Raw genomic sequence first — 101,168 nt, 5'->3', positions numbered from 1 at the left:
AGAGAGAGGTTGTTGTGCGGCCCGCAGGCCAATTTTCAAAACCCAGTGTGGCCCTTGAGCCAAAAAGTTTGCCCACCTCTGTCCTAGGTCCTACAGTTCTCAAGATATTCACAGAGAACTGTGTCTGCCCTACCCTCCTTTCGGGGGGTCCAGTCCAGCGGGGGGGCTACAGATCAAAACGAAAAATGACGGTTCCATGCTATCCATGTGGGGGTACATGCCCACCAAGTTTTGTGTACCCCGGTCTTTCAGTGTCCCGGGAATCCTTGTTGGTGTACGTCACTAAATGTAAACATAAATTATTTTATTGTAAGGCCAACCATGAACGAAAGTACACAAAACTTGGCCTGCATTCGGAGGGTGTCATAATGATCCTACACTTTTAATTTCATGCAGTTTTGACCTTGTCAGCCAGAGATAATGTGATTAAAACACCTAATTTTTTGCTTTTTAATTTTTAACTAGGTGTTGGTGTACGTCACTAAATGTAAACATAAATTATTTTATTGTAAGGCCCCCCATGAACGAAAGTACACAAAACTTGGCATGCATTCGGAGGGTGTCATAATGATCCTACACTTTTAATTTCATGCAGTTTTGACCTTGTCAGCCAGAGATAATGTGATTAAAACACCTCATTTTTTGCTTTTTAATTTTTAACTAGGTGGCGCTATACATGAAATAAGTGGTAATGGGATGGGTTGACATGCCCCCTTAAGACCAACATACATAAAAAAGTTGGACCTCCTAGGCCAGGGGTGGGCAAACTTTTTGGCTCAAGGGCCACACTGGGTTTTGAAAATTGGCCTGCGGGCCGCACAACAACCCCCCCCCCCCCCCCCCCCCACGACACACACATAAAAAAATACATTTTTATAGCCTATAATTTAGTATGAAAAGTATTTCTTTGGAAATATTAATGGCTTAAAAATACTGCTAATTTTATGCTGTTTAACAAATGTATCAATTGTGCACTGTCGCTTTAAGACAGTCACTTTAATTCACGTTTATTTCTCAATGATCTTCTGCCTGCTACGGTATGGCCCTCTCACACTTTTTAAATGGTCAATAGTGGGAACTACTGGTGCCTTCATGATTTCCTTTTAAAAGTTTCTTATAAGAAGGAGATATCAATTATCAACAATGACAAGCCAGCTGGAACCTGCGGCTCTGATCTGATCTCGAGTGCAGACGCGTTCCCAATTAAATGGATCGCATGTTCACGTTAGATCTGCTGCAAAGGAGATACCTAAGAGTTAACTTAGTTTAACATGAAGTTATCTCTATTTAACATGATGTTTTGACATTGACATTGTAAACGTTCTCTAAGGAGAGTGAAAAGCAGTTTGCAGTAAAGCTAACCAATGTCGTCTCTATCGCAGGAAAAAAAAATAGCGAGCAGCCTGATAACCAAATGAAATGCTCAGCAGGCCGGATGAAAGTGCGTGGCGGGCCGGATCCGGCCCGCGGGCCGCAGTTTGCCCACCCCTGTCCAATTTCGTGCAGTTTTGACTATGTTAGGTCACAGATACCTTCAATTACAACACCTCATTTTTACTTTTTTGTGTTTAACTAGGTGGCGCTATACATGAAATGAGTGGTTATGGAATGGGTTGACATGGCCCCTTGAGATCAACATACAAAAAAAAAGGTCCTCCTAAACCCTACGGTTTTCGAGATATTCACAGAAAACTGTGTCTGCCCTACCCTCCTTTCGGGGGTCCAGTCCAGCGGGGGGGCTACAGATCAAAACGAAAAACGATGGTTCCATGCTATCCATGTGGGGTTACATGCCCACCAAGTTTCGTGTACCCCGGTCTTTCAGTGTCCCGGGACTCATTGACTGAAATTTGGGCATGCGAAAAAGAAAAAAAAAAAAAAAAAAAAAAATTCTGACTAAACCTATATGACCGCCGCGCAGCGAAGCGGCGGTCATAATAAATGCTTATAACTAAAGAAAAAGCCCTTAAAACAGTCTAGGGTTCTAAGGGGTTCTTAATTCAGAGCCATGTTACTTACAGTACAGCCAAGTACTTGGAGTGGATATCAGAAAGAAATATCTGCATACAATATTTGTAGTATTTATAATTGTTCTTTAATTTGAATAAGACTGATTAAGGTGCATTATCATAATGTACTTTTTTATAGCATTGGCCTATTTATGGAAAATGTGTTGGAGTGGACAACAAACTGACCTGTGTATCAGTATTGGCTTTACACAATTTATTGCCATTATTAAAATAGGCTATCCTAATCTTTAACATAATAATCAGAATGCTATAATTATACGTTCTCTGGTGGGAATGAAATTAGTTTGGATTTGGGATATATTTTGTGGGTGTGTAAATCCCATTCTCAATTGGCTATAATTAAACACCACGTTATAGACTGGGGATGTACTATCTTGTGTTATTGCAAATACTATGTTGTAATATCAGTATGTATGTATTACATGACTTTGTGTGGCCGTATATGATTACTGGCTGGCTCTGTGTTTGTGATATTGAGACAATAATTTTAATAGCAAACACTGAAGCTGTCGGTGGTGCTAACTGTCAAACTCTTTATCTCACCCACACTCTAACTGTGGACAAGCTTCTATGATTAGGTTATCGTTCCAATTTGCATCATACCCCAAATGCATGTGTTCCACAGCATGCTGTAGGCTACCAAAGTTCATTTAATTATTATAGTGGGGAAGCAGGTGTGAGCATATTCATTCATTCATTCATTCATTCAGTCCTCTTTTCTTTTGCCCTTGTTGAAGACCATTTACTGTAGGTGAGTTTTAGGAGAAGACCATTTAGGTGAGGTTTAGGTGAGTTATATCAGCCAGCCTGCTTCTTCTGTTGCATTGCTTCTGTTTTCACTCTCATGAATGTTTAATTGTTTCCAAAGCAGCAACGCATCATAGTGTATTTGGGCCATCTTTGTCTCTAGTACTTTGCCTGAAAGACAGAGAAACAAAATAGTATCCACCTTAGTGGATTTTTTCCCCACAAATCAAATATCTGTGTTCTTCTGCCTGTCATCACTGTTTATTTGTTTCAGTTCCACTGGGCGCATTATCCCTGGAAACCGGTGGGAGGGATAAATCACACCAATATGAGACATACAGTACTGTAGCTCGCTTTCTCGAGGCGAATGGGAGACAGGCAGCCAGCATAAGCGTCTGTGTTTGCGTGTCTTAGAGGCAGGGACCATGGAGAGCCAAGAGTGCTCGCAAAGCATGTGTGCATTTACATCTCTTCTATTCGCTATACGCCACTGGACGCATTTCCAAGGCCTCCGGGTCAGGTGTGCAAGGGTGTACACACAAACATATGGTGCAGGCTGACGAAACACTGAATAACTATTCAGGTCGCGGTATAAAAAGTGCTGGGTAAACTCAGCCATGTCGACAAGACTGTGTGCAATTCAGGAATGTTCCATCAGAGGGGAGACTAACTGAATCCTGCTTATTGATTAGCACTCCAGGTTGTCATCTTGATTCATGTACAGCTTCCTCTCGCTTTGACTCCATGGGAGTGGCTTCCTTTTGTTTCCACCAGGAATAGCTGGTGTCTGTCTCACTGGTGTGTTATATATCTGCATATAGCACAAATCATACACATCTGCTCATTTATGGGTGTAGCCTGCTGTTGCTATGCTTTAGCTGTATCAGACCAACAGTCAGGACCTTCCCTTGTATGCTCCATCTGCAATAGACTTTTTTACTGCTGTTCTTTGCATAGTTAATACTGTAGGTCATCATCTATCTTTAGATGTCAAATAAAACAAAAGACTCATTTTGAATCTCAAAATGTTTGGGCCATTGATTTACATGGATATCTATATAAATACAGAATATCTGGTGCCTTAATGTGTGGCTCCTGTTAATTTCAAGTTCATTTACTTAGTATGCCTACAGTAGTTGAAATGGAGATAAAAAAATGTGTTATGTTGAAATGATGTCATTGAGAAATTTGATTAGCTCTCATAAGCACTTTGCTGAGCATGATATAATTATCTTGTCATAATGATTGTAAATGAATATTGATAATCATGACTAGTTTGCAATGACAAATCTCCCACAAAACATAATTTATCTTAACACAGGGATATGCTAATGGCTGCACACCTAAAGTACAGAAGTCTGCATGCTGTCTCAGGTTGCTACTCTTCATAGTAGAAAATGGCATTGCACACTGTACAGTGTTCCCTTCTCCTAAGATTATAAGGCACAGTCCCAAGATATATGACAACACTCTCCTGATGGTTCCTTCAGTCTGTGACCTGATATGATTTATGAATAAGTACATTTAATCGTATAACAGTACAGAGAGCAAAATGTCTGCTTTGAGAATTGTGCTGGTTTCTGGATGCCTTCCTCTGAGTTGCTGACATTAAAAGGCTCAGGCTTTGAAGAGGGGTGATGAAGAGTTAATGATACAGTCTCAGGTCACAGGGTTTTTCACTGACATTCATAGACCTTCAGCAATTGAACAATTTTTCAACACATTTCTGCCACTGACCCCCCCACCCCACAACCTACCCCTGTTCACCACATCTCTCCCTCTCCCCGCTGAAATTTAACAATTTGCTAGTGCTCCTCTACCATGGACCACCCTCTCACTCACCAGAAAGAAAAAGACAGAATATCACAAATTCTCAACACTTTCCTGCTATTTGGGTCCTGGCTTTTCTCACAGACTATCATGATTTTACCGGCCTGCTCTCGAGCTCTTCGGTAATGCTTGGAGCCATGCCGATTGCAGTGTGGGAGATGGAGATGACGGAGGGTTTGTGCAGAAAGCTTGACATGCAGACTGCCTAATGCTGTTTCAACAGAGCACTTTGGAAATGCACTGGTTCACAGGGACAGCAAGGTTACATGCCAAGAGAGAAACCCTTGCATAATCTTGCAGCTCAAAGCAACTGTAATTTCCCCAAGGAGAAGTACACTTTGTTTCTCTATCTTTCATCTAGCCCAAGGACTCTTAGACACCTTGGTTAGATTGGTGATTTCCATGGCTACAGTTCAAACGAAGGAAGGAAATTTGTCCTGGCTTTAGATGATATAACATTTCTGTGTTATTCATTCTCTCGGTTTCATTCTCTCACCTGCTGTATGAGTGTGTGTGTGTGTGTATGTATTGTGTGTGCGTGTATGTGTATGTGTGTGTGGTTCTTCAGTGCGCAAACAATTAATGATGACAATTTGCATTTCGATACGCATCTCTTCCCAGAGCAAGCCAAGCCAGACGTTTAGGAAGTCGTATCTTTAATAGATGTCACCCGATATTAATGTGCAGACACCGATTCTAACCTGGCAGCCAGAGGGGAATCAATCACCCCCCCTGAATGTTACTCTCCTCTGACAAATATGCTGGTGCCTGCCAGATAGCCGAGCTAATGGCCTCCAAAGTATTTCTGTCAACGGGAGACCCGCCATTAATTATTCAATCTCCTGAGCTTCCGAACTGCTGTGATATCTTACAATATTTACAATGTGCCTACGCCTTGGAGACGCGGCTAGTCGCGCAACGTGCAACCGAACCCCCACAACTGGAACTGGCTGGGGCTTTTTCACAGGGGAGTCCATTTTCATACACTGACCTTGCATGTCACACATGTTTGGAATCTTGAGAGCGGTGTATTGGGGTTAGCCCACAGAGATATCCAGAACACCTACAAGTGACTCTTGGCTTGTTCTCCTTGTTTATTATTAGTCCAAACTGATTTGGCTTTACAGTGAGCAAGGTGTATGTCAGTAATATGGGTCATTATTTATTTATTTTATTTTTTTCGATTTTCGTCGTGACAAGGTGAAATACTCTATCTCTAATTACAAGAGACTTAACACCACTGATACTCCAGCACCCTCTCTATATTTTATAACAGACAAAAGCATCAGCATTAGAAGCCTATAAAACCCCTATATTTAGTTCTGCAAGTCTTTCATTTTTTGACAGCAATTCTTTGTCACAATAAAATAAACATGTTTTTATTTTATGTTATTTTCCACAAATACTTGAGACAATATGCTCAATAGATGATCAGGGCAGACTTCCTTCATCTGACCACATGTGCTACCTCTCTCTCTCTCTCTCTCCTTCTTCTTCTTCTTCTTCTTCTTCTTCTTCTTCTCTCTGTCTCTCCCTCTCTCTTTTTTTCCTAATCTCTCCCACACTTCTGTCCCTGCCTCTCTTCCCCCGCTTGCATTATGCGACCATCGAGTTAAATTCCTTTTCTCTTTTTTCCCTCTTTCCTTCACAGAGAGGGGTTGGGGGTGGGAGTGAATCTAAATGGGTCACGTGGGATCCCCTGCTAAGTAGGCTGTGACGTCGGCTCCCCCAGTCACTAGAGCCGGAGTCTGTCAGCAGCTGGTTTTTTCCCAGCCCCTCTCCCACCAGAGGAGGAGAGAGAAGAGGAGGGAGAAGGAAGCCCTTCCCTTTGGCCAGCCCCGAACCAAAACAGAGGAGCCGTTTTTCTTTTGTGCCACAGTCAAGCTGTTTTGTTTTTATTCTGTTTCCTTTTTTGTTTCTTCCTTTTAGCTGGGAGGAAAAAAGGGACTAGGCAATACAACCATCTTTAACATCAGTGCTGAGGCTGCTTTTGCCTGCTGCTAGTTCTGCTGACTGCCTTGCTTGTCTGTCTGGAGAGAGATTAATATCAGATGCGCACTGCACACAAACTGGGGAGAGGGGCAGAGAGAGAAAGGAAGGATGCTGAAGTTTTTTCCCCCTCATTTTCTGCACTTATTTTTACCCTTATCGTTTTCCTTCTGGGAAAGACGGAGCGAGATAGGGAGGGATTGACCATGCTGGCCGAGACGGAGTAGAAGTAGAAGAAGTGCGAGCTCATAGGCAACCAGGAGGCAATCAAAGCAAGCGAGTGCACAGGAAATGATCGCCCCGGATAGAGTGTAGCAGATGGACGAGCTTGTACGCCAAGACTGATGCATGCAGGATCAAGCCGCTGCTGATGTGTGCTGATGATTAGGGGAAAGGGGAAAGGAGCACATTATCCCAGATTAATCTTTTTTCATTTCCAGCGGTAGTGGAAGAGAAGAGGGAGGGGGGGGTTGGGGAGATGGCGTGCGGACTGTGTCGACAGACGGCTCCAACATCAGATCACTTTGACTGCTTGCCACGAATGGAGGTAGGTTTCTTCTTAGCTCTCTTTCCTTCATTTGTTCCTTGCCTTCATGCTTTTCAGTTTCTACTGTGTGTTTTGGAGATTCCCCTGTATCCTCCCACCCCCCTCCCAAAAAGAAAGGGGGGGGGAAAGAACACCAAGTACTGCAAATTGTACCAGCATGGCAAGGAAGACCAGATCAATCCACTTCAATTAGCGTTGTCACCCATCATGTCCGTCTCTTGGCTTATTCACTCCTCCGCTTCTGCTGTTGTAGATCAGTTGTTTTTGTCAGCTGCTTAGAGTTCACCCTCCAAAGCACACACAGGAAGTGACAGGGGGAAGGGAGTCTTATTAAAAGAGAAGTTAGTTTGAAGAGTGTTGGCCACTGGAAAGTAACATGGGAGCAGCGCTGTCCAAAACCAGGGAAAAATATCAATCAAGCCCCAAATCCACTGTACCTAATCTGGAGCTCTTATCTCAAACCCTTATGCAACGTGATGAGGGCATGTATTAGTGAGGCTGTGTGGCGTGTGAATGTTCCAGGCATACAGTAAATAAAACAAATCCCATCCCTGGCTGAAAAGCTCATGTCAGAGGCTCTGATGACTTGCCCTACTTCTGCCTGGCCCTCGGGCAATGAAAAATGGAGACACCTCGGCCAGCCTTGTGACATTAGTCGACTGCGAGTCTCAGCACGGCTCCCCGAGAGATCATGCGGTTCGTGGCAAAGGGGGGAGATGGATGAGTGTGTAGTTTGTGAGTGCGTCACATTCTACTTTCATTTCCTCAAATCTTCCATGAAAGCTGACCAAATAAGTTAAACAAAACCTGGCAAAATAAGTTAATACATTACCAAGACAGTTTTAGCACGTCTCTACCGCATATCCCTGTGTGTACAAAGAAATAATCCTGTTAGAAACTAAAATTCCTATTTTAATATAATGCACCATGCTATATGTGACCGTAGACTCAACAGGCTATACATCTATATAGGTTCACACCCTCAAACACATGGAGAACTTCACCGTTCATCACCCAATGTTCTGAGTCCAGAATAAACAGGGTGGTCAGTGAAGCTCTCTCTGTGTAGTGAAGCTAGTGAAGCTCCTGTCTGCACTATACTCCCCTGACCAGCTTGACATCTGAAAGTGCTGATGAAATATGTACATAATGTCCCTCCTCTAAGAACAGCTGAAGTAAAGTAATCAGTTAGCAACAGCGGTTTCAAAATAGAATTTCCTAGTTTTGATCTCTCAGTCACATCTTAGAGGCAGTGGCACTGCCACTGTGTAATGGAATATTCAGCTCCTCGGGCACACATTGAAGAATGGGGTCTGTAGTAAGGCCATGTCGGTGTGCTCTCACTCATTGGCGCTGAGAGAGCAGGGGAGCTTGGTAGCTGTGCTCGAAACCGGCAGCTTGTTTGGGGGGAAGAGTGAGTCCTCGCGAAAGGTTGAGCTACAAAAACCCTGTGCCTGCTACAGATGAGTACATTAGTTGTCGGTAAACCATTCTAATCCTATTTACATCTCATCCTGTCTGTCTAAGATGTCAACATTGTGAATTTCTTAGTTAGTCTTCTAGTCAGGACCCAAAAGACCCAGGCTAATTTGGTATTTCTCATGGGTTTCATTTTTAAATACAAGCTATATAAGCATACAGGGTTATACCACTTGCATAGATGATAAATGTTGTAGTAATGATACAAATGAAACAGTAGCTAAATAATGTGGATCAAAGACATTACATTAATGGGAATAAGTCTATGACTCCTGAGTGCACAAATTCACTCTACATGTCAATTACAAAGTAGTCCTCAGGATGAGTTTAACTGCATGACAACAAGGAAGTATCGAGGAAAAATCACTTCTATTTTCATATTTTCTATTTATTTTTTTCTGAATAGATATTGTTTTATTTATTTTTTTCAAAATTAATGTCAGTAGCATAGTCCCACACCAAAAGGCCTGGTTTTCTGCATTGTGCATCCGTGTCACATTTATTGTGACTCCAGGTGTTTCGCTTGCATATGTCTAATGATATCATGTAGCTTCTCTAATTATTGACCGCTGTGGCATCTCCCTGTCTCTTAATTAGACTAACTATTAAATTAATCCTGGAGGAACAGACACTGATGCGTGTAGCAGGAGATGGCTAAATGGAGGGGAAACGCATTTGATTGAGAAATATAATCAGATTTTCATGCATGCCACAACGGATGTATGTGACCATTTGCAGATATTTTAGACAATAGTAAATTGAAGCACAGGGAAGGAGGGAGAGGGTTGGAGAGAGGTGTGGGGGTGGGATGGTTTGTCACATATCTGTATACATTCTCCGGGATGTCTGATAATTGGATCTTATGCCGCAGACAACAGAAATCTTTCCGGCTCAGTTCTGAAGAGTATTAACCTTTAAAGCAGAGCCAGCCACTGCTCTTTCCATTTCCCTGTAATTGCTCGTGCTGAAGAAGCACGTTCTGCTGAAAAGGTTATCACACTCTGGTCCAGTCGTCGTCATTTACTTATGAAATGAGCATTTCAGATACATTTGGATGGGAGGGGGGCAAATAGAATTGCCAGTCGCTCCAATATCCAATACTCTGTTTCCAACATTTTATATGCTGTGGAGAGAATAAAACAACAAGTAAACAAAATCTCACAGTATTTGACTAGAAGGCCAAAAAGAAAGCTACAAATCCAGATAATTGCCACAATGATTGAGGAAACAACCACAAATCTAAATTGTTAATTATGTGGCTACGCTAAAAATATGTCAGAGAAAAATGAAAAGGTAATTTCAGCAACAAAGAAGCACAGTGAAACAAATAAGGGTGTGGAGTGTGTGAAAAAGAGGCACACAAGCGAGCAGTCACGGAAGGCAGGCAGGAAGTGTCTGGCTGGCTCCAAGCCTGGCCTCCTCTGTGGTTCTGTGGCGATAAGTTAAAGGTGGTAGGTGAGTGCTGGGTGAGAGCCGTTATCTCCGGATGCTGGAAGTGGATCCTGCAATGCTGCTTGCTGGACCCTGAAAATTCATTTTGATGGCTGGCGTCTCCTTGTCGGTAGCCCCGAGGTTCAGGGGGGGGGCTGGAGGGGGTGTAGCGAGGCAGGAGGGAGGGGAACGAATGTGTGGGTGGAAGGTAGAAACGGTTGGGGAACCATGTGGGGTGGGGCGGGGGAGGGTGGAGGGTGTTGATGGCCTCCGCATCAACACTGAACGACCAGAACATCGTGTTGTGCAAACCTGCAATTTAGATTTCCGCCCAGAGCAGCCGTTGCTCACACAAGCGCTCTCTGTGTGTTCCCTTTTTTCCTCTGCACAACTCCGGCACAGCTGTAACATTTCACACTCATTTCCTTTTAAAGATCCACACTGAAGGGTCTGTGAAAGATGATAAGCAGCGCGTGTGTATGTGTGTGTGTGTGTGTGTGTGTGTGTGCACATCCAAGCACACTAATTACAAAATGCCACAAGAAAGGATGCAGGAGGGAAATTATGTACTTTCCATCAACGTGACAGAATATAGTTTCTTAAGTCGAGGCAACCGCATCCATGACATCAGTGTTAACTAGCACCTTGCTGTACATGCTGAGTGATGGGAACATCTTTAATTAGACCACTTCTTTCTTTTTTTTGTGGATTTAATTAAACCCTTGCTGATATAGTTTTATAGTAACGAAATAGCCACATATCACACTTTGTGAGTCATCTTGTGAATACGGATGACAGTTCTGTGCCGACAGTCACTGCAAATGTTTCCTTCTTCTCCTCCCCAGATAACGAAGACACTCGTCTGACGGTGGAGCGCGCGCGAGAGAGAGCGAACAAGCGAGCAAGCAAGAGAGAGAGAGAGAGAGAGAGAGGCAGTAAGGCGGAGGGAGCCAAGGAGACAACTGTCCCTCAGAGGAAGACGCTGTTGCGTGTCCCCCCTGCAGCATGTATGCCTGCCACTCTCCACAGCATCAGCCACAGCGGCACTTCCTGGCAGTTCTCATGACCAGCGTGTCACTTCCCTCCTAGCTCCACCAGTGGCGGGGCGGGGTGGAGTGGAGCAGGGCGGCGAAAGCGCGGGGGCTGAGGGAGCCCTGAGACCGACTCATCTGCCAGCAGAGATAACCCTCGGGCTGTTTTTCGCGATCGCGCATGTTTGACGCGATTAGATGTGACCGCCACGTTTTGCCACAGCGGTCCCTTAGTGCACCATGCAGTGGCGACGGCGGCAGCACTGCTGCCTGGCCAAGATGACCTGGAGCTGCAAGCGCTCGCTCTTCCGCACCCACGTAGTGGGGCTGCTGTCGCTGGCCTCGCTCTCGGCCACCGTGCTCTTCCTCAGCCAACAGGACTGGCTGCCGGGCCACGCGGGCCTCCGGGAGAACCCTGTGGCCTACACGGTGCAGCAGCAGCATGCCAGCGGCTTCACGCGCCCACGCAGTGACGCCAACCAGAGCGCGCTGCGCAGCGTCTGGAGGTGGGAGACGGGCTACGCCGCGCCGCCCAAGCCCCCGGCCAACCTGAGCAGCCACCCGGCCGCAGAGCCCCTGCCCTTGGCCGCCGAGCTGAGCCTAGAGGACTCGCTGAGCACCAACAGCAGCCTGCAGGGAGAGATGGGCGTGGGCGGGAGGCTGGCGGCGCAGCCGTACCGCTACATCCTCAACGAGCCGCACAAGTGCCGCGACGGCGCCGCGCCCTTCCTGGTGCTGCTGATCGCCGCAGAGCCGGGCCAGGCAGATGCCCGCAACGCCATCCGGCAGACATGGGGGAATGAGAGTGTGACGGCGGCAGCCGGCCTGGGCTTCGTGCGGCTCTTCCTGCTGGGCGTAATGGGCTCCAGTCAGTCCGAGGCACACATCCAGCGCGCCATTGAGGACGAGAGCCGGCAGTTCCACGACATTATCCAGCAGGAGTACCTGGACACTTACTATAACCTGACCATCAAGACACTAATGGGCATGAACTGGGTGGCCACGCACTGCCCACACGCCAGCTACGTGATGAAGACGGACAGTGACATGTTTGTCAACACCGAGTATCTCATCCAGAAGCTCCTCAAGCCCGACCTGCCGCCCAGGAGGATCTATTTCACCGGCTACCTGATGCGGGGCTACGCACCCAACCGCAACAAGGACAGCAAGTGGTACATGCCCTCCGAACTGTACTCCAGCGAGAGGTACCCCATCTTCTGCTCGGGAACGGGCTATGTGTTCTCGGGGGACCTGGCGGAGAAGATCTACCAGGCCTCCCTGAGCATCCGCCGGCTGCACCTGGAGGATGTGTACGTAGGGATCTGCCTGGCCAAGCTGCGTATCGACCCCACGCCACCGCCCAACGAGTTCCTCTTCAACCACTGGCGCGTGTCGTACTCCAGCTGCAAGTACAGCCATCTCATCACCTCTCACCAGTTTCAGCCCAATGAACTTATCAAGTACTGGAACCACCTGCAAAGCAACAAGCACAACGCATGCGTCAACATGGCCAAGGAAAAGAATGCACGCTATCGCCACCGGAGGCTGCATTCAGATAGGTTCTTATGATAACTGGCGGCAGGGTCAGAATTGGCAGAGTTCACAAAGGTCAGAGGTCAAATACAGAATAGAAAAAAGGTGACATGTTTTTCTTCAAGCTCAGCACCCCACTGAATAGGCAACAGCACAGTGTTTTTGGTATTGTGTACAGTCGACTAAAACTATTTTTTTAATTTGAGACAGATGTTATGTATTGTGAATCTGTAACTCTTTTTAAAAGGGCAGTGTAATACATGTGCAATATTGAGCATGCACAAAAACAAAAGGAAAGAAATGTATATAACTATATAAATATATCTAAATATATCTACAATGGTGGTTTTAATCATATCAGGTGCCAACAAGGATATTTGTGGTGAGGTTGTCAATATTTTCCTGGAAATTTTAATTTGGTCTGTGCACAGTTATACCACACTGGGTCCAATTTGATTGAGTTTACTTGTTTTGGCTTACTAAAAAAGCGAAAAAGATAATTGCATGAAAAGGGGATATACCCTTCTGCAACCACTTCTCGTGTGTGACATTCCAAAAGCAGGACCCAAGGTTGTTTCCTAAACTGCCCAGAACACACCAAATGATCGTTTACCTGAAAAACTACATGGTCAAATCGTTATTATACACAGTATTTAAACACAGAGTGTATTGTTCTATACCAATGCTGTCAGATATATTATATTGAGATTGTATTTTTCAGAGCTTTACATTTGCACTCGGGGTAGTGTGAAGTGAGAAATATTGATTAAATGTATTTCCTCCACTGTTGTTTCTGTGGTTTGCACTCATTTGAAACGGACAGGGTTTTACTGCAATGGCACAACGCAGTGTTTCAGGCGTAACAAAATGTGATGCAACACATTATCAGAGGGAGGCACACACACCATGAACACGCAGAGAAAATGAGCCGACCATGGAACAGCTCCAGTCATGGTCATCTGCAGATCTGGAGTAGTCCTTAGCTGTGTGTTTGTTCTTCCTCATGAGAGCCTAATCAAATAACTGAAAAACTCCTAAACACTATATATCGGCGTGTGCACAAACGGACACAGTCTGGTGCGGAAATCTCACATTTGTGTCTTTGTTCTCCAGAGCACATGATGCAAGAGTATGCAGTGTTTTCGTTTCTGTTTGAGTTTGTGTTTTATGCTGAGACAGAGAAGTTCATATGGCCTTGACTTCCTGGTCGTAAAGAAAATACTGAAAATGCTTCAGGAACCGGAAAGATTCATATGACACAACAAAATTCTTCAAGTTCCATAAGCAACAGTTTATTAGTAGGCTGACAGATGTCCACACTGGTGAGAGAAAGTCATCTGTGCTTCTGTGTCAGTTCACATCGTCAATATAAGAAACAGTCAAAGCAGGCAGAAGAGTTTCCTTCTCAAACTTTTCACCAAAAGAGGGAGGTCTTTATTCAAATTCAAATTTAAAAAAAAATGTCATGGGCCTGATATTTCCAATCGTAGTTTGATCCTATTTGTGAAGACTCCCTGACTGAATACAAAGAGCAAATTAATAATAATAAAAAAACTGACAGTGTATTAGGGGAGTTTATTCACTGGAAGTTAAACACCCAGAAAAAGTGTTTAATAGACTTCTTGTGATGCCTACATGAATTCCCAATTCACTCACAAATAAATAACAGACTGTGTTGAACAGGGTCAAAGCTTACAATTACATGGCGACTCAGTACATTTGAACAAGGTAATCTAATTAACATGATGGGGCTCAGATCTGAATGGTTTATCTTTTGCTCTCATTATGAGGCTGTCAGTCACGCCTTTTAATTAGCCATATATTTGAGCTGGTGAAGTTGTAGCGATTCATGTGCTTCAACGTTTATTGAACTCATAAATTATAGGCTGCTTTGAAGAGATCCTCACACACTATCACACCCCCACGTTTGCCCTGTTTGATCTAAATGGTAAACATCAGGCAGAAGGGTTTAGTAAACATGTCGAGTACATGACAAAAGTAAAAACTTTCATGCAAGTCGTGTCTGGGTAATTCCACAATCTTTATTCAATTGAATGTCTGTACATGTGTGGGAGAGTGTGTGGACTTTCCCTGTACAAGATGTGTGGACTTTGCCAGGACAAGATGTGTGGACTTTGCCAGGACAAGATGTGTGGACTTTGCCTGGACAAGCTGATACGCAAATTCCCTTGTACATTATAAAACAACATACTTCAGAAACACTTTAAAAAAAGAGAAATGAATAGAAACGAAGAATTGTATGAAAAGCATTCAGCAGAGGGCCCACACAAAAGGTATAAGAAAGTCAATTCACTGTGTGGATTGACAGAGTAATTCATTAATTCTTGCCGTAAGTATTCAGGCCCACTAAATTAACAAGAGTGCGCATGGTGACGCTGGGCAACGGGAATATTGGACACAAGGTCTACTCCCATTCATCCCTGCCCTACGCAATCACTGAGAAAGATTAGGGGAGGAGGGGGCGACAGTAGCAATTCCTCCTCCATCTGAACCAGCAGTCTGGGAAGAATTTTTCCATGAAAAAAAGAAAGACAAGTGAAGTACAAGACCAAGAAGGAAAGAGGCAAGGAGGTGTGTGTGTGTGTGTGTGTGTGTGTGTGTGTGTGTGTGTGTGTGTGTAGGGGGCAGGGGGGTGGGAAAAAGTGGTGGCGGAAATAAGCCCCACGTCGGAGCGAGTGATAAATGAGAAGGAAAGGAGCACTGACTGATCAGTATTGAAAACCTGTGCAGTCATAAACGTGCAAAAAGTGAGCCCCCCGGAAAAAAAAGTGATGAGAAGAAGAAAGAAAAAAAAAGAAACAAATTGAGATGTCCGCAGTGATGAAGTGTCCACTCCCAGCACTGGCTCAAGCCCTACAGTTCACACCTAGATGAGACCCGGAGATGAAACAGGGAACACTCAGGGGAGCCAGATAAATATCTTGACCTCAGTAAGACCTCCCAGGGACTGTGGAGTGGGCTTAAGTGTTTTTGGGATCATGTTCCTCATTGTCCTGCAGGATCAATTTGAAGTCACAGGTTTTACTTTTGGACAGACCTGCTGTAATAATGCCGTCTGGACACCTAAACAAGCTTAATAAATTGGTGCTATTTAATTTAACATAATGAAACCTACTGACTGTGTTTTATGAATCAAAGATGTATTCACAGCACATACAGAGCAGAGTATATACAGCAGACGTGGATACTGGCTCTCCTAGCAGTGGACCAGTGTGTATGCACGCGTTCAGCTGCTAGAATGTCCACTCCCTTTAGGCATGAAGGAAAGGGAGGATATGCACATACCAAACCTACTGACACAGTAAGAACAACAGAGGAGCGTTGATAAAATAATACATCCCAATGGGAACACATAACACAATAATTAGCTTGTTGGAAAGTGTTATAGATGTATTTACCATTTTAAATGAATATGTGGAAGTTAAATTAACACCATAAAGCAAACAGAGTTAAACAACACCCTCTTAACAATGAGCATTGATTTTTTTATATATATATCCAGACTGCTGTCGGAATAGTAAGGTAAATCGTTATTCAAACAACCTAGGAAACTAGATGTACCGCAGAGCGGTACAAAATATGACCGCCGCCCAGTCCAGCACATTTTTTTCCACAAAAAGAAATCACGCTGAAAGGCCTATATGATTCTAACTGTCTCACTAAATTGCATTATCCACACTCAATTCTCACTGGTATCTGCTAGACAACAAGTACCAAAACATGATTAGTTCATAGATTTCATTTTATACAACCCCACCTCCATCTTGCCTGTTCATAATTATGAGAAATTCTTGATTGTTTGTGTTATGTTTATGTTATGTGTGTGGGTGTGTGTGTGTGTGTGAGTGTGTGTGTGTGTGTGTGTGTGTGTGTGTGTGTGTGTGTGCGTGCCTGCGTATGTGCCTGTGCATGGAAGCGTACATATGTCTACTGTGTGAGTATTTGTCATGATTACTGTGAATGTGTGTGTGTGTGTGTATCTGTTTGTGCACATGTGTGCACATGAACTGGGCTAACATGACCCCTGGAGGCAAATATACGGAAAAAATGGTCATCCTAGGCCCTACAGTTCTCAAGATATTCACAGAGAACTGTCTGGCCTACCCTCCTTTCGGGGGGTCCAGTCCAGCGGGGGGGCTACAGATCAAAACGAAAAATGACAGTTCCATGCTATCCATGTGGGGGTACATGCCCACCAAGTTTTGTGTACCCCGGTCTTTCAGTGTCCCGGGAATCCTTGTTGGTGTACGTCACTAAATGTACACATAAATTGTTTTATTGTAAGGCCCCCCATGAACGAAAGTACACAAAACTTTGCATGCATTCGGAGGGTGTCATAATGATCCTACACTTTCAATTTCGTGCAGTTTTGACCATGTCAGCCAGAGATATTGTGATGAAAACACCTAATTTTTTGCTTTTTAATTTTTAACTAGGTGGCGCTATACATGAAATAAGTGGTAATGGGATGGGTTGACATGGCCCCTTGAGATCAACATACAAAAAAAAGGTGGACCTCCTAGGCCCTACGGTTCTCGAGATATTCACAGAAAACTGTCTCCGGCCACCTACAGGCCAGTTGGTGTATAGTAACATAAATGAATTTATTGTGTGGCCCCCCATGAACGGAATTCCACGAAACTTTGCGTGCATTCAGAGGGTGTCATAATGATCCTACACTTCCAATTTCGTGCAGTTTTGACTATGTTAGGTCACAGATACCTGCGATTACAACACCTCATTTTTACTTTTTTGTGTTTAACTAGGTGGCGCTATACATGAAATGAGTGGTTATGGAATGGGTTGACATGGCCCCTTGAGATCAACATACAAAAAAAAAATGGTCCTCCTAAACCTTACGGTTCTCGAGATATTCACAGAAAACTGTGTCTGCCCTACCCTCCTTTCGGGGGGTGCAGTCCAGCGGGGGGGCTACAGATCAAAACGAAAAACGATGGTTCCATGCTATCCATATGGGGTTACATGCCCACCAAGTTTCGTCTACCCCGGTCTTTCAGTGTCCCGGGAATCATTGACAGAAATTTGGACATGCGAAAAAGAAAAAAAAAAAAAAAAAAAAAATCTGACTAAACCTATATGACCGCCGCTTCGCTGCGCGGCGGTCATAATTACCAAGAGCAAGAAACCACAGTGCATACATTCCCATTCTCTAAAGTATCATACCATTGCCAAGTGTGATCCTATCCATGGCTACTGGTCCACCCATTTAGGGTGCCATTATCAGACTGCACACTAGCAGTTGGTGCATTACCACCAATTCTCTGGGGCACAAAGATAGAGCACTTTTTTCCTGTTTGAAGCCAGCAGCTATTTTTATAGTGTGATCTGATAGTGATACTGTTGATTTCATTGTTGGATTCACAAGCACACAAATACACACATACACTCACATACACCCACGCACACAAACACCCACACCAATACACAGCGACCCACCAACACACACATACACCCAATACACAGCGACCCACCCCCACACACACACACACACATACACCAATACACACTGATCCACACACACACACACACACACACACACACACACACACACACACACACACACACACACACAGGTGGCAGCTCTTCTGAAGGAAATACTCGGAGGAGTCTCCCATTTACTTTCCATTTATGATTATGATAATAAAAACTAATAGGCTGTGACAGGCTCTCATTGGCGGCTGACATGGTGCACACACCCCTGATTTCTGTTTGCTTCCCTGGGACACGTTCCCCGCGAAACCTCTTAGTGTGTGGAAATAATTTGATTTGCGTCTCATCCTGCTCCTCTGCTTTCGGAGCCATTTAGGGCCCTCACTCCCTAATTAGAGGCAAGCTATTTTGTGAAGGCATTCTATTTCTCTTCGGGGGTTCATTTTGTTTTAAGTGAAAGAGGGCACACCGTGATGAACTGAGCGGGCAGATGCCACTTCTCTGTGATTTCCCCCAACCTCATTCTCCTTTTTGTGTTTTTCGTCAAGTCAGTGGTCTTTTTCTAGAAAACACTTGTGGTATTTGTCTGAGGCTGTGCTTTGCTGGAGACCATGCTAATACATTGTACTGTGGATATGGTTCAGAGCACGAGGCAGTGTGGCTGACCTTTTGTCACCCATGGGAATTAAGACACATGACGAAGTCCAGGGGAGAGATATGAAATGCCACATGACAAGAGGTTAATCTTTATGGGGGGATTGACCTTCAACTCGCTGTGCATCTCTAGGTGTGTATCTGTTCGATTTTCAATGCACTTCATGTGTGTCGTGTGTGTGTCTGTGTGCATGTACAAGTGAGATATGTGTGTGTCTCATTACAAAAATACATGAATTAATGAAGATATATGAGCAGCTCATGAAATATTTATGAGAGTTGTTTAAATAGGTCACAGTATACTGCAGCATTAATAACAGCACACAGAAGTGATGATCAATAAGATACATGCAATAGCGCGAGTGATAGATGAGCACAATATCACTTAGCAAATTAGCAGGCTTGAAATGGAGCATCAGTTCAGATGAAAGTGTTTCTGTGCTGTTTGCACCTCTTCCCACTGATGGCAATTTAATAAGAGAATGTCATGAATTCATTTGTGCTTGCCGAAAGTGTGTTGTCTTTTGGAGACCCTGTTACAGTTAAACTGTTCAAAAACAAAATACAGGATGTGAAACATTGAGAATGAAATCCTAACACGAAGCGACACTACAATTAGAAACTGGAAGAAACAACTGCCATCGCCACCGAACCTCACCCATTTAGGTTGCCTGCTAGGGCACTTAACATGTCTCCTGTCATTGTCTCACTACTGTTCATTTCCCTGAAGGACGAGTAAAACTGAAACGTGTGTTAAATATAACAGCAGAGGAAACAGCACAAACAAAACTAAGAACATGCTATTTTGGCAAACACAGACAAACCCTTGATTCCAAACAACAGACATAATTACAGGCTAATTATGCAGTAATTAATCACATTACTAATTATAGCAACACTGCAAACACCAGTACACTGATTAAATTCACACATCTATTTCCTAAATAGGACATTTTCTATTCAAGTGTCGATGGAAAAGACCTAAGAAATGCATTATAGACTTATTGTAGGTCTATAACTTCACCTCGTTATGCATTTACTCCAACAAGAATACCAACTTTTAAAAAAACACATGGCAATGTGACGGTACAGCTCAGTCAGGGCTTTCATGGTAAATGCTTATATACCCCCACAGCACATATGAGCTTTCCACTGGTGACAGCCATGACAGTTTAAAATTCAACAATAACTGGATTGACTGTCTAATCACCTGGATTAAAATAGCTTGATGAAATGCTAATGGACAATTTGTGTAAACATGAGCACAGACACGTACACACTTAAAGGTCTGATGACCATGTTAACCCCTGTCATGTGACATACCACATGTGTCCTGTGGACATCCCCTTGTCTTCAGCAGAAAGTCACCATCTCCATGACACACATTGGACCATAACCAGAATGCATTCGTATGGTCACAAAAGGGCACACACACAGACACTCACACACACACACCAGCCTTCCATTACAAATATCGTCAATCTAATATTAACACAATGCAGAGATAAAATTGTCTCACTGTAATAAAGCTGTATGCATTTGAGCAAGCTGAAGCACCATTACGCTAATGCATGGCTAATACAACTCACATTCCACTCTATTTCTGTCTAGGTTGGAGCTGTCGAGGACAGCCCGGTTCACATTTAAATTTCTCTCATCAGAATCACATTTTAAAATTCTAATCATGGTCTTAACCCCAACTAAGTATGCCTAACCCTAATAAATATTCCTCTTAAGTCTCCAGCCTTATTAAGCAAGGGTGCATGTGTTTGGTGATAATGAGCCATCCAGTGATTGACAATACAGCTGGATGAAAAAGGGTAGAAAAATAGGGAGAATGTTACAGTGCCATTGGGGATTTGAAAGTGTAAATAAAGTGAAAAGCCTATGTAAGCTTAAGCAAGCGGACCTGAGTTTCTAAGAGTGTTTAAACTGCAAACAAGCCGTAAGATGAGGCTACCCTTGGGAGTAAGGCCGGGTGCATTCACCGACCCAAATACGCTAACAGGAAGAGAGAGGGGATTTGAGTAGCACGGTGTCCCTCAAGAAGAGCAGCGTTCTGCAGAAACCTGCACTCAGTGGGGGGGGGGGGGGGGGGGGCATTGATATACTGTATGCAAGCAAAGCAGATGATGATAGCAAGGGAGCAGGCAAGAATAAAGGGTGCAAGCTTAACAAACAGCCTGCCTTAAACTAACATATCTTACCCTATGGCAATGTTGTCTTTGCATGTAAAATATATGTGGCACTCATATAATGGGCATGGGGCCTGTTCAGCATTGTTTATCTGAGACGCTAGCAGCAATGGCAGCCGAAGACATGCATGAGAAATGTGACTGATCATCAGCATGAAGGCAACGCAGGCGTTGTTATCGCGCTCTCACACAGCAGAGATTGTCATCAACAGCAGATTATGCGCAATTAGCGCAGTGCCATTATTGGACTAGCGAATGGTGTGAAATATCAACAAACTCCAGATAGATCCATCAGATGTAAGAGATACCAGCCACACTGTACGCAGGGATAGAAGGGGGCAGAGGCAGGAGACAGAGGGATGGAGAGCGAGAGTCTACTGTAGTTTCAGGCAATTAAATAATGGGTGTGAAAAGCACAGGGTGTGGAGGCAGGGGGTGGTAGCATGGGGAGGGTCTTGAAGGAGCAGCAGCCGCTGTACTGCAGATATCAGCACATTTGCTATGCTCAAAGCCAAACGGCTCATCTACTCCAGTCGCCACAGTGTCAAATTTCTGCATCTGTGCGATAGACGGCACAACAATGCATGTCGGTGTCATGGCTTATAATAGTAGGCTACAGTTTCCCCCTTCTCTCTCCCTCTCGAACTGCCCAAGTTATGAGTCAGAGAACTGGAGCGTGCCTTGGAATCCTCACAAGGGTCCATTTCACCAAAAAAAAAAAGCGTTGAGGGAAAAGTGCTCACCCTGCTGTTACCTCAAAAAGAGGTTAATCATTCCATTTCAACAAAGCAGCTTGAAGCTACTTTGTTTCAATGTAAAATTTAAAATTCTGATTTGTTTCCTCCACAGCCTCAAGGTCACGATTGTGCTGCAAGACTGCCACTCTACTGTCATATTTTGAATAGAGCTAAATGTAATACAGATCACAATCTTATCATGTTAAAGCCTTGAAATGCACTACTGCATAGCACCACAGAGAGCTTTTCATTCCCTAACGCTAACATCGCCGTGGCAGCAAGAGGGGAAGAGCTGGCGTGAGTCAACATTGACATTATTAGCTGTCAAGGGCTTTTTAAAATAATCAGTCCATTTACTCACTCATCCCTCTCTCTCTCTGGAAACTCTGGAAGTGTCACATGGGGCATGCTGTCCTGCCAACCCACTTGTTAAATATCACAGATGTGCCGTTTTATAAGATATGGTGGTGAAAACATTTTTTTTTTGTCATGGAGCCATGGGAGTGTTTGTGTCTATAGAAATAACTGTTTGAAAGCCAGAATGAAAGAAATGTGAAAAAGCAGCTGATGTTTATTTATCATTGTGGTGCAGCTTTTGTTGTTGCCATTGTGCCGAGCCAGTAAGCGCCACAGAAATTAAATCAGTGGCAATTACCAAAAGGCAACACAACTGTGCACTTCCTGCTATGTTAGCATAAATAATACTGTTACCCATGCAGGCAAAATGCAGCAGCAACTTGAGAATGCCCCAGCGACTCAAGAGTTTTTGAGACAAAGCAAATATTTTACCCCATAGACTCACTGATGCAATCAACTCTGCACTGTATGGATTTTTTTTATTACATTTTGCACACAGGCTGAAATGGCTTTTGTGTCATACAATGTGATCTCTATGCAGTGCCTTCTCTCATATAGAGATTAAAATTTGATTGTTTGATTTTGACACATATTGTCAGGCAAGATACTCAATGAATCTTAACAAAAGGCATAGCTTTCTGATTTTTTTGGTTATTCTCATAACGGGGATGATGCATTGTATACTGTGACAACTTCCACAATGCACCTCATACATATAGAGTTACAGGCCACACCACCCATGAGGGAGAGGCAGTATCCCATATAAGTATGTGTGTGCATCCCAAGCTATCTAGACACAGTGAACCTTATTCTTTATTATTATGTCATGTCATATGCATATTGTGGCTGCAGGTTCAGTGGTTTTAACATTACACAAAAATCTTCTTTATTAGAGCCTGTGTCCATATAGTGTTTTCTTTCTGAGCACCAGTTTTTTTTTTTTTTTTGCAGCCTCTTTTCGGAGCGCTTTGCTTTGAAAATATCTCAACTTTTAGAACATTTCAGAAAGGTGCTGGAGTCATCATAACTAGAAAAAAATAAAGTTAATGGTGGTCATTCTGTGAAAGCATACCAAGTTTCGTGAAATTCTGTGCTTAGCAAGCACAACTGCCAGACAATAGCTCATGAACTGCTCAACGTATGAATACATTCATACCTGCCACATTTGAAAACAATTCCTAGTGACACTAGGCTGACTCTTCAACAATCAATCGAATTGCTACACTCAATATATGCCAGTGTAAATGGCCGATCTTAATGAAAGTTCACAGGCCCATTCATTATTGCATATAGACTCTATACCAAATATGACGCAAATCAGCCCAAAGGTGGCGCTACAAATGGAACAACCAAAGAAATGTGAAATTTGGTGTGTTTATTCTTGTTCCCATTTACTCACATTTCTTAAACTGCAGGCACCTTTCTTCAACAGTTGAACCTGTCAAGTAGTTCAACTATCTCTCATCCAACCGATTGGAGCCCGTTAATCACTGCTTGTGGCTATATTTTGTTTGTCTTGTTTTCTCCATAATGCTTTTTAAAAGTTACCAAGAAACCGACACTGTACAATCCATGTTATTGTGACCAAAACGTATCTCTGGAGTACCTGTGATGATGTGGGAGGTGTTGTCCAGCACACTACCTACACTCAAAAGGTTAGCAAGCTAACTACCCTGGAGATGCTGTCAGGATACTATTATTTAAGAAAGCAATGTTTTTATCAAAATAAACTACAAAATACAGTAGCCATGGCATGTATAAAAATAAAATACTGTATTTTTGTATTTTCAGAATACAAAAAATACACTTTAAAGGGAGCATAAAATCACTTTGCAAACCTTCCATATCTGTCTATTTAATCTCTTATATCATACACTGAGACAGTGTTTGAAAGCAACAGCTTTTCTTTGCCTATGAGACATGCCATATATCTGCAAACAGTCAACAGATCAGCTATGCTGACCTGCCTGTTAACATCTCATAGCCTAAATACTGTATCAGAGATGTACTCAAAAAGTCACAACTGAACTTGTCAACAAACTAACCACTGAACCTATTGAGAGCCACATTATGTGGGCTTAAAGCAACCAAATACAGTTCTATTACCTTGAAATGATGACTTCAAACTCATGGTACACTGACATATACGAAGAATGAAGTCTCTGACAAGGGGCAGTCGTGGCCTACTGGTTAGGGCTCCACGACCATTTTTAATCCAAGACACTTTGCGCGTTTTACCATGTAGCTTATCATATCCGTTGGCTTGAGCGCTAAACAAATATATGGGTCGCGACCAGGCTTGGAATTTCACCATTCTGGGGGCAAGGCCACTTGGCCTTTAGTTGGGCATATTTGGTGGGGGGCATAAAGGCCACATGTCAGGGCACCAAGGCCAAAGTTAACTATACAGTAGTAGTCTATAAAAATGATCAAAGTTGTATTTAGCCTATTCACTACAGTAGACCTGCATCACTGTATGAAATATTACAAACATGAAACATGACATATTACATAGAATTGTAAATCATCTGATCATCTAATATGTACAGATATCTAGGCTATATTTAATATTTATTTTATATTTGGCCTGTTATGAAATCATGTATAGAACAATTTAAGTACAGCTCAGCTTTAAGAAACTCAAATAGCCTAGATGCATGCTTAGCATTTTGTGATCATTCAGGCTACTTTCACAAACTCTTAGTCAGCCATCCTCTGATTTACCAATAGCTAGGCAATATTTGTAACATTTATTTTGTATTTGCCCCGTTATGAAATCATGTGGAACAATTTAAACACATTGTAAAACGTAAAGCCCAAATTTGGAGACATCCATGCATGTCGAAATTTACTGCAAATTCAAAACTGGATTACTCAGGAATGGCTAACTGTACAGGGGACTGATTTACACCTTTGTGTTCGGTAAGGTCTGCTGTTTATTCTGATATATGGTTTGTCATGTATTAAAAGAAGGGTTCGTGAAGTATTCCACCGAGATGAATGGGTAGGGAGATCATGGACGCAAAACCAGAATGTATGATTAAATTGAATTATATTATTTACTTTTCTTGCGAACCGTTCAACACAGCAATTATCGGCTAACCTCGTTTAAAAGCTGAGAAAAAGCTCTTTCATGTGATACTTGTGATGTCTGTGTGATGAGTAGGCTACTTCGCCAGTAGTTCAACTGAGAAGAATGGGTGAATTTGCTCCACTGCGTAAAATACTAAATTAATTAGTGCTGTGAATGCTAAGATTATTTTGACATGTCACAGGCTAAATAAAAATCGCTATTAGTAGGACGCAAAGCAGAATATTGAAAGAAGGGGGCACCAAGGCCACCGTGGCCTGTAAACCTCTGATTTTCAAAGGGGCATCACGGACAACGTCGTGGCCGCTGTGAAATTCCTACCCTGGTCGCGACTTTATGAAATTGGAAATTGAGGGTCCCAAAGCCAGATCAGTTAAGAACCACTGGACTACATAACTGTGTGTGTGTGAGAATCTTGCACTGGATCCTGAATCTCAAAATTCTAGTCACAACAAGCTTGGGCAAATCAGCACCAGTCAGAGACTACATTCATTGTTTTTCACTTTTATGATGTCATCACATCACCAAGAGTATTGGTTTTACCATAGAATATTTGGCAGTATTTTTAAACTACAAAAATACATACCTATAAAATATTTTTATATAAAATATGCAGCCATTTTCTTCAACCCAATTAAATCCAAATGACAAAATACTATTTTGTATTTGAAATACGTATTTTAAAGACATGTATCATAAATATTGCCCATCCCTGCTTACAGTAGGAGAGTGGCAATGTTATGGTCCCACCCAGTGCTTCATCAGTCGCCTGTTTAATGTCCAGTCCAGTATGGTCTAACTCCACAATTCAGCACAATTTTAAATCCACAATTTTAACAAGATCTTATATATAAAATATATATAACATATAACATTTTTCCAAACATATTTCAGAGTTTGCTTTGAGAGGGGTGAATTTATGGGTGCTTAAACACACCAGATTGGGTTTCTTTACTCCGTGGATGAAGTCAGGATCAAATGAAGGTCGATGCTGTATGTGTGTGCAGGAATCGTTCAGTCGCCAGGGAAAGTCTCCTTCCCAGCTCTCTGTGTGTAGCATTACTCCTGCACAGAGAATGTTGTTCATGCAGCCTGTTTCACCACCACACTCCTATACAGCTCAAAGGAGTGTCAGAGCTGACTGGACTCTGCTCTGGGTAATCTGACCCTCTCTGGATAACTGCTGTGTGAAGCTCACTTCAGGTGGCCTGACGTCTGTAGAACTGAGGGACGGAGTTGGCTCAAGGCCTTCAGCAGACATCTGACTTCTTGAACTTTTTTTCCGTTTCTCTCTTTTCTCTCGTTTTTCTTTTTTCTTTTTTGGAGTGATCTCAAGAGGGAAGTTGAGATGAGAGTGCTCATGCCAGCTGCACAGGAAACATGTCAGTGCCGAGCGTACATTCAAGCGTGCACATCTGCTGGAAGGTTCCGGACCCTGGAACAGGACTGGAAGGTCTGAGAATGACAACAGCAACAACCAAACATAGATAGACCCACAATCCTGCCCTTATAGAAAAATGGCACACTCTCTCTTTGCTGCCTCTCAGTTTATAGAAGCAAATTAAATATGTCTTCACAACTTCTCATTATGCAGACAGCATGGAGTCTGGGAGTGTAAGCATATTTGTGGAAAATGGCTCCTACTGTGAGCGGCTGCCTATGGTTGTCAGACATTCTTTAAATGCAGACAACAAAAGACAGGACATTGCAGCAATGCCAAAAATACTGGCACCTGTTTTCCATGTAGCTACTGAAATGTTTTGGACATTAAAATAAAAATGTCTCTATAGTGGTCAGACGGACGGCAGTCGCAGTGGGAGTTTTCAGCTCATTCATTAACTAAGCTTCAGTTAATTGATTTACATACAATCTGCATTAATTACAGTGACAATGTAAGCTCATGCTGACTACTTCAAGACCTTTCTTTCCAGCACATGAATCCATATTAGAATTTTACCAATGGCACTATACCTGATAATGGAACCATTATTCCTTAATTTCCTTAACTATCAATATAAATTCATAACAAGCATTTGAATCTTCCGTAAGGTGGCATTTCAGGTATTTCAGTAATTTTATTTAAATTCTTGAATGTTCCCCATATGTGTCCTCAACAAGTCACACACATACATGTAACCTCTCATTTGACATTTTTCACACTGCATGATTAATTTCTTCAATGCATGTGTCTGAAAACATGTAAATGTGTCTGTGCTCCTCCAGCCATTCTGTTCCCAGTATGGAAATCTTGTCACAGGATAAATAGGAACCCTTTTGGTCAACAAGGTCAGAAGAAATGTAATGTGGAAAGGTGAGAATTTCATGCAACTTCATAAACCGTGTAAAGGTTAGTCCTAGCAGATAATAATTAGTCCCATCTGTCTTGCTTTCAGTGAAGCAGATTACAGTAGCTCTGTCAGGAGGTGTAATGGCCAGGGTGGTGATGCTCACATAAAAGATACCAACTGTGCCAAATAATTAGCAATTTAATTAATAAATAAATGCAGTTATTTAAAAGGCATGTGATCGGTGACAACAGTCATATTCATGTTCAGTTTACTTTAAACTGGTGTAGCCAACATGAAAATTCTGCCATTATCTATTCAACCTTTGACCACACAGACCACCAGAAAGGACCACACAGTATAAGGTCCAGATCTGTCTGCTGTCTTTTCTTGTGTTACACAAGAAGCCTATTATGGAAACTGACATGAGGAGGAGTGGGATGAGTGGATCAGGGATGGTTCAGTCTCACGCTTAGGGTATTTCCTTCATCTAATGCATAGGTTTTTGATAAATCTTGAGCCATGTTTCAATTGCCTATCCCTGGGCCCTGTGCTTAAACTGTCAACAAGCCCATCATTTGTTGAGAGGAGGAATACCACTCAACTCATGACCACATGATGGAGTTGACTGTTTAAAAGCCAAAACGATGGAGATGTCACTTTCTGCCTGATTTGTTCTTCTTATGGTTTGGACTACTAGAACTGAACTATTGCAGTAGTGTGTGCAACCCTCGGTAAGTGGGTAACCCACAAATGTCTCCCTGGATTCATTCTGCCCGCTTGCGTGTCTGCATTCTGAGAAACAGCGCCAGGGTTCTAGTGAGGCGCAGCTCACAGGCTCTTTGTTGGTAGCTCAGTCTTTATCCTCAGCATCCCCTCTGCCCCCCTGTTTGACAATGTGTTGAGCTGTGGTGATTACAGTTGGAGTGAGCAAGGTTCACAGCTCAGTGTCCTGGATAGCCCTGGTTTGTCCCTCAGAACACAAACTATAGAGATATGTGCTCTCAGATACACATCGCATGCACAAGCGGATTATGAACTTTCGGGCCCCTGGGCCCAGATGTATTAAGGGCCCCCCATTTATTGTCGTATATGTGGGAGTGGGGGTTTGGGGGTCCTCCCCCAAAACATTTTTAATTTGTTTGATGTGATTTCCTGTATTCTGGTACATTTTGGGGATGGCCAATACTAAATTCAATCAGATTCATAGCCTACATCCTGATTTGTTGATATTGAGGCAATGATTCCATGCAAAGGCTTGGGCTTCAGGGCCCCTGGGCCTGGGCCCGGTAGGCCCGTGCAGTAAACCATCCCTGATCGCATGTGTGTATTTGCCTACTAGGCATGCTTCAGCTTGCACTAGAACCTCTGGTGTTGACATTTCCTATCATGCAACCTGATGAGGCACAAGAAGCGGGATGTGTAGGTGCCTTAACCTTGTCTTTTACAGTACAGCCATAGACTATATAGTATACTGTTCTATACAGTCTGTTTACAGCCGTAGCTACTGGGCCAGACAATTATATCCTATAATGTGGACATTTCCCTGGCGTGCGTCTACTGTAGGCTTAAATACAGCACAAGGTTACTGAAGGCAGACAAACACCATCCCACAAACAGGTGTGAATATGGGCAGTCCTGTCTAGTGACAGACAGTGGGCTAAAATTGAATGGTAATTTAGGGAGTGTTTGTTTGTGCTATTTATTGTGAGCTTACAAAGTAACTTTAGCTACCTATCTGTTTCTCTCTGGGAAGTGTGAAGAAGTTGCTTGGCATTAGTTTTGCTATAGTAATGCTATCAAACGTCCATTTTCATTTCGGCGCCCATGTTAACAGGTTAGAGCGTGCACACTGCCTGCTTAACACGCACGTCTCAGGCACAGCTTGAGCCGCTGAAAACACATGCATTCTAAAAATAGGACCGACGTCTATTTTCCATGCGACACGTGAGAAAAAAAAATTGAATCCATTTTAAGATGAGTCTTAAACATAACAAGATTGTTGAAACTTGAAAGAGTCTAAAAACTTTCCGGTTGCACTTTAAATACATTATTTTGTGGGATCATAAGTCTCCTAGATCCAATCATTGGTAGCACTGTACACATGAAGAGTACAATTTACTTTAGTAGGAGGAACAGATTTAACTATCAGTCAAAGGTGTTTAACTACCTTGGAGCAAAAAATGGTTGCTTATTTTCATTGTAAGCACTCCAATTTAATGTCACTACTCTTGCAAGACGTTACTGTCTGAAATTACTAAGCCGACTAGCTAACAGACATAATCAGAACAGCAGGTTACTCCAAGAGCACTATAATGATACAATATCACTTGGCACAGTATAAAGAAGACCACCTCCACATCTGTCTGGCAGGATCAATGTTGGTCACTATCCTCTTAGCCTTCGTTATCAAAGCAGATTTCTTCAGTCTGCATTTGGTGCTCCTTACGCCTCGTGGTCAACTCCTACACCATACTCCTACACCACATAGGTCAGCGTCTGTCCATTTTACATCAAGCAATGTGTCTGTGCTGTAGCTTTTTTTGTCACAAACTGTTCTGAAACCGTTAAAGGAAGAATATTTTACAGTATTTCGAAAATTATGCAGCTGTCACAGTGCAGAGACTCATAGTAAATTGGATCACATTTGTTCAAGGGCCTCTGCAGACTTTTCACTATTGGTGGTAATGATGCCCTCCATGCATAATAATGCATCCATATCATTAGCCATCACTCATTTTGAGTCACGCAGGGGTGGCAGAACTGCCAAAAGAAAATACTCTGCCAACAGTAGTCTGAACCAAGGCAGGGAGATTAGGAGAATCTGGCTTGAGAAATGGGCTATACCACAACTGTTTTTTCCCTAATGTACAAATTCCCACCAAAGAGGGACCAGAAAGAAGGCCCAGTTCACAAAATGCCACCTGCTGGTCTGGGGACTAAGAAGTAGAGCTCAGAGACATTTTTTCATAGGAAGGAAAGCATGGTTGCCTGGCAGTGCTTGAGGAATACACCTCCCTGGCTATGAACGGGGGAAAAAACAGTCAGGCACACAGTATGCAGGTATTGTGTTCTGACACACACACACACACACACACAGGCACACTGTGCACACAGAAAACACACACACAAATGCACAAAAACATACACACACAGCAGGATTGACGTGCTGTTTTGTTTCCTTGGTAACCATCCATTCATTGATATCTGGAGTTCTGCAATGGTGGAGAGTGGCGGTTATGACAAGAGAGGCAGAGGAAGAGTGTGACTGACAGAAAGAGAGAGAGAGAGTGGGGGGGGGAGAGAGAGAGCGAGAGAGAAGAGAAAGAAGGGGTGAGAGAGAGGGAGGCAGTAATGCTGAGAAAAAATATTTCACACAATGAAAGAGGAAACGAGTGAAAGGAAAAATGGCTTATTATACCTACGTGACAGCATAAATTATGGTTCATGTCTTCTGACTTGTAGCATTCCATAATATTAGGTATAATATTTGTTCTGGGAAGCTTATTGGATGTAATACCTAGAGTTAATGTATAATATGAAATACTATTTCTCAGTACTTTAAGTTTCACTTCTGCCAGTTCATTAGTAACAAGACACATAATTGGAGAGTTGGCAGAGGTAGGCTATCCTTAAATAACTGATCATTACATAATCCGTTGCTAAAGGAACCTGTGAAATGAAATGTCAGTTATGATATGCAGTTGATATTATTGTCTATTCAGAGTGTGCAAATTAGTCAGGAGATGGGAATCCATTGAACGTACCCTGTCAATATAGAGCATTAATAAACAGTACAATCTGTCAGAATAATCCAAAACTAAAAGCTGGAAAACATGAGGTTGTTTGTCAACAGAGTGTGATTGAGTCTGAATAAATAATACTGTGCAAGTAAAATAGCTGAACACTTTATAATCATTTTGTATGACACTAGGAATGAATTGGGGGTTGAAAATACAATTCCGTTCGCTGCTGTCACAAGTTATGACCAACCTGATTTCTCTGCTAGGGCCTGCTGTGAGCATACAGCTTTGATTGGCTAATTAACCGCTGTGATTGGCTGAAAGTCTCATTAATAGTGTGATGGTTTGTTCCCCTTTCTCTGAGTGGCTGTTCTCCAAGGGTAAGCTGGAGTTGAGGAGAAGGCTACTCAAGATGTTTCTTGAGCAAATGAGCACTCATACACGTCATTACCTGTCATCACACTGATGTGTTAAAAATCAATTTCAGTGTTATAGCATGCGTTGAGTACAAGTACAACTAATGGCACTAGTCCATTCCGATGGCAATCATGCACAAGCTAGGCAAACAGAGCACTTGCTAAAATATAGGCTGTTAGATGGACGTTTAAGCCTACAATCACCAGCCTCATGTGCTCTGGAAACGGCAAACTTCCATCAGACACATTGTTTGATAATAAACATAAGCCAGATATGCAATCAGCGAACACAGAACTTTTTGCCTGATGCATGAAAGACATCAAACTCAAACAGCGGATCTCCAAGAGTTTGGTTCCAAAACGCTAAATCCTTAATTTTAATGAATTTTCATTAGACATCTTTTTTCAAGTAATTTCAGTAGAACTGTATTGTTACTCAATCAAAACAACACAACTGCAATTTTATTGATATCTTCTTTTATGTCACAGACCTTTGAGAACTTTTGAGAATTACTTCTTTAGATTTTCCAACAAGGACATCTCTTCAGCTATGTTGTTTAAAAGATGTTTTGAAATATCATTTGTAAATCCAGAAATATTTTAGTTTACATCTTTTGGCTTGCTCACCAACATTTTTCCTGCATGCTTTCATGTAGATTCGATTTTAACAGCTATTTGCAATTTTTAGTTGATGTTTTTTTTGTTCATACTGTAAACCCAAATAATGCACAATTGTAAATACACCGGTATCTTGTGTAATGGTTTTAGTTGTGTTGACATCAAATTAGATGCGTTTGTACTTTACCCAGTGATAGCAGATCAAGATGCAGATCAGAGTGTGCTCCTGTGATGTGTTGCACACACAGCCGAAACATATTGATGTTGTTTATATTATTATATTATATAATATCTAACCAAGATCTCATTTGTTCTGATTTGTTTTGCAAGGTCCAGTTTGAACAGGGGAAAAAACATCAGGCCCAACATCTCGCTGGTATATTGTAAATAGTTTATTAATAAAAGTACACAAAAAGATTTTTGTTTGCAAAGGGCGAAAAAACAATAACTTTCCCCTGTACCATTCTTCACAAGCGGACCACTGTTCTTGACTTCCTGACTGGTCTTCCTGAGTGGAGGGCTCTGCTCGTGGACGTGCTCCTCCACACATGTTGCACTTTTATTTTGGTTCACTAGGCCTGGAATGAGATCTGACGACACGCTACTGAACAAGCTTAAATATTAAACTCATGGGGTGCGAGGCGCAGTAAAGTGGTAGAGGAGGCCATTTCACATCTGGCTAGACACCACAATTAAACCTGGGGACACCACCAGCGCAGACGTGGAGGGGTGGAGACGAGTTTATGGTTTATGCCAGTACCTTCCAGCGAAAACTGATGCATTTGAGTTCAGGGAGGAGATTATTCTTATGCTGATAAAGCGTCAGGGGGCAGAGGCAAGGTCAGCAGCCATCTCAGCAGAGATAAAGGTGTCAGGCCCTCCCGTTAGAGCGCTAGGGTCCCTGAAGCCAGCAGATAAAGCAGCACCTGTGGCCAGTTGCCTCCCAAAGTCTAGGCTGTGAAGAGCAGCAGATAACAGGCTGGAACTGTCACAGTGGGACAGAGCAGTGGCACGTGCAGTCCTGGCCTCTCTGACAGCCCAGAGCATTAACACATGAAGGGCACATTTTTTCTACTTCTTTCTTTTTTTCTTCAAGCAGTGAGGGTGACTTACATCTATGGTTTTCCTACATTAATATTAGTTTTTGATATGGTACTTTGCAGACTACAAGACTAGCACTGTGTTCCACAATGGAGCAGGAGCAGATTTGTTGGAGTGTCACCACAGACAATCACTGGAAGAGGCAATAGCTGGCCCGGCTCAGTGTTGGGTTTGGCTAGATTTCTGTAAGCAGTCATTGCAAGGGACAGGGTATATGGAGAGAGAGAGAGAGAGAGAGAGAGAGAGTGAGTGAGTGAGTGAGTGAGTGTGTGTGTGTGTGTGTGTGCTTGCTGCATGTTCCTGTGAACTGTAAATAAATGATAAGGGTATGCTGAAGATGGAACTTACAATGAATTACAATTCTTAATCATTAGTGAAGGAGCAATTCTGCCATCTTCTGACTTGGTCAATAAACTACACACTGTCATGAGCTCAGTACACAGCAGGTTTTCAACATTTTTGGACCTGTTGAAATTGCAATAGCAACATTTCCAATTTTTCACTCATTTTTATTAAGTAAACTTTCTTTCACGTTTCAAATTCACTGACAAGATAAACAACCCATGAATGAATCTACAGCCATCAGAAATCCATTTCATTTCACGCTGCTCTTATCCAGTTCTTCACAGGGAACACCTGGCCAAGTCTAATAACAGCAGGCCACAATCTGTTAGCAGTATCACACTTTTCCCAGTCCCTCACACGGATTTGTTTTATTTGCCACTTTAAATGAACGGCTGTGGATTACTGTGCCCAAGGCACTGTGAAATCCCTGCTGAGACCTTGAACGACAGTGACTGTCGAAGCGTGACCTCCTTTACAGTGCCCAGATAGTACACAGACTACACTAGATGGCCTGAGGAGCTAGTGAAGACTGTCCAGAGAAATAGTGACGTGGGTGCGTGCGTGTGCGTGCATGCTTGAGAGAGAGAGAGAGAGAGAGAGAGAGAGAGAGGTGTCCTACCTCCTACCTCTACCTATCATGTTGTCATGGTCATGACAAGACATCCAATTTTCTTCGGCAGTACATGAATAAATAAAGACATAAATATCAACCGCCACTGCAGCATTCAAGACAATGTTCTCCTGACACATCACGGTAGCCTTCCTTACAAAGATGTCGCAACTGATAACAAGACACTTCCCATGAGCAGCACATTCCACAAACCCAGTCTCTGAGACACTCACTGTGTGGGTGGGTGAAGGAAGATATATGAGAACTCTAACAGTTCCATCACATCCCCAAAACTTTCCCTCATCCCCAGCCTTTGTGACCCAGTTTTTTGTTTTTCCTTTTAGATTTAAATTCCCCCCATTCATTTCCGAGAACCATTTAGTCTCTGTCTGCCATGATGTCCACAAGCCCTGAGACAGCAAAAAAAAAAAAGACACAAGCAACACAGAGCTGTCCTCCTGTGGCACCGCGGAAGTCTAATAAGCCCGTAAGTGCAATCAGAGGTTCTGCTGAGCCTGCCTTCCCTAGAGCAAGTGATGATTGTCCACCGGGGAGGGTGATTTATGAGGGCATCCGCCACAGCACCATGTTGGCTGATTACATGGCCATCGGTAAAACGCATGCAGCAAACAGATATTAAATCAACAGGGCTTATTGCACTGGGCTCTGTGCTGAGGCGTGGGCGAAAAGCACTATAGCCAGGGCAGGGGCTGGGGGGGGGGGGGGTTGGGGTTGGGTGGCGGATAGGATTGGGAAGGTGGGGGGGGGGGATTACATTCTCAAAGGCCTGGATAACTTCGCCAATATTACCAGCTATGGTGATGATTAATAGACGTGCTCTCATAAACAGCAGAGAGGAATATATTGCCACTCTTGATATTTGAAGCCGAGTATGCACACCACAGGGTCATCTCTGACCGACAGCAAAAAAAAGAGCATTCTGAGACAATGAAATTATAATGATTAAAAAAGAGAATGGCCTGCCTTGACTGGTGTCTTGTTGAGGGCGCCCGGATGAGAAATCACATTCTCCTGGCCTCCTCTTATCTATGTTGTAAGGGCTATGGATTTTAGAGTTAGCTTATTGAGAGGCTGGCTGATAATGGATGATCATGCACTCTGGCAAATGCCCACCATGCAGAATCTCAACAGAGGCTAAAACAAGTGCAAAAGTGTGCGTTCAGATTATTAATGAGGATGACTTCTGGTCATTAAACTTTAAAATATGTAACCACTAAATAATTCAAGGTCTTTTTCCGTCCCCATAGAGAAGTCATTCGAGGCCACAGCTCAGCTGTGAATAGGTGAGTAACAACTGGTGGATCCATTTTTGTGCCAACATTTCCTGGGTGCCTTTGATCTCTTTCAAATTGATTGAGTAAACCAAGCCGAATCGAATTTTTCTTCATTGCACAATTTCACAAAAGTAAGTGAACACATTGAACAGGGTTGATACGCTTGAGTGTGTATGACTAGTGTGTGTGTGTGGGTACGTGTGTGGGTGTGTGTGGGTGTGTGTGTGTGTGTGAGTGTGTGTGTGTGTATGTGTTAGTGTTTGTGTGTGTGTCTATGTGTTAGTGTTTGTGTGCGCGTGCGTGCGTCTGTGCGTGCATACATCCATGGGTGCGTGCACCCGTGTGTGTGTAGGTGTGTGCGTGCATGCGTGTGTGTGCAAGAGAAAAAGAAAACTGAAGACTTCTAAACATCCTATGTATGTAATTAAGTTAATAATGATACCCTATATTGCATACATTTACACACAGAATTTACCATATGCACACAAAGACAATATATGCATATAGCCTATAATGCTTCACATGGGAAATGCTAACAAGATCATAATTCTGTATGAAAATTGTATGGTAATAGATACAAATATATTGGAAATACATAAATAGAAATAAATGAAGAATTCATACATTAGTCATAGACTGGATTTATTTGTGATTTTGACGCTTCTTCTAGGTAGGACTATCAGCAGGTGTTTATATATAATCACCCTAATAGATTTGCCTCATAGTATTTTAATATAATGTTAATGTTAATGGGTGGTTGACCTGACATGGCCTTTTTGTGGTCCTGAGTGTCAAACGAAAAGTCTAATCTGCAAATAAATGTGGTTTTATTGTTCATATAGACCATTCATGTCAGTCATATTCCTGTTTTTCACATTTCAGCCAAACCAGGAAAAGCTCATATGACTGTCCCAAGCCCATTTCATAAAGTTTGATTTTGAATAAAACCAATAAAATGTAGATATTTTCCCTTTATTTAAGTACATATTAATACCACAGATGTGTATAATATTTTGTCCCAAAAATCGATATCATATGTTGTGACCCTAAATGCTTTTTTTAAAATGGGCAATTGTCTTGACACCTTTGCGGATAGGGGGTCCTTCTTCATTCAAGTAGCCTATAATAATGACAACATATGATAACATCTCAGAAGGACATTGAAAGTTTACCAGGTGAGTTATCTCTCATATTTCTTTCAATAAATCAAATATTTCCTGCACTTCAGTACCCCTTTTTACTGTCTTTTGATGTGATTCATTTTACAGGAAAATAGATAGATAGATAGATAGATAGATAGATAGATAGATAGATAGATTTTCTATAACGCTCCTTGCTACAGCGCAGTTGCAACATCCTTCTCTCAACAACTAACACTAGGGGTTCAAGTGTACTTCCAATTACAGAGCCAGCTCTTTTAATCAACTTGTTGAGTTTTTTGGTGTCATTTGCCCTGATACTGGTACCCCAGCAGATGGCTGCAAAGAAAATGGTACAGCAGACTGGTGCACACATTAAAAGACCTAAGCTTCCTCAAGAAGTATAGTCTGCTCTGTCCCTTCCTATAAACAGCCTCAGTGTTGCACTTCCAGTCCAGTTTGTTATCCAGATGTACACCCAGATATTATATCATATTATATGTCAAAAATATATTATATAAAATGTCAAAAGTAAATTACTTTTTTGTCAATATTACCTTAAAATCTGTTACCATGATGCAGTGGCGAAGGTGAAGTGTGGCGTCTGCGCCTTTCGTCTAGTATTGAGGTGTCACCCGGTGCGTATAGTCTCCAAAAAACTTAATACTCAAGTGAAGAAAAGGGGAGATCGCACACAGGGGCTGAGTAGTTCCAACAGTGTATTTTTAAAAAAGCCGAAAAAACAGTTACAGGCCACATAAACAAGGGGTAAACGTTTCGGGTCTAGCCCTTCATCAGTTTTCCTTGTACGTGACGCGTCAAAGGGCGCAGCGGCCATTTATAGGCTCGCCTGCCAATCACCCAATAACCCCAAGATATATGAGTGCATTCGGGCTCACATATCCGAATCACCAAAATTACATCACAAATCATTACAATTATATACAAACATGTACAGGAGATATAACCACATTTGTATACAGAAACATACAGTCACAAAATATGTTTTTAGAGGCTATGCCATATTTGAAAATAAAAAAGCACTATATTTAGAGAACAGAGGGCATATATTAATAGGTACATATTCTCATCATTATCATCAACATCAACATCTCACTTCGGATATCTTGCATCCATGTAGGCCTACATGGATGCAAGATATCTGAAGTGAGATGTTGATGTTGTTTATGTGGTCTGTAACTGTTTTTTTCGGCTTTTTTAAAAATACACTGTTGGAACTACTCAGCCCCTGTGTGCGATCTCCCCTTTTCTTCACTTGAGTACCATAATGCAGTGAGCATATCATTTTGATGTAGCCACAATTAAGACTCATTGTTCTGCTAAGTGCATGAATTGTGTGAGTGGGTTTTCTTGTCACACCATATGATTTATTTGTCACACTATATAAACTGCATTGTAACTGCCTAGCAACCACCATAGCACCAACATGATTATCCTAGCAACCACCATAGCAACCACTTTATTTATGTGTTTTGGCTTATTGGATGTTGCGTTAATTCAGATAACTTTTGATCCAGATAACTTTTGATCCGCGTGTCCGACTTTAAAAAATGAGGTACTGTTGTGATCCGTCTGGCGAACTGCACCTGATCAAGCCCACTCTTGCAGTTCCTCGGAGATGCAATTCTATAATTATATAACAAGTATAATATATATTTTTACATATTTAATTTTTTTTATTTAAGATGTGCACCTATTACATGCATGGTGAACATAAAACACAGAAATCACCCTCAGAAATCAATCATTATCTTTGTCATTGTTACATTGTAACATTGCATTGTACATGATGAGTCTAGCAGTATTATTTTTTTCTAGCTAATTGCTCACTGGTTTGCTGAAATGTTGCTGTATGATTCATTACACCACACTGAAAGACATTTATTGTCCGATTCATTCACTATGATGTATGCACTGTGAAATCTGAATATTCCAAAATGAAAGCTAGGTTACTGCAAAAAAAAAAAAAAAAAAAACTTGTTTTGAGAAAACCTTAAGTGACAAGCAGAGCATGGGCATGAAACATTTTCTTTTTCTAAAATGATTGCTAACATTGTCAAATATTATTGGGAAAGTGTATTTATTGTTGATCACCTATATTGTGCAAGTAGAGTATTTTCTTATGCCTAATTAGCACAATGTGGCCGCTCTGTGAAAAGTTCCAGTGTTTTATGATTCAGACACCTGCACTGAGTCAAAGTTGATCCATGTTAAACCAGACCATAAAATGGACTATCATGTACATTTTTTTTCAGACACATTATAATTATTGTTGTGATGTTTGGAATTAGTTAATGATAAATTATTTTGAAAAATAATTTGAAGAGTTTGGTTCCAAAACGCTATATCGTTTTTTTACATTTTGTTTTTCATGTAATTTCAGTAGAATTGTATTTGGGTATTGTTATTTGATTTATCTTTATTCATATTTAACTATTGATATTACCTGAAATACACAATTAAATGGCATGACTTTTAAAGGCTTTTAAAATGGTTTTGAAACCAAACTCTTCATTTATTGTATTACACCATATTGAAATTGTAAAAATGTTAATAAATTGGCATTTCAAAATATTGCTTGTACTGTTTCATGTTGTCCTGGGGTACAAACATTTTAATTAGGGCTGTCAATCGATTAAAAAAATGAATCTAATTAATTACATACTCTGTGATTAATTAATCTAAATTAATCGCATATATACTTTTTGCTGTGAAAGTATTTTAAATATTTAAATTCAAATGAATCATTGAATAATCAGCATTAGTGACAATAAAGTTCAAAGACTCTTTTATTATTATTTTCACTGTTCAAATAATTGCCATAATAATCCAAGATATGACCTAATATGCTGAGGAAATTAATTCAAAAGTGCTTAGGGAAGAAGTTGTTTTCATATACAAGGCATTTCAGGCCACAGATATAACCTAGGGGACACAATGAAAATAAATTAACACTCCCCTCATTGTCAACACTTATTTCTTTGCATTGATGTGCGACTACGGAGTTGATGAACTCCGGTGATATGCAAATTCCTTGCTGCAGACATTGCAGAGGACTTTATTTTCAACACTTTATTTTTTATCAACACCATCAGGCCGTTTTTTAAAAGTAAATGTTCCAATCAGTGATCCAGGCAGCACGTTTTCTTCTCTCTCCTTCATTTTACAGTCTAATTTTTACTTACTAGAACGGCTCGGGGTCAAAGGTCATACGGAATCGATTAATCTGCATTAACTTTTTTAATCAGTTATTTTTTCTCAAATTAATGAATCTAAATTAATCAGTTATTTTGACAGCCCTAATTTTAATTAAAAAAAACATTTAATGTCAACCACCCTAATACATTGCTCTCCCTACCAACAGGCGGCGATATACACAGCAAAATGCTCCACAAAAATAACCACTATCAACATCCGGTACATAATTAAGTTCTTGAAGGTACGAGCATGTGAAACATGTGATGGACTTTAAACTTTGAGTATTCAGTTAAGTTCATCCGGAGCGACTTACCTCGTGTGCCTTTTTTGCATATTAATATATGGTCGCTCACTTTGTTAACGTTTGCTGAACACATTTCATCGCTTTCCAGCCTGCTGGCAAGCAGTGGCTAGACAGAATGCTTGGGCGAGGATGCCTGTCCAAGCTTACATGGGGTGTTATTCTTAGACAAAGGTCACTTTTGTAATTCTTCTGTTCATTTAGAGGTCAGCGAGGTTTAGTGTGTCTTCGGGCTTACTGGTCTCATAAATAACATTTTTAAAGGATGCATAATCAAGCTTTTTCACTCACTAGCAAATTGGCTATGCCAGGTAACATTAGCTAAATTGCTAAAGTCTTGCAGTAGTTAGACGTAACTTCAAAATATTAAGTATTGTGTTACGTCTCCAATCAGATCCTTCCAGATCTATCTTTACACAAGCATTAACCTAGATTCTGTCTGTTTGCTGTGTCCCGTGAAGCAAAGTGTCAGGTGTTAATTCATTCGAGACCTCTCTTTTCTGAAGAACACAACGTGTATCTTTACATCTCTAAAACATGTGTCGACCTCTAACTTCTGATGTGTCTATCATTAATAATAACTCTTTGTGATTTTGAGATTTACAATGGAACCTAAAATAACCTCTTTAGTCTTACTAACAATGGCACTCTCTGTTCCCGTGAGACTCTATTCTTACCAGAGGATAACAATCATGAGGTTATTTGTTTTCCAAAATCTAGGCACGTTAGAGATAGATTTGTGTGACGGTGAACGCTGAATTGCACCTTGTACAATGGCGCTCTCCTGTGTACTTCTGCAGGATGGGGAATTTGTCATCGTCAACATCCGGAGCTCTGTCAGGCACATCATGTACTCAGTTTGTTCAGGTAGGCTTCATTTCAATTCATTTCATTACAAATCACACATAAGAGAGCAGTTGTTTCATTTACGAGCTATTGATGTAAATGTTCTTGTTTCCACAGGATGTGGTGTCTCATAACTGTGTTGTCATATTCTCTAAAACATCTTGCCCATACTGCAAGATGGCCAAAAATGTGTTCAATGAAATAGGTGCGACATACAAAGTGATTGAATTGGATCAGCACACTGATGGTAGACAGCTCCAGGAGGCTTTGGCTCAAATGACAGGTGCAAAGACGGTGAGGATTTCACTCTGAAATGCCTAAAGCTCTACACTATACCCTACTGGCTCTCTTTTTGTTGGTGTCGAAGAAGCCGGATAATACGTGGGATAATGTATAAGAATGTCCCTTCATGGTGAAGCAAGACGTCTCCACTGCGTGCCAGGGTCCGGTTCGTCCTGTCGGGACTTATTTTCCCGATAATGACCGGCGTTCTATACGTTATCCCTTATCACCCGGAGAGAAGAAATACTCTTTTCTGATTGGCTGGTGGGGTGGCTATTAATTCTGAATTACGGGACACCTATGAAGTAGATCTGGTAGAAAAGTGTAATCACGTTCATATCATTGCTTATGGATGGTAACTATAACAACCATAGGACGACAGTTAAGCCTGGAAGCAGGCTTCGCAACAATGGAATCAACTGTAAACAAGCTAACTGTCCATGCTATCGCTGTTAGGGCCAAAGAAAGATGTACAACAAACTGAACAAGTCGACCTCTTTTAAACGGAACCGCTTGTTTCCTTTGCATGCTATGAAGGCATGACTATTGCCTGTAGTGGCAACCGGGTGATAAGCGGGATAATGGCCTTGAGGTGCCCTGTTATATGGAATTGATGAACTTGGGCGGAGGAAACTCTGCCTCCCCCCTCGTCCATTAATTCCGTATAGCAGGACACCTAAGCGGCCGTTATCCCTTACATATATTATGTCATATGTTGTTATTATTATACTATTCATTGCCAATTCACCTGTAAATGGGTATTGCATTTTACTTCTATTACTTAAATATGGAGCAATATCTGGTAGGAGGAATTTGTAGACACTGACAAAATATGGCAGTAAGCATTTTGTGCCAACAGAGCCATAATATACAACCTGTATTTCATGTATTTATTATTTCTTCTTATATTTCTATTGCTGTCAGCTGTTCTCTCAATCACATCAACATGTTCCAAGTCTCTTATATTCCAATTCACTTGAAAGGTCAACCTCTCTCTTTGTGATGAGAATATAGTCAGCATTTTAAATGACAAAATCCTGTTTTATTTTCTGGCATATCAGGTTCCCAGAGTCTTTATCAATGGCCAGTGCATCGGCGGAGGCTCAGACACTAAGGAGCTGCACCAGCAGGGAAAGCTGCGGCCATTAATAGAACAGTGCACCCCGTGCTGTTCCTCAGAGGGCTCTGGCTCCGGCTCCAGCAGCGGGTAGCCTCTCTCCAATCATAATAAAATTATTCACTAACTTCTTGTGACATGTTGCCCCAGCCAGAGCAATTATTTATTAGATGTGGATACTCTTTCTTTTTGATATAGTGTATATTTGTGTTAATTTTAACTGTAATGCATGACATTAGCCTACCTCATAAATCAGGGATGTAAAGCTATATTTTAATAAATGCTTGTCCAACAACATGGCTTGTGCATCACCTTTTCATCTAAGTTGTACTTGTTTTCTGGTTATGTGGACAGAGGTCATGTTAGTGGCAAACAACTGACTTTGTAATAGTATTTCGATTGCTATTGTTATTTTACATGATGTACAATAAATATGGTGGTAAGACATGTAATATGACTATCTGTTTAATTGGATGGAGAAGATTCATATTCGATTTACAGTATGCATGAAACTTACAGCTTGCATGAAAACACATAAACATGGATTAATCTAACAATGCAAAGCGATTATGCACGGATGTTCCAATTTTGTCGTAGCATACTGATGTAAATGTTTAATTTTAAATATATCCCTTTTGGAATACGTTTGATTTATTTATTTATTTATTTATAAATAAATAAATAAATAAATAATTAATATATTTTTGGTGGAACGAGGTTAGGTGTGACGTATTCATTGAGACTTCCTGAGATTGGTCAAAGATTTCATTCTCAGCAACCCGAAAAGCCTGCCGGGAATTATGCGGCGTGTGTGTACTGTGTAGTTATCCGTGACTGTTTGGTAAAGCTTAGCTGAGCCCGCCTATACAATTATCTCGCATGAATAACGGTTGTATTGAAAAATTAAATACATCCCTAAAATGGCCGGAAGCGCTGGAGAATGGTGTTTGATGGAAAGTGACCCAGGGGTTTTCACAGAACTGATAAAAGGGTTTGGTGAGTCAATGTGGACAACCTGAGCTAACGGCTAGGATGGCTAACAGTTTGATTAGCAGGCTAGCTCACTCTTTACATGATGCTAGATTGATTGATTGACTGATTTACTGACATGCGTTGCGTGTATACTACATGTGTTCTTTGAGGATGATTGAATATCTGCGGTGTTATTTGCCCGCCCATGTTTGTAATGTTATTGTTGGCCTCAATATTTTTTTCCAGAGAACCGCATAATGATAATGTAACGTTAATGTAGCCTGGTGTAATGTAGCTAACATCGGTCAGATGTAACGTTAGCTCTGTATAGCAGACTAACTAGCTAATGTTAGTCAAAGGGTGACTCAGGTAAACCCCTTTACTCAGGTAACTGTTGCCACTTAGCTGCTGGCCAGGGCAGCAAACGGTGTGTCTCAAAAGCGTGTATCAATTTCACTGGACATAGAAGCTATACAAATTATTCTCTTAACACAAATGAATCGCTAGGACTAGGTGCTATTGCTACTAATGAGGTAGTATTGTTAAACTCACTGTTGTTATTCATGTTATAATTCAGACTTCTTTTGTTCGTCTGTTGTGTTCAATAGTCTACTATTATTACATTATTCAACTTTGAACTTCAATTAAAACGAATTTCCATCCCTGCTAAGAGATCTTGCTAGATACATGAAGATAGCATAGTTAACCATTCCTACCCATTATCTATAGGGTGTAAAGGTGCGCAAGTGGAGGAGATATGGAGTATGGAACCAGAAAATTTTGAGAATCTGAAGTGAGTAAATGCAGCATTCATGTTTGCTTTTTATGCTGCGAGATGCTCTCCATCAATACGCCATGTTGCTGCCGGAACGGTGCTTATTTTCATCTTAGTGACCCTGTGTTGTCCTCACTTGCAGACCTGTTCATGGACTGATTTTCCTTTTCAAGTGGCAGCCTGGTGAGGAGCCAGCTGGCTCAATTGTTCAGGACTCAAGACTTGACCACATATTCTTTGCCAAACAGGTAGGCCTATCTGGTCTTTTAGGGCTGCCAACACTAACTCAATAGCACATTTAGGATTTCTCCTTTAAATAGTAAACTAAGTTTACTATTTAAGAAATTTTGTAAGTTAATTTCTAACTGATTAGGAGAATTAAGTTACATGTACTTATGTAATAAACTAATACTTTACATACTTTAGATTATTGCCATTAGTTAAATAGTTCAAACATTTTCATTTTATTGGTTTGTGGGGTGCTGATTTTGTTCTGTTGGACTGCATTTACAGGTCATAAACAATGCCTGTGCAACCCAGGCAATTGTCAGTGTGCTATTAAATTGCACACATCAAGATGTACTGCTTGGAGACACATTGGCAGAGTTCAAAGAGTTCTCATTGAGCTTTGATGCTGCTGTAAGTTTTTGCTCTGAAAGATTTTCATGTGATTCAAACATTATTTTGTGCCCATAAGAGACTGCAAACTGTATTTGAAGGTTTTTGGCGGGTGGATAATTGTTCTTGTTTATGTTTGTTTCAGATGAAGGGCTTGGCTCTGAGCAATTCTGAAGTAATTCGTCAAGTCCACAATGGTTTTGCCAGGTACAGACCATTCGTTGTGGAAACAATACATTCACAGATGTGATATCATTGCATAACAAGGGATATGCATTCAACTGTTTTCTCACTTGCAGACAACAGATGTTTGAGTTTGATGCAAAGTCATCAGCAAAAGATGAAGATGCCTTCCATTTTGTGAGCTATGTCCCTGTCAACGGCAGACTCTATGAGCTGGACGGCCTCCGTGAGGGACCAATAGACCTTGGTATGTTGACGAACTGAAATGAGAAAGTTTTTGGTAATCTCTAGTCATACTTGGGACCATGTCCTGAACATGGAATAAGCTTAGTTCTTGGCTAAAAGAGAATTTCAATGAAAGTCTGCATTGAAAAAAGTTTTCAGCAGGCCATTACAAAGTTCTGTTAATTAGTTTGGTCTGATTTTGAGGTTAACATAAAGTTATGTGTGGACTCCTGAACGTCTGTGGCTGATAACCAGATTAGATTTAATTGAGTTCTTACCCACAGTTGCCCCCGTTCACTTTGTTACTTTTTCCCCTTAAGGTGTATGTAATCAAGATGACTGGATTAATGCAGTGCGACCTGTCATTGAGAAAAGAATACAGAAGTAAGTATGTTATGCTGTCATGTAATAAGTAATAATTCTACTTTATCTACATACTGTAAGTGTTACCCTAGCGAACCATGATGGCACCAAAATCCTTAAGTGTGTCTCACTCAACTCCCTATAACCTGATGGGCTGTTCTCTCCATCCCTTTGTCTTTAAGGTACAGTGAAGGAGAAATCCGGTTCAACCTTATGGCCATAGTTTCAGATCGTAAGATGATCTACGAGCGCAAGATCACAGAACTCCAGGCCCAGCTGACAGAGGTGAGACCTCCACCGCCGACAACACAACTGCCACAACCCAGTCCTGTGCATCCTTGCATTTCTCATCCACATCCACCTTAAATAGTCATTCAGTAAATCACAAGCTTCTTGTGCAGTTTTTTAAAAATGTTGTTTTTATTGTGTGAAATTTAATTATTTACATGGCGTACTAGTCATGCACTATAACGACGAGAGAGAGTGCTGTAATTATAACTGTCAGTTGTTTAAAAATCATTACTGATCTGATCTGTGTTTATGAAAGGAATGTCCATATGAAAGCAATGTTGGGGATGCATGAGAGGGGTGGTGAAACACCCAGAGATGTTTTAGATCGAGTCTCTGTCATGCAGGAAGAACCCATGGACACTGACCAGAGCAGCAACCTGTTCAGCTCCATCCAGTCAGAGATCGCTAAGTACCAGCTCCTGATTGAAGAGGAGAACCAGAAACTGAAGAGATACAAAGTAGGTCCTGATTCAGAGTGATGTTGCAAAAGAATGGGATCGAGGATCATTTATGAATTGATTGGGTTGGGAACTCAAGTATTTGAATCGAGTGGAATTGATCAGAAAGATCCGGAATGGCGGCCCGAGAAGCACTGAAAAGCACTGAAATTGAAGTTTTAAAAATCTATTAAATTCAGATTTTTAATGGTATTTAATTATGCCCATCCATTCATAAACTTAATAGCCCACTGATTATTGCAAACAATGTCAAGTAAAGATGCACAAGTTCACCTATTTTGAGACTCTCCAGAACAGCAAGGTTGAGCAGTCATTTCAATTAGCTGCTCTAGATTGATCTGTTTGTAATATTAAAGGGGAACTATGCCGTTTTTTTTAGCTTAATTTACCTTAACTGAATAGCTACGGAGTCATTGAAATGCTTCCCCCTAGCGCCTGTGAGCGGGAAAAAACACCCTTGCAACTTTGGGCCGGCGGGCCAACGGCCTCAGAGACAGGAAGTCTTGCGGATTAGCGACAATCACAAATTGCTTTACTGCATTACACATACACACCAGGCACCGGCTAGAACAAGGTAGCGATGGAGTTTCTCAGACATTTGTCACGGCAGAGCCAGCAGAAAGAAGCAGAAAGCGAGTAAACCGTTGTCGGAGGAACAGGGAAAGAGGAAACAGCAGACTGACGGATTGAGAAGTGTCATAAAAGATGTACTCTGAAGCTGTAGGGGGAGCTCTGCAGAGAAACCTGCGAGCAAAAAGCGAGAAAACGGCAAAGAAATGGCCAAAACTGCATAGTTTCTCTTTAAAGCCTTACTATTTATTTATAAGCATTGATCCACAGACATGTAAAAGCTGTTAAATATTATGTTTTTGAATATTCTGTTAAGACTTACAGCATAGGCTACCCCTGGAACAAAGAATAAACATATATATTTGTATACATTAAAAATTACGATAGAGCTCAACAGTTCAGCCCCCTTTCCGCGAGGGCTTACTGCCCGGAAGTACATTTTCCATTAATTTCTCCCATTGACGTCTGGATAAAATGTGTATATGAAGAGTTTTAGACCAGGCCTTTGGCTGACCAGCTAGTGACCTGTAATCATAAAACAGTTCATGCCAAGCAAAAAACAAACAGAAAAACTAAAAAAAGGCAAAGGTACAAGACTGGATTCTTACTTCGTAAGGGGTTTGTGACTGAGCTCTATAGGAACCGGAATCGATAAGCAGAATCTGAATTGGAACTGAAATCGATAAAATTTGAATGATACCCAACTCTATGAATTGATAGTTAGGCCATCAAATGTCATTATAACTTTGCATTTGAGGAGGGAAGAGGATGTATGATCTCTTTATAAATAGTATTGTTTTAAATGTTATTCTAAGCCGTCATACTTTTCTTCAGATTGAAAACATCCGAAGGAAGCACAACTATTTGCCTTTCATTATGGAACTACTGAAGACACTGGCAGAGTATCAGCAGTTGATACCCTTGGTGGAAAAAGTAAGTATGGCAGGTCACAAACAGAATTCATTGCAGCTATACTGAGTTGAGTGCTTTATATGTCCTTTACACTAGAGGGCAGTATACCCACTCTCTTACTAGCATATCTGGTGTGGGATGGAGTAATCCTCACAGTAATTACAGTGCATAAAAATGCACTGTTCTGTTATCCAAAGTCTTTTTCTTCTTTTTCTCTCTAAATATCTGTTTCTAATTAATCTTCAACCTTTTAGCATAGAAACTTTGTAATGTCGGTCTTGAAAAGGACACTTGAGCAATGTATTTTTCATTTTTGTAAACTTTATACTTTTTGAGATTTTTGACAAAAAAACAAGCTTATTTTTCCCATAGACTTTGCATTATCAATTTGACATGAAGGGCCAATTAAACTGATTTGCACCTGTATCAACTGCCAGCTGCTCAACTAGGCTCCCACAAAGAGCGAAAAAACTGATTTGCACCTGTATCAATTGCCATCTGCTCAACTAGGCCAACTCTGTCTCTTTGTCTCTTTACATTCTACAAGGATATAAGGCACCTGGCTCCACCAGAAAACAAACCAGTGAATTAGAGCCTTTAGTGCAAGTAGCCCAATGCAAAGACACACCTCCATTCATAGACACACCTATCATTGTCAATAGATGATTGATCGTCATCTCAAACAGTCAGATATTCTTCTTCAGAATCAGGCCCTGTTTAGATGACAACGAAAACGATGCAACCGTTTGTTTTTTCTGTTTTTCTGCGTTTGACCCTGTCATTTAGACGCAAACAGTGGTTTTATCTCCCCGCAAACAGAGTTTTTAAAAACTCCGGGCTGATTGTTTTTTTGGGAAAACTCTGTTTGTTTGCGTCTAAAGAGGTACAAACGGAGATTTATGTGACGAGGCGGAGATTTTTAGTCGGTTCAAAAGAGAAAGAGGAAGTCAGGGTTCCTACGCAGTATGGAAAACCTGGAAAAGTATGGAATTTGATTTTAGTATTTTCCAGGTCTGGATAAGTATGGAAAAAAGAAACAAGGGTATGGAGTAATATTTGTGTTTCCAGACTATTGCATTTGCAGTACTAATCACTTCACTCAGGTCATAATGAACCATTCCTACTGTTGTGTAGCTTAACTGTCAGTCCCCATCGTCAAGATACAACTAAGATACAACTAAAAATGACCCAGCTAAATGGACGAATATTAAGTGTCATTTTTTAATTCACTTCAGTTGTCCATACCTTTGTTCCCCCCCCCCGAGTTATCCCAAACCAGATGTGCCCGCAATGTCGAGAATATGGTCAGAAAAATCTACCGAGAAGTTTGGAAATTTGAGTATGGAAAAAGTATGGAATTTTGAAATGGAAAATGTGTAGGAACCCTGGGAAGTGATTCGTTGCTGTTGTTGATATTTTCGGGATTCTGTTGGCTAACATGGGCATGGGCTTCTCGTTACACTGCCACGTACAGGTTTGGCATGCTCTTGAAGGCATATACCCGGGTTAGTGTAAAGGAAAACTTTCCTTAAAAAACTGACAGGTGTGCACAATGTTATTTTTGAAAAAAGAGAGGGTGAAATGTCCGGCCACGTGTAAACATAGCCTCAGAATAGGTAAATAACAGATCCAAGACTTCATCACACTTTTTTTTTTTTTTACCTTGTGTAATTTTATCCAATAAACATATTCATATACATCAATATGACATTTTCATTTTCAAGCCCAAAGTTGTTTACCACATCTGGTAACCCAATATTAAACAAAAAGGGAAGAAAAAAAAGAAAAAAGAAAGAAAAGAACCCACATACCCAACAATAATAAAACATGTGAACATTTTATTCACCATTTGGTGTATGTCTACTGCAATTATCGCTTCTGCGTCAATACAAACATGCACTGTTCTTTCATGTGCGATTCACTACTTCCTCTAGACTTTGGCTGTCATGTTTGGGCTTGAATCGAAGCTCTGGATGTCTGCCATCTTGTGGTAGACAGTAAAAATGAGATTTAACACCGTACTTGAATCTGTCGTTTTTAATCAGTGTCGCTCTTTGTCGCAACAGTTTGCTACTTTGGCGCTTATTAAGATTCAATAAACTAGGTGTATCAACATCCATTAAACTATCTGTCTATCAACAACTTTTAAATGATCTGTCTATCAACATCCATTAAACTATCTGCCTAGCAACATCCATTAAACTGTCTCAATATCAATTAAAAGGTTAAACTTTATGCCTATAAACTATCATTCATTAAACTTTTAACAACTTTTAAACTATCTACATTCAACTTTTATACTGTCTACTTTTAAACAACTTTCATTAAACTATGTTTGACAACTACCATGTCTATCCTAGCAACACCTTAGTACCCATCTCTGCATTATCTGTTTTAATTATACATTATATTTTACATCACTATTCTTGCATTTTCATGCACTAGTAATTCCTTTGGAATTATATTTCTAGTTAATAAATGATATGCAACTATGTGCTTTTAAGATGCTTTTAAAATCTTCCAGGAAGGAATTGTCAATCAGTAGATCTCATTCCACATTCTGTAACTTGTTTTGTTATTTTCCCCAGGCGAAGGAAAAACAAAGTGCCAAAAAAATCCAAGAGGCAAAGTGATATCTCACCATCATCGTCACGTTGTTTGTTTGTTTGTGTGAGTGAACGTGTGTATGTGAATGTGTGTGCGTGTACGCATATGTCTTATAAGAGTGGTTGAGTTAATAAGACCTTACTGGTTCACTCTCCTATTCCCTGTGAGCCACCCTCCACCCCCCCCCCCACCACCACTTCCACAACCATCCACCCAACACTAGTACAGGACAAGCACTCTGGACGGTCACAGTCATTCTCACCTTAATGTTCATCCACCGCAAATGTATGCATGCCGGAAAGAAAGATAATAAACCTGTATTATTTTCATATGAACTTCATGTGTGTTTTCCCATGTCATGACTACACTACATAAATCACATCAGGTCCCTTACCACAGGTGCCAACCAAGCAACTAGATTATGAATGCAGACTACATGGTGCTTGATTAATACACCTGTGAAAAGGGACCTTATGAAACCCATGAACCAGGAAGACTCTTAGACCCTTTTTTGGTACCCTGACTAGAGCACTTGGTCTTGAAGGGACTGATATCTGTGTCACACATGAAAACCTCTAAAAAGGTCCACTTTCAGTTTCCTGATAAACTCTCTTGCTAAACTGAAATCCTGTACAGTTATCATCTAGAATCTAGAGGCTGACACAAACAAGAGAGCAGCGCGACCGGTTCCCTCTCCGCAGATGTCGAGAGAGGAAGTGACGTGGGCGCACTGTGGTCAGACTGAGACATGCTCTGACGCGAGGCCCACGTCCACAAATGTGTTCATGCACGCACACACACACATTGACCTCCACACCTGCGTTGTAGTCACACATAACCCATTCAGGGTTATTTTTAGAGTGGCTAGCCAAGTGTTCTGATCACTATCGTACTTTAGTACTGGAAGTATTGCTAGTATAGCTAAGTATTGATTACATTAATGGGATTCCAGTTGGATAAATAAAAATGTTCTGGTCCTGATCTGTGTTTTTAATTGTCAGTTGATGCACAGAAATGTATGTTATGTAGATCTATTTGTAATATTTTTTCTGTTTTTTCCTCTAAGTAAAGTAGTTTGAAAATGATCAATTTGAATGTTTTAAAAGAGTGTATGGCATTCCAAAGGATATAAATGAATTGACTGTGTATCTGTATACAGCCCGGTATTCACATATTGGGTACCCGTTTTCCTTAGTGTTTTAGGTCCAATCTTTCGGTTTGGGAATGTGTCAACCTCTAACATGTTTATCATGAACGTAGAAGCTGTATCATGCCTGCTAATCATATTGTTTCATCTGTGTGCACATGTGACATGCAACAATAGACAGTTATTGTCTCCTTTCAGTTTTCAATATGCTACCTACTTAACCACACTGGGTATTTTAATAGTGGCACTAGATGAAGGAGACAAGAGTTTCACAATATTTACTTGAAAAGAGTGCAGTGTCAGCCTGCTTTGCCAATTTTAACAATAGGGCATTTGTGAGACACATCAACAAACATGAATTCATACCTGAAGCCATTTGAAAGAGAAAAAAAGTCATCACCTCATGCTGCCAAGTGCTCACTTTTTCCAGTCATTAATGTGGCCTGTGTAGTGTGGTGGTTTGCTGCCAAGATAAGGTGTGCCAAAGCAGCATGAGAAGGCAACCACAGCCAACAGGATAATGCCACATACAACCATTTGTGAAAAAAAAAAACTTTTTATTAAAACTATACTCAACAAAGGTCTTGTCCTATTTGCACCTTTTTCCAGAACACTAAAGTGTCAGGCACTGTGTTATGTACTCTTTATTTAATATTCTTGGTCTGCATTAGTGGACGAAGGCTACTTTTTTTTCATTCTCACATCTGTTGTATATCAGTTTAGTGGATATGAGCTTTGCCGGTGGACAGAAATAGTCAAACAGAGGAGGTGTCTGTTTATTGTCGCGCAGTGCGATGAGCTCATGCGTATGAAGCGAGTTGAAAATAAAGAAGAGCCGGAGCACCTGCGTGTTCTCAGCCTTTCACAGACATCATCGATGTCTGCTTGCGTCGGACATTGAGCGTGTTCCAGTTTGTGTTCTGGACAAAGATGCGGTCAGCAAATGTGTTTTGGGGTAGCAAGAGAAGGACATGCACTCAACCCGTTTAAATTACAGTATTTCTGTTTCTTATCTCAGTCATGCATTAAAAGACATGTGGATTTATTGACTTCACTGATGTTAATTTTACTTGGACACGGTATGTATAACCTTTCCATCACACTGACTGTTTTGGTCATCATATGTGTGATTACAAATATTTCACACTTGCAGTCCATAACATGTGGTGCAATTTCCCAGTAAAACTCATCATCTGAAGCTCATCTAACCTTTGGGCAACCTGATCAGTTTGATTTATTTATGTCAGCTAAGTGATGTAATAAAAACAGAGGCAAAATGCACATTTGCTCTGGCCTATTTTTAGCCTGTGAGTTGCAAACTTGCAGCACAAACAGTTCTGTTTACAATTACACATTTTTATTGATGGTAAAAATACAGTCAGGTCCAAACATAAAACTTCTTTCATCCAAAAAGTGCTCTGGCAGTCCAGCTGCCTCAGTAGGATCAGGAGGATTGTGGGGGAAACCATAAAAGGAACTCTCCTTGTGTCCTCTTAAGTGGCACTGGCAAGCAAGCATTTACCACTGACCCTGGTGAGTGTAAACTTGAACTCTGTTGATCTTGATCTAAATGTGAAACATTATGTAAAGAAAGTGGCCAAATGGTGCAATGGAAATAGCATACATCTATGTAGTTATGACAAGGCAACAGATAAAGCATACATACTTGGCTGTATTTACATCAACAAAGTCACCTTCAAAATCCTTCCATATTAAATAAATAAACTTATTATATTACAAAAACACATTTTGCAGGGCTGTTTGCTGGATTAAATGTTGTCTGGTCTCATGCCATAACTCAACTGATCACAGAACACATTTAACAGTGGCAAGAGGGGAAATGTCCTTTGAGAGCTCTTTCCCTCTCATAGCAAAACAGTCAACATCTCATTTTGGGAATGTTACCCCAAATAAAAAGTCCACCAGTTGCTGGTAAGTCTTTGCAGGACATCTTGTCAAATGCTCCCCAAAATTTGAAAAGTCCATTTAGCTACAGATGTCCTCTCTAGGTTTTGTTTGGATGTGCAAACATGGCTCCCTCTGCCTTGCTGCTGTTTGAAGGTCACTGTAGAGAGAGGAGAGGAGGAAGCGAGGGTGGCAGTTGTTCTCCATCAAGCTGTACACTTTAGTCTGGGCAGCAAGGAAGCATGAGAGAGATGGGTTGTGTAGGGACTGTTCAATGGCATCTCTGGTGTAGAAGTCCAGGTTCACCTGAAAATCATACAGAAATATCGAATTGGCAAAATGCTTTGTTTGTTCTAGATGTTGTGGATAATGTGGACATAGGTGGCAGAGTTAAAACAGAGACTTTCTAATGAGGAGACACAACACTTACAAAATCCTTCATAGAAATGCATTGGGTTAGTTTGTAACACCAATTTGTCAGTTGTCAAAAAAGTTGACATGTGAATATATTATGCCAATCGTGTTGTGATCTCGCCGCTGGAGCAAGGTTGGTGTTGTGAAGCCTTGCGCACGAGCATAAGTGCCCAAAAAGCGTTAAAATATGGCCGCAGAGTGGAGGGATTTGCCTAAAAGGACTTTGGCTAAAACTCACCTCTTTCGGTGATTCACATTTGATGAACTGCTCATAGATGCTTCTGGCCCGAGATGGAAGTTTGTTGGGGGACTTAATCTGCATGAAGTCTTCACAGGCAAGCCAAAACTGTAAGTTCTCCTCACAAAACTCTGACTTCAAGAACACTTCGAAGGCGATTCTCCCATCTACATTGAAGGGGAAGAAGAAATCTTATCAGACCTAAGCAGACCTTTGTGAATAATCTCAAGCTGCACTCTGATCCAGTTCCATTTTAATGACGAGCATACTGTACCTCACACTGAGGAAGTGCAATGTAAACACCTTGTACAAATGAGATAAGGAAAGATGATAATAACTGCGTATTACTCACATCGACTATTCAGCAGTTTGTCCAGTGACTGGGCCCATTGGTCCAACTCATCAGTTGTTGGCCTGAGCAATGGAAAAAAAAATACATGTGATAAGATACACACAAATTAATTGCATCATCCACTATGACTTGGCCATGCACTTTAGCACACACTGTTAGACACATTTATAAGTTAAGGAATGTTAGAGTTAAGGTAATTCTACAAGGCACAATAGCAAATGTGTAAATATGTTTTTGACTTACTTGTTCAATTTATTCCTTGGTGAAGTTGACTTCTTTAGTAAATGGCTTAATCGAGTCCTCCAGTTTCTCTTTCTGTTCGAATTAAATATATTGAAGGAATGAGTCTAAAACTGGACAGATCATTTCTGTTGTGTGTATAGTAAACTCTATCCACTGTGCAAACATTTTAACAAATACTCTAACATGTCATTAATTATGTTAAGCAATGTCAATTGCTGTTCATTTTCATATGGGATGGTATCATAACCTACATCAGTTATAGATTGAGTAGTTACTCAAGTAATTACGATTGATGAACAAGAAAACATTAAGTATTTAAAAGTCCATAAAACAAATCACTTACTTATTTGCATTTTTGTCCAAATGAATGTCGGAGCTGTTCATACACATTACACATGCCATCTCTCTCAAACACACATTGGTTTCTCTCATGGTTCAGAGGCTGCTCAGGCACTGTTGAAATCAAAGCATGATCTGCCTCGCTGTCATGACGGATATTTATTCACAGCCCTGCTACGTCGGCAAGGGTTGGTCAGGCTGCATGGGCCAGATCTGGCGTTCTGATTGGTTACTTTGTGTAAATGTTTCCCTTGGTGTACTCTAATACCCACAGGCCCGTACTCACACACACACCCCCTCACACACACACGCACACATACACAGAGAGAGAGAGAGAGAGAGAGAGAGAGAGAGAGAGTTAGGTACGAGGTAATCTGGCAGGATCTGGAACCGGTTACAACTGGCAGCGTTATAGTAATATTTTGTAAACTCACTGGCTCACATTTTACTGCGGACTGTAAATAGACTCAAACCCCATGTGTTAAATAAGAAAATTGAAAAATGCACTCTTCGGTGTACATTTCAAATAACCAGATTATGAATAAGTATTCAGTGTTACCAACATCATGAAAGACACTTTTTGTAAATAAAAATGACGTTTACTTTGATCAACTCAGCACACCCTAGACAAACAACTTGAGGGCTTTTAATGACACAATACCCGTTCATGGATATAAGCAAATAGGAATGTTATCATTCATCAAACCAGTTTGAAGTTCCTCAAATGCATTTCAGTGTCTATTTTAACCCATCTCTGTCTAAATTTGGAAATGTTATGTGAATGATAGATAGATAGATAGATAGATAGATAGATAGATATACTTGATTGATCCCTAGGGGAAATGCATGAGTGGCATTCATAATCTGTCCTGACAGACAGGCTTTAGGTCTTTCGATTTTGTGTGTTTTGTTTTCCCTGTTTAGCATTTTCCTTCATGGCTGCTCCTCTTGTTTACTTCCTGTGTCCTGTTCCATGTGTTCCTTTGTTTGTTTTGCTATGTGTCTCTGTTCCCTGTGCCTGTGTCTCTGCCCCTCACCTGATCTCGTTAGTCTGTTAGTAGTTAGTAATTATGGTTTCCACCTGTCTCTTGTTTTACCTTGTTCGTTGTCCACCTGTGCCCTGTTACTCCTGTGTATTTAAACCCTCTGTCTCCCCTCAGTCTTTGTCGGTTATTAATCTTATTCTGTTGTGTCACACACGGTTTGTTCAAGTACTGAATAAAGAATCTTGTAATCCCAAGGTTGTGGTGCCTTGCGTTTCAGGCTCGGCTCAGCTCTCCCCAGCTTACCGTGACAGTATGGTGGTATTTTGTTTTCAGGTATAAGTGTGTGTATATATATAGTGTATATATACTCTTTTGATCCCATGAGGTCTGCATTTATCCCAATCCGTGAATTAGTGAAACACACTGCACACAGTGAACACACAGTGAGGTGAAGCACACACTAATCCCGGCGCAGTGAGCTGCCTGCTACAGCAGCGCTCGGGGAGCAGTGAGGGGTTAGGTGCCTTGCTCAAGGGCACCAGCCGTGGCCTACTGGTCGGGGTTCGAACCGGCAACCCTCCGGTTCCAAGTCCGATGCACTAACCAGTAGGCCACGGCTACCCATAAGTAAGTGGTAAGTTTGTGCACACTTTTAGACCTGAATGATATCTGTCTTTCTTTGCATGTAGGGGATGTAGCAGGTTTGACACTGGAAAATGTTGCCGTTTGCATAATGGACATGCAAATGTGGATTTGAATATAACTCATCGTTGGGGCAATAATGTTGGTGCATGTATTTTCATATTGCAGTCAGTAAAGAGATCCTCTACTTTTCATGCAAACTTATTTTTATGTTCTTGGCCTGTTGATAATGGAGTAGAGGATGCATGACAAGAAGCCTCCAAATTATGCCAGTTAGAAAAAAAATCTCAAGCTCTCTCTGTGTGCCTCACGTACTAAATGATCGCCAAAGATGTGTTCACTTCACACTCGTGGTGCCTTCAACACTACATCGATGAACAGTACGTTTTTGCAGTTGACTTGAACATTGCATTTTAGACAAACTTTAGACACACTTCATTTATAATGGCGTCAAACCATTTTGTGATGCAGTATAAGCCGCCATTGTCACTTTAAAAAATATAGTAAGAGTGGAATATTAAGGTAATTCATACAGAAATATCACATTTGTGTTCCTATAGGCTACAGTATTTTTCATAAGGACATACATACATTAATGTTCTGACACTGCAAAACTGTATGTAGTGAACTGAAATAACACATTCACATTTTTAGTATTTATATGCATTTATAGAATATCTGTTGAAGCCTGTATCATATGAAGTCTAAAATAGCTTTATAAAATGTAATATATTGTACTGATAACAGAAATAATGTATAGCATAGTATAGGTAACAGTAACTAATTCAAAGAAAGTACAACAGTCACTGACATCACCAGCCATTTCTTTTCATTTCCCATGCTAGATAGCTTCTCAAAGGTCTGCTATACATTTGTACAGATGGCTAATTGGGCCCTTGCAATGACCTTTGCAAAACAGTATTCTTCTGCTTGCACAATAGCTTCTTGTTGCTACTTCCGGATTGCACTGAGAGCTTGTGACATACTGCTTTCCCCATTGCATTTTGCATGACAAAAGAACAAAGTACATTTACTGTTGCCCATGAAAGCACAATGTCACCAGGTCATTTGCTTTACTATGCATTATATAGATAAAGATGGAAAAAAAAAGCCTAACCAACTCTTTCACATCTGCATTTTGACTCTCATTTTCATTTTCAAGACCAGGTAGAAGATTAGTTGACCCTGAACAAGTGAAGTGTCAAATAGAATGAGATAGTGTTCTTGCTGTGTTTGTTGGGGCAACCCTTGTCTAGCTTTTCACAGTGCGTACCAGGCCTGAACATCAGTTTGACTACACAAAGCTGTAAAAATGTATTTCCCTGTCTGCACACAGTTGTCTCCTTTTTTATCTCTTTGCACACAGACTTGTGTGACGCAGGGTAGTGTGCGCATTGACCTCTTGGCTGTGTTAAAAAGCAGTACTGTTTTCCTCATAGACACATGGTCTGTTATGTCCTTCTCATGCTATGTAAACAATGGTCTGCCCTGAAGAAGATAACCACTTGAGTGAAGCCAAGTTTCCACTAAGAACACTGACTCTGGTCCAGTAAATGTGCACAGTGCTCTGGTGATGGCTATGGGGTTTCCCGTCAATGAGGCTTTGTCCTGCCCAGGGATTCCACAGTGACCTGACAGGACATTGAGTACATTGGCCCTCGTCCGCCACATTAATCTCTGGCACAAGCTTTAAGTGAGACGAGGATAGACCTCCTAATTCAGTTAAAGGAATTCATGTCAGTGCTGGTCATTCTTTTGGGTTGTTATTGTCTTCCTTGTCCATTGTCTGTCGTGCTGTGTTCATTAAGACTGGTTCTCATACTTTTCATGATGTCTTGTTCAGACAATGTTTTCTAAACGTATCCTTTTTATGTTTTAAAGGTTTGGGTCTTTGTACGTCAGCAAAATGAATGATGGCTTCTGTACTTATACAGTAATTGTAGTCATTATCTTATAAACAATATGCATTCTTTCAAACTTTTCCCTTTCAGGTGTTTCATACAGCCAATTGAAAACATATACAATAACTAAATGTCTCCATTGCCAGATATAGCTTAGATGATGTGAAATATCAGTGAGCCCAATGTGAAACAGGGACATTGTTACCAGATACTGTTTAACATTCTGGATAGTTATAGGAAGAAGAGAGGCTCCCCACAAACTTCCAGTTAATGAGTGTGTATGATTTATGAGAACTGAAACTGCTGAACAGAAACTTCAGAAATTCCCTCTTCACCAATTTATGGTTCTCTCATCGAAAATGAAAACCAAAAAAAGTTAATTGTATTATACATTACATTATCTTTATACTTTACACAAGAGAGTGAATAGCAGTAGTGAAGAGAAGAATGTTTGAGGTGCCCTGTCATTCCTAAGGGAGGTGTGGAGAAGTGACTTGATTTTCGATTCATCTCTTCACATGGTGTAGTCAGTGACACAGAGATGTCTCAAATGTCAGTTTCCTCTTTTCATAACACAGTGGAAATTTCAAAAAAGCTCTTTGAAATTAATCATGTTTGTTGTGACAAACTGACCATGAAATTCCCCAAGAACCACCCCCTCCATGAAGCATCAGTGGTTATTGATGAATAAGCACATGTTTCAAAATAAATTAATCTTTATTTATAATTACATCTCATACACAGAAACACAGCAAAAGTCAGCATCCAACCAGTGGCTGTGGGTAATAAATAGCGCTACATTCATGTACAGGGTGGAATCTTGACACTAAATCTTGCCACCAAATTAGCACTTTCCATTCATATTTGGCAGTAAAATTGATTGAAAAATGTCCACCTCAGTTTTAAATATTATGACACTTTAGTGTCCAATCATTAAAGTATGTGCATGTAACAAAAGACTTCAAACTCTGACATCAGTGAAGCACATTCTACTGTCACTAACTCAGATCACTCCATCAGGTCATAGTGCTCCTCCTTGGGGAAGAAGGACAACAGTGTTTATAAAATGGATGTTTTTTTTTTTTAAGTATTTTTTAAAAAAAATGATAGAGGGTAATAATGAATAGTCATGGTTGCAGGCATGTTTTCTCTCCTGGTGGCTGTGACCGCTCCGATTAGCTGATTACAGTAGCTGCCATGTGCTGTGGCTTTGCAAACCACCGGATGGGCTGCAGAAATGTTCCTCGTCATTATCAGAGGCAACAGGAAACACCTCTGCAAGAAGGGACGACTCGGCCACATGCTCCAGGCCTTCCAGGCTGCAGTCGCACTCGACTGCAGGGCTGACAGCCCTCGAGTGACCGGTTCTCCCAGACTGAAACTGTCTCAGCCACCAACCATCAGCTCTAGACCTGCTCAGGGGCTGTCAGCAGTTCTTGCATCCCCATCCCAGCCTCCTTGGTTTCCCTGTCGAGGATCCTGTAGAGGTGGCTGTGAAGAGTTTAGGGATGGCCCTTCAGGATGGTAGTGGTGTGGATCTGTCTGTTTTTTTAAAGGGGTATTGCTCTGTCTTGTTTTTCAGCAGCAACCATCTGGGTTTCTTGGAAACCCAATGTCCAGTTCTTTTGTTTTTCTGTCGGTGTCGTTTTCTTTCGGTGGGGGGTTCGGAGGGCAGGAAGTGGAGTAGTATTCCTCAGCCTTTGACAGCATCAGTAGCAAGGTTTTCCAGTAAGGTTCTGTACATATCCGACCTCAGGAATCTGGGGTAGGAATCCCGCTCCATCAATCCATACACTATCCTTTGAGCTTCGTCAAAACAATGTATTGTGGGGCTCTTCACGTTCCTTTTGATCTCCTCTCGGGTGTGGTAATCAATATTTATCTGAATGACAAAAAGAAATACATAAACACATTGAGGACACCCCATCTTGTGTCATGTGTGACCTGGAGTCATGTTAGCATGGTGCTGCCATTTGTTAGCTTAATCTTAAGGTATATGCCTGACATGAGTGCAGTGACTGCAGTCCTCTTAGATACCTCTTTAGGAGATTCAGCCTTCACAAACTGTTCGTAGATCTTCTTGGCTTTTGAGCTCATCCTGAAGGAAGATTTGATTTTCTTGTACTCCTCACATGTGAGCCAGAATTCAATGTTCTCGTCGCTAAATTCCGACTTGAGATAGGTTCGGAACGTTGCTAGGCCATCTGTTGAAAACCCATGAAACAAAATAGGTTAGGTGTTAAGTGCTACATTAAAAACTACTAACGATTAGGATTTTTTTGTCACACAGCCTTTTTTGTTTGCCTCACTTTGCAGCTACTACTAGCAGTAGCATGTTTAGGGACTGATGCCTTGAGAAAGAAGTTAGACTCACATTTAGAATCAAGCAGTCGCTCAAGAGACTGGGACCATTGTTGTGTATCCTCTAAAGTTAGCCTCCTGTTGAGAGGGAGAAAATGTCTTTGATTACACGGATATAATTAGTTTAAGGGCAAATGACATTTATGTGTTAAACTCAGAGTCAAAAAAGCACTGAGAATGTGTCTGTCTAAAAGTAAACCAAGGGTCTTGTTGGACCAAGCTATTTCTTTTACATTGTGTCCTTGTGCCATTTGAGGTAACCCATTTAATTTGGGAATGTTTGAACTGTGAATAGAGCATCTCTCACACTTGACATAGAATATTTGAATGAATTTTAATGCCACCATAAGATACATCCTGGGCACAGTCCCACATACACTTATCCTCTTTGTGGTGGCGTGACAACAGGCCACGGATGGAAAACAAGAACTAAGTTAATTTTGACACTCACGTCTCTGGGGTCGAAGAGTGGGAGAACATACACTGGAGACGGCACATGAAGTTCTTTCCACTGTTGGGATGAAATGGACAGTCATGCTCTGTCTAAGACAAACTTTTTTTTTTTTTTAAACATTCAAAGGAATCCCATGCTCACTGAGTTCATCCATCCCATTAACTCTAAAACCTCTCACCCATGATACACCTACAGTATATATTTCAGCATCTTGTATGGTATATGTTATGGCACATAGAGCTGGCACTAGAAAGTAGGTTACTTATTAAACAGCAAGAGGAATTAAACAACAAATGGAAATTAATTATTCGTAAAACCACTTACATGTTTTTGTTTCTCTTGCGGTCGTCTCTCTCCATGTTAAAAAGCGATGTCAGTGGTTCAGTGATTAAGCTTGGCATGTTAAGAGGAGGAGGGCTTGTGCGGTTAAATCCACCAGCGCATGGTCCTGACTGAAGTCATACTGTGCCCCTGTTGTTGGTGTACAGGTCTGTCATCTGCCTTCCGCTCCCCTTTTATATCCAGTACCACAGTAGCTAGTGGCTGGTAATGAACATCACTTACTGGTGCTTGACGATCCACAGCAAAAAGAGGAAGTCTCTCTCTCTTTCTCTCTGTGTCTGTCTCTCTCTCTCTGTCTCTATCTCTCTCTTTCTCTCCCTCCCTCTCTCTCTCACACTTTGGTTTTTTTCTGACGGAAGCCACATAGGGACGCCCTGGTCTGACGCTAATGCTCACGTTGAGGATGCTCCATATTTCTTCCATGCTTTGGAGAGGACGTAAGCCATCACACCACAAATAACAACAAGAAACATGGGCCCTTTGTTCAAGTTGCCATTCAATTATTTGGCTTTCATCTTTTGTAAAACATTACTTTTGAAAGTACCATTATTTACTTTACCTATTTACTTTACCATTATTTGACTCTACTATTGCACAGATTACATACTAACCTGAAAAGCTCATTACTTTACATTTTTGTCCAGTGCATGTGCTGTTATTACATGTGATCTCTCTGCTGTACGGCAGAGTGAGTATTTCTCACACCGGGGGTGTAATCTCCTGTCAGTCATGCCATGTCAGATCTGAGGCCAACCTGTTCTTTCCAAACTTGCCCAAAGATGGCCACATGCATTCAACCATTAGCAATGGACACTCATTACTTCCACATATAGACAGTTCACATTTTCAGGGGAACATCAAGAGCTGGAGACAGAAGGGGGGGGGAAACACAACACTAGCCAATCCCATCACTGCTTTCTCTCTCTCTCCCTCTCTCTGAGTAATTCTGAGTTTCAGACAGAGAAGCTGAAGTTGTACACTCTGGGCTTGTTCATTTCCTCCTTTGTTTGCCATGGCAACACTTGCGGTTTAGGGAAAACATGAGCAGGCTGTGTGCGGCTGATGGATCAGCTGGTTGTCGGTGCGTGCCATGCCATGACCTGGGCCGTTTGCGAAGAGGCCAACCTCCGTCACCAAAGAGGGATCCTGCCGCGTGTGTTCCATCAGCCAGTTTGCACCCATGACGTTTGTCAACTACGCTTGAGAAACTGACCAGACGCATCAGACACACAGTTTCTGTGCGTAATCTCACACCTACTGTAACAATCAGCTCTTAATCAGACTGAGTATGCCTTCTACCCTTATGGCTGGGACAGAGACAATCTGAGCTCACAGTAAAGCAATGGGCCCTCTGACGTGTCATCCTATCACCAGAATTCTGGAAATGTATACATGCAATCTATCTCTTCAAAAAATTTTAGGGGAAAATTGGACAGTGATGTGGAGATTGCGGCCATGGAGGGGTTCCACATGGTGCCTTTGATATTAAATAAAAATAATTCTTGAATCATATGAAATCAATGAGTGATGGTGGCTCACCTCATGGTTGAGTAATCCATCACACACTTATGTGAAGATGGAGATATAGATTTATTATAACTCATAACATTAGTCAGCATTACTCAACACAACTATGATGACGGGAAAACACAAAACAGTATACCCGATCATCTTCACTTTAAGCAAGCTGTTTATTTCATGGTTAACACAATAAACTCACAGCGACTTCTGTTTAGGAAGCATTTTTTGCAGTAATGAAGGGAAAGCATAAACGTCACAGCAGCCGTGAAAACTAAGGCTTGTGCCATGGCTTTCCTAACAAGGAGGTACATTCAGAGAGATTATACACGCCTTACTGCCCTGATGACATTAAATCTGTGGGTGGAATTTTGGGTCAGTCTGACATTTATTTTTAGATCCTTAAGATTGCCTTTTAAAGGCTCCTCACTCACAAGAGGAAGCCATTTTTGCTGAAAAGGGTCGAAGGTTGATGCAGCCAATTTTCCCCTTTCATGACAGCATGGTCCCCACCAACGTGATGGGCTCAACATCAATTAGTGGCATCAGTCATGTGACTAAAATATATACAAGCCATGTCATTTGAACTTGATTTTGAAAGTATCACAAGACTTTTTTAAAAATGGCACTTGCACATTTTGGCCATTTGTAAATGGCTGACACACATAAAGGTCTAAGGATTTATTTTGGCAACTTAAGCTAATAAGTAAAATTGTAACTCATTCTAAGCGCATAGCTAAATTAAAATGTGAATCTCTGAGGAACCAGTAACAAAAAAATACAGTTATGTCACCAAACCATGACAGGCCTTTGTGTAACATCGCTCCTAGGTGTGTATACTGGAAAGCCAAGCATTTCGCATTGCGTTGGAGGGCCAAGCATGATGTCATAACTGTTCCATCTATAGCCGAGATCTGTGATAAGGCCCCGACTTGCGCACTGCAGATGGCCATTTTGCTTTCTGTACTGCCTAGTCATTTCCTCAGGCCCCCTGTGTGTGTCAGCCACCAAACTTCCTTCCTCATGCAGTCTGCTCGCTGCTGTCTGGAAGCTCTGCGGTGAGTGGTGAAGCCCTCTCAGTTATTGACATTTACTGGATGATGTGAGATATGGTAGGTCCTCCTGCCCTCAGACGCCCACAGGCACTGGAGTGCAGGAAGCGTGGCCAGGAATCGCTCTCCATCAGTCTGAATACGTGCGCTGCGGCCTCATCAAAACACCATGGGCTGGCCTCGGCCATCGACCTTTTGACCTTGTCCCGAGTGCACTGATCAACGTTGACCTGTGGGTGAAATCCAGAATTGATTATTGAGATTAAGCCTCTTTAGGCAGCCATTAGGCAGGAACGGATTACATATCAAATAATTTAATATTTTTATGTTAAAAAACAAATATATATTTATAAAAAAAGCATGTTATTATTAAATGATACTTATTAAATATAAGCATGCCAAAAACAGAAATGTCATCCTTGATTGTTGTGGAATTATTTTGCTTGTGGTATGGTGACAATTAAATTATATAGTAGCTGTTTTTTTGTCATTTCTTTCTTACACAGAATATAACCCATATTGCACTGTAACATCCCGTCATCCCTTGATCAGATTAAATTAGACTTTGACTTAAATTAGATTTAATTAATTTCATGGCTATTCATTTTATCCCTTTCTGATGCCATTTAGTCTCTAGTAATTCCCACAGAGTGAGGGAGGAGCTCCTTCCTCCCTTGCTCCTGTCCTGACCTCTTTCACTGCCGTTGGATGGAGGAACTCTTGGTAGATCTCTGTGGCCCTCAGGAAACGGCAGGCCGGTGGCGTGAAGTCTCGGTAGTCTCTACACGCCAGCCAAAAGTCAATGTTTTCCTCACTGAACTCAGACTGGAGGAATTCCCTGAAGGTTGCAAGGTAGTCTGTTGTGAGAGAGATGATAGGTGTGTACCGGTGATGGTTAACATTGAGAGAGAGAGAAATGGACATTAAATTGTTTGTTCTATTGAACTATTCACTCACATCTGTTCTTCAACAGCTCTCCCAGTGACGCTGTGTTGCCACATTGAACCTTAGACCTATCACAGTAAAAGAAATTGAATAACAGTGAGATGGAAAGTTCTGACACTGATTAATGAACTGAGTTCCGGCCCCTATGTAACAAGAGGACACATGAGTATTGTGGCTACTGGTGCTACTGGTAGCTACTCACCTGTAATCATCACATGGTGAATTTTCTACAATTTTACGCACCAGGATGCATCTAATATTGTCTTTCTGTCCCTTTCTGCTTAGGAGAACATTGAGCCTGTAGTGTAGAACAGCAAAAGGTCAGTCCATTCTCACATTCAACTGCAACCGACATGATTTTGGGGAGTTACCCTGTATGGGAAGTTTTCTGGGTGCCCACAAAAGTTAATGCGGAACACTGATCTTACCACCGCCAACACACAAATGGAAATTAAACGCTTGATTTACAGGTCCCTTTTTCCATTATACTTTTGATTCAATGCAGAATAACTTACTGACATTTTTCTCCATGTCTTATCCTGTCTTCCTTATTATTATTTCCTTATGTATCATATTAAAGAGAGCAGAGGACATATTCACAAAATACATAACCAAATTCAACTTCATCTGCCTAGTTTTCTATCCCCGTTATTGTCCCATTGTACAAATCTCTGTTATGCTCCAAACTTTGACTCCCACATTGTTCTCCCTAAAACAGCGATCTTACTTTCTTGGCTTCCGTCCACTGGGGATGAGGTCCTTGAATTCATATATTCGCATCTTTGAAAACAGTAGTTTGGGCATTTTTTGGCACAGCTGTTTTGTCTTCGGTAGATCAGCTCTGAATGATTTCTGTGCATTGCATTGTATTACACGTATTTCACATCTCGGCTAACTGACGTTTGAGGCATGTTTCTGCAGGTTTGTGGATGCCAGTGGTACCACTCTGTCACAACCAAGCAAATGACTCATTCTGTCTAAAACATTTGCTGCCTTGTTCTGATAGTTTTACAATCTATTTAAAGTATTACTTTTAAGGTTCATTTAGTTTTGAAAGCAATCATTTGCAAAAAACAATGTACACATGGAAATAAAGAATGTAAGGAAAACATGTCTGTCAGAAAAATAGGATTTTGGTGTGGAAAAAAATCAGCGCAGCCACTGACTCATAGCAATGTGGAAGTGCAGCTATACATAAACCATTCTTTTTTCAGAGGACGGTTTTAGATGGTGTGTAAGATCTTTATGTACATTACAATTATGTCTTTAAATAAACAGTTGTGTGTTTCAGTATCACTGAAGAACATCTGGTACTTTGGTTGATTTGTTTGAGATCACTCCTCTAATTTCCAATGAACTTGAATAGGGTCAATAATTGCTCAGACAGCTCATGGTTCACTGTTTGGATAACACAAGTGACTCTCAAAGACACACTTTCCTTGTTGGTTTATGTGTGGCTGATTTCCCATGTATGTAGCTTAAATATCAGATGTGCCAAAAAAGCATGTATCTGTGGTGGAACTATGTAAGTTATGTCTTGATTGGCACAAGCCGGATGGTATGTCAGAAGTGTGTGGAATGCTATTTGTGATGAGTGTACCCAGACAATTATTACCCCACTCTCACTGAGTCACGAGGAGTGGCAGTTTCATAGCGTTCTATCAACAAACTCAGCACATGTCCCTCCCATATATTTCCGGTGGCTGGTCGTGATGAGTAAATGCGGCTATCTATCGGCTAGTCAAGTGCTGTTTTAGGATAATTCCTACTTGTCAGTTTGCCTGCACAAGTGCCAGACACACAAGATCACTTAAAGAGATATAGTGGAGGATAATGACCGTAAATCCATCACCGTGGTTTCATACTTTTCCCATTCCACATACTATTCCCACGGTTGATAGTATTATAACAAGTCATGATATTGAAGAAGGAAGATGACAGGTCAGAGTTTGTGCTTGCTATTAGACAGTGTGGACCTTTGCCACCAGGTGGCAACCGGTAGTGACTATTTGGACTGTGCTGTATCTTTTAAATGATGTGCCTTTTTTAATCAGAAGGAAAGTTTGTAAAGCATTTTGTACATTTTCAGTAATACTGGATAATGGTGACTGATATCATTTCAGTGGATTATAAAAAAAAGTATAAACACATAGACATAAACATCAATCAAGTGATATGTCCAAGGTTTTTCTAGGACATATACTGTACTTACCAAAACATTTAGACAGATTCACTGGGCAACCAGTAAGCATTAAACCCACAACATATGCAAATATCAATGTCAAGCAAGAGCTATATTCTCCTGAAAACAATTACATACAGATGATAAATGTGGAAGAAACATGTTAGAATAAATTTGACAAAACAACAAAATGAGTATTTGTTTCGCCATGCTATTTTGACAGACCTTTTTACCATGCACACATTTATGTATAAAGCAACTTTGGCTATTAGTGATTCCATGTGAGAGATTAATTTGAATTGTAAGGTCGTTACCACCAACTGGTAAGAACCCCTCTATCCAAGCTTTGGAAATCCAGCACACAATCTGCAAACACAAGAAATAGCCCTGAAATCCTGAAAAATCTTTATTAGAGCATGTGCTCTCTCCTTTTTGTTCCACCTATGGCTATAATCTTGCATCCCTGGATTGCAGCCAGAGTGCAAATCACCTCATACAGTCGGTAGAGGGTGTACATGCTGGCCACAATCAGAACCACGCCGACCACCAGCATGATGACATGGACAGTCATCAGGAAATCGCTGTAGGCTCCGCTGGGTGGGACTGTCCACAAGTACACCCATCCCCTGTGCCGGTTGTTGTGGACAATGTCTGGCCCATTTTCAAGGACCACCCAGTGGGTCACAACACTTTGGTTGATTGATTTGTATATAGGGAGAGCTCCATTCTCTGTGGAGGCATGGTTGTGATGAGGTGAGCTTGTTGCTGGCGTCTCAGGCAGAGGGGCAATTGAGGGGGTTGTAGGTGCCGTAGTTGTCAACCTGGGACGTCGTGAAGTCAACCTGGGAAGAATCATTGTTGGAGCTGTGGTTAGTGTTGTAGTCATGCTGATCTCTGTCGTTTCCTCTGTGATTGGTGTTGTTGTAGTCATGCTGGTCTCTGTCGTTTCCTCTGTGATTGGTGTTGTTGTAGTCATGCTGGTCTCTGTCGTTTCCTCTGTGATTGGTGTTGTTGTAGTCATGCTGGTCTCTGTCGTTTCCTCTGTGATTGGTGTTGTTGTAGTCATGCTGGTCTCTGTCGTTTGCTCGGTGGTTGGTGGGACCACTGTGGTCATGACTTTAGTAGCTGGCTGACATAAAAGATCACTCAGAGACCTCAGAGTGACATTGTGAAGGTGGAAAGGTTTCAGACATGCTACCTGTTCTTTGTCTTTCACCGTCCCTGGGTTATTTCTGATCCATGTTGCTAAACCCGTGATACTACATGAACAGTTCCATGGGTTGTCAGCTAGTGTAACGCTTTGGAGTGTGTGAGTAAAATTCGAAATGGTAAACACAACTCCAGGAAGAGTCTGGAGCTGGTTTTCATGTAACGCAATTGCCTCAATTTCTCCCAAGTTATGAAAGATTCCTTCAGGGAGAGACATAAGTCTGTTGCCATTTAGAAAAAGTGTTTTAAGTTTGGGGAGACGACTGAAATGCTGAGGATGTAAGCTCTGGAGTGCATTTGATTTCAAAGACAGCTTTACCAGATTTGGATTGCAGCAAAAGAGGTCCTCAGGTAGAGAGTTCAACTTCTCATTCAAGTGGAAATTAAGGTGTAACAGCCCTGTCATGTTGGCAAACAGGTTCCATGGGACAGTGGTGAGTAAGGTGCCATACAGATACAGTTCCGTAAGCTTTGGCATGTGGCCCACTAGTCGTTCCGGTAGGATATCAAGGGGGTTACTGTACAGAGTTAACTTGGTCAGGTGATGGAGGTGGTACAGACTCTCTTCTGGAAGGGTCTGAAGCTTATTTCCAGACAGAGTCAGCGTCTGCAGGTATTGCATGTGCCAGAGGAGCTGAGGCGGGATGCTGCTGATCTGATTGCTGTGGAGCTTGAGCTCCAGGAGGTTGTTGAGGTGATCAAACTCATTGGGGTGAATTGACTTCAGCTGGTTACTGTAAAGAATTAGATACTGGAGGTACGGGAGGGAATGGAACAAGTTGGGAGGCAACTGCGCAAGTGAGTTCCTCCCCAGGTTTAAGAAGCGCAGCTTGTGGAGGTTCTGGAAGGCATTGCTCTCCAGCGCAGCGATGTTGTTCTTGCTCATGTCCAGCTCAGTCAGGTTCCCAAGGCCCTCGAAAAGTTCGGCGGGAACTGCCGTGATCTGATTTCCATCCAGGTGCAGTTGCTCGAGCGCAGATAAGCTCCGGAACACCCCTGACGGGAAGCCGGAGAGACGGTTTGATGACAGCTTGATAGACAGAAGCTGTGGAGCCATGTTAAAGACCTCTGGCTCTATGGTGTCCAGAGTGCTGTCAGTGATGCTCAGCCGGAGGAGAAGAGTGAGAGGCTGAAGGACTCGATTCCTGAGGACCTGGAGATTTGTTCCCTGCAGTATTAGCAGGTAGGTATGGATCGACATAGAGCTGGGTATATCCGTTATATCCCCTCTGCAGTTAACTGCTCCTTGTGCATTACATGAACATCTAGCAGGGCAGAGGTGCACAGAGGGAAGTCCCAACATGAATAGCACAACAACCAGGAAACTCATGATGCAAAGCTGAAGAGCATAGGACACAAAGTGAATATGTTTTTATTATTATTATTATTATTATTATTATTATTATTATTATTATTATTATTATTATTATTATTATTATTATTATTCATGAACCCTAACAGGAGAAATTACAAAACTCTTTTAGCATATAGCATTTTATCAGAAAATGGTTTAAAGAAAATGATCATTTTCCGCATTGAATTTGATCAAATTTAGGAAATAAATAGTTCTCAGTTTCCCAGAATTACATTGTAATAATTATTTCATAATATCTAACCAGCATAATTGTGAACTTGTCACAACTGATATTACTATGATTGTACTCACCTTCTCAGCACAGCACACCAGAAACATTTACTTGGTTGGGCGATTGCCATTTGGTTTTGTATGAGAGGCTTCAAGAGGATGAAGAGTAACTCCCATGCTTATCGGCTGTTTATCAAGTTTCTAAACTTTAACCACAGGCAAGCCTGCATCCGGTCTGATGGACAGCCATGACTGGTGAGTTGTAGACATCACCCAACTGTTCAACTGGGGGAAGGGGGATATAATCCTACTTGCCTCTAGGCCTATATGAAGCTGTGACCCATCTCACATTGTTGTGGATTTACATGTACAGTACTATGATAATAATAATCCAAGAAGATTCTAGATCATTAGATGATCTCTCTGACATGTACAGGACTGCATTACCAGTCTCTATTATTAAATGGATTTCACTGTCTTTACCCCCATCCCTCCTAAGCAGAAAGCCTGTTCATGTAAGATAGTGGACTGTCTTCACAATGCCAAAACCAAAGGCTGACTATTTCAGAACAATGGGTCAACAGTATTCTATGTAGTGTACAAATACACTATATTAACATAACATAATAAACAATGCATACAGTTTTTTGTATGCATTGCTTGAGAATGTTTGAGATCTTTACTGATATCATATTTTCAAAGAAAAGTTATGTGACATATCTTTTTGGCTCCATTCTTTACTTGATTTGAATTCTAATTTTAATCCTATTTTAATTAATCTTCTATGTCCTGCGACAACTTGGCTGACCTTTCAGTTATACTGTACAAATGATGGACTCTATTGCACCTTTGAAAACCAAATCTCTTTCAGGTAAAACTCAAGCACCTTGGCAGAAAAAATTAAAGCGCTAAAAAGATCCAGCAGCAAATCTGAATGTAAGTGGCGTAAAACCAAATTGCAGACAGACCTCAATAACTATAAGGACCTGTTGATTAAATATAACAAAGAAATTAAAATATCCCGATAGCAGTATTTTCCCAGATTATTGCTGAAATACTGTTTAATACTATTGATAAACTTATCAATTCCCCTAGAACAATACCTGCTGAGCTCCACACGTGAGAAGTGTAATGAATTTGCAGCCTACTTCAATGATAAAATCTCAACTATTAGGAGTAATATTGCTACTTCCTCCACTGATGGACATAACCACCCCTTCTTCAGTCAGCTATTTAGGTCTGCTACCCACGCTTTCTCTGTTTTCTCTGATTACCAGAGTGAGCTAGATGAAGTAGTTCAGCAACATGCGCTCTTGATCCAGTGCCTAAGTTGTTTAAAAAGGTATTCAGCTGTTTGGCTGCTGATGTCCTAGACATTGTTAATACCTCCTTACTGTCTGGAATCTTTCCCACCTGCCTCAACAAAGCCATTGCTGAAGAAAAACAATCTTGATCCTGTCATATGTGAAAGTTATAGACCAATTTCAAAAATACCGTTCCTAGGTAAAATATGGGAAAAAGTTGCTCAGAAACAACTGCAGGTGTATCTGTCTCATAACAACTTGTTTAATGTTTGGTTTTAGAATGAACCACAGCACTAAAACAGCTCTGGTCAGAGTTGTGAATGATCTTAAAATTGCCACAGACAACCGCAAAGTGTCTATCTTGGTACTTCTCTATCTCAGTGCAGCCTTTGACACTATCGACCATTTAATTCTTCTTTATCGCCTAGAACACTTAGACTTAGAGGCACAGTTCTACATTGACTTTCCTCCTATTTTACTGGAATATCACTTTCTGCCTCTATTGGCCATTTTACTTCTGATGTAGTTGACATTTTATATGGGGTACCTCAGGGGTCAATTCTTGGTCCTCTGCTTTTCAATCTGCACATGCTCCCACTTGGGCCTATCATTCAGCAGTACAATATTATCATTCATGCCAATGAAACGCAATTATATATCTCTGTTTCTTCCAATAATCCTAGTCCAGTGAATGACCTCATCCAATGCATTTCTGATATTAAAACTTGGATTGCCCAAAACTTCTTAAAGCTTAATGATAATAAAACAGAGATTATTTTAGTAGGTCCTAAGGTCTTGAAACATCAGTTTCATTCATTTCTAACTCCCCAGTCTATAAAACCGTGTGATAATGTCAGAAATGTAGGCGTGATCTTAGATCTCAGACTTTCAGAAACACATATCTAATATTTCCAAGACTGTGTTTTATCATCTTAGAAATATATCTAAGATTAGATGTGTTTTAACTCAAGCAGACTCTGAACAGCTGGTTCATGCTTTTATATCTAGTCGATTAGACTATTGTAACACACTTTTCGCTGGACTGACAAAACAGACCCTAAACACACTCCAGCTTATCCAAAATGCCGCAGCCAGACTAACCAGAACACATTAGTGTTCTGTATTAAAATCACTCCATTGGTTCCCAGTAAAGCAAAGAATTAATTTTAAAATACTTCTGATTATTTTTAAATCATTGATGGGCGTAGCTCCCTCTTACATTTCTGACATGCGCATTGCAGATCCTTAAGATCCTCGGGTAAAGGGCTCTTTACAATACCCAGAATTAACTCAAATTCAGCACATGGTTAGTCACTATATGCTCCCACTCTCTGGAATTCCCTGCCTCCTAAACTAAGGACTGCTCCGACAGTGAATTCTTTTAAAATCAGACTAAAAACATATTTATTCTCACAAGCTTTTAATTAGGCTTTTAAGGCTATTTAAGTAATTTAATTATTTATTTGACTTTTTATTATTAATTATTATTGATTATTTAATTATTTTCGATTATTTTTATTTGTTATATTCACTTGTTATTGTATGTATTTTAAGTTCTATCTTTTTATGTGTATCTATTTTATCTTTGTTGTTTGGTCATGTCATGTTTGTTGTGTTATTCTTTCTTTCTTTTGGAGAACATTGAGTCTGTGCTTGTCACATGAAATATGCTATATAAATAAAGTTGACTTGACTTGACTTGAGATTTTTATGATAATGCTGTTGTATGATTTGAGGATGACGTTCCTGTGGTGATGGTTTTGTTCTAAGACAGCCCCAAGACAGTGCAGGGTTCAGTACTGTATGACCACAAGAGGGAGACATTCTAAACAAGTTCAGTTCAGGAACAGTTGTGTAGACTACCAACTTGAGGTGTTGTGACATCATCAAGGATAATACTTCAGTGAAAAGGTGGTTCATGATCATTTTCATTATTTCAGGTGTTTAGGTGTAAGTTATAAGGTCCAACAACCAATCTCAATCATTGAGCAAAATAACAGCATACAAGTTTGAATATTCATCATGTTATTTTATTATTCTATTAACAAATTAATGGTATACGTACACCTACATGAATAACAACTTAGGACAACTAAGTGTTAGTGTTGATACATTAGGTGTTAACGCTCATCAGTTTTGAGGGTTGAATCAATGTAATACTTTCTTTAGGCATTTCCTTGGATCCATGTAAATTGGGTGATGGATGAGATGTAAAATGTGTTTCAACTTGTAAAGCCATGGGTCATGATTGCACTGCTTTTGTGAAGGGATATCCACCAAGATTAATCTATGCATGTGTTCATGATCTCCCAAGCAGGCTGTTTGTTGTTCCTGTCATGCTGTCCATCAGTCCTCTGGCTTGGTGATCAAACACAGTACTTCCAGAAACAGGCTGTAAGAAAGATAGTATCATTTAGTATTATTATATAATTTCCTATTACCGGTGTCCATATTTGAACACACACACTGAACACTGACCTTCTTCTCTTTTGCTATGTTCTTTTCCATTAGCCCTTGAGATAATCTGCCTCTGCAGCTGTAAAGTCATGTTTGAGAAAATCACAAAGTTTAACCCAGATAGATAGATAGATAGATAGATAGATAGATAGATAGATACTTTATTGATCCCCAGGGGAAATTCAAGTTTCCCAGTAGAGGTGAACCCTATATACAGTAGAGGTGAATCTTAGCAACATGCTTCATTCTAGCACAACAAGAACCAGTAGCTCAAGCTTTCTGCTCAATGACTTGTTTGTCTCCCCCTAAAGTCATTGTTAAAGCATAGCCTTTATAGCCATGATGTCTCTAGTCAGGAAGCATAGTTAGGGGGACTGCATCCTAATTTGAAGGCTTAGCAGTGTTCATGCACGCATTGGTAAAGGATTCAACAGTCTGTCCACACATCTTTCAAATAAGGAAGCATAAATTACTTTCATTGATGAAATTATATACATTATTAATGACTACCAAAAGTTATCAATCAATTCATAAAAACACATTTTTGTTATAGCTTCAGGGATTTGATATCTCATTCAATAATTTGCAGAGTGAAAAGTAAGTCACCTCCTTTAGATCCTCTTCTTTGCCCAACAGTTCAAATTCTGTTGGAATTTTAAACCATGCACAATTATGTATGTACAAAGCAGAATGTTGTAATATGTCCAGTCTGTGATCTGTGAACAGTTCATTTACTGAGGTCAAAAATTTAATCTTACCCAAAGCATTTTTGTCAATTGGCTCCAAGGTTTTCTGCAGCAATAATGCTAGAATTTTTTGCTGGATATCTGCCTTGTTTTCATAAGGTAAAATCTGGTTTCCTAGACCTTAAATGAGAAAAATAGAGAGCAGAGAATGTTGTTTTTCTTCACTCAAGATATTTATCATGCTATTTATCTAATAGTAAGTAAGTAAGTAAGGTTGGCAATTTACTTGCTTCAGGTAACTCCAATGAAAATGATGCAAGGTATTTGATCCATAAAAGCAATTTCATTTTTTAATTGTATTTCCCGTAGTTTAGGTGAGCTGAAAAGCCTTTTCTGATTTGAAGGTAAAAGTATGCTAATACTTACCAGGGGTCAGGAGGCTTCTTGCTTGTACACTGACCACTCCGAACAGTGGTAATATGACCAGGACACCAAGTAGGAGATTTACGGAGATAACCCTGTCCATCACACCAACTAGATTTCCCAACAGAGTGCACCTCCTAACACCCTGGCTCTCTCCTCAGATTCTTTTTATCACACACAGAAAGGGGGAGGAGTCTTTCCTTTCAATCAATAAAGCCAATGTCATAAAACTGACCTGTCTTGACTGAAGAGGAACTAACACACTCCCTGACAGAGACATTATGATCTCAGACTTGACTTTAAGTCTGAATATTGCATCTGACATTTGCTTTTAGCGGTGTCTATTAAAGTGTTCCTGGCATGTGTCCATTTCCTCTGTTTTAATTAGCTAATGGTGAAGTTTGAGGCACTCAACATGTAGGGGACATAACTGTCACCTTTGCCATGAAGGCAAAGACCGCAGTCGAAAGGGCATGCTTTGTTGTCCAGAAAAAATGTGTCCCATTTTCAGTGGTGACACAGCGGTAAATGTTTTAGCTAAATGAGATATCTCTGCCTTTCAAATTGCCTCAACATCTTCTACCGTCCTTATTGCTTAGTTGTGTTTTTTATATTATATACTTTTAATTACTTTTTCTGCTGTTATTGAATGTGTGTGTGTGTTGTCTGTATGCTACTGTGACCTTGAATTTCCCTTAGGGATCAATAAAGTATATCTACATCTACATAGTGAAAGGAGTCAATGACGGAAGGAGTTTGTTGATGGCTAGACATAGGTGCAGTGGTATTTAGGTATTCTAGCCTGTCAAGCCTAAAAGAGCATGGGTCACTGTCAGTAGATGATCCAGGAACCCACCCTGCACCCACAACTGACTGACAGCAGGCTGTCTCCTGACCCCTACATACACAAACACAGATTAGAATGACAGGATGGAATGACTGGCAGCAACAGGTAGTCACTGGCATACTCTGCAGGTTTAAATTATGGAGTAGGACAACCATGCTTCATATTACTTGAGCAGAGCCCGGAGCACCATCATCAAGACTGGTAGCAGCATCAGGACCATAGGTAGCATCGAGACCAGCTGCAGCATCAGGACCAGAGCCAGGCTTAGCACATTGGACTTTCTTAATTTAATTTATATAGTGTATTTAGTATTTAGTTTTGTTAGTTTTCTTATCTTTCTTATCTTCTACTGTCTTTATTGTACAGTGGAGTTTAGTTATATGTTTATATACTTATATCCTATACTTATGTTTACCATTTCCGCTGTAAGTGCATGTTGTGTGTGATGTCTATATGCTACTGAGACCCTTGAATTTCCCCTTGGGGATCAATAAAGTATCTATCTATCTATCTATCTATCTATCTACCTGTCTATCTATCTATCTATCTATCTATCTATCTATCTATCTATCTATCTATCTATCTATCTATCTATCTATAACAAGATTGGTCAGAGAAGAGTTGTGAAATAATAATACAAATACAAATAAAAAACAGTTGGTGGCCCAAACTTGGGAGCAAGAGGTAGTCACCTCAGTTTATGACTGCTTCCAATACTAGCTATCTGATGGATAATAGTTTCCCCTGTGTCCAGCCATGCCATCTTTATTCTGTCTCTAACTGGGCGACGATTGGCGACTACGCGTTTCTACAACAAATAGCAGCAAAATTGACCCACATTGCTATCCGTACCGACTTTTCCACCCTGCTTGCAGTCGCAGCTCTCACGTGAATTGATAGCCTAAACACACAGCTGCTGGGGAGGGAAGGGGCGGTCTAAGTGCATCAGACTGTCAGCGTCGCACTCCAGTCACTGAAACTAATCAGAGGGACACTTTTACGCCACCCATCAATCGGTTTACTGACTTAATAAATAATCAATCTGTCTCCTGTAACCTTGGCGGAAGTTGTGGAAACATAATTGAACGGATACTTTGAAATATCGCCGACAAGAAACATGGCTGATTTTAGTATCGATCAGGAAAACCTGCCTGGAGTAAAAGAGGGTAAGTTTGTGCTCATGCAGCCTGCTAGCTAGCGAGCCAGGGATGGTTCCTATCCTATCATATATATTTTGTAATAAAGTTAGTTGTTTCTAGTGTGACCTAGCACTGATTTATTTTCAGCAATATGTTTGCTTTGAAAGGTATGGCTATATGCAACAGTAATGTTACGATAGAACGCAACGATAATGATGGTGTCGATGGCCAAATGCGTGTTCAGTGATTTGAGCTGCACTAACCGGTACATTATTTAGATATAATCAAAGTCATCAATGTCCCGCATCAGCTTTAGTGTATAGGCTTATCTATTTTAATAATGTGCTATGAACATTTGGTATTTTCCTTGTGAGGCTGGCTGAATGAACGCTAGCTCACTCGTGAGGAACGTATAGCTGCCCAATGATGATGGGATGTTGTTTTCTGAATTAGCTGCTAACCATTCGGTTGTTGACATAATTATCATATTTCCAAAATAACCCTGTTGATCTATTCACTTTAACTTAACAGCCACCACAATTCTAGATAGCATCAGTGTCAGCTTGCTAGCTGGAGCTAATGTTTGCATTGGGTTTTGGTTGAGGGAGAAGGGGCTTCTCAGCGATGTCCAAGGATATGAATCAGGCCGTAGAGAAACGTTTAATGTCATTCACAATTTAAACCTTTATTGGATCACAACCAAGTAACCTGTTGTAACGCTGTTGTTATCGGTAAACTTGGTTTCATTTTTTAACCAAACGCGGTGCTCGACGAATGACATCATTGCGTGGCAGCCATAGGTCAGTGTTATGATAGAAACAGCTAGCATGACAGGATGGTCTCGCAATTGAATTTCGTGTGAGGCGAGACAAACCCAGGCATTAGTCGGCACGAATCATCATTAAGCATTTGCATAGTTTCACTTCCATTAACATGTAAAACAAAGTACATGAAGAGTGACTGTAACAAATGGTTAAAGTTGTCTTTGTCCTGAGCACCAGGATATTTCTTCTCAGTGTGACGGCTAATGAAAACCACCGGCCACTCCCCCCGTCATTATTGTCATATGAATACTACCACATGTATAATTATTTTCCATTGACTATTTTGGTGTAATTGTCGCTGCGTAAGAAGGTAGGCTGCATGTTGTGTCTCAGGAAACATAGCTGCTGCCCTGAATCCATGTAATTTTCGGGCGTACTATGCTGTGAAAAGCATGCCTAAAGTGCATGTTTGCGTTGCAGCAAGTCCAAGGCCTCTCCCTGTTTTGCAGACAGCTCAGAATGCATATGGTTCCAAATGTCGTCTTCTTTCACATTCTCGACGATTGATGCACCTGGGCAGGATTATGTTTGAGGAGGTGTTTTTCCACGATCTGGTCCAAGGTCTTTATCTCATTTGCTAGATAATCATGGAAATAAGTTTCACAGAGGCTTTTAGCCTAACACCCCCCATCTCCCTTTGAAAGGTGATAGGCAGGCATCCTCTTGTGGTGTGGCTCTGCAGCTCAGCCTGTGATTACCTATTTCATTTAAAGTGATGAAATGAACATGTTTCATTGTGAAGTCCTGTTGTGGTCCTACTCTTTATCTGATAAAGAGTATGTTCACCAGTTAGTGAACAGTAATATATCCTTCCTGTGCCACATCTGAATTTTATCTAAACATTTTGGACTGCATTTGAATGTCCCCTTGAATATCATAAGTGCAAAATTAAATTAAATGTCGGGAGTTTTTAAAGTAGGCTACATTTTGAAAAGTGCAGTTTGGTTGTTTTGTTTTCATTAACTGGACTGTTTTTTTGTACAGTGTTAGATGTGCTTAAAGAAGGGTGCCATATGGTGAGACGTGGTTAGCAGGCTTAAGTCATAATATCTATGGTTTGTGGCTTTGTCCACAGCAGTATGTATCGATCAGTGTAATTTCCTTAGCATCTGTTTGGCTTCACCCTCCCAAATCCAGCAACAACTCTGGTTCTTGTTGTCTCTTGATGCTCTATAGACTCAGAATACCATTGGACTGTAACTGAGAATAACGTTCATTAATATTTGGTTGATGCTTTCTGCTGGTGTGGTTGACAAATAATCTTTTTCTGTGGATATTTGAAGTATTCATGGCTGGCTGGCTGAATATTTCATGACTGACATCAGACTGACTGTTTTTAAGCCACTTTGTGCACAAGCAGCCAAGAGTGGCTACATTTGAATTTGTTGTCATAGTTGAAAATCTTTTGCCAAGTCTGTCAGACAGTAAGCCGAATTTGTCTACTGATGGATGTATCTCTGACCACATATCCACATAAAGGCTACTCTGACCCAGAGAGGTATCCCTCTGTCAAATTAGGTGGATGTAGCCTATGATTTATGCCTGAGCTGAAATATTGGCCTTCCTCTTCAGCTTTCCAAATCTGAAAAAATTAGTCATCGCCACTCGCCAGCATATTTTCATACACTCCATATGGGTTTTTTTTTTTTTTTTTTTTAAATCACATGTCTAAAGCCTAATCGTGGCTTACCGTTATCTGCCTCTCTTGGCACAACAGGAGGCTAGATGACCTCTGTGGAGCCATGGGCAGTCGGCTAACTCTGTTGGTTAGCCTAGCGATTGACACCCCGTGTGTCGTGTGATTCAAGGCCCGTGTGTCCCTGCCGGAGGAAACAGATGTCTCTGTGGGCGGTCGTAGGGGAAAAGAAAACTGCATTCACAAGCAGTCTGCGCAGTGTGTTAGTTAGGTAAACAAAACGGGCCCTGAGAACTCATTGCTGTGTGTGTGTGTGTGTGTGCTTGTGCTTGTGTTTGTGCTTGTGCTTGTGTTAGAGCCAGAGAATGGGTTACCCTCGACGAGAAGTCTGGGCTCGAAGTAGTGTCATTCCTATCAATGACGACCTTAATTTCGGGGAAGACAAGTTCCCTCAGCCACTTCTCCGTAAGCTGATTATAGGGGTGCATGTCTCTGGAGTTCAGAGGCTGCCCTTTAGTGTGAGCCAGTATAGGAGATTAATGGCAAACAAAGATACTTCAGCCAACTAGTCTGCTCCTTTCAAGAGGTGCATCATCAAGAAAGACTGTTGTATGGGTCATTCCGTGTTAAAATCAGATATTGGTTGTTGCTGCACCATCTCAGATTTTGTTCAAACCTTGTCTATATCAGGAATGGGTCCCAAAAAGGTATACAATGTAACCAAGTAAGTGTATTTATGTATGAATGAAACATGGTACAACATGGCACTTTATACACAAAATGACTATAAAGAGCTATTCCTGCGTCTATTTTCGTGTTCCTACTAGCTACCCGACATACCATTTTAGTCCTATGATCATTACCAAAAAATGCAATCATGCCTTGTTTTATCCTTAATTTCTTCATGTGCATTTGTTGCAGACCTAAAATATTGGCTCAAACTTCAGAAAGTATTGTATTTGCAGACAAAATAATGATTGGTGACGTGGATACAAAAAATAGTTTACAAGACCCTCAATATCACCAGTTTTGCACTTTTTTTCCATATCTAGGGCCTTATATAAAACTAATGTGAAAACAGTACACACTGTTAATGATCCTATCATAACGAGAACATGTCTGTCTTCCACTCTACAAAGTTTGGGCAGGCTAGGAATAAGATATTTCAAGATATTAATGCCCAAACATGGCCTCCGAGATAAGGCATTTCTGAGAGTGTGAAACTTATACAAAATCAAGGCTGAAAAAATGTATGAAAACATTGGAATTTAACAAAAATATTTTACAGGTCATAGTTTTGGGACCTTAATATTAGGTAGACAAACTTCCAGCAAAATCTGAGACGGTGCAGCAACCATTTTCCTGGATTTTGTCTGATTTGATACGGAATGACCCGTATCTGATATTTTCTAAAAAGTAGGAGATCTGCTCTGACATAGTCGTTCAACTGCTGAACAATTTTAATATTAATACACTTACATTTATCATTCTGTGTCAAAATCTAATAATCCTATCCGTTGTTCCTATCTTTATGGTAAGTAATTATATTCTTTGTGTCAAGATATTCTATGGCCTACACAGTATGAGCTACTGCTGAACTGAACCTTTCAGGTGGCATATGTGTGCACCATTTCTGTTCTATAATAGTGCAGCTTGCCACAGACAGCACCTGCCTAAAGTTTCTGTTCCTCTAGCTCTGTATTTTTAGTTTGGCACAAGCCTTACAAAGCATGCTGTGAGCAGCACACTCGGGCATTAATCTCTCAGCAGACCATCTGAAGTGTCAGAGGTAGAGAGTATTCCTCAGTATTACACAGTCTGTATTACCCAGACTTAGAGAGATGAGCTGATGTGCTCAGCGAATCTAGAGTGTGCCTTCAGTCTGCGCCACTCTCCTATAATCATCTCTATGGCAGTGATAATCTTTTTCTTGGTGTTTGAAAATGTGAATGATAAAGAAATTGCAGGGTGCAGTTTGTAGACATAGCAATTAAAGTGCTTTAGCTGACCTTGAGTACAGGCCCCATCCTATCTATGTTTAGGCTAACGTTTGCATGTAACCCCAAGGATTAGCCCAGTCTAAGCCTTTCATTCCTTGCTTGGGTACCCCAGTGCTAAAACCCAGTGTGACTGCTTACGTGTAGGCAACGTCCATATAGGCTATGCTACTTCTGATCAGGTATAGCACAAAGAAAGTAAGCTAGAAGACAGTTGCAGTTCAGCCAGACCTCAGAATCAGACGCTGAAGAAACAGTTGATCTCAAACTTACCATCACAAACAGTACAACAAGCACAAACAAGCATTAGACTTTCTTTTGCTGAAAATATCATGCATTAAAACAACACATTAAACAGTAGCCTTGTGCTGCTCTCCATCCATCTAGAATAGTTTGCTCTCCTTGTCCAAACTTGTTCAGTGTCTCTAAACAAGCACTCCAGATAGGGGGGTCTATCATCTAAATATTTAGTGACGGCAAGCAAAGGAGTCCTTATGTTGCACTTGGACTTGAGTCTACAAAACAAACAAGCTTCCTGCCAGTGCCCCCCTGCATTCTGGGTAAGCTCAGAATTGGTGGGCCTGCTCTCCCTCCACAGCACGGCTGGTTCAACCGTTCCTGTGCTGGAGCGAAGTGGGGCAGCAACCTGCATTTGGTGCAGAGCTCCTGCGACAGTCAGGCCCTGTTCTAGACTGGAGTGCTCAGTGTGAGTTTATATTTGCGGTGGCAAAGTCAGGAGGCTGCAGTGGAACAGCAGTGTTGGACATTTTGCATGTAGAAGAAATACAAGTGTCTTAGAGTGATAGAAGTAAATGATGGAAGCATTTGAGAATCATTAATTAAGTATTTATGATCTTGGTCTGTTACCGCTGTCGTAAGGACGCGGTGGTGCAGCATGGCTACAAATGTTTGCACGGTCGCCTGGTGAGCAGTCGGCCCGGGCTAAATCAAGTCCCTTGCAAGCCACTTGTAAGCCCCCATTGCTTTGGATAAAAGCGTCTGCTAAATCCCTCTCATCTTTTATCGCTGCTGAAAACACCATTTGTGTAATTTCACCAGGAGAGTGGAATCACAGCAGTCGGCCTCTGGTGTTGAAGCACAGGAGACCCTGTAATGGTTAGAAGTGTCATGGTTGGAAGTACAAAACACACACATCATCTTTTATTGTCTCTTCCCCTACAGTGTGTCGGGACTTTGCCGTATTGGAGGATCACTGCCTGGCCCACAACCTGCAGGAACAGGAGAGTAAGTGACTAGTTCTTTGTTTCTGTTGAAATGCCCAAGTGCAGGAGAACGTTTGGTCAGTAGCCTACAGTTTCCTTAAAATACAGTCCAGAAAAGAATAAATATGTTAGTCACATCTTATTTGTTGTTTTTGTCTTTGTCTTATTAGCCTGTTGATGTGTCAACCTTCTAATCTAGAGAGGCTGAAAAGGCATGACTAATTTTGACAAGCAGCCGTGGCCCACTGGTTAGCACTCTGGACTTGTAACCAGAGGGTTGCCAGTTCGAGCCCCGAGCGCCGCCGTTGAAGCAGGCAGCTCACTGCGCCGGAATTAGTGTGTGCTTCACCTCACTGTGTGTTCACTGTGTGCTGTTTGTATTTCACTAATTCACCGATTGGGTTAAATGCAGAGACCAAATTTCCCTCACGGGATCAAAAAAGTATATATACTATACTTAATATACTTCCTCTGTCAGTGAAGATCTTTATATTCTGTATTGATCCATTCTTTGATAAGAGTCGAGTTTCATCATCGGTCCACCGACTGGCATCAGCCACCATCAAAACATTGCATTCTTTTTTTGTCAGCGACCAATCCCCTTCCCTGCTGGGGAGAATATGGGGACATGAGTCACCCCGCATTAGAGGACAGTGGGGAAATCCAATGGAAGTCCTCCCCACCCCGCCACCCCTCGGCACTTTTTTTGTCAATTTGAACAAGGCCAGCGGGGGATCTAAACTCTTACAGTAACTACCTTATTGACCTAATTATAATGGGCCTTTTCTGTCCATCTCCTGCTAAGGCAACGCAAACTGCACTTAGAACATAGTTTCGACCACTAATTCCCTAAGTAATGTAATGATGTTTGGTGGTGGGGGAGGATGTTTGTGTGTGTGTGTAAGAGATTAGTTTGCACCTCTTAATCTTACTGTGTGCATGCGCCCACATATGGAGGGGATTCGCCAGTCATTTGCCCTCTCGAGAGGGGATTCCATTCAGCCATGAAAATGTCTTGCCTCGTTTGCCCTAGCTCATTTTCCTCACCGTAACAATGGTCAAAGCCCCCAGACATAACAACCTCCCTTAGAACTCAACAAAGGACTTAGATGTAAGCAGAAACAGAGACTCAGTGGACTTCAGAAAGCATCAGTGAGCCATTAGAAGATGTTGTTTTTTTTCTGCGCCGCTTTTAAACGCCCCTGTCAGTGAGACATATTTTGATCTGTTGCCCTGCCTTGAAAACCAAAAGACAACAATTTTATCATCAAATTCTATAGCTGATGTTTTTAGTAAGGTCCCACCTTTGAAGATTTTAGAATGTCTTACTAGCATAGATTTTAAAAAACATATTTAAGTTTCTATAACACACAATGCTCTGGCCATTAAATAGCCTTAGTTGCGAAAATGGCCTTAAATTAAACAAACAAACAAACAAACAAACAATCAATCTGCAGTGCTTTTCTTGAAGTTTCCTTAAAGAGGGGATGAGGTCAGTTTAATTTCCGTTCACTCAGACTTGTACAGGGATGGGAGAAGGAAACAAAGGAGTGTGCTACTATCGCTTCTGTTTGTGCCCGTGGCACCTGCAGCCCGTTGTAAATGCCACAGGTTTCCAGAATGGTAGAGTTTCCAAACCGCAGGGGAACCCCCTCCCCGAGAGTTAGCACGTTGCGGCCTCCGCTTTGAGATGGGCCATTGAGTTAAGTGAATGAGGCGCGCTCTGGCAGCGTACACAGTGGCACAGCAACAGATGTGGTTTTTATCCTGCAGTCTGCTGCACTCATTTTTGTAGGCCATGTGGAGGTCTCAGTGAACAGCTTGCATGGCACTAAAGCACACTCTGACATTTGTCTTACTGGTCTTATTCAGGGGAACCTGCCTGAAAGCGATCTGTGAAGTCATACCCTGCAGCCAAGGGTAGCAGCAGATTTTTACTCTCTCCAAGTATCGAGGCATTCAGTACAGATAACTTGTCTGGTTAACAAGGCTGTATCCCAGGGGATTAGATTGTGGTGGCGGATGAAAAGATTTTGGGTCTGTAAACATTGCTTGCAGTGAAATGCTTTATTTTCTTTATTGCATCAAGCCCCGTATACAGATGTGGGGTTTCAAAAGGTCTCTAAAGAACCCTATGGCTATTGTTTAGAGTCAGCGTCTCCACGGTGTTTGTCTGCATTGTTCAGTGCCTTCTGGCTCCATTTTAGTGCCTTCTGGTTCCAAGCATTGTAGGTCAATTTTCTTCACTGCCCTGTTTCAGTAATGCAGTTTTAAAATCTGTACACTGACTTTCTTTTCTTTTTTACTAACAATTAGGGCTTGCTAACCTTCCCCATCTGATTCTCTGAATATTTGCAAAACTTCACTGCTATTGTTTTTTTTCCTGCCACACGGTATTTGTTTTATAGTTTTTATTATTTGCTTAGGGTTTCACCACTAAGCATAACAGCTTTGGCAGGTCTAGTGCGTAGCAATTCACTATCTGATCTTTTTGTTCTCTCAACCCATGGGCTATCAACCCATATTAACATCACATTATCACAGTGGCTTTGACGTGTGGATTAATTCCAGATTACTGGAACACACACACACACAAACACACACACACACACACACACACACACACACACACACACACACACACACACACACACACACACACGTAAATATTCAGACCTGCCCCCTTGAAACCTTTTTTCCTCATTTGGTAAACAGGTCCAGTGATACTGATCCACCCAGTCTAACTGTAGCCTACTTGCCTAACAGTCACAACTCACCTCACCAAAAAAGATGCAGAACTGCACTGACCTGCCCAGCAATCATACCACACCATACTGGTCATTAGACAGTCCCAGGCGTGTACTCTTAGCCGAATTTGGATGATGTCACAGCAGTGTGAGATTGTCTGGTTCTGTTGCTGTTGGCCAGGACATGGATAGCCCTGGGTGTGGAGTGCCACTGGCTGCTCCATATACCAGCTGAGATTTATGCTCCTTGGGATGAAAGAGGTTAGACCACTGGAAGCTGTGTAAATGTACATGCAAATGACCTTACATCCTTACGTACATTGTATTTTAACCCAATACAGAGTTATTCCTCCTCAAAACTGCCTCTGATTTCTTTCACCCAAGCTATGAGGCGGATGATTACTCCTTTGGCCAAGTCGTTGGATAGAGTGGGCAGAGTGAAGCACGGAAAGTTCCCGACTGGAAGCGCTATCAGATGAGAAGGGGTGATATTATGTAATACTCTCGGTAGCATCCACTGATGAGAGTTGATCTGATTAACCAGTGTTTCCCACAGAATTGAATTCTATTTGTGGTGATAGGTTTGCAGAATTAACTTGAATGCAATGCATTGTTAACAAATTAGTGCAGTGTGGTTATGATGCTAACCAGCTTTAAGCACAATTTAGTACAACCTGGAAAATTATTGTGTGGTCGTCAATGTTGATATTGTGGTGGGCCGCCACAAATAAGTCAATGTATGGGAAACACTGTACCCATACATTGACATACACACTAGCCACTAGAAGATATTTGCTTTTTGCTTATTTGCTTATTATGGAACTTGACCACGTTCAACCAGTGGTGCATGCATGTAAGACATGTAATACTGATTGGCACTTGGTTAACTCAGGTTAATTAATTCTTACAGTACCCTCATAACTCATGACCGTTTGATTGACCTGTGGAGGTTTTTGACTGTTTTGGGCAGTTTTAATCCGTTGAGTGGCTTGTCCGTCCTACAGCTGGAAAGGCTGACATTCAGAGCCGCTCTGCTTTGACTGATGTGTTACGCACATTTCATGATCAATTCATACGTCACACTTTAGGGGGGGGGGGGGTAAGTTGATTTACCAGTGTCGTCCGGCACATCACAGTGACTTCATGGCCTTGACAAGGTTATAGTTGTGTTATTTACAAACTCTGTGGCCAATGCCATCCAGTTGTAAAAGTATAGACAGGCTGCATATCTCTGTATCTTCATTATTAGGAAAATTTATTTTATGTTCTTTGCCTGTCTGTGCTCAAATCCTTGAAAGATATATCCACTGAAATCCATAACATGCCTACTCTTGTTTTACATGATTGGGAACTGAAGAGATAAATAGTGCTTATTTGTGTGTTTTAGGAGCCTGCTTATTTTATCTTTCAGGGTCTGTTGATAGACAGTACATTATAACTCAGCCTTCATAGCTCCATTATATTGGTAGTCTTGGCTTATTTGCATTCACATGCTTAGGTCATGTATTGTCTTTTTGAACAATCCTGAAATATGTGGAACCTTTGTTTAAATTGAGAGATTCGCCTCAGCTGTCTTTGTTGTGGCAATATTTTGCCATATGTTTGTATAAATGCTTAGATTGTGTGTGATTTGACTTGCTTTGATTTGTTTGTCTCTTTGTTTCCCCCTCTGGCCAGTTGAGAGCCATTTGGCGTCCAACATAAACAGGAGCCGCCTCGTGCAGCAGGATCTTCTAGTGGCCAAACGTCTGCAAGAGGAAGAAGATCTGAGAGCTAAGGAAAAGAAGCAGCAACAGCACCAAGAATTGTAAGGGGACACATGTACACACACAGGCACACAGACACACACACACACTCAGGCACACACACAGAGCCTGCACTCAAGTCCTGCAAGCTCTCTAGCAGCTTCACTTGAAACTGGTCTAGCCTCAGATGTCATTGAAAATTGTTGTGAGAGTGTTTTATCATAAGAAATGGTGACTCCATTGAAAGCAGCACTGAGTGTAGGCGTGTTAAGACTGCTGATTCAGTATCAAGGCCTCTGTTGAGTCAGAGGTTTTATGCTGCACCAGCTGCTCAGGCAATCACCATCATAATCTATATGGATTTCTAGCATGGGTACTTTGTACCTCAGACCCCTTTTCAGAAATGTCTTCTGACCCCTGCCTGTTGTGTCTGTTTTGTCGTTTTTTTGTTTTGGTTGAGTAAAGTAGATGGTGCTTTGCATATGTGCTAGTAGTAGGTAAATAAATGTAACATAAATGTAAATCACAAGGCACCCCTAAATGAACCAAGGAGCCGTTAAAGACATGAAGACAAAAAAACCCGAGGGGAACCTCCCTTAAGGCCTGGGTATTTCCAATGCTGACGTTTTTCTTTCAGATTCTAAATGCACTCAACATAGGGTTTTGCATAATCATTTTCAGGCCATTGTGTAGTTTACGTTTGTAGCCATATTTGCATTCCTCGCCCTAACTCCGACTGAAGTATGTTGTGGTGTTTGAACGTGATGCCTATCTCAGTGCTTCAGTAGCTGCCCTCATAGGAAGCACTAAGAGCACTACTGGGCAAAGTATCTCCTTAGGGATACATCCATCCATGACACCTCTAATCTAAATTGGCTCTGTTCTTTCCTTCAATCAATCCTGTTCTCAGTCACTTTGGGGAGGGAGAGAGGGAGGGGGCATACAACTGTGATTGCAGAAGAGGGAGATGAAAAATGTTCATATGCTGTTATAAGGCTGAATGCTACCTACCAGTTTGAGATTGTGTGTGTCTCTGTAAGCGCTTTCAGATATAACCTCCGGAGTATATGCGGAGATTTGTCAAACGGAGGTCCTACCCTTCGGATGATTCAGATATGATGCGGACCTTATACGGACCTATGTGTGAACGACATACACGCACATTACAGAATCGCTGTGTGGTTGTCGAGTGAGGGGTGGGGACTTGTAGAGTTCACAAGATGCGAGATATGACGCAGAATATATGCGGCCCCTGCCTGTCACAGCTGCTGTTTGTTTACGTGTATGCATAGGCTAAAGAAGAAAAATCTATTGTGCGTAGGCTAATACTTGAAGTAGTCACGTAAGTGCGCACTTGAAATTGACCTACAGTATTTGTATGTGTGCTTCGGAAAAACACATTTATCTGTTTTCAACGTTATGTAGCAGAATTACTTGGCTATGGAACCCCAAATCTGGTTTGCGTAGGAGAGAGGGCATGCACGAACTTTATGGTACCAGCCAATTCAGTAGGCTAACTCTAGACTTCAAGGCCGTTTTTAAGCAACAAACAAAATACTAACATAAGACTGAAGTGGTTAGTTTTTTCATAGTTAATTTTTTCCAAAAGCATCCTCTCCCCATGTGTCTATTGCATTTACGTAAGGAGCTTGGAACAAAGTTGGGTTTTCTTCCTTTTCATTTTCTCTAGGCATATTTATGCTCAACAAATATCAGCGAGCTCAGCAGTGAGGTCATGAGAAGGCTATCAATGAACAGAAAACCGACCGTGTTGGCTAACAATTTATTAAATACTCCTGTTGTCGTCAACAACGTCGCTGTAGGCTACTGCCTTTTCAGCGCCTTCTGCTTATGATGATTCAGTCTTTTGAATTCGTTTGGCCTTGCCATGCAGTTGTAGGCTACAACGTGTCTCTTGCCGTTCCCTTCATGTGTTCTATCAACATGTTGTATGCCCTCATGGACAGTAGCTCCGTGATGTCTGCATCTTTCCAGGTCGGAGATTTTCTGGACAGCACTATGCCACTCCATCATAACACTGACAATTAAGTCAGATCTAACCACATTGACGCACGAAAGAAACGTCACCGACACGCCCTCTCACTAGGTGTGAATTTTAACTGCATGTTCTACGTTTCGTTCAGACACAGCACATTTACATAATGTCCGGAGGAAATACTAGGGGGGGAGTAGTAGAACAACCGGCTAAATTCGGACTTCCATATGACTGGTTATGTCGTTCAGATATACGGCCCCACTGTTTAACATCCGCAGAACCTCCGGTCTTACACGTATGTCTGAAAGCGCTTAATGTCTGTATGTCTGTGTGTCTGTATATGTGTGTGTCTGCATGTCTGTGTGTCTGCAGATTTCACTGCTCTGCTCTGCACTGTTTGTGCTGCTAGCCTGTGTTAGTTGCACTGGGGCAGCAGATTTTCTGTTGAACCAGGTGTGGCTGACAAATATAGGGCAGAATTTACTTAACCTAATTTGGTGGGAAATTCACTTGACTAAATCACAGTCCCACATAACTGACGGTCATGAAAGAGCAGTATTTAGACTGCTAATGATGGTGTTTTTGGTTCAAAGTGGTGTGCTGTCATGTGAGAAATTACTGTCTAATTTAGTGTGTGTGTTTTCCAGGGAGCAGATTGACAGTGAGATAGCCCAGGTGATTCAGGAGCAGCTTGTTCGCCAGGCGGAGCAGCAGAGACAACAGGAGGAGAAGGACGCGGTGAGAAGAACAAGCCAGCCTTGTTCCCATTAGGATCTCACACTAACACACTCACACACACACACACACACAGGCCAGCCTTGTTCTCGGTAGGGGTTTAGTCAGCAAAAAGAAAACACAAAAAGATGGCCTTTACAACTCCACCAAAGTCCTTTTAGGCAAGTCCCTCCACTCGGCGGCCATATACCAACGTTTTATGGGCACTCATCGGGCACAGTCTTTGGGTCGAACTGCGCATGCGCAAGGCTTCACGATTCCAATCTTGCTCCAGCGGCGAGATCACAACACATGATTGGCACGATGTCTTCACAACACACCATTTGATTGGCTCAATGTATTCACATCACACCACATGATTGGCTCAATGTATTCACATGTCGACGTTTTGCCGAGGAAGGGGTGGGATATGTGTAGACAACGGCCATATTGGCGTGACAAACTAGCCCCATGCATTTCTATGGAGTATTTTTTGAGTGCTGTGTCTCTACATTAGAAAGTCTCTGACTCCACTCAGCCTCTTTGGTAAGCAAAATGATGGTCACAAGCTCACCACTTGGATAAATATGACAATAAAAATAAAGGAAATCAACACAAGATTGTCGCTACACATGATTATAAAAAGCGTTTTAAATCTAAAATCTGCAATAAATTTGAATTTTACTGTACTCATGTTGTGAAGGAACACTTGTTATGGCATTTTTCTGCAAATGTTAAAATAAGCATTAGCTCAAATTATGCCACATCATCTTAGGATAACAAGGAAACCCTGTAGATTGTTAGATTGCAGAAATTGTTGATCGTTTCACTCCTATTATGCATTATGCATTGGCCTCAGTTCTTTATTGAGTTGTTTGTGTCTTTGTGCGTTTGTGGTGCTTGTGTTCAGGCTATCGCTCGTAAGTTGCAGGAGAAGGAGGAGAAGAGACGACAGAAGCAGCTGGAGACCAAACTTGAGGATGAATATTACGAGGAGAAAGGAGGTGTGTGATGCATGCCCTCCTACAACTGCTGGGTCACACAAAGTGTGTGTGTGTGTGTGTGTGTGTGTGTGTGACTGGTGGTTGGATGAGCTATATCGCCTCAGAGACCTGGGTTCGTGGCTGTTTTCTTCCTTCACAACATATGGTGTAAGAAGTGGGATGGCTTGCCATGGGACCGTCAGTGTCATGTCATAGAGAGGAACAGTACATATTGGTATGTGGTGCGATCGCGGTCTCTCACGCCAGCGAGATCATTGGTGGTAAAGTCACATGTATTAGCTAGGTTTATTTCTGCAAATAGCCTTCCAAACTGTCTACAACACTGTGAACTGAATTCATTTTTTTTATATTTGTCATGAGACAACGTTGAGAGCCCCTGGTTTTTGAGAACCAGAAGGTTTTGATTGATGGAGGAACACATTCATCTGCACAACTAGATTCCACACATACGGTCAGATGTACATATAAGACATTGGACTCTAGTTTACAAGTCAAAAGTCGTTTTTGTTTTTGTCAGCTGACCCAGCCAGAAACCCCGCCCTAGCACATTACTTCAGCCTTGTTACCCTCCACTTTGGTGTCCTAGGCAACTAACAGCCAGTCGAAGAACAAGCAGAACCAGACTTGTAGCTGAAGCGACCTCTCCTTCCCTCCAAATTCAACTGGAGTATTTTGTGCATTCGTTAAGAAATATTCAGTGACTGACTACAGTTCTGTTCAGAAAAAACGGGAGGTGATGTGAACAATGCCAGGCAAGATAAAGCTGGAGCTCTCCAACTGGGAGAGCCAATGAAATGATTGAAAACACACCAATCTACACACACACACACACACAGACACACACACACATACACACACCATTTCCTGCTGACAGGGGGCCTCATTAGCAGTAAGTTGTAGTGATGGAATGCTGTTGGATATCTCAGCATCTCTGGCACTTGGGAAGATTTGGGAAGACTGGGCACACACACATACAGGGTTTTTTCTCTCTCTCTTTTCAAGCTGTAGCACATGACTTATTTAGGGGTCATCTGTAGAAAAGAGTTTTCAGAGGCAGGAGAGGTTCCTTTTGTGTTGTTGCCAAACCTGGGCTTCAAAGCACCTCTAGTCTGGATAAGCCACCTCTAAGACGGCTGGAGTACTGCAGCGTGCACACACACACAGACACACACACACACACACAGTCCCTGTCCTAAACAGATATCAGCTCACACGTCAGTCTCTTACATTTGAATACCTTTCCTGTTTGTTTTTGCTTGACTTTTACTCTCACACAAACACATATACGCCCCTCATCCTCCACTCTCTCTCTCTCTCTTTCTTTCTTTCTTTCTTTCTTCCTTTCTTTCTTTCTTTATTTCTCTCTCTCTCACATGCCCCTCATCCTCCTCCCTCTCTCTCTATCCCTCCATTTCTGTCATATGGTACCAGGCACATTCACACCCACACACATTCTTTCACTCCGTGTCCTTATCTCCCCGGCAGCATTTCCTCAGTGCGCTGTAATTCTCCACCCTCCCTTCTGCCAAAGGCGGTGTTGGCTCGCTGATCTGTAGTTTCCCCCTATTTAGCAGCTGCTGTGTGTGTTGTCTGTAGAGCCATGTAGCCTCCACAGTAAATCTGTAGCACCTCAGAGCAGTGTTCATGCACCAAAACCCTGTCCTGACGACGGTGTAGAGGTGTGGTACTTCATACTTACTGTACATAGTGCTTAGTGTATTGTTAAAACAGAGCTCACAGAGACTAAGATAGTACACAAGCTGTTTGTTTGACACAGAGGGCTTGGCTGTTGCATTGTTCACTTGGTTGAAGGGTGAGGCCTCCGGAGGCTGAGGAGTCCCCCATGGCCTGTCAGTCAGTATCAGTGATGGGCATGTGTGTGACCATCTCCCTCTGTGAACGCTCCGTCACGCCGGCCCCCTTCACTTCTGCCAGCGGCCTGAAGGAGGACTGCTTGTTTTGTTTTGGAAATGTAACGGCATGTAAACACGCCTGCGGTTTCCATACTTGATTCACTCGCAAACGTTTTGTGTGTGTGTGTGTGTGTGCTTGCTTGGTCAGTCTGAAAATGGGACACTTTATAAAGTTATTAAGTAGAAATCCCACGTTAGGGATTGTTTATATTTTTATTGGTTAAATGGAGGCCTGTTCAGGCAGGTCATGAGTAGTTAGGTCAAAAATCACTTATCCAAAATGAATTAGTTGACCTGTGAATTATTCACCTTTTGTATTATAAGTGCTGTTTGTTATTTACATGTACATAGTAGGACTACGACAGTCACTTAACCAATAGAAAATGGTCTTGCTATTTAAATTTTCAAAAGTACACATCCTGGCTCGACCTGCCTCTGTGTGTTTACCTGACATTCCTGTTTTGTGAGCTCACACTGGGAGAGGTGTGACATTCATAGTACTCCAGCCCTCAGAGCAACCAGGACACCCACGTGGTCATAATACAGGGTTTTGACTGGTCGGTTGGGTAGTTTTGGTGTGATGTGTTAGTTATTCCTGTTTATGCTCTGCTGTCACAGTGCTTCATAAGCTTATTTTGAAATATGTTCATCTGAAATTCATTTGTTTCAAGTCATGAAGACATAGCATCATCACTTTGTCCCACCCCCTTATGTGTTAGGCTACAGTTTCATTCATATCACATTGTGTCAGGTTTGCATGGTTAGACTTTCTCCCTCTTGTGTTCAAAAAGTGTCATGTCACCGATGTTGTGTGAGTGACTTCGTGTTCATGTAACTTATTCTCCCAGGTGACTAACCCATCAGGCTTACTAATCCTCCCTTGCCTTGTCTATCTGTCTATTTGTGTCCATCCATTGGCTGTTGTTTCACACTCCTCCCCTCTTTACATCCCTCTTTCATCCATCCCTCCTTCCGGAATGCTCTCCCTCTCCTCCTTTTTCCTGCCTGCTCCTTCCCAGCTCGACGAGTCCCCTCCGACTCGGACTACCCCTATGCGGAGGACGGCTCCAAAAAGCCGTCGGACTCCAGCCGGAGGAGGTACCCCGAGTACGATCCGCCGGAGCTGGGGAGTGCCCAGCGGCACGAGAGCCCCGGCAAGGAGCGGTACCAGGACAAACGGGGCCTCAACCCCGACTACTACGGTCCCCCGGAGGGCAGGGAGAGGCAGGGCCGAGGGGCAGCAACAGAGGAGTGGGAGGATGAGCCGGTGGTCCGCAAGAAAGAGAAGCCCGCCCGACCTCCCGCGCCCAGCTACAACACTGAGAGGCCCGTCCGACCTCCCGCGCCCAGCTACAACACCGAGAGGCCCGTCCGACCTCCCGCGCCCAGCTACAACACCGAGAGGCCCGTCCGACCTCCCGCGCCCAGCTACACCACCGAGAGGGACCGGGATAAGGACAGAGACCGAGAGAGAGACGGGGATCGGGAGCGAGATCGAGATAGAGATAAGGACGGAGAAAGGAGGAGGGACAGAGATGGACGGAGGGATGGAGAGCGAGACAGGCAGAGGGTCCGAAGCCGAGACAGGCTGGACACGTTGGAGTCCGACAGGGTCCGAGATCGAGATGCAGAGCGGGACCGACACGTACACCGAAGACGAGATGACCAAGACTGGTCCAGGGAGCAAGACCGAGGCAGAGACGGATACGAGACCAAAGGTGGGCGTAGAGACAAAGACCGAGATGTGTATGAGACCAAAGATGGACATCGGGAGAGAGACAGGGATCGGGAAAGGGAGAGAGAGAAGAGGCAGCACAATGGGCGTACGAGGAGCAGTGAGAAGGAACTGGACGAGCGCACAGGCTCCTGGTCTGGCGACGAGGAGCTAAGGAACCGCCTGCGTCTCCCCTCGGGGCCCGGGGACGTGTTTGAGGAGCCCCGCAGTCCTAGCTCCCCCCGGAGGGTGGCCCTGGCCCTGGACCTGGACAATAATGTCCATAGGGGGCGCTCTCACTCTAGGGATCTCCCCTCCCTCTCCGACTCTCCTTTGGATAGAGGTATGGGGCGCCTGAGAGTGCAAGTGTGTTTTGTTTGGGGGTGTTATCGCTCTCTGGGCTGGATCACCAGGTGGTGGGTGCTTCTTGCAATTGTTGGTGACGGGTTCCAGAATCTTCCTTTTGTTCTCAACCAAACATTTGTGTGTATCCATATTTGTTTTGATTTTAGTTGGGCAACAGCAGCTAATCCCAATGGGTTGCTGGTGCTTGTGTGTGTGTGTGTTTGGTTATGTTTGTCACAGAGAGATTTCACCGGCACTGTCAGCCTTGACTAATGAAGCTTTTCTCTAGGGGGAGCCATTGTGTTTCCCTCTTTCCAACTTCTCTTTCCAGCCTCTTTCTTCTTTCCCTCTTTCCAACTTCTCTCTTTTTGATGAATCCTCCAATCATTTCTCCCTTTTTTCCCTCCTTGCAGCACCCCTACACTTCCTTCATCTTATCTCTACTCTGTCTCGCTCATTTCCTCTGTCCATCCCAAAGCTATTCGTTTTGGCTTTTCTCATTTTTTTTCTCTCTCCCTCCCTCTCTCTCTGCTCCTGCAGGTCGTGGAGGTCGAGGGGACTTTGGCGTGGTGGAGGCTCAGCAGGGCCTGAGTCGCATGGCTCTGAGAGAGCAGGAGCTGCGGGAGCAGGAGCTGCAGGAGCTGCGGGACATGGAGGTGGCACGGCGGATGCAAGAGGAGGAGCTCAAGGTGGGGAGCAACTACAGCGCCCCCTTCAGGGCTAGATGAGGACTGCAGAACAGTCTTTTACACGTGTGGGCAGGGTGTTGTTTTTTTTTAGTTTTCTTCATATTTCATAAGAGACTTCCTTCTAAATCTTTACCAATGCACTAGTATAGCAAAACTAGGTGAAAGAGGGGCATCCTACAAAAAGCTTTCAGTGACATTCTAAGGACAACATAATACATAACCCACCATAGAAACATTTTAAAACAAGGTTAAAGAAGACAGCATGTACAATGGCAGTGGATGGCATTTGTAAAGATATCTGTTGTATGTAAGAATGTTATGCTTTACATTTTAACTGTCATAGAAAAGCACAGGACTTTCCACTGAGCTCAGTGAGTAGTATGTTATCAGTGACTGAGTCTTATGGGTTCTTTCTGACAAACAGATTGCAGAAGTGTGTTCTTTTCTCGGCGGATGGAAACAGGAAACCTAATGTGCTCTGGTGATGCTAACCCATTTCCTCTTGTTTATGTGTGTTTCGTTTGCAGGCCAGTCAGATTAGCAAGCGGGCAGCCCAGGCTGCCCAAGTGGCACAGGATGAGGTGAGGGGTCATTTGTTCTGAGGAATGTCATCATTTTTAGACAGAAAAGCTGATTGTGATGTTAGAGTTGAACGTGTTTAGACTAAGTTGACCTTCACAATACGGGCTGATGGATTGACTAGATTGGGTATTTTCGCCTCGAGTGTCATAAATTGTCCTAAGCCAGAACATGGGGGTTGATTTATTTACTGTATGAGCTTGAGGAAAACTGAAGGTCAAATGTATGTCTGCAATTTATATCTTAATGTGAATCATGCACTATTCTGCTGACATATGGCAGCACATTTATTTTATTTCAATCAGATGTGATGGGAGATGCTGTCCTACCATTGCGCAGCGCAATCAAAAGACATGTTTCATATTGTGGCTTAATATAATCATGTGTAAATAAGCAACACAAATCAATATGAGCAGATTTTTCCATCTGTCCTTTTGTGTTGTCGTGCTAAGAAGTTGTGCTAAGTGGTTGCTGACTTTTTTCACAATGTGGATGAAAAGTAATTTGGCTTTGATTGTTCCAGGAAATTGCACGGATGTTAATGGAGGAGGACAAGAAGGTCTTTAAGAAAGCACGGGAACGAGAGCGAGAGAAACCGCCGATGGACAGGAGGAAACCAGAAGGCGACTGGAGGGTAATTTATGGTCTACTCACACATTTACTTCACAACACACATTTTGCTAGTTACTGAGATTGAGCTCTTTCTCAATGCAGTGTGTTAATGCATTATTAATGTATTATTTCACAGTGGAAGTTAAGATGTTTGTGTTTGTGTGTGTGTGTGTGTGTGTGTGTGTGTGTTCGTGTGTGTTCAGCCAGCACAAGAGGAGGTAGTACGGCCCCGATCACGAGAGGAGTATGACCAGCAGAGGGCCCGCAATCATAAATCGTCCAGGTATTTTCACACATCTTTTCTTAAGTATGTTCACACACAAGCACACATCTCCACTCCCAGCAAAAAATCTTACAGCAGAAAATGCTGAATGAGGTGTAAAATCTGGAATGATAAAGGATGATATATCCACACAATGACTGTAGGAGCTCTGGTATGCATTGCCACAGCATTCAGACATGGAAGCTCTTTCTTATGTCTAAACATTTAAGTAAATGTTGGTAGTTTGTAAGTCTATCGTTGCTATATGACATTAACATTAATGCACACATCAGCAGGCAGCATTAGCAAAAGCTGCTTACCAGTTCTATATACATACATTATATCAGTGCCTCAGCTAGGTGGGAATTATGCACATGACCTTTGCATTGTTAACACCGTTCCCAGCCAGTTCAGTCATAAGAGCTAAGTCAGCATAATCCTGTTGCCAGACCAGATTTCCCAGACTCTGGTCTTAAAATTACAGAAGCCTGGAGAAGTTAGATGTCACGTCAAGCCAAGTGCAGCTCGTCCAAAATCTGTGAACAACAGGCTGGTATGCCTTTTAAAACCCCAAGAAACTTTGTGAAAGCGTCATTCATCATTGTGTTCCTCTGAAGGCATCTAAGTTGCTACTTTGACCTTTGTTTTCACATGACATTGGATTAGTTTAAACATTTAAACTCGACTAATCCTCTAATTGACCCCTCCCATCATTTAAGCTGAACTCATGTTTGTCCACGGATATTGAATTGTAATATGCATCCAATCCCATGAGACAAAGGTGCAAACAAACAAATCCATTTTACGCTCTTGCTGGGAAGAAATTCTCTTTTCCAGGTTGGATTGCTCAGCTATAGTAACCTCTATTGCGTTGCATCGCTGGCGCTGATTACTGCCACTTTGGGCAGTCTTTGCTGTAAATTCAACACATTTCAGAAGCGTCCCTGAAGCGGTTCTCCACTCTACTCCACTTTAAATTAGCACCTAGTTTATTTCTTTGATGGATGAGGCTTCATGGATGCTTCTGAAAGCAGATTTAAGACGTTTTATAACCATCTTTTTGCTAAATTGAATGTAGTAAAACATTGTAAAGGTTCAAGAGTTCACAACTGTGAAAATGTGCCAAAAAGACAAAATATAAAATAGTTGGTGCTTAAAACTTCCTTGGACTCGATTTGGATGCTTTTCTCCACACTGCTTTCCGACTGACAGTGTATGTCTCTCTTGCACAGGCCTGCTCCTCCACGCACACAAGACTACGAGAACGTGCCAGCTGGTGGCTATGGCTACCCAGAGCCTCACTACCCCGCACGGCCCGCCACCCGACCCGACGCTGCCTACAAAGGTGAGTCTTCCAGCCCCACCACAATCACTTTCACTGATTAAACAATGGTGTGTGAGTGTGTGTGTGTCTGTGTCTGTATAATTTAGACAAATATATAAAGACACAGTTTCACATTGACCTTATTATGTACACTCGTACCTACTCAAAAAAAAATCAATAGTGACTTTTATCTAGCAGTAGGTGCTAGACAAAAGTCAACCATTCGTTCCTGTAAAGTTACATGAAAAAGGAAAGTTAAAAACCTGAAGTGTGAGTGCAGATGCTGTGTACTGTAGCTTAAGGCTTTCCCTCACCCCTGGGGAGTTATGTACTGTTGGCAGAAATGGCACTACGCAACAGGAGCCTGCAGCACTGCGTGCACTCTCTGGAATGGCTAGAGGCAGAGATGACCAAGTAGAGAGTGATGGAACCAAATGACATCTTGATCTTTCAAATTCAAATTTAAAGGAGCTTTATTAGCATGACTGTTTGGATACAGTGTTGCCAAAGCCAGTGTTACAGATAATACAGTAGAATAACAAAAGAAAGTAAATGGACGTACAGCAATGCGGGTATAACATGTGAACATAGAATAAACAATAGCGTGTGTGTGTGTGTGTGTGTGTGTGTGTAGGTCCGTGAGTACACATATATACATGTACACACATACATATAGATATACATATATACACGCACATCTGTGCACAGGAACATGTATCGTCGGTTTTTTTTTCTTCTAACATGTCTACATTTTAAGACATGTTGTGCTGCTAGGGCAGCAGAGTGCCCTTCTCCAAGAAGTATGGCCATTTTATCATTGTCTTCAATGTCTATAAAATTTGGTATGACTTGGATGTTATTGAAAAAGGTCTGTCTTAAAGTCTTAAAGTGTCATATACTTCTCTCTCTCTCTCTCTCTCTCTCTCTCTCAGGTTCCTACTATAAGCAGTGACGTCGGCCCCTGCTGCTTGTGCTGAATTCTACTTCCTCTTCCTTCCTTTTGTGAATTTTAATTTATTTCATTGTCCTGTTTGTCACTGTACCTTGGTCAGAGGTGGCTGGGTCCTGTGCTTATTCAAAACCATCAGAGATTTATTTCCCATCATGCCTCTCTCAGGCTGACCTACTGGACATTGGGTAGCTTTCTGAAGCATTGTTGATCTTTTTTATTCTTTTATTTTTACCCTTTCGTTTTTTTATGTTGTGGTTCAATCAGCTCAACACCAAGAGAAGGAAAATATGTTGCTCCTACTACTGTCCAATCATGACTTTCTCTGATCATGGAAATCCCTGGAGGCTGTAATGAGAGGAACTTGTTCTTTTTTTTTGTATGGACATGTTGTTGTTTCATTGTTTCAACATGTGACAAGGAGGACACAGGATGCTGTTTGTATGTGTGTGTGTGTGGTGACTCTCTTGTTGTGGCCATGTGTTTGGTGTTGGTCCAGCAGAGGCTTGAGGATCTTCTAAATCACGTCTTAATCCACACTGGACAGAGCTGGATCTTGGATCCCGTTCCTCAAGGATGATTTTTTTAAAGTGTTTGAAACACAACAACAACAAAATGAAAGGACAAGAAACACACAAAACATTTTTTCAAGAGCATTGGTCATTCACTGTATAATTGAACTTGAGGAGAATGAGATGTGGTCATCAGTGGACACTTTGACCTTGACTGCGCAGGTCAAGTTTGGTTATTGTCTCTGTGTCTCTATCAGTCTTTCTCTATCTTTGTCTCTCTCTCTCTCTCTCTCTCTCTCTCTCTCTCTCTCTCTCTTTCTCTGTGTCTCTCTCTCTCTCTCTCTCTCTCTCTCTCTCTCTCTACAGGATGCATTGCTACTGCTGTGTTTGTTTGTGTATGCATGCAAGCTGAAGGTAAACTCCACAGTGTTATATTATAGCTCGAGAGTTTGAGTGTGAACGTAATATTTGTTTATTTGTTTGTTTGTTTTCTCCCCTCCACCCTTGATACATACTGTACAACAGAAACTAAAAACTGACTTTGGTCGACCCACTCAATTTTTTTTTTCTTTTTTTTTTTTTTTTGGTAATTCTCCTCTTCTTTCTGAATTCTCCTTTCATTCCATTTTGAGCTCTTGTTGAACAAGCAACAGCAGTTTACAATATTTGCATGGTCAGTAAACAGTGAAACATCAACTGTGGCTATTTGCAAATAGGGCATTTGAATTTGTATTTGTTTTTCAGTCATTTCAGTTTCAGTTTTTCAATATTGTTTAAGAACAGTGAGGAACACCACTTTCATATGTAAAATACTAAGGCACTAACTAAGTTGAAAAAATATCAAAAAGAAACTATTTCATAATCATTGGTAGCTAAACCAGAAAAGGGAAAACAGCCATGACCCATAATACAAGGTGCAAGTGTTTGTGTTTGAATGCATACACTGTGTCAAACCATCTATGCCTTTTGGCATGTGTGATGCACCACACTTGCATATCATACTTGTACTGTACGTCCTTCTCATGCTCTGGGTGCTTTCCCCCTGTACATTGTGTTCATTTACATTCCAAAACCAGTGAGGCCAAAGGGATCGTACTTCCTGTTCCGTGTATTCCCATGCTGCACTGCAGGGAGCGTGAACTGGGTTCCTGTGGCCAAAATTAGCAGCTGAATCAAAATGCACACACACACAGCTCCTTTAGTTGATGCTGCCATGCATGTCCTGGAAGGCAGACTGTTATCGGAACCTGTGTGTGTTGGCATATCTGTGGCCATGGGGAACATGGTTGCAAATATGC

General features: G+C 41.6%; 9 protein-coding genes across 15 annotated transcripts in view; 4 read left to right on the top strand and 5 right to left on the bottom strand.

Annotated features, from left to right (window-relative positions):
- Window positions 1-13,405, top strand: part of b3galt2 (UDP-Gal:betaGlcNAc beta 1,3-galactosyltransferase, polypeptide 2) — a 14,709-nt gene extending 1,304 nt beyond the window's left edge. The window contains exons 1-2 of one of the 3 annotated variants that reach the window (XM_076278456.1): window positions 6,148-7,143; window positions 10,899-13,405. In XM_076278456.1, the coding sequence (XP_076134571.1) occupies window positions 11,325-12,653 (1,329 nt within the window). In that variant the 5' untranslated portion in view covers window positions 6,148-7,143; window positions 10,899-11,324 and the 3' untranslated portion in view covers window positions 12,654-13,405. Of the gene's footprint in view, window positions 1-6,147; window positions 7,144-8,296; window positions 8,626-10,898 lie in introns of those variants that run through there. The other 2 variants (XM_076278457.1, XM_076278458.1) reach the window with 2 other exon arrangements.
- Window positions 13,406-40,095: 26,690 nt separating this feature from the next.
- On the top strand, window positions 40,096-42,892 carry glrx2 (glutaredoxin 2). 4 transcript variants are annotated; one of them, XM_076278453.1, is made up of 4 exons: window positions 40,096-40,135; window positions 40,996-41,062; window positions 41,159-41,335; window positions 42,385-42,892. In XM_076278453.1, exons 2-4 carry the CDS (start codon window positions 40,997-40,999, stop codon window positions 42,532-42,534), a joined length of 393 nt encoding a protein of 130 aa, XP_076134568.1. In that variant the 5' UTR covers window positions 40,096-40,135; window position 40,996; the 3' UTR covers window positions 42,535-42,892. The 4 variants fall into 4 exon arrangements, with proteins under 4 accessions (XP_076134568.1, XP_076134570.1, XP_076134566.1 ...); XM_076278455.1 differs by having other exon boundaries at window positions 40,118-40,182; XM_076278451.1 differs by lacking the exon at window positions 40,096-40,135 and adding an exon at window positions 40,142-40,369.
- Window positions 42,893-43,244: 352 nt separating this feature from the next.
- Window positions 43,245-50,749, top strand: uchl5 (ubiquitin carboxyl-terminal hydrolase L5). Its single transcript, XM_076278449.1, has 11 exons — window positions 43,245-43,436; window positions 44,142-44,205; window positions 44,330-44,435; window positions 44,701-44,826; window positions 44,951-45,012; window positions 45,105-45,235; window positions 45,534-45,597; window positions 45,759-45,861; window positions 46,212-46,325; window positions 47,730-47,828; window positions 50,396-50,749. Exons 1-11 carry the CDS (start codon window positions 43,361-43,363, stop codon window positions 50,438-50,440), a joined length of 990 nt encoding a protein of 329 aa, XP_076134564.1. The 5' UTR covers window positions 43,245-43,360; the 3' UTR covers window positions 50,441-50,749.
- Window positions 50,750-52,896: 2,147 nt separating this feature from the next.
- On the bottom strand, window positions 52,897-55,200 carry LOC143115376 (regulator of G-protein signaling 8-like). The gene is made up of 5 exons (XM_076277364.1): window positions 55,057-55,200; window positions 54,714-54,785; window positions 54,471-54,532; window positions 54,119-54,285; window positions 52,897-53,772 (listed from the first exon to the last, which is right to left on the bottom strand). The coding sequence occupies exons 1-5, from the start codon at window positions 55,143-55,145 to the stop codon at window positions 53,548-53,550; spliced, it is 615 nt and encodes a 204-aa protein (XP_076133479.1). The 5' UTR covers window positions 55,146-55,200; the 3' UTR covers window positions 52,897-53,547.
- Window positions 55,201-59,279: 4,079 nt separating this feature from the next.
- On the bottom strand, window positions 59,280-61,955 carry LOC143117015 (regulator of G-protein signaling 21-like). The gene is made up of 5 exons (XM_076278450.1): window positions 61,721-61,955; window positions 61,394-61,453; window positions 60,956-61,020; window positions 60,619-60,785; window positions 59,280-60,463 (listed from the first exon to the last, which is right to left on the bottom strand). The coding sequence occupies exons 1-5, from the start codon at window positions 61,795-61,797 to the stop codon at window positions 60,275-60,277; spliced, it is 558 nt and encodes a 185-aa protein (XP_076134565.1). The 5' UTR covers window positions 61,798-61,955; the 3' UTR covers window positions 59,280-60,274.
- Window positions 61,956-63,410: 1,455 nt separating this feature from the next.
- On the bottom strand, window positions 63,411-66,144 carry LOC143115369 (regulator of G-protein signaling 8). The gene is made up of 5 exons (XM_076277352.1): window positions 65,981-66,144; window positions 65,456-65,551; window positions 65,266-65,321; window positions 64,999-65,165; window positions 63,411-64,538 (listed from the first exon to the last, which is right to left on the bottom strand). Exons 1-5 carry the CDS (start codon window positions 66,055-66,057, stop codon window positions 64,347-64,349), a joined length of 588 nt encoding a protein of 195 aa, XP_076133467.1. The 5' UTR covers window positions 66,058-66,144; the 3' UTR covers window positions 63,411-64,346.
- A 1,133-nt stretch (window positions 66,145-67,277) lies between these two features.
- On the bottom strand, window positions 67,278-69,979 carry LOC143117011 (uncharacterized). The gene has a single exon (XM_076278447.1). It carries the CDS (start codon window positions 69,972-69,974, stop codon window positions 67,845-67,847), a length of 2,130 nt encoding a protein of 709 aa, XP_076134562.1. The 5' UTR covers window positions 69,975-69,979; the 3' UTR covers window positions 67,278-67,844.
- Window positions 69,980-73,658: 3,679 nt separating this feature from the next.
- Window positions 73,659-75,215, bottom strand: uts2d (urotensin 2 domain containing). The gene is made up of 5 exons (XM_076278448.1): window positions 75,103-75,215; window positions 74,749-74,856; window positions 74,597-74,634; window positions 74,012-74,069; window positions 73,659-73,925 (listed from the first exon to the last, which is right to left on the bottom strand). Exons 1-5 carry the CDS (start codon window positions 75,200-75,202, stop codon window positions 73,900-73,902), a joined length of 330 nt encoding a protein of 109 aa, XP_076134563.1. The 5' UTR covers window positions 75,203-75,215; the 3' UTR covers window positions 73,659-73,899.
- Window positions 75,216-76,875: 1,660 nt separating this feature from the next.
- Window positions 76,876-99,998, top strand: ccdc50a (coiled-coil domain containing 50a). 2 transcript variants are annotated; one of them, XM_076278443.1, is made up of 12 exons: window positions 76,876-77,112; window positions 82,725-82,787; window positions 87,190-87,319; window positions 89,901-89,991; window positions 90,878-90,971; window positions 93,904-94,941; window positions 95,484-95,632; window positions 96,160-96,213; window positions 96,735-96,845; window positions 97,027-97,106; window positions 98,318-98,430; window positions 99,342-99,998. In XM_076278443.1, the coding sequence occupies exons 1-12, from the start codon at window positions 77,064-77,066 to the stop codon at window positions 99,359-99,361; spliced, it is 1,992 nt and encodes a 663-aa protein (XP_076134558.1). In that variant the 5' UTR covers window positions 76,876-77,063; the 3' UTR covers window positions 99,362-99,998. The 2 variants fall into 2 exon arrangements, with proteins under 2 accessions (XP_076134558.1, XP_076134559.1); XM_076278444.1 differs by lacking the exon at window positions 93,904-94,941.
- Window positions 99,999-101,168: the final 1,170 nt, after the last annotated feature.

Source organism: Alosa pseudoharengus, unplaced genomic scaffold, assembly GCF_046254945.1.
Source record: "Alosa pseudoharengus isolate Yale_2024_CS ecotype anadromous, Long Island Sound unplaced genomic scaffold, YU_APseudo_1.1 YU_APseudo_1.1_scf_11, whole genome shotgun sequence".
Lineage (NCBI taxonomy): Eukaryota > Metazoa > Chordata > Actinopteri > Clupeiformes > Clupeidae > Alosa > Alosa pseudoharengus.
This window is presented reverse-complemented; position numbering and strand designations above follow the sequence as displayed.

Excerpts from the sequence above, each read along its gene's own strand:
- glrx2 (XM_076278451.1), top strand. The coding sequence starts at position 40,314 with ATGCTTGGGCGAGGATGCCTGTCCAAGCTTACATGGGGTGTTATTCTT. Across the intron at positions 40,370-40,995 it reads GGTGTTATTCTTAGACAAAG|GATGGGGAATTTGTCATCGT; the intron begins GTCACTTTTGTA and ends GTACTTCTGCAG. Across the intron at positions 41,063-41,158 it reads CATGTACTCAGTTTGTTCAG|GATGTGGTGTCTCATAACTG; the intron begins GTAGGCTTCATT and ends TTGTTTCCACAG.
- uchl5 (XM_076278449.1), top strand. The coding sequence starts at position 43,361 with ATGGCCGGAAGCGCTGGAGAATGGTGTTTGATGGAAAGTGACCCAGGG. Across the intron at positions 43,437-44,141 it reads AGAACTGATAAAAGGGTTTG|GGTGTAAAGGTGCGCAAGTG; the intron begins GTGAGTCAATGT and ends CATTATCTATAG. Across the intron at positions 47,829-50,395 it reads TGATACCCTTGGTGGAAAAA|GCGAAGGAAAAACAAAGTGC; the intron begins GTAAGTATGGCA and ends TATTTTCCCCAG.
- LOC143115376 (XM_076277364.1), bottom strand. The coding sequence starts at position 55,145 with ATGAGAGAAACCAATGTGTGTTTGAGAGAGATGGCATGTGTAATGTGT. Across the intron at positions 54,786-55,056 it reads TTGGACAAAAATGCAAATAA|AAAGAGAAACTGGAGGACTC; the intron begins GTAAGTGATTTG and ends TAATTCGAACAG. Across the intron at positions 54,286-54,470 it reads CAAACTGCTGAATAGTCGAT|ATGGGAGAATCGCCTTCGAA; the intron begins GTGAGTAATACG and ends CCTTCAATGTAG.
- LOC143117015 (XM_076278450.1), bottom strand. The coding sequence starts at position 61,797 with ATGCCAAGCTTAATCACTGAACCACTGACATCGCTTTTTAACATGGAG. Across the intron at positions 61,454-61,720 it reads CGCAAGAGAAACAAAAACAT|TGGAAAGAACTTCATGTGCC; the intron begins GTAAGTGGTTTT and ends TCATCCCAACAG. Across the intron at positions 61,021-61,393 it reads CACTCTTCGACCCCAGAGAC|GAGGCTAACTTTAGAGGATA; the intron begins GTGAGTGTCAAA and ends CCCTCTCAACAG.
- LOC143115369 (XM_076277352.1), bottom strand. The coding sequence starts at position 66,057 with ATGCCCAAACTACTGTTTTCAAAGATGCGAATATATGAATTCAAGGAC. Across the intron at positions 65,322-65,455 it reads TCACCATGTGATGATTACAG|GTCTAAGGTTCAATGTGGCA; the intron begins GTGAGTAGCTAC and ends TTACTGTGATAG. Across the intron at positions 64,539-64,998 it reads ATCCAACGGCAGTGAAAGAG|GTCAACGTTGATCAGTGCAC; the intron begins GTCAGGACAGGA and ends TTTCACCCACAG.
- LOC143117011 (XM_076278447.1), bottom strand. The coding sequence starts at position 69,974 with ATGAGTTTCCTGGTTGTTGTGCTATTCATGTTGGGACTTCCCTCTGTG.
- uts2d (XM_076278448.1), bottom strand. The coding sequence starts at position 75,202 with ATGGACAGGGTTATCTCCGTAAATCTCCTACTTGGTGTCCTGGTCATA. Across the intron at positions 74,070-74,596 it reads AAGAAGAGGATCTAAAGGAG|CTGCAGAGGCAGATTATCTC; the intron begins GTGACTTACTTT and ends ATGACTTTACAG. Across the intron at positions 73,926-74,011 it reads ACATAGCAAAAGAGAAGAAG|CCTGTTTCTGGAAGTACTGT; the intron begins GTCAGTGTTCAG and ends TCTTTCTTACAG.
- ccdc50a (XM_076278443.1), top strand. The coding sequence starts at position 77,064 with ATGGCTGATTTTAGTATCGATCAGGAAAACCTGCCTGGAGTAAAAGAG. Across the intron at positions 90,972-93,903 it reads ATATTACGAGGAGAAAGGAG|CTCGACGAGTCCCCTCCGAC; the intron begins GTGTGTGATGCA and ends GCTCCTTCCCAG. Across the intron at positions 98,431-99,341 it reads ACCCGACGCTGCCTACAAAG|GTTCCTACTATAAGCAGTGA; the intron begins GTGAGTCTTCCA and ends TCTCTCTCTCAG.